This window comes from Palaemon carinicauda, unplaced genomic scaffold, assembly GCF_036898095.1.
Source record: "Palaemon carinicauda isolate YSFRI2023 unplaced genomic scaffold, ASM3689809v2 scaffold508, whole genome shotgun sequence".
NCBI classification, from domain to species: domain Eukaryota; kingdom Metazoa; phylum Arthropoda; class Malacostraca; order Decapoda; family Palaemonidae; genus Palaemon; species Palaemon carinicauda.
The window spans coordinates 1-122,500 of record NW_027171771.1 but is presented as its reverse complement, the minus strand read 5'-3'; the positions used below and the strand labels follow the sequence as shown (position 1 = coordinate 122,500).

Sequence of the window (122,500 nt, the reverse complement as noted above, 5' to 3'; positions counted from 1 at the left end):
GGGAGGGCCGAGTGGCACGTATCCGAACATCGGCAACAGAGTCATACCGGATCCGTATGCATTCGTCGCCCATCCGGATATAAATCCGGTGTTTCCCGCGAACCTTTCTTCTTGTAAAATTAAAGAGAATCTATCTCGGTATAGTATTAAACTCTACGTCCAAAAGCAAGGCAGATACTCGCCAAACGGTTGGAGGGATAACGCTCTATCCAAAGCTCTCTACCCTTGTTCGTTTCCTTCGAAACCTAAACATAACTTTGTCTTCGACTTCATAATGAAAGGGCCGAGAAGTTCATGTCCTCTTTTAATGAAAGGGCCGAGAAGTTCATGTCCCCTTTTAACAGTTTGAGTTAATTTGCTCTTGGCTAAGACGAAGCCGATGTTCTGACTGAAGATCAATTGACTTCATAAATGTTAATAGAATTCTATGAAAATTATTAATAATGGTTTACTCCTCTTTCTGGTCGCAAGCGGAGGTTAGCCTTGTGCATTTTTCGGCCTATATAAATGCACGTATTTTAGCCATATATAATATTCATGCTGAATGGGCCGCTAGGCCAAGTGCAGAAGTGTCCCAAAATCCTAGTTTGAGATTTTTTTTTCAGGAATTTTGTATTTTTGTAATAAACTCGTCTCGAAACTTTTATATTAATGCCTATAAATGTATTTTTGTTTATAATTTCCTTTTTACGTCTCTGTAGAGGTTATTTATAATTTCTCAAAAGAGAGAGAGAGAGAGAGAGAGAGAGAGAGAGAGAGAGAGAGAGAGAGAGAGAGAGAGAGTGGTCCGTCCAAATTATGGTTTCTTACTTTGGTATATATGTAGGCCTACGTGTATATATTGTATATGTATATTATATATACAATATGTATGAATATATATTACATAAGTTATCCATAGTTCAGTAGTATAGGTGTGAATTTGGTTGATATTTGTTTCCTTGGAGGCTCAGAAAACTGTAAATAGAAAAAAAAGTCTTCGTGGGCAAGGAAAGTTCACAGGGGAACCCGAGGTAATTGTAACAAGATTTCGAAATTCTTGTTATATTGACAATTGGGTTAATGTGCACACCAAGATATTTCCCAAATGTTACTGTACATTGAGTGTGGCACGATTTGCACAGTAATACATGTTCTGTGCTAATACAATTCTAGAAATATTGATTTTGGTCAGAAAACACTCGCGTTCGTATTTTGAGAGTAAAAGTTTTTAAAATTTAACCTTTTTTAACAAGTTTATATTTTTTTCTATTGCAGGTTTTTATTATTTTTCTATCACTGTTTCATTATTCCTAAGCGAATTTAATCGTGATAGCTCGGTAAGTCAAATTCTACTCGTTAGGCTGGATTGTCTTTTTATTTAAAAAAAAAAAAAAGTCATTGGTATTCCTATGAATATATGGTTTTCATTCTGGAAGCGAAGCTTTTGTTGGTGTTGCATACGAGTTAGAGAACAGTTTTGAAGCAATTGGGATTAAAACTTTCGTAACGTATTTGGTATAAGAGGAATCAAGTGTGAGAACTGAGAATGTGTGTGTACGTTCAGGTGGTAGAAGGATTAGTTAAGGTGGAAGGTAGTATTGTGGTTCGGTAAGTTTGGAAATATGGATAAATATGGGTCGTTGAGAAGGGTATAATTTAAAAGTGCAAGGATTTAGGTCAGGAAAGCATAGAAAGTATTTCTTTAAGTAATTATACCTTCTATTACTATAGTGGAACTGCTGCTTGTGTAATAAAACAAATAAAACATTTTAAGGAATAAAGAAACTGAATTAGTTTTTATTTATACAAAGTGGTTATTGTGATATTTTCCAATATTTCCCGTGCCAAAGGTTAGTAGTGTAGCAGTATTGCACACTGCTTTTGCATTTTTCCCTAGGCAAGGTTTTTTTATTCTTTTCTGAAGACTATTTTAATATTTTTTCTTTTTCTTTCGGCCACAGCTTAGCGGAACTGCTAAGGCTTTAAGCTTGTAATTTCCTAGGGTAAAATCCTGTGTTAACTTGCGTACGATGATGAAATAACTCGTTAGGCTAATTATAGTGCGCACCAGGTTCGATCTCATTCATAAAAGTCTGTTGTTTTGCTCTCATTCATAAAACCGTAGTTTTACGTAGAGCATACATACATCGGTTCATTTTTATTATGATCGTAATTTGTTGAAATAAGCGAGTTCGCTATATTAATAACTTATTAGAACGATGCCGATTTTTTTTATTCTAGCCACTAAAAATAAATTTGAATTAAATTTCCAATTTCATCTGAGGAGACACTAGTCAGAACATCAGACTGGCAAACCCAACCGACAATATTAAGCTAAAGTAAATTCTCCCGTAATTTAAGTCTGTTTCTTTCGAACATTGATAAACAACATTCTCACTCGCTAAATTGCTAAAAATATCAAAAATAAAAGACATCTTTTAGTATTGACTTAACCTCTAATACCGTAAAACTGAAAACCACATCCGGCCTTTTTCCAAGGGCATTTGTGGTTTATTTCCTTTTGAAAAAATAGTTGTTTCAGAATATGCAGGGTTCATTTCTAATTGTAGGATACTGGTATGCCACCACAGTGCAAGGATAAGTAAAAAAAACTATTATGAGTATGGAGGTCATTTAGTAACTTATTTCCGCCATGTTAGAGATAGACGTAAGTGCAAGGGTGAGAGTTTTTATTTTATGAACGTTTAAAAACGTAATTATTTCTGAACACCATAAGAGAGAGAGAGAGAGAGAGAGAGAGAGAGAGAGAGAGGAGAGAGAGAGAGAGAGAGAGAGAGAGAGAGAGAGAGAGAGAGAGAGAGAGAGAGAGAGAGAGAGAGAGAGAGAGAGAGAGAGAGAGATATGCTAGAATACAAAATAACGGAATAAGGCAACACTAAAATACAAAATGCTATCTTAAAAAAAAAAACACCCAATCAAGTTTGTGGCCCGCTATTTTGATAACGAAGTCAGAAGTGGTCTAAAGATACGGCAGTGGATAAGGAATGCGTAGATTGTAAGATATAATTATAATTGAAGAGTCGTGGTATTATGATTTGGGCCTTGAAAATAACCCTTGAAATTACTACTAGAACAGAAAATGCATTTTTATTCACGTAAGATCATACAAATTCTGTGCATAATACGTGTATATATAAATTTAAATTAAAGTTCCTTTTATATTCATAAGCATATGTAGTATGTTTATATACATGCCTATATGTGTAACGTGTATTTATATTCATATATGTATACACAGATAGCAGTTTTTAGTCCGCTGCATGATAAAGGCCTCAGACATGTCAATTCATATCTGGGATTATAGGCCTACCAGTTTTCATCGCAACTGGCCAGTGCGGATTAGCTATGGTTAGAGACAAGTCTAATCATTCGAAACAAACCAACCTAATTTGGGTGGTCCTGACTAGTACAGCTTTGCTTATCATAGCCATACGCACTTTCACCATGTTAAGGTATATATTGTACGCACCGTCCACCAATAGTACTGATTTATAGTTAATGATAAAGTTTTCTTTCAGAATACTAAATTCTGCATAGTATTGTTGGAGTTTGTTCAGGTAAGGACTAGAATATGGAACAATCTTTTTTATGAAGTACTTGAAATAATAATTGTTAGAACTTTTGAAAGTTCAAACCAGGGTGAATTTAGTTTCGTTTCAAACTTTACTAATTTTATTTTATTCTATAGCCTTTATATATATATATATATATATATATATATATATATATATATATATATATATATATATATATATATATATATATATATATATATATATATATAATATATATATATAATATATATATATAGATATATATATATATATATATATATATATATATATATATATATATATATATTATATATATATATACACACATATATACATATATATACACACACACACACACACACATATATATATATATATATATATATATATATATATATATATATATATATATATATATATATTATTTCATATATATATATTATTTTATATATTCTATGAAATCTTAAGTTTGTTCCTTGAGAAAGCCCATAAAAGATACAATTTACTCAAGGAAATGCCTAGATATCGACCAGTATACACTGTTCCTATATACGGTATGTGTCAGGGTAAGAGTCAATTTTATGTTAATGCTGTTTTTGAGTGAGTGAATGTAGCAATGCGTCTTACATATGAATTGGTAATCCGGCTCGGATTTCTTCCAATCTTATTATATTCATGTTGCTTGAGTTGAAGGTATAGTAATGTTGACCTCGGATTTATTGATAGTTGCTTGGGGTCGTTCTTAATGGCATATCGTTTTGATTGACCGCTTTCAGTTGTCCGTGATGTCTGCTTTCCAAATTCCCTTCAAAGTTCATGCTATTCCTCAACTATTCAAGAGTATTCCTCTTGTATTATTATTGCTAGTCTACTAGCTAAGTTACAGCCCTAGTTGGAAAAGCAGGATGCTACGGACCCAGTGGCTTTTAACAGGGAAGCATTGTTGCTGTTGTTGTTATTTTTACGTGCTAGGCTACAACCCTAGTTGTAAGAGCAAGATATTATAAGCCCAATGGCTTCAACATGGAAAAATAGCCTAGCGAGGGAAGGAAAGAGGAAATAATCTACGATAGAAGAATAAACAATCAAAATAAAATCTTTCAAGAACAGTATTAACATTATATAAGATCCTCCGCATAATAAACTATAACCAACTTGAAATAAATAAGAGGAAGAGAAGTAGAGCAGCATACCCGAGTGTACCCCCAAGCAAGAGAACTCCAATTTAAGATAATGAAATGGCAGTAACAACGTTAAAACTTGTCCTATGTACAGTTAGCTTCACTCGACTACTAATTCCCTTGGCTGACCAAGACCCTTAAATAATCAATTTTATGATACCTGTCCCCCCTTTCTTTTATCCTGCCGTCTAACCTAGTCAACTATTAAACCATCGTGCAATGAGGGTTTCCACCAGTTTCACTTTAGTGCTGAATGACCAGAAGAGTGCAGTACAAAATTTAGAAGGGAAGTTATTCGTGAATGTAGTCTAAGGCCAGCTATGTTTTATGGAGTCTTGGCGTGGAGGAGAAAATTGGTACAAGAACGAAAAATGGAAATGGCAGTAAATGTGGGTATTTAGATGTCATCGAATCATGAGAAGAGATTGGATCAGAAATGACATTCGAACAGTCAAAACTGGTGGAACTATCGACGAGTGAAGCAAAGAATGCAGCGTTTCGGCACTGCACTGTGAAGAAAGTAAAAATGTTAGTAAAATGAACATTTACATGGGCGGTAGGAGAAAATCCAAATAAGAGACAACAAATGACGTACGGGAGAAACTGAAGACAGAAGTACTGTAGGTATTACAATCTGATAGGAAACTGTGCTGTGTTTGGGCACAGTACAGTCCCTTTTCCCTAGATTTTCAACGCGTTTTTTTTTTTCGGTAATTTGACCATCTCCATTATAGAAAATAATGGATAATTTAAAGTGCTACCTATCTCAAGAGGTTTCAAGGTCTTATTCCTAGTAGCGTTCAAAAATAGAAGATTTTATATATATACATGTAAAACATCAACAAATGCTGCTGTTTCTAGTCCACTGCAGGAAAAAGGCCTTAGTCATGTTTGGGCATCAAGATTTTTTCCTCACCACGCTAGCCACCGTGCATTGGTGATGGTGGGAGACTGTTATGATCGCTTACAGTAAACCAACCTAGTATGGGTGGCCCTGACTGGTAGGGCAGCAGCTTTGCTGATGGTATGGGTAGCCCTTTGTCATATTAATTTTTACAAATTAGATCAATCACTAAAGGGGCTGAATTATTTGATCTATTGTATGTTCTACGTGATGTATTTTTAGTGGTAGTGGTATTCAGTTGAATTTTTTGCTATTATGGCAAATTTATTGTTACAGTTCATTTTTTATTTTCTATTAAGCATGGAGAAATCTTATTGATGGTACAAGAATTTTTTAAACTATTCCTGTGCACAGTAAAACAAATTTAAATTAGTCATACAGATTGCATTGAAATTCATTCAAAAATTTTTGCTTTTACTGTATATTTTATTCGTTGTTCTAACCTTTCTCTCTTTAGGCTCATTTGCTTTACCAATTAGGGCTGTAGTTCTGATTATATGGATATGCATTATAAAAAAGGATGTATGGAAATAAGGTAGACGGAACTTAATAATTAAAGAGAAACTAAATTTTAAAAGTCAAAGCTCTATAAACCCATTTTCTAATTCCCGTTTTCTTTAGTTTATAACATCCGTAGTGTCTACCGACATTGACATTTGATCACCTCATGGTGGTCTGTCTGGCTTTGGATGCAAAAAGAAATAACAAATAAATATTTATTAATTTAAGTATTGCTTGTTTTAAACAAAACGATTTTATAAGAATACATGTCACTGAAGGTTTAAAGCCATCCCACAGTGTTCAGTAATTATTAAAGTCGTACTGTTTAGGAATGTGAACTGGTTGTATTTGGCTAAGTAGAATGTAAATAAATATTCGGATGCTGCCAAGTGGCTTTTAGTTAATGAAACAACTTGGGCTCCCCATAACAAATTTATAATTTTCTTTACTGTTAAATCCTGTCCTACTAAATAGAATATTTTGTCAGCATGAATTATTATTCATTTCAAACCTATAATTGATATGTAAAAGTATGGAAGTCTTAAATTTTCTCATCATTGCATTAGATATGCAATGCTGTTCTCCTTCTACATCAGGCGATGCAACTAGAAATTACTTAAAAAAATATTCTATTGGTCTTTTTTTTTTTTTCAATAATTGATAGCTGTAATGGTAATAAGTGTGTTTATCATACCAGCAATAGGAGAATATGAAACCTTATAAACTGGTGTAGTAAAGTATTTTAAATTTAGAGAAGATTGAAGAATTGGCGATTTTAAATTTAAGACTTAAATAATGATCACAAACAAAAACCTTGTATGTGCAAATTTATCTTATTTAAAAAGTTTTATGTATGTTACAGGGGAAGAAATGTGTACTATTGTTAGCGATAATTTGTCAATTTCCGTAACATACACAATTAGAATGGCTATGATATTAAACAATCCACTTCTTCCACAAAAGATAAGAAAATATAACTTCTGTGAACCGTCTCACTTAAGAGTTCTTACTTTAGATTAAGGGGTGCTTTCCTGGCCCTATCACGTAGTGGAACCCTACTCTCTACAGAACATACAAAATCAGTTTATCATATATTTCTGGGTATTTTGCATATCAAACTGCATAACTGGTATTTGTCAAATCTACATTTAGGCTCTTGGTGCAGAAGAAAGTCTTCCGTTTCCTCTTGAACGAGCCATTTCACATTTATAAATTCTCGAAATTGATTAGTATTTATTAACAACAGATTTAACATTTATATATCTGCAATTTGACATCCTTAGTATTAATCATAATCCTCATTTTCTACTAATCTCTTCAATAACAAATGACAAATTTTTAATTAATTGATATCACTATAATAATGTGATCTGGTTTGTTCAAATTACTAGATTTCATACTTTTTATCCGTTGTGAGTTAAATTCTTTTTAACTAATAATTTGCCATATTCAACATTATTTTGTTAGTAATTAAGTGTATCGAGTGTTGGGAAACCTTTAGATTAAGGACTAGTGATATATTAGATACATTTGATAGGGAATATCATATTAACATATCTGCTTGCACGCGAATTCATTGTTAGAAAACTTGGGTTAGGGAACAGTGATATACAATATAAGAAAGCTTAAAGATATTGTTAGCAAGCCAATTCAGTGCTGGAAAACCTTTAAATTAGGGAATATAGTGATATACAAGACATTATCATGGAATTGTTCTAGTCTTGGGTAATGCCGTAGCCTCTGTATCATGGACTTTCACTGTCTTGGGTTAGTTCTCTTGCTTGGGGGTACACTAGGGCACAGTATTCCATCTTGTATCTATTCCTCTCGTTATTTTGAAGTTTTTATCCTCTTATTTTAAAGTTTCTATAGTTTATATATGAAAGATTTATTTTAATCTAAATGTTGTTATTGTTCTTAAAATTCAAGTAGTTTTTGCTTATATCCTTTCCTCACTGGGCTATTTTCCCTGTTGGAGCCCCTGGGCAAGCATCCTGCCTGCTTTTCCAACTAGGATTGTAGCTTAATAATAATAATAATAATTATAATACCTGTAATACTATTTATTATTTATTTATTTCTTATTTAGTTATTTTGTTATTTAGTTATTTTGTTATTTAGTTATTTAGTTATTTTGTTATTTAGTTATTTTGTTATTTAGTTATTTTGTTTAGTTATTTGTTATTTTGTTATTTGTTATTTATCTATTTATTTGTAATTTATTTATTTGTTATTTATCATTATTTATCATTATCCATATAAAAATATTAACTTTACATTTTCTTTATTGAAAGATGCAATAAGTTCCGTAACGTTAAGGGACATTACCCAAAGTTGCCTGTATACAAGGTCGTAGTGCGGGAGGTGACCATCGTGTTCTCGTGGTCGTGGTAACATAGCGTTGTACACGCATGGTGACTAAGTGACGATGTAAAAACGAGCAAAATGGTATGTATTTTATACATTTCTGTAGTAATTTAAAAGAATTTCCATGCTGAGTTTACCTTGTGACTTAATCGTGTGTTTTTGTCGTTTGTCAAAGGATAAAGACCGTTTTAAGATGTCTGGAAAACCTTGTGTATTTGGTCAGCGTTGTGCGTTTTTGGACAATTGTTTACGAGGATAATCTAGGTTTAGTCCTTTTTTGGCAATAGTCCTTCATAATTAAACTTGCATCTCTATGCTTAGGTAGTTTAAGGTGTCTAGGCCCAAAAAGTACCGTTAAAGTACTTGAAGCCTGGCCAAGGTGTGGTTACCCCATACCTGTAAATGTTTACTCGTGCACCGTCATAAGCATCCTGGAGCCTTTGTATATTAGCTGCAAGTTCCTCCAACGTGCAGAAAAAATGAACCAACCAACCTACCCCCCCCCCCATTAGCTTAACCTACAAGCCGTATCCTTACTCTCTTACCTTAGGGGGGCCTGATGCCCCCTGCGACCCCCCCCCCCCCCTTATACTGACGTATTCCTTGTCAGCCACTCATACATTCAGGTGGTCGCTATCATAAACGCAAACCTTCCATCTGCCATCTTTGAATAATTATAAGGAATGATACGTATTAATATTTATCTCCAATTACTGGCTGAATGCTCCTTTCATAGGTCAGGAAGCGTAAGGGCCGATTCTTGCTGTACGGTTTGTTTACGTATCGGTGTCCTACTGCGTTTTGATGTAAAGTTTTGTTACATAGAAAGATAAGGAGCTATTCTCACTGTACGGTTTGGTCATCATACCGCTTTTGTTCCTACGGCTCGGATAAGTTTGGAAAATATCCGACGAACGAAACGTGTGTGTATTGAACCGCTTAGTGTGAACAGATGGTCATTGATTTCAGTCACATGTTAGGTTAGAATTTGAACATGTTAAGACTTTATTTTTTACCAAGATAACTAATTGTCGGCTACTTGGGAATGGCGAGAGGTTGATAGATAATCATGAAATTAATTTTTCATAATTAATACTAATTGGTTATATTATTAATAATACTTATAATAATTATTTGTAATAAGATTTTGATTGTGTAATACATTGAGACTAACAAAACTAACATGAGGCAAATGGCCAGGCTATCCTGTGGTAAAATACCTTTTTCGCGAAGGTTAGCATTGGCCTGGCGCGGATTATCTTAAAATTTCCTAATTAAATACTGTAATCGCATTGAAATATTGGCATTCGAAAGTAATGGTGAAAATTAATTTCATAATGTAAATGTTTACAGAATGTCAAGTATTCTCACTAACTTTCTCGTCAATTGGTACTTGCATCATCTAGAAGTAATACTATTGCAGAGAGCTGCTTTAGAGTAATTTATTTTTGGTGCTGTATCGCAGCAACATCTGTATTTAGACTGAACTTATCCGGAACGTGTAGTAAGAACACTTGACATTTTTCTAGAATGTAAACAAAGGTTGGTGTATATGGAAAAAGTCTCCTTCGCCTCCCTTACATTTACAAGACTGTCCCTATATCATACACTTTAACTAATGCATAAGAATATAAAATTTAACTATGCTCATGATTTTTATCGTCTTATAAACATCCCAATACCTTAAATTATTTCAAATTCCCTGTTTTCCTTTAGCGATTTCTTTGTAAATCCAGAGATTTTCTTAACTATTATACCTCTCACGGGAAAGAGGAATAGAACTTAGGTTCTCCACCTAACTCGACTTTATTGCTGTGTCTTTATTGACTAGGCCACGCCCTCCCATGATGTCGTGTCCTTTGTTTTGGTTTTAATGCCTCAACTTTATTGTTTGGAGGTGTGAATCTGAGGTTTTGCTCTACAGTCTGGTAGTTGCATTTATGGCAGAGGTTGTGAATGATGAAAGGGTTATTTACCTTAAAAAGCGAGGGTCTCCGTAGTCGGAAACTGTAGGAACATCTATAGCATTTTATTTTGGGCTAGCAAACCTGTTATTCTCTTAACAGTAACTACGACAGTTTTAGCTCTTTAAGAAAATTGTTATACAACTACTTATCAGTAGCATCTTTGTGTTTAGGGTGAAATGCAAAAAAACCATATAATAGGAATAGCGTAAGTGCAACTGGTCATATAAACATCCTGCTAAAACAAACTTAAGGAAGTAGTAAAATTATTATAGCTGTTTGACCAAAAATTTCACCATAATGAGGGTTCATCTAAGTTATTGCAATGGCTGAAGCCTTTGTAGACAGCTTTTGAAACGCTAGAAAATCTGTTCGTGTATGCCGTTCATTTTTATATGAAATACAGTAGCTGAAACCTTATCTCTTCTGTTATTGATTGAGCCAACATTCTACTCGTTAAAAACACAGCACATGAACACACTTAGATTGAGATTATATTAAAAGTTTACAAATCTTCAGGAGAAGCACTTTCCGTAGCCCCTCCTAGAGCTCATGATATCAGTGGTATTGCCGTAGCCATAGCCTTCCGTAAGAACCACTCGAAGCTGGAGTTAGAGACTAACTACTTTCACCACTATTTCAAAGGCCCACAGGTCCCTTGATGCCTTCTCTTTAAGGCTTTTTTTTTTCTTTTTTTCTACTACTACTACTACTACTACTACTACTACTACTACTACTACTACTACAACAACAACTACAAGAATACTTCCACCCTACCCTTGTTTTTACACCTGTGCTGATGAAAGCCTAAGTGTGGATGGCCACTCCAGCAGGTAAACACATCAATGAAAAATAGTGTCTGATAAAATGTTTGCTGTGTTATATTGCATATACGATGTGAATGATGAAAGGGTAATAAGAAAATGTCAGGAGAGAGACTACTGTATATTCATAAGCTTACAAAACTTCAGCTCCTTCAAAATAATTAATAATTGCCTCTCGCATCTGCACACTTCTGAATGTGTCTCTCCCAGTCCTGGAAGTCCTTCTGTAATCCCTTCAGTTAGCTTTCCGAAGCTTCTTTCAGCTCCTCTGTTGAATAAAATCTGGTTCCCTTGAGGCTGTCTTTCATGCGTGAGAACAGGAAGAAGTCGCAAGGGGCCGGGTCAGGGCTGTAGGGTGGGTGTTGTACCACTTTCATTCCCGTGTCTGCCATCCAGATGGTCACTAGCGTTGACTTGTGGCTTGGGGCACCACCACTGACCACTCCTCCACTGCTGAGGTTTCTTCCTGCATAAACTTTGTGGAGCCTCGGGTCTTCGTTCAGAATTGTCTACTGTGCCAGTACTAATACCAACAGCTTCAGATGTCATCCTCACAGGTATTCGACAGCCTTTCATCACTAACCTTTGCACTTCATCAATGTTTTCCTCCTTTTGTGCACTTTTTGGTGCTCCGGATCTGGGTTCATCCTCAACCTGTTGTTTCCTTCAGAAAACCTGTTGAACCACCGATAGAAAATTGCTTGGCTCATCTGTTCATCCCCATAGGCCTCCTTTAACATTCCGTAAGTTTCTTGTTTGGTTTTCTTAACTTTAACACTAAACTTGATGGCGTAACGTTGCTCCAAGTTTCCCTGCATCTTGACACATGTTCACAGATTGGGAAACCGGATAAGACTGGTTCGACCACGTTCAAAGCTGCACTCAGACCTGCAAACATATGAAGGTGCCAGTTAGTAATTTTATAGAGTATATGTATATTTACTTCACCATGAAATAGTACCTGTATTTTGATCAAATCATATTTAATGTCTCTCCTGACGTTTTTTCATTACTAATTGAACGTACCTTCTATATTGCGACAGTTTCCATATGGATGTCATTTTTTTTTTCTGTCGGGCAATAATCCCCTTTCTCTAATTTGTCGCTAAGAGCTAAGGTTTACCCTTATTCTTAAAGAGTCGGGTACCTTCTTGAGTCAAAGGTTAGACGTCCTTTGTACTTTGGGACTTCCCCCTGCCCAAGGAAACCCTTTAACCCTTTTACCCCCTAAGGACTAATTGGTACGTTTCACAAAACTCATCCCTTTACCCCCATGGACGTACCGGTACGTCCTTGCAAAAAACTGCTATTTACATTTTTTTTTTTTGCATATTTTTGATAATTTTTTTTGAGAAATTTCAGGCATTTTCCAAGAGAATGAGACCAACCTGACCTCTCTATGACAAAAATTAAGGCTGTTAGAGCAATTGAAAAAAAATATACTGCAAAATGTGCTTGAAAAAAAAATTACCTTGGGGTTAAGGGTTGGAAAGTTCCAAATAGCCTGGGGGAAAAAGGGTTAAAATGATGGGGGTTTGTATTGCATAGGAACAAACTACAAATTTTAGAAATACTTTTTCGGTTATACTAACCTGAGTCGTAAGTCCCACCTCTACCACCCCGCAAGACCTTATCAAAGGACTCTGCGACGCCCACTTCTTCTAAAAGAGGCGTTAGTGGGTAACATGGTCCAACCATACACTGTTGCCATGCCCTTTAAAATGACCGGTTTGTACAGCTATGGAAAATACAAATACTTCTTAAAATTTGTAATATTTCTGTTGAATGTGATTGGATAAAGGGCAATGTAAATTTTGCTAGTGGGTTTTGTTTGCATAGGGACTTTGACCTTTTAATATAAGAATTGGATTTTCTTTTTGGCTTATTTTTGCTAGAGGATTAAAGAGGAGCTCTCGTGTATGGACAAAACTTATGTAGTATGGGTGAGGATTTGAATTCTTGTGAAGCAAATGATAATGTCTAGACTTTTTGGTAGTCATGTAACTCTGAGAATGCTAAGTTTACAAAATATTCAATTATAACTGATTTTTCATTTTAAGCATATCTTTTACTGTAGGTGATTCATTACAGGGAGGTGTATATGAAAATTGTATGTAATAAAAAGTGTTTGAGAAGGGTAATTTATTTACAAGCCATTAGAAATTTATATTTTAGTGGTCATTTTATGTCATGTCTATTATATCCTAAACTTTGTTTCAGGCTCAGCTTTACGTATTGTTTGAGCATGCCTCGGGCTTCGGCCTGTTCAAGGTAAATGAATTTGAAGAGGTTGGGGCCTTCCTGCCGCAAGTGGAAGAGGCCGTCAATGACTCGGCCAAATTTCACACCCTTGTCAGAATGGTTGGTTTCAAACCTTTCACTTCTGCCGCTTCTGCCTTGGAGAACATTAATGCCATTTCTGAAGGTGAGTAACTTTAAATTAGTTATTGCTATTATTATTGTTATTGTTATTATTATTATCAGCATTATCAGCAGCTAAGGTACATCCCTAGTTGGAAAAGCAAGATGCTATAATAATAATAATAATTATTATTATTATTATCATTATTATTATTATTATCAGCATTATTAGCAGCTAAGGTACATCCCTAGTTGGAAAAGCAAGATGCTATAATAATAATAATTATTATTATTATTATCAGCATTATTAGCAGCTAAAGTAAATCCCTAGTTGGAAAAGCAAGATGCTGTAAGCCTAAGGGCTCCAAACAGGAAAAATAACCAGTGAGGAAAGGAAATAGTTAAATGATATAAGTAGTAATAAACAATTAGAATGAAATATTTAAAATACATTAACATTATTGAAACATTTCATATATAAACTATAAAAACTTGTGTTAGCCTAGTCAATATTAAAACATTTGCTGCAAGTTTGAACGTCTGAAATTCTACCAATTGAACTATCCGATTAGGAAGATCATTCCACAGCTTGGTCACACCTGGAATAAAACTTCTAGAGTAGTATTTAGTATTGAGGCTCATGATGGAGAAGACCTGACTGTTAGTATTTACTCCCGACATTAGTTTTTATATATTTTTTTGTATAATGCACATGGTTTTATTTAATTTTACCCATTTAGATTTTAGTACTGCATAGTATGGGACGTTTTATGTAGGCTGTTGTAGCAGTCCCTTCTCAGTTTCTCTAACTAGTGGAACTTGAAACCCCCCTCAATATATTAATTTCTTTAAGCACGGCTAGATCTTAGGCTGCGTAGGTTAAAAGTGAATGCCTTGACCTAGGCTTCACATCCCAAGGTACAGTAGAACACAGTTGAAAGTAGTCGGAAAGCTACAAGATATTGACTTTTACTGTAGTTGCATTAAATATATTTGACTTACAGGGACTGGCTCATTTAATTGTTAAAAAGCAAGAAAGATATTTTTTAATGCCCAGCTTGCTTAGGATAAGGGCATAATTATTTCTCTAGAAAGTGAAAGGATTAAGTTTAAGGTGCCGTTACATTGTTCGACTACAGTACTGTGCTGTACATTTATCGGAGTTTGTTAGCAAATTTTTGCCATAACAAATTAACCCTTTTACCCCCGCCATAAGGTTAAATTTCGAGCACATTTTGCTATATATTTTTTTCAAATTGCTCTATCAGCCTCAATTTTTGTCGTAGAGAGGTCAGGTTGATCTCATTCTTTTGGAAAATGCCTGAAGTTTCTCATAAAGTTATCTTAAACATGTATATATCAGTGTTTTGCAAGAACGTAACGTTACGTCCTTTGGGGGCGTAAGGGTTAAGGGTAAAATGTGAGATGGAGGAAAGACTACCATTGATGTCTCAAATTCCTGATTTGATACCAGTGACTTGCGTATTGTATTTTTTTTCAAGTTTATTTTAGAAACTACGGATGAGGCCGAATAGTAGGGCGAGTAGAAAAAATTGATTCCTATTCATGGGAAAAAAATGTAACTTAAGACACATCTAGTTCTGTTAAGAGATATTTAACCGAAATGGAGATAAAAAAATAAAGTTGTCATAAGAACAAACTGCCTGTTGGGAATAAGAAATCCGTGCCAATATAATCACTTTAATAAGGAACACTAGAAACAAAGAACCTGGAAAGCGGCCACAATCATTTTTTTTTTTTTAGATGGTCTCATGGGATATGTAAAAAAAAAATACTTCCAGATGGCTATTGTTACCAAAAATTAACTGAAACATTTAGAATTATTTGAAGATGATATATATTACTGTAGGACTATGAAGTTAGAGATAATGAATGGATAAGTATCAATTTCAAAGCTCAAGATACGAGACGACTGGCGAAATCTATCAGAGGCCCTTTGCCTCGATAGGTGTAGGAGGAGATGATGATATGTACATATATATAATGGGATCTTTTGTGGACACGTATTCCAAAATCCGACTGGTACTGAACCATAGGCATAAATAAGGTTTAACAATTTATAAGTGTTATCGGCATTATCACGCTGACCAAGAAGGCAAATTGTGAGCTTGGTCTGATGCTAATATCTGAATTAAAAGAAGCTTAAAAAGTCCAGCTGGCATAATTTCAAGAATAGTAAATGCTGTGACACTATTAGTGGGTGTAAGTACTATATCCTATTATTATTATTACTATCCAAGCTACAACCCTAGTTGGAAAAGCAAGATGCTATAAGCCCAGGGGCTCCAACAAGGAAAAATAGCCCAGTGAGGAAAGGAAATAAGGAAATAAATAAATGAAGAGTACAAATTAACAATAAATCATTCTAAAAAAGTAACGTCAAAACAGACATGTCACTTTTCAATATTAAACTTACCCGATAATCATGTAGCTGTCAACTCCGTTGCCCGACAGAATTCTATGGAGGGATACGCCAGCTATCACAATACTAGAAGGGGGTGTACTTACCAGCGCCACCTGTGGCCAGGTACTCAAGTACTTCTTGTTGACACCTCCTCAATTATTCCTCTGTCGTGCTTCCGGCAAGACGTTCTGGGATACGCTTATGATCTTCGAGTTTGTTCACGGCTAATTGGTGAAGTATTCTCTCAGATTTCGGCTGTCGCATTACTGGAAACCTTCTTATATTAGCTAGATAGCTTTTATATAGTCCTGATTAACGGTTAACGATCTTTTGCTTGATTTTGGAAACCCCTTTGGCTAACTCTTTGGATTCAAGATGTCTGACATTTCGCAAGCCCCCTCCCATAGACGATGTAGGTCTTGCAATAGGCGTATTCCGAAGGCCTCGGTAGATCCTCACACCGCTTGTTCTGACTGTAGGGACAGGCCCTGTCAGTTAGAAAATCGATGTGAGGAATGCGCCGGACTTTCGGAACTGGAATTTGTCCGTCTTTTAAAATATTCATCTAAGTTAGAGAGAGGTAGAGTTAGGAGGAGTTCTTCTCACTCTTCAATGTTTTCCTCACCTCATGATCCCCTACCTTTTCCTACCCCTGTAGTGGCTACCCCCGAACCTACTGTTTGCCCTCCGCCTGATATGTCTGTTGTTTTGCGTGCTATTCAGGCCTTAGGCGATAAAGTAGAGTTCAGTGGTAAGTGACCATAAGTCTCTGATGGCCGAAGTTAAGGAACTTAAGGTCAAGAGTGCAGTGGGTGGAGTTAGTGCCAGTGCTGTGACGAGTGCTAGTGTCAGTGCAGTGCCAAGTGCTAGTGTCAGTGCCATTGTGGTGCGTGAGGATTCTTCTGTGCGAGCCAGTCGTCCTCCCAGTCCGGGACCTCTTGCAAGCTCCCATGCCCAGGGGAGAAGCAATGTCGAAGGGCATAAGGGTTCGGCAGGCCTTGTTAGGCGCACAGAAGTTTCCTCGGTGGTTGCGGGCGTGTCTTCCAAAGACCGTCACTCCCACCCGCAGACGATTGAGCCCGTCTTTTTCTCGTCCGCTGATCATCTGTCAGGGAAGAAACGTTGGTCTCAGGTCTCGAGACCACTTAAACGCAGAGTCCAGTCCGCGAGTGCTCAGCCAGGTTGCAGTCATTGGCTCAGCTCTGACTCGCCGCAGTCATCTGTCGACTGCACTCCGCCCAAGAGGAGTAAGGTTCTGCCACAACAGAGCTCGACTGTCGACCCTAAGTGGACTCTACTACAGTCCATGCAAGCACAGCTTTCGGACTTGATGCGTGAGTGTCGGGCTGAGAGTGTTGCTCCTCCGCCTCCGCCTACACTCCCTCCGCCTGCGCTCGCTCCGCCTGCGCTCGCTCCGCCTGCGCTTGCTCCGCCTGATCGCAGTACCACCTGCCAGGCGTACGATGTTGAGCCACGGTCTGAGTTTGCTGTTCCCACTGGTGTTCAGCCTCCGCCTTCTTTAAGGCAACCTTTGCTATGGGATCAGGAGGATTATACCTCTCTTCCTCCGCCTCCCTTTGCTGCTCCACCAGTGGTGCAACTCTTGGCTGAGGTACAACAACCTCTCCCGTCCATGAGTCAGTCTCCTCAGCTCTCGCTACAGCGAGCTCAACCATCCACAAGGCAAGCTCCACTACACCTTGGCCTTGCGCCTCAGGAGCCTCAGCTTGCGAGACATTTACCTTGTTCTGCGCAGCCTCAACCTCATCACGCTCCGCTCTCACCACAGGAACAGGGACTTGCTACTCCGCTTCCACCAACCGCTCAGCAAGCGCAATCCTTGTGTTCAACCGCTCATGCAAGGAGTCAGCCTCCTCCACCCATGCGCCTTCCTTCTGCTTCGTCTGCTATTCAGCCTTTGCAGTCTGAGCCTCAGGTTCTCCCTCAACAGTTACTTGTAGAGGAAACCACTACTTTTGTTCCTACTCGTTCTGACTCTGCTGTTCAGCATTCTTGTCCGATACCTTCGCTACACTCTGGTGATGAGGAGGCACACCTGGATCCCTCATCAGACGTGGATGAATCCAAGCTTTCTCCACAGTCTATTGATTTTCGTAAGGTCTTGGCTCTACTTAGGGAGGTTTACCCAGACCACTTTGTCTCTGCTATTCCCCGCTCTCCGCCATCTGAGTTTTCGCTGGGCGTACAACAAGCTAAGTCCACCTATACTAAGCTAGTCCTAGCTAGGTCCTCTAAGAGGGCATTAAGGATCTTAGGGGAGTGGCTGCAGTCTAAGCAACACCTTGGCAAGACTTCTTTCATGTTCCCTCCAACGAAGCTCACTTCGAAAGCGAGCGTTTGGTATGCCACAGGAGAAGCACCAGGCTTGGGAGTACCTGCCTCTGCCCAGGCTGACTTCTCAAGTCTGGTAGACTCGCCTCGGAGAACTGCAATGAGGCGCTCTAAGGTTTGTTGGACCTTCTCAGACCTGGATCACTTACTGAAAGGAATGTTTAGAGCATTTGAAATGTTCAACTTTCTAGACTGGTGCCTGGGGGCCCTCAGCAAGAAGACCTCTCCTGCGGACAAAGATTCTGCCATGCTATTAATGTCCTGCATGGATAAGGCCATTAGGGATGGATCGGGTGAGCTTGCGTCGATGTTTGTATCAGGGGTTTTGAAGAAAAGGGAACAACTGTGTACCTTCCTTTCCGCCAGCATTACACCTTGCCAACGGTCACAACTCCTTTTTGCTCCGCTCTCGAAGTTCCTCTTCCCCGAAGAGCTGGTTAAGGACTTGTCTGCTGCCCTGATACAAAAGGATACACACGATCTTGTAGCCTCATCGGCTCGTAAGTCTAAGGTTGCTACCTCAGTCCCCAAGACTTATCGCTCCTCAGTGGCTGATACCCCTGCTACGAGGTTCATACCGCCCTTTCGTGGTAGAGCCCCCAGCCGAGGAAGCTCCCGTCCAGACTCTCACAGGAGCAAGTCTAGGAAAGGATCCAGGACATCTAAAGGAAAAAACTGACTCTCCGCATCTCCAGACAGCAGTAGGAGCCAGACTCAAGATCTTCTGGCGAGCCTGGGAGAAGAGAGGTGCAGACGCCCAGTCTGTCAGTTGGCTGAGGAACGGTTACAGGATTCCATTCTGCCTCAAACCACCTCTGACCACATCACCCATCAACCTCTCTCCCAACTACAAAGAAGAGGACAAGAGGCTAGCATTGCACCAGGAGGTGTCGCTACTTGTGCAGAAGAAGGCAGTGGTTATAGTCCGGGACCATCAATCCCCGGGCTTCTACAACCGTCTCTTTCTTGTGGCCAAGAAGACAGGAGGTTGGAGACCGGTGCTGGACGTCAGCGCTCTCAACGAGTATGTCACCAAGCAGACGTTCACGATGGAGACGACGAAGTCGGTCTTAGCAGCGGTCAGACAGGAGGACTGGATGGTCTCGTTGGACTTGAAAGATGCATACTTTCACGTTCCTATTCATCCAGACTCCCAACCTTTCCTGAGATTCGTTTTTGGAAAGGTTGTCTACCAATTCCAAGCCCTGTGTTTTGGCCTAAGCACAGCTCCTATGGTCTTTACTCATCTGATGAGGAATATAGCAAAATTCCTACACTTGTCGAACATCAGAGCCTCCCTCTACTTAGACGACTGGCTGTTGAGAGCCTCCACGAGTCGTCGTTGTCTGGAGAATCTCAATTGGACTTTAGACTTAATCAGAGACCTAGGTCTATTAGTCAACATAGAGAAGTCTCAACTCATTCCCTCCCAATCCATTGTGTACCTGTGAATGGAGATTCGGAGTCAGGATTTTCGGGCTTTTCCATCGGCCCCCAGGATAAGCCAGGCCCTAGAGTGCATCATGAGCATGCTGAAGAGGAGCAGTTGCTCAGTGAGACAGTGGATGAGTCTCACAGGGACCCTCTCATCACTGGCCCTGTTTGTCGAGCTAGGGAGACTCCACCTCCGCCCTCTTCAATTCCATCTTGCAGCTCATTGGGACAAGGGTTCGACTCTCGAAGCAGTCTCTATCCCTATCAACCAAGAGATGAAGACCACTCTCCTGTGGTGGAAGCGCAACCTCCTTCTCAGGGAGGGTCTATCGTTGGCCATTCAGACCCCCAATCTTCATCTCTTCTCAGATGCATCGGACTCGGGCTGGGGTGCAACCTTGGACGGACGGGAATGCTCGGGAACGTGGAACGAGGAACAAGGATTACTCCACATCAACTGCAAGGAGCTGCTAGCAGTTCATCTAGCCCTGTTGAACTTCAAGTCCCTCCTGCTAGGCAAAGTGGTGGAGGTGAACTCAGACAATACCACAGCCTTGGCTTACATCTCCAAGCAAGGAGGGACCCATTCGAGGAGCCTATACGAGATCGCAAGGGACCTCCTCATTTGGTCAAGAGGTCTAAACCTCACTCTGGTCACGAGGTTCATTCAGGGCGATATGAACGTCTCAGCAGATCGCCTAAGCAGAAGGAATCAGGTCATTCCCACGGAATGGACCCTCCACAAGAGTGTGTGCAACAGACTTTGGACCTTGTGGGGTCAACCTACCATAGATCTGTTTGCCACCTCCATAACCAAGAGACTTCCGCTGTACTGTTCCCCTGTTCCAGACCCTGCAGCAGTTCATGTGGATGCTTTTCTACTGAACTGGTCCCATCTCGACCTGTACGCATTCCCACCGTTCAAGATAATAAACAAAGTTCTGCAGAAATTCGTCTCGCACGAAGGGACACGGCTGACGCTGGTTGCTCCCCTTTGGCCTGCAAGAGAATGGTTCACAGAGGTACTTCAATGGCTAGTCGACTTCCCCAGGACTCTACCTCTAAGAGTGGACCTTCTACGTCAACCTCACATAGACAGGTTGCACCCAAACCTCCACGCTCTTCGGCTGACTGCCTTCAGACTGTCGAAAGATTCGCTAGAGCTAGAGGCTTTTCGAAGGAGGCAGCCAGTGCGATTGCCAGAGCAAGAAGGGTTTCCACTTGTAGAGTCTACCAGTCTAAGTGGGAGGTCTTCCGAAGCTGGTGTAGAGCCAATTCAATATCCTCTACCAATACCTCTGTGACCCAAATAGCTGACTTCCTTCTACATCTTAGGAATGAGAGATCCCTTTCAGCACCTACGATTAAAGGATATAGGAGTATGTTGGCTTCAGTTCTCCGCCACAGAGGTTTGGACCTGTCTTCCAACAAGGACCTTCAAGACATTCTTAAGTCTTTTGAGACGGCTAAAGAACGTCGTCTTTCCACTCCAGGCTGGAATCTAGACGTAGTCTTAAGGTTCCTTATGTCATCTAGGTTCGAACCTCTCCAGTCAGCTTCCTTCAAGGACCTTACCCTCAAGACTCTTTTTCTCGTCTGCCTTGCAACAGCTAAGAGAGTCAGTGAGGTTCATGCCTTCAGCAAGAACATTGGTTTCACAACCGAATCTGCAACATGTTCTTTTCAGCTTGGATTCCTAGCAAAGAACGAGCTTCCTTCACGTCCTTGGCCTAGATCGTTTGAAATACCTAGCCTCTCCAACATGGTAGGTAACGAACTAGAGAGAGTTCTTTGCCCTGTCAGAGCTCTCAAATATTATCTTAAGAGGTCTAAACCTATTCGAGGACAGTCGGAAGCTTTATGGTGTGCCATCAAGAAACCTTCGAGGCCCATGTCCAAGAATGGGCTTTCGTATTATATAAGGCTTCTGATCAGAGAAGCACATTCTCACTTTAAGGAGGAAGACCTTGCATTGCTGAAGGTAAGGACCCACGAAGTAAGAGCCGTAGCTACTTCGATGGCCTTTAATAAAAACCGTTCTCTGCAGAGCATAATGGATGCAACCTATTGGAGGAGCAAGTCAGTGTTTGCATCATTTTATCTGAAAGATGTCCAGTCTCTTTACGAGAACTGCTACACCCTGGGACCATTCGTAGCAGCGAGTGCAGTAGTAGGTGAGGGCTCAGCCACTACATTCCCTTAATCCCATAACCTTTTTTAACCTTTCTCTTGAATGCTTTTATTGTTGTTTTTATGGTTGTTACGGTAGGCTAAGAAGCCTTCCGCATCCTTTTGATTTGGCGGGTGGTCTATTCATTCTTGAGAAGCGCCTGGGTTAAAGGTTTGGTAGAGGTCCTTTAGTAGGGGTTGCAACCCCGTGTACTTTGGCACCTTTGGGTTGATTCAGCCTCCAAGAGGAACGCTGCGCTCAGTAAGGAAGACGAACTTTAAAAAAGAGGCAGAGTAACGGTTCTATTCGACTTCCTTACCAGGTACTTATTATTTCATTGTTATTTGAGATAACTGTTATATGAAATATGGGATACTTAGCTATCCTTTAATCTTGTACACTGGTTTTCACCCACCTCCCTGGGTGTGAATCAGCTACATGATTATCGGGTAAGTTTAATATTGAAAAATGTTATTTTTATTAGTAAAATAAATTTTTGAATATACTTACCCGATAATCATGATTTAATCGACCCTCCCTTCCTCCCCAGAGAGAACCAGTGGACCGAGGAATAATTGAGGAGGTGTCAACAAGAAGTACTTGAGTACCTGGCCACAGGCGGCGCTGGTAAGTACACCCCCTTCTAGTATTGTGATAGCTGGCGTATCCCTCCATAGAATTCTGTCGGGCAACGGAGTTGACAGCTACATGATTATCGGGTAAGTATATTCAAAAATTTATTTTACTAATAAAAATAACATATTTAAACTATTAACAACATCAAACACAAATATGTCATAAATAAACTATAAAAAGACTCATGTCCGCTTGGTCAACAAAAAAGCATTTGTTCCAACTTTGAACTTTTGAAGTTCTACTGATTCAACTACCCGATTAGGAAGATCATTCCACAACTTGGTCACAGCTGGAATAAAACTTCTTGAGTACTGCGTAGTATTGAGCCTCATGATGGAGAAGGCCTGGCTATTAGAATTAAAGATGATAAAGTGGCTATAGTCACACCAATTTTGAAATGAGTTCTCGATTATTGGGACTAGTAAATACAGACCGATTTGGAATATATCCATGTTGAAATTTCTGTACTATGTAGATATTTAACTAGTTCTTTTGGGAAGTAGCAAAGCATGGCTGGACAACCAGTTAGCATACAAAAATATATGTTCTGGAGACCAGTGTGTGCAGTTAGCATACAAAAATATATTCTGGAGACCAGTGTGTGTTCAACTGCCAGAGGTCGATTGGGATAAATGTGTCATACTTATTTTCATTTTTCTTAGTGATGCTTTGGATCCAGTTGTACATGAAGTAATGTTAAATGATTTATGGTCTGTTGGTAGTGATGAAGCAGCTTACGATTATCTAAGAGTATTTGGTTTATCAAATACAATTGTGAAAGGTTTTTTTGTATATGAATTGTTAAGAGGAGGGGTGACTTGAGAAGAGTACAGTAGTAGGCCCAATTCTATTTTAAAACTGATATTAGTCTATCATAAGTATTTTTCACTAGGTTAGAGTTTTATAGCATGTTCAAAATTTTGGTTAAACATAATGTTCTCTACCTTAGGGAAGTAAAGACCTACTGTTAAAGTTACAAGAGCATTCCAGTTTTGAATACCCTTTTTAGATATCTTCATCTCTATGCTTGTATATTTTAATCACAATACATAATTTGTGTAGTGTAAATGATTGATGTTTTTGTTTTGCAGGTATACTGACGTCAGAATTGTCTGCTTTTCTGGAAACCAATTTACCTACCGCAGGCAAGAAAAGTAAGATTCAACTTGGCGTGGTTGAAGTAAAACTTGCTGCTGCCATCAATGAGGCTCTTGGTATATCGGTTACTCACGTTGGAGTTGTACCAGAGGTGTGTATACTATGCTTTATTGATCTTTAAAAAAAATCCCTGTTAAGTAAATGGGAGGCTTAGTGGAGTTGGAAATTTGATATTAACAAATTGAAAATGTTAGACCCAACAGTTAAAATTTGGTGTTTATAATTACCAAAAGACTATGGAGAATTATACTGTACATTCCGTGCTATTAAACATTCTTCTTTCATTCATATATTTAGTATACTCTATATTGGTAGTGTCTTTAAGGGAAATATTTTTAATATTTGGAAACTGGCCAGACTAATAATTTAATGAATTTGCAATATATTAAGTAAGATCTTAATTAAATGTCATCTATTGATATGTTTTATGCAAGGCTAGAATTGAATAACATTACTCTTTTCACTGAAAAAAAAAAATGATTCACAACACATTTGGAATACTTTTTCCGTGGGTAAGATAAGAACGTGTGCTACTATTTAGAGATAGCTGCAGGAATTCTAGAACATACTGTATGTTGTTGTTAGCAAATTCTGAATCGAAACAATTGATGATAGCAAGGTATTGGGGGCATTATGAGTTGGACCCTTAAGTTACGCTCTTAACCCTTTTACCCCTAAGCTATTTGGAACTTTCCAACCCTTATTCCCCAGGCGTTTTCTTTTTCAAGCACATTTTGCAATATATTTTTTTTAAATTGCTCCAACAGACTTAATTTTCATCATAGAGATGTCAGGTTGGTCTCATTCTTTTGGAAAATGCCTGAAGTTTCTCAAAAAGTTGTCAAAAATATGCAAAAAAAAATGTAATTAGCCATTTTTTTTGCAAGGACGTAGCGGTATGTCCAATGGGGGTAAAGGGATGAATTTTGTGAAACTTACCAGTACATCCATTGGGGGTAAAAGGGTTAAGATTCAACAAGTTCAGTTCACTGAAACACCTTATTCTAATGTAGGAAACATACTGTAAGAAAGTCTCGGATAGTTCAGTGAGCCTCTTACAAGTGACGAGATAATATATGGTGATGTGCAAAAATATTCAGCCTTTTATCCAATCATGACACTGCTACCTCTCAAGCCGGTTTCTCAAATGTAGATGCCATTTGATGTTTTAGCAATTTTTTGCTTTTATTATTGATAGATTGTTACTTAATTTTATATGCAGCATTTATAATGGTTGGAGATTGCAAACCCAAATAATGGCCACTTCACAGTACTGTAAACAGTTTGCAGTTCATGAATCTAATTCAATTAAGCTATATAAAATCCATTGTTTAAGTTGTAAACATTGTTGAAACTCAGGAATGGTGGAATGTTTTTTTTTTATACTTTCTTGAACAGAAATACATCTCATTTTATAAACTAAAAACATAAATATCTTTGTTATAACTGCTTCATTTAAAGAAACAAAGAAACAGTTCATTAGATTACTTTACACCATATTAGTTTGTCCTTTTAATTTCTTTATATTCTGTTTTCTTTGTCAACATTGTTTTGTAAAGTATTGTATAGTAGGTAGATATGTATCTTGTATAGTAAAGTGAAGAAAATTTTTTTCTTGTAATCCCTTCTGTTTATTACCAGTCCTAATTTTAAAGATAGTATTGTGAAAGTCCTTTTTATATTCAAAATGGTTTATTCTTTAATTGTAACAGATTGTACGTGGCATTCGGCAACACTTGACCAGTTATGTGAAGGGCCTATCGGCTGCATCTATGAAGCAGACAGAGCTGGGTCTCGGCCATTCTTACTCGAGAGGGAAAGTCAAGTTCAATGTGAATAGGGCTGACAACATGATAATCCAGAGTATCAACATTTTAGACCAACTGGATAAAGATGTAAATACTTTCGCAATGCGTATGAAGTAAGTATCATTTTACTTTCATCTGCAATTATTTGGTTCTTTGCTTTAAACGCTTATGGTTTGGACATGGTTTTTGCCCTATGTATATGAATATACAACATGGCCCTTGTTTGAGAATACCTTCCAGCACTTGTGGCACAACTTGATGTCAACTCTAACCCCGTGATCATTTGGTTGTCATTCTCAACTATTCAGCTGGTTGCAGATTTCCTAATCTACTTATACTGGGAGAAGCTCTTCTCTCACCTGTCAAAGATTATAGATTGGCATTGAGCCAAGTCTGAAGGCCGAAGGGTGTTGTGGGAGTTATGCTTGCTCATGATGAACCCTCAAACTGTCATGCCCACCTTGGAATACATGCCCCTAGAATGTAATTGGACTCTTACTGGTTCACTTTTTGAGCTACCAAGGAGGTAGTCTGATAGTGTTGTGACTTTATAGAGGAAGAAATTTATGAACTTCAGTAATAGATTTTTCACAGCGAAGGATGGAATTTGATGACCGTTGTCTTTGTAATAGAGTTCCTAGTTGAGAACAAAACTTTACCAACAAAACGTATAATTCCCAACCCAAGGATTCCTTCCCTCCCAAAGGTTTTTCTGGTATTGATGCAGGTGAGAACATTCTCTATCCCTTTAGTATTGAGGACTCTTCTTTCAACATGGGCAATACCTAGGAGATAGCAGCCAAGAACACGGTCCATTTCTCATGTAAGGGCTTGGCTCGCCCTTTATAAGAAGTCACATCTCCATTCTCTTGAATCAAAGGTGGAAATGGATATGGTATACTCTACTCATATACATTGCTCAAATATGTGCAAAGCAATATTTACAAATGATCCATGTGATTTATAGTTTTGACACTGCCCAAAATGCTTTCTCCATCACTTGAGGCTGATTAAGAGGTGCAATAGGGGTCTTGAAAAAAAAAATCCTTTTATTATAAGGACCAAGTAATGGACATTCCCCACAGGAGAGTGAACCCTCTGTCACTGTTCACAGGGGAGGTTTTCCAACTTATTGAATATCCTATATTCAAAGAATAGTTGTATGTTGCAGTGTTGTAACAAATACCAACATTTTTACAACTTTATTTTTGCAAGCTATACAAACCTTAGCCCCTTATATTATAAGTGATGACTTTGAGGGCATTACTGTCCGGCGGCCGCCCCTCGGTCTGCCATATTGAAATCAATCTAAAATATCTGCTGTCATTTTTGTGCCAGTGATCTCCCATATTTAAAGACTTCGTTTTGTATAGCTAGAAAAATTATAGATTGCTATTGAAAACATCATATAGATGTAACTTACTGTAACTTTAAGTAACGATTGGATACAAATAATCAGTTTAAAAGTTATAGTACTCTATTAATGTGAAACCTAAAATATTTATACTAACATGGAATACTGATCATAACCCTCACAAGAGAAATAGGTATAGTTTGAGGTTGTCCTAACCCCTATTTATTATTTTCCAGAGAATGGTATTCCTATCATTTTCCCGAATTGGGAAAGATTGTAACCGATAACTACCAGTACAGCCTTTGCGCCGATGCCATCAAGGACAGAAAGACGCTTACCGAAGATTCCTTGGAAATGTTGGAAGAAATTGTTATGGACCCTGCTAAAGCACAAGCCATTCTTGATGCCTCAAGAATGTCCATGGGTAAGTCTTTGTCCTTAATTCTTGTTTAATTTATATTGTTAAAACAGTAGTAAAATTGTTGCATATTTTCATCGTAAGATGAATTTATACTTAGTTCAGTTTGCATTGGTTATGAATTTTAGATTCTGTTAAGGGTGAAAAGTCTGTGTATACTGCAATATAGTACTTATTTTATTGCTGTAAATTTGTCTTTAAAGCAAAGATAGCTAAATGTAAGTGTGAAGTTTGTGTAATGAAAGAAATACCAATCATAATTTTGAAACAAATTTTTCTAATACTTCATATATGGATTCCACAGGTATGGATATATCTCCCATTGATTTAATGAACATTGAGAGATTTGCCAAGAGAGTCATAAGTCTCTCTGCGTATCGTAAACAGCTGGCAGAATACTTGAAAAGTAAAATGTCCATGATAGCACCCAACCTTGCCGTGTTGATTGGGGACATGGTTGGAGCACGTCTGATATCCCACTCTGGGTCTCTGACAAATTTGGCCAAGTATCCGGCTTCAACAGTGCAGATATTGGGCGCAGAGAAAGCGCTCTTCCGTGCAATCAAGATGCGAACCAATACTCCGAAGTATGGTCTGATTTACCATGCGTCGTTTATATCTCGCGCTGGACTGGCAAATAAGGGAAGAATATCTAGATACTTAGCCAATAAGTGTTCAATTGCATCAAGAATTGACTGTTTCTCAGGTAAGTTTGATTAGATTTTTTTTTTCTTTGTAAATACTTTACTGTATTGTCTTTGTTGTAATTTTATTTTCCTCCTGTGTTGTAAAGTAAGGTTATTTGAGCTTTTTTGTAATTTTTTTTTTCCCCCGAGAAGGGAAACAAATTTTAGATTTTTTTTTTATATTGTGCCTTATTTTGTCATTTTATTCTTCTCCTGTGACCTACCACATGTTCTTTCTGTCTTCACTCAGTAGCTCTTCATTGATTCTTTCAATATAATTAATGTTTCATAATACCTCAATCACTTTGATTTTTGTTTTTTAATTGATTTAGTGATACTGTTCTTAACAGCTTATCATTCTTATTTGTTCCGTAACTTATCCAAACCTTTGTTAACGTAGAATATTGTGGAAGCATATAGGTCTTAAGTTTACTTAGTTGTGATTTTTGCAGATTTTTACATGATGTCGGCACTTTATTTTGTCTAAAACACCCAACACTAATTGTCATGTTTAAGTACCACAAAATGATTTTATCTCTATACAGTATGGAATAAAGGTAGCTAAATGATAGAGTTGAGAAGTTTTCTTATGTTTACCATTTTGCAAAGTGAAGACTTCTTCCTGCGTCATCTGTGAAATTTCTGTACAAAATGTACATTTTCAATTTTGTTCAGAGATTGATCAAAGCTGTATAGGGTTTGGGTAGACCTGGAGAATATTAGATGGGCCAGTAGTTGATATATTGTGAAATTTCTACCTTTCGTATGTGAGAAACTTAGGTTGTTACTTGTAAAACATGACCAGAATAAGATTTTACCAGAATCTTGGAAATTGTGAAATATTAATTACAGAAACACTGTCGCTACATAAATATTTAATGCAAACTTTTCGACATTTCAAATATCAGCAGTGCTGCCTAAAGTAAAGTTAAAAGAAGTAATACAATTTTAAATTAAATTTACATAAAATAATTTGAAATTGTATTGTTTCTTTTATCTTTACTTTAAGTAGCACTGATGATGCCATTTGAATGTTGAAACGTTTGCAGTAAATATGGATGTGGCGACAATACTGTTTGTTTCTCCTAAGAATAAGATTCCCTTTTCATATTAATTACCAATTTAGCTTTACTAAATATGTCTTACTATATTTTATACAATAATGATTTTATTTTTTTCCAAACAGAAAACTTAACATCGGTGTTTGGTGAAAAATTAAAGGATCAAGTAGAGGAAAGACTGAAGTTCTATGAAACCGGAGACATCCCTAGGAAGAATATTGAAGTCATGGCTGAAGCCTTGAATGAACACAAGGAAGCTCTACAGAAAGTACAAAGCCAACCCAAGAAGAGAAAGCAAGAAGCGTTAGCTAATGGTAAGTATCGGTTAATCTTTTGAGACTAGAATGTAATGTAGGTATCACTTTGTCTTGATCTTAACTATGACTTAATGCAACTGCAAGGGTTTCCCCCCCACCTGCAAAATTGAACCAAATTTGTAAATACAATACAACCCTATCAGTAAATTCTAAATAATGATTGCAAGTACTTACATTATGATTTTGCAAAGATATTAATTTTGATTTAGTGCATATAATGTAGAGATATAGTTTTGTGAGAAATAGCATATTTTGTGATTTTCATTTTATTTTTTTCTGAAATAATTTTTAACGAGAAATTATGTAATTGATAATACAGTACAAAAAGACCCCTTAATGTAACAGGCCTTTGCAGCAGTAGTCTCTCTTGAGCGTTAACAATGACTACACTTGAACAGTCAAGGTAACCCAAGGCTAGCAGTAATTACCTATTTATAGTCTAAATGAAACTACACTAAATTTTTCATTCAATTTGAGTAAAATTCATCTAAATCCAATTGCTTTGTACTACCCAAGAGAGAGAAGTTCACCAAACTTTCAACTGGTCTCCACAAGGCACTAAAAGAGTTGGAAGACCCAGGCCTATAAGGTTGAGGACTATGAAATATGAATGGAGAAGTATTGGTTTAAAAGCTCAAGATCGAGACTACTCACGAAATCTAACCAATAGTTATAGGAAGAGGAGATAATGATGATATCCAAATGAGATACTGTAGCTAAAGGCGCTATAATGTAATTTGCTCCCGTTTGATGTAATTCTTTACTATGAAGTACAGTGATAAAGTCGATGTAACTCCAAATGCTATCAGATTTAAGGGTGTTTGTAGCATTCCTTGGGGTCTTAGCCGCTCTTTCTTTATATACTTCTACTGTACTTTTATTTCCATTCATACTACTTCTTTCTTCCTGTGCCAACGATTCTAACTAGTACCTCCTAGTGTATCTTGGGTTTTTGTCTAAATGTAACGCTGAAAGTTCTCTCGGGCTATTTAGTCCAAATTCATGGCTTCAGTTCATCTAACTCAACTTCACACATTCAATGGAATGATATAATTTTCTTCTTAGGAAATGAACTGGGAATTTCATGATATAAAATTGAAATAGGAAACTAGATATTTTATTGAATCAATTTTTTGTTCTAATGCCTATTCAATAACATTACTCACCAAATTTTCTCGACAGTTGGCTCACAAGAGTACATTGTATAAATCATTCCCTTAAATTTTTTAAAAACATTAAATAAGCAATGTTCATTTTATTGAATCGTGCAAATCTTTTAACAGGTGACGCAGGGGGAGAAGGTGAAGCTGAATCAGGAGGACCCTCAAAAAAGAAAAAGAAGAAGAAGAAGAAGAAAGATGGGGAGGAGGAGCAGCTGGCTGCCGAAAATGTAAAAACCGAAGAGGTAAGTTAAGTTTTCTGTTGAAGCTATTACTTTCCTGTACTGTGTATAAAATATGCAAAACTTTTAAGGTACTGTATTTTATTTTAAAAGCCTGGCTTATCACATTCTGGGCCTAATCCTAGCTATTAACTGTACAACAGGATGGTAATAATTTTCAAATTATAGGGAATTCATAGAAATGTCATTTAAAAAAAAAAAAGGGCCTAAAAAAAGTCCCGTCAATTTTTCATGTCAAACATGATTAAATTTTTTTTAATTTGTTGTGAAGCTAGAAACAAACGGAGAATTTTTAAAAATCAGAATTTTATTCATAAATTAAGTTTAATTTAGATTGCAATGAAACTTCACAAAATTATAGTTTGTATATCGAAAAATTATAATATATCTAAAAACAGTGATTTTTTTTTTTATTTTGGACGGCGCCCTTAGAGAGGGTTTGTATAAAATTGAAGTTAACTGTTAGAATTTGGTGTTACTGTATTCAGTCAGGCCTTGGTAGATGAGAAAAAAACCCAATGCAATATTGCAATTATTTGGTCTATAATTTGATCATTCAAGGTGCACTCTCTCAATTACCTCCGCCAACGAAGTTGGGTAGAGGTTATGCTTTACCCCGGTTGAGTTTGTGAACGGATTCTTGGCCACAATTTTAATCGTAGAGTGAAACATACATTTTACTAAATTTTGGAAGGTCAAGGTCACGGTTGAGAAATTAGCTGCCGCTGCGGAGGTCTGCCCTCTACTGAGTGCCCCTCTAGTTGTAAATGCATCTTAACAGATGACAGAAATTAGACCAAATACAGCAACTTGAACTGTGTAGTATAGGTATTACTTCAGGGTCTTTGCAATCACGGCGCCAAGTCCCAGTGGTGGCCTGTAATAGTCCAAATTAATGAATCTGATAAATCAAATCCAAATACATCGCTCAATGACCACCTAGGTCCCAGTTCGGGCTATATTTGTAGGTTGCTTCATAAATCCATTGAAAATAAAACGGCATACTCAATTATATACGGTTATGTGAATTTTGAATCCCTTGTCTTTATTAACGAGGGAACTTCTGCATTAGGTGTTGAATAACTTTTCCTGTATTCAACATTTGCTAGTATAAATATTGACTAATATGTAGGTCATAATTAAGCATTTATTTTTTCTGCCATTCAGGAGTCAATCAGATTTTGATGTTTCCATGTCTTTGTATTTATACTGCCAAGTACATTAGAGACAATTATGTCCTGTAGAAGAAAATCAGGTTAGGTTCATGCTGTTAGGTTAATTTTTACGATTGACTCTTCTGTCATTTACTGCCATGATGGTTGATAAATTCTTTGCCTTGATTAATCCCTTGGGTATTAAACTTATTTATCAATGTGTAGAATATCAATGAATGAAAATAATTACCGTAGTCCAACTCCTACTCGTGAAAACTAGGGACTATACTAATAGTATACCCCCATACACTGGAAGAAAATTGAAGTGCTACACCCAAAATACAAACAGCTGATGGTTTTATTAATTGAGGTTTTTAAATGATTCTGTCAAATGTGGATACTCCCCACTAATATATATGAAGTTAAACTCCTTAAACAAATTAAAAACTTGACTTAACATATTTTCCAACTACATAGACATTTACAATACATACATTCAACTTTCATATGATCTGGCCAAAAAGTTGTGATAAATCTCTCTCTCTCTCTCTCTCTCTCTCTCTCTCTCTCTTGCTCTTGCTCTTGCTCTTGCTCTTGCTCTTTCTCTCTCTCTTGCTCTTGCTCTTTCTCTCTCTCTTGCTCTTTCTCTCTCTCTCTCTCTCTCTCTTTCTCTCTCTCTCTCTTTCTCTCTCTCTCTCTCTCTTTCTCCCTCTCCCTCCCTCTCCCTCCCTCTCCCTCCCTCTCCTTTCCTTCCTTCCTTCCTTCCTTCCTTCCTTCCTTCCTTCCTTCCTGGCCCTTACTAACATCCTCCAGATATGGTACAATCTAGTCATTTATAATAGAGATCCTCGAATTTTGAGGTATGTTTTTAGACATCAGTGTAAACCCTTCCACTCCATTTGGTTTAAGGAATTGGCGAAAAGTGCCGTAAAAATTGCTTGTCGAAGTTGACACTTAAAGTTTATACAGTATAAGAATATTGTTTAAGTATTGGAAACATAATTATTATAACACTTGAAAATGTGCTCACTTTAAAGTATATATTTACCATACACATGATGTGATTAAGTTAACAGTAGTTAGTAACAAACATATATTAAAATTTTATATTAGAATTTGAATTGTGAACTAAAATTATAGATTTTTTATTTAGTTTTGTCACCATTATTGTTATATTTAAACTTCTTAGTGGGCCCTTGTATGAGCTGTAATTATTATTTTTTTTGGCCTTCAATTTAATTTTTTTTTTTTCAGGTGACTGAGGAACCAATGGACCTAAACGGAACAACTGAGGAAACTCCAAAGAAAAAGAAGAAGAAGAAGAAGTCATTACAACCTGGAGAAGAACTGAATATTAATGGTAGTCCAGAAGAACAAACTGCAGAGGGGGATGGTAAAACTCCAAAAAAGAAAAAGAAGAAATCCATCCAGCCTGGAGAGCTAAATGGTAGCCTGGTAACTGCAGAAGAGACGGCTCAAGTAGAAGGTGCAGCAACTCCCAAAAAGAAGAAGAAAAAGAAGTCTCTTTCAGGGGAAGGTGAAGCTTTGGAATCTTCATTTATCATCGATGTGAATGGAGACCAACCAGAATCTGCTAAAAAGAAGAAGAAGAATAAGAAGAATAGGGACAGCTCTGTTGGTGTAGCTTCATAATTAAAGGTACAGTATCTGTATGGTAAAAATTTGTTATTGCATACTGTGTAACTAGAGAGAGTAAGGAAACCAGTTGCCTTTCTAAACTCTGGAGCTCTGCCATAGGATTTCTCTACGATATCGCCATGGTAGTTATAGGTGTCGGTGTACTATTGGCTTGTGGTATTTTGGAAATGTTCCTTTGATCCTTGACCACTTGATTCATATCCTTTTACTTCTACTTTTCTTTCTCGTTGTTTAAGCTCTTGTAATTTACTTAATTGTGCATTTGCTGGCTTTTTCCCCAGTTGCACTTCGGCACTGATTAACTTTGCAAGGGACAGTGACTGGCTTAAATCGAAAATAATCATTTCCAGTCTAAATATGGAAATTAGGGAAGTTTATACCAGTAATTTGTATTGATGTTTTACTCTCAACAGTGTTCTGAACAGCTTAACCAGACCACTGTGCTAAAGCAGTTATCTGTGAGTTCATTTTAGAATACTTCTCAACTTTTTGCAGTCAAAATATTCAATAGCTTACAGCTAATAAATTGGCTTTTCAGATTTTTAATAGCTTCACCACAAACCGTGGGTTAGTAGCATGTTGGGTAGTGCCGTTAGTGTGGCACCTCCCATAGTGTTGAGTGTCTTTTCAGCATTCTTTTGGCCCCTAGCTGCACATTCTATATGTCCCCTTTTCAAGAATGTTCCTGCTACCCTTTTTCCATGGTGTGCAGCTGTTACCCCCCCCCCCCCCCCTCTCTGTTCCAATCTTGTGTAATAGCCTCATAGACCCCAGCATCAGGCTATGCACCGTGTCTCAAATTCAGGATAAATCTACCATCAATTACTTGAATATTTCACTTGTAGTCCAAATGCCTGCAGGCATCCATGCTGTATTCTTCTGCCTTGTAAACTAAAATAGTAGACTGCCAACAACCAACTGTTTGCACCAACCTACAAGGTAAGGGTACATAAGTTTCACCAACCTACAAGGTAAGGGTACATAAGTTTCACCAACCCGACCGATCACAAGACGCTCACGATTGCGAGGCAGTCCTCTTCTTTACGAGGAAGTCTATCGCTCTCCGATCGCTGAACGCCAGATTACTGATCTCTTATCGGCAGCTCTCCGATCACAGATAGTCACCTCCCCATCGCCAATCATCACCACTAGTTAAGCAATCGGCAGATCACTGATCACCATGTTGCTGATCGTTCAACGATTGCTGATCTCTTATCGGCAGCTCCCCATCACCAATCGTCGCCTAGTTAAGCAATCGGCAGATCACTGATCACCATGTTGCTGATCGTTCAACACCCGATTGCCGGTCGCTAGCTTGACAGTGGCCAATTGTTAACACTGGTCGCCAAGGATATGATGTGTTGTGGTGTTCTTACACCCCCCCCCCCTCCACCACAGGTCTCACTTATATTTTTAACTTGTGTGGTGATGTCTATTGTAGTAATGCCTACCTAGCTGGTTCCTCCACTCTCCCCTGCTTGTTCCCCCTTGCTCCCTCTTACCAGGGGAAAGAAGTTTTAAACAACCTCACTTTTCACAGGTACTACAATTAAGTAATCCCGTTTAAGTCATCCACCATGACCTCAAGTGAGGATTTTGAATTAAGACGCTTTATATCTAACAAAATAGGAAATTCAATGTGCTTTCTTACTGTTTATTGTAAAACTTGTTTATTCAAAGCCCAGTCTTCAGAATTACAGTTGCTTACTGACTTTTAACTCCTTTTGACTTTGCTTGTCTCGCTGTATAGTTGGGTCAGCCGCTCAAGTCGATTTTCTTCACCAGTTTCTTGGTTCCAACTCCCTTATTAAGTGGCCATAGTATCTCGGATGAGTTTCCCTAGCCTTATCTGTAACATTAGAAAATACCACACAATCTTATATCTTGACTCTTCTTTTCTGTAGTAAAATTCCAGCATTCTATCTCACCATCCTCATCTTGGTTCTTTCAAACAGTCTCTCCTCTCTTCATAAGTACACTTGCAGTACAGTAGTACTGGGCCGATAACTTTCTTACAGATCTTAATGGCATTTTCGTGTCCAAAACAACTCCAGTTACTTCTTTCCATTGTTCACTATGCTTCTTTCACTTGCTCACTGCTTTCTCAGTACCGCCCTCCCCTGTTATTGATTCCAAGTAGATGAACTTTTCCAATTTAGCACGGTTTTTGCACTTGAATGTGTACTAATTATTGTCCTTCTCTACTGCTTATCATTAGCTCTTTCCAGTGTTACCCTTCAATCCTTCTCTTAAATAGGTCTTCTTTCTATGCCAAATCCTAAATCATCAGCATACATGCTTTCCCACACTTTAATTGTTCCTTGATTTTGGTGACAAATTATCTTAAGGACAAGGAACAGGACTAGATCTTTGATGGAAGCCAATCTCCAGAGAGAATGCTTCAGTCTCCCCAATATTTTTGTTCTTTCTCCATTTTCCCACTCATATAGCATCCTCAATAACTTTACAGACCTCCGGTATTCCTCTTGCTTAAACACCAATAACTAGTCTAGGTACCCTGTCTTATGCCTTTTCAAGATCCACAACACACTTGTAAAATTTCTTTTTTCCTTCAAGATATTTCTCTTGGACTATCCTATTATAAGGAGGAGGTTGGACAGCAAGGAAAAAACATAGCAGGGACATTGTTGGAAGTAGGATACTGTATATAGAATGTGTGGTTAGTGGCTGAAGGTTAGGTTTAGCTGTAATCTATAGAATATTATGACTGCAAAAAGAATTTTTCACAAAAAATGGATAAAGGTCAATCAAGACTGTGCAGACTACTTTTAATATAATTTACACTTTTAGAACGGACAGTGGCTCCTCATTAAGGAGGCTTCTTCTATTCCCCGTTTCCTCTTGTGTTTTGGTAGAGGTGTTCTTTTGGAGCTTGAGAATTTCTGAATTAACAAGAGGAGGTTCTCCATAGCCCAGTGGTAATGGTGATCTTTGAAGACTTGTGAAATAGATAACCACAAGTAGAGAACTTTTTAGAATATTTTATACTAATACTTATTTCACTTTGTGTAATGTTAGTGGCGAAGAGGTATTAATCGTTTTGATCAAATTTAAATTTTAATTTTGCATTGCAGTGGTTTTTGTGATTTCATCACTTCGAAGCCTGACGGCTCTGTTATATTAATTTTCTAAGTTTTTCTATTATAGGAAACTATAGGTCTGATGAATTTGTCTGTTTAATATACACTTTTAAGTTGAACATTTTTCTCTTTTCAAATTGTTAAAACAGATATCGCCACAGATAAGCCACTGTCTTATGCCTTATCTACCTTTTCCCTCTTGTTTTGGAATAAAGGAGTCACTCCTGTGGTTAGGCTTCTTTAGTGCCTTGACTGGTTTCTCTAACAGCCAAACTGTACAAAGGCTCGTGTCTCATTGTCGTATATTGGTTTAGTAGACTTGATGTCTATGCTTTTTACCTATTGCACATGCCTACTATTCCAGTCCCAACCTTGGGCAAGTACAGTTAATTCTGTGGATGCTTCTGGTGCCAGGTTTTTTATGTTTATGTGCTCAAGAAACTCTTTTATCATGAAAGTGCTCTTGGTTTTGTCTTTTCCAATCCCATGCATTTCTGGTTCTGATGATTAGGCGTGTTCACATCATAGTCTGGGCAGGGTAGCCAGGTTCTTGTTATGCCTGCAACCTAATCCTTTAGCCATAATGCAAGTATCATTGAAGATTTCAGCTACATTGAAATTGTTTTGCTTTTAATTTTGAAAAAAAAATTAATTAAAAATTTTTACAATTTTTATTTAAATCATAAAAGTTGGCATAAGATTATGTAGTGGTGTATATGTTGGTTTAGACTTTTCTAGTTGGAGATGTGTATTGTCAAGTGCAACTCTGCACTGATGGATAGTTTATGGTATATAATATTCGTTAATGTTAGGTTATGCAGACTTTTTCCACCTTTGTCTTGGTGATGTCTGGGAACCTTTGCTCCCTCAAAGATAAATAGTTGGCCGTTTCTTAAATATGCACTTATGAGCTAAATCTCCTCTTGGTGCATTTTTGGTGATGGCTAAGAGTATTTATTTAGAAGGGATGTTAAAATAGTTTTCATTTTTATGGTTGAATATTTTTTAGAGGTAGTTATGTGATCACATAATTGAAACATTGTAATGAAATATGGCTATGGATATTGTAGTCTTTTAATGCAATACTTATCTGTGTGTGAAACCATAAGTATATTTAATTATAGACGGACAGATCTATTTAATACAATAAATTGCCAAAATTTTGTCATGTAGTTTTGAGTACAGTACCAACTAAATTGAGGATTAAGTCTTGAAAGCAGAATTTAGGCTATATAAACCTTCTCTTTGCAAACTGTTCAATGAGTTCATGGTTTCAAACAATTATGGTTATTAATTATTATTATTGTATGATGTAAGTCCCTTTTTTCGTAGGTTTCTTCTATTGAAATTGCCATCTAAATACATCCTTTAAATTACTTTTTTTGGTTTTCAGATAAGGTGAATTGGAAGTGTAAAAGTTGTGACTGGAAAACTAGAATGGCCATGAAGGGAAATTGAAGAATGTGCAATGAAATGCATTATCAAGTGAATCTGTACATCACTTAAGAAGAGACATTGTGCTAGAAGAGCATTTACTATTTTCATCTTGTAGCCATTCCATTCCCCTGGATGCTTGCCTACAATAAGAGTTTTACTTTGTTCGTTTATACTAGACATATATATGTAAACATATATGAAGAGCTTGTTAATAAATTTTAAAACCAATTTTCAATACTTTTTTCATAAGAATTGTAATAAAATATTTACTTTGAAAATGAATTTATTTAGTTGAGTGGAATACAAATTTGTTTAGTCCTTGCTAAACTGATACTAGTCAACTTCATTAGGTTTCTTTTATAGGTGCTTCAATGTCTCCGGATTATCTCCTCCTCCAGTCTCAAAACTCCACGTGGAATGGGAAATGAGGATGGTCATTCACCCTGAAAAGTAAAGAAAATATTGTCAATTCCAACAAATTTTATGACGTACAAAATTCACGTTTCTGTACTTTTAAATATTCCCACTCCCTGAGATAGAGAATAATTGATAAAAAGCTTGGGGCTTAGTGGGATTAATTGTCACCACCATTGCAATTTATAAATGGAATTGCTCACTAAGAAACTCAAGTAAATCTTACTACTAATCTGGCTAAATTATCTTGGTAAATCTTACTACTAATCTGGCTAAATTATCTTGGTTACTCTTTTACTGGACTTACAAGATAATGTTCTACAAATTTCAAGGCTTTATTTTTTCTATTTTAAGTTCAGCAGGGTTTTGTTCCTTTACAACTAATAAAAACCATTGTCCTTCAGCTTGAGAAATTTTGGCTGTTTACAACTTATATAATGAAGGGACGTCCTCATGAAGCCAGCAAACTGGAAGACGTGCTGGAAATTTTGGGTCAAGGTGCCCTGGAGGACAGGGCTGCTTCTGCACCTATTTTCTTCTCCCAGGCAGAAGCTGTTATGGTGGAGAAAATGTCAAAGGACCTTATTAATGTCGTCTCATGGTTGGACTGGTGGGCCTCTACTCTGGTGAGCTCCCAGATTGCAACAGATTCTATGGACCCTGCCAAACAAGATGCCATGAGTTAGTCAGCTCGGGGGGCCGCGCCCTGAAGTTCCTGACATTCCAGTCCTTAGCACTGTCAGCTAACTGGGTGTTGAGAGGGAGAGAGTGTGTCCTGAAAAATCTCTCTAAGAAAATTCCGGACAGGGAAGCCAAGGCTCTCCGGAACCTGACTGTGTGGGACGAAGGGCTCTTCCCAATAAGAAGATGGAGGAGGTCGTAGGGAAACTGGCTAAGGAGGAGGAGACCGAATTACTGAAAGTCCAGTCGATGAGAAGACCTTGGTTTAGGAGACCTGCTTCCGATGCTCCTTCAACTTCTCGCACTTCTCCTACGCAAGTAAGGAGAAACTCCTCGGCGTCTCTGTGGTCACAGGCAACTCGTCCCACCCGAAGGGGAAACAACTCGGCTCCTTCCTCGTTTAGAACAGCCTACCCTTCAGGCAGGAGAAGACGTTCACGACGTTCATCCTGAAGGAGGTAGAGTGAGAGGCCCCTCTCTCCTGCCAAAGCCTCAGGTAGGGGGATGCCTCAGACTATTTTGGCAAGCTTGGAAACTTCATGGTGCGGAACCGTGGACAGTGACTGCTTTAAAGGAGGGCTACAGGCTTCCTTTCATGGCAGATTCACCTCCCCTTATACCAGCAAGTCAGGCGGAGTGGTTGGCCCCAAGGATACCTTGAAGAGAGCAGCCTTGTAAGAAGTCTCCACTATGTTAGTAAAGGGAGCAATGGACGGGGTTCTACAGTCGGCTTTTCCTGGTAGAGAAAGCAACGGGAGGTTGGAGACCAGTGATAGACCTGTCAGCCCTCAACAAATTCATACAAAAAACCGACTTCAAGATGGACACCCCGAAGTTGGTCCTGGAGTCCTTGAGGGAAGGCGATTTCATGTTGTTCATAGACCTCAAGGACGCCTATTTCTAGATTCCGATCCATCCAGCCAGCAGGAAGTATCTCCGGGTGAGGTGGGGCACCCAGATCTTGCAGTTCCAGAGCCTTGTGCTTCGGACGCTCCACAGCCCTCCAGGTATTCACGACGGTCACCGTTTGGGCTCACGAACGGGTAATCCGTCTAATTCGGTACCTGGACGACTGGTTACTTCTTTCTTCCTCAGAGGAAGTCTTGAAACAACAGGGCACGGATCTCCTACACTTCTGCAAGACCCTGGGTATCACCATCAACCTGGAAAATCTCACCTGTCCCCAACCAACAAGATGACGTACTTGGGCATAGTCCTAGACTCCTAACTGGACTTTCCATCAGTAGACAGGTTGAACAACCTGGAACAGGTCCTCCACCCCTTCCTAGCGGACCAACCCAGAAGGGCAAAGGATTGGCAGAGGTTGATAGGCCGGCCACCTAGTGTCTTTGGAGAAGCTGGTCCCTCAAGGGAGACAGAATCTCAGGGGTATTCAGTGGAACCTAAAGGATCTCTGGGATCAGAGGAGCTCCCCCTAGTACCTCTCTAGATTGTCCCTGGAATGGTGGCAGGATCTTTCGAACACACTCAAAGGGATGCCGCTGTCTTCCGGGCATCCGGAACTACTACTCTTCACAGACGCCTCAAAGGAGGGGTGGGGAGCCCATCTCCTAGGTTAGGCGGCGAGAGGAAGTTGGACGGAAGTCGAGAAAACTACACCACATGTCCTGGAGATGAGAGCTGCCCAAGAAGCCTGTCTGCACTACGGAGGTCTTCTAAAAGGAAATACAGTGGCTCTGATGGCGGACACCGCCACAGTAGTGGCGTACATAAAGACGAAAGGGGGATTGAAGTCAAAGGAGTTGTGCGTTCTCGCATTGCAGATCTTGAATTGGGCCGAAGAAGAACAAGTCAAGTTGACGGCGAGATTCATTCCGGGAAAGAAAAATTTTACTGGCCGACAGCCTCAGCAGAGTAGGCCAAGTGGTAGGAACAGAATGGTCCCTTCACCCGGAAGGAGCGAAGTTCATCATTCGAATGTGGGGATCTCCGGTAATGGATCTCTTCGCAACAAGGCTGAACACACAACTTCCCGTATTTTGTTCTCCTGTCCCAGACCCAAAGGAAGCATTGGAAGATGCCTTCCTCCTTTTGCTCTGATCAGGCAAGTGCTCAACAAAGTCACGACAGCCAACAACCTAAAAATTACTTTGGTAGTGCCCTGGTGGCTGGAGAGGGAGTGGTTCGCAGATCTAAAAGGACTAGCAATATTCCCTCCATGGCCTCTTCCAGACAGATCAGACCTACTGAGGCAGCCGCACTTTCTAAGGTTCCACGAGAATCCTCAGTCCCTTCGTCCTTCTTAGGAGACAGGGATATTTGGCGAAAACAGCAGACAGGATGTCTCGGTATCTTAGGCAGTCCTCAACAGCAGTATACCAAGCAAAATGGGCAGCTTTTACAGGTGGTGTGCTTCAAGAAAAATCAAGCCCTTAAAAGCATCGATCCCGGACATCGCGGACTTTCTCGTCCACCTCAGAGATGAGGTGGGCATGTCAATCCCAGCAGTGAAAGGAGTACAAGCCGCTCTAGGACAAGTTTTTCTCTTGAAAGGAATTGATCTAGGTGCTTCTAGACATATTTCGATGCTCATCAAGAGTTTTGAGCAGTCCTGTCCTCCCTTTTTGTCCAGGGTTCCTCAATGGGATGTGGCTAGAGTACTTGATATGCTTAGTAAGCCCCCTTTCGAACCCTTGAAGGATATAGTGGATACCTTACGCTTAAAGCTGTCTTCTTGTTAGCGTTGGCTTCAGCGAAGAGAGTAGGAGAGATCCATGGGTTGTCCTATGAAGTAGAACATTCGAGGGGTTGGCGAGATGTCTCCTTAAAGTTTGTACCTTCGTTCGTGGCCAAACCTCAAAACCCCTCAGTTTGAGACCCCAAGTTTGAGGGCTTCTCTATTCCAGCAATTCCCAGATCAAACAATCAGGATGACTTGAAATTGTGTCCAGTCAGAGCTTGTATAAGGAAATATCTGAAAAGGACGGCCAATCTACGTCCAGTTATAAAGAATCTTTTCGTCTCCACAGGTCCGACTAAGAAGCAGATTTCTAAAAACACCATTTCCTTTTGGCTCAGACAAGTCATCATCAAGGCTTACACTAGTGTGGCTCTACCAGTACCAGGAAGACCCAGAGCACATGACGTTAGAGGTATTAGTACCTCTCTAGCTTTTGAAAAGAACATGTCAGTAGCACAGATTCTTAGAGCAGGCACCTGGTCAAGCCAGTCGATGTTCACGTCTCACTACCTCAAGGAATGTACGAGGAAGTCCCTAGATGGGTTTTCGATTGGTACGGTTATCTCCGCACTCCAACCGGTTTAACGGCCCAGGACCCAGGTTCAATCGTGGATATCAACACCATCAGACACAGGTGCGATCTTTTCTATCTTCCCCTTGTCTTCGCTTTTTAATTTTCTTTCCTCGAGAGCTGGTGACCGGTCCTGCACAACCTAATTCTTCAAGCACTGATACACTAATATGAGCTCTTTGTGTAGTTTATCCTACTATCCAGTTTCTTAACCATTAGTACCTAGTCCCCTGTCTAGGTACGTGTCATCGCGTCAGTTGGGTCTTTAAGTCAGGTACGCACTCCCACCTCCTTAAGTGTAAGTCTCCTATGAAAGTAGTTCGAAGTAAGTTCCTGTGTTGGAACAAATCACAAATTATTAGTAATTTGTATTTTTCCTAACATACTTACCGAGAACTACTTCCGGGTTATGGCCCTCCCTTCCTTCCCCGAGTGCTTCACCGACCTTTGGTATTTTTACTTTCAAAGAACTTGCTGAAGGTCGCAACCCAAGCTCACATGGGGCCTGCCTCAACATTGCCCTTGCCAGGCCTACCATTACAGAAAACGGGAGTAGGGTAAACTACACAGAACTCTGGTCGGTTGAGACGAGGTTCCAGGCAACTCCTATGAAAGTATTTCTCGGTAAGTATGTTAGAAAAAATACAAATTACTTAAAATTTGTGATATTCTTCTAAATTCCATCCTCCTTTCACATGTGATTGCCAAGTGGTTCTTATTGTTACACCAACTGCAGGTATGTCCAATGGGTTTTATCAGATTACAGGCATTTTGTTGCAGAATAATACTTGATTAATGATGTGCACAGAATCGCCCTCACACAGAGCTTTAGCAAACACCAGCCAATATTCACTAGCGATACTGTTATAGCGTCGCACAACTATTGTGATGTTTGGCAAGCATTAAGAAACAGCTCATGTCCTATATGTAGCAGTCGTCAAACATTTTGTTTGGTATACAGTACATGCTAAATCGCCACTCGCAGTTTTTGCTGGCTACTTCCCTGAAAGTTGGGAGGCCATATCTTCAGCAAAAAGCTCCTGGTTTTCCATTTTTTGGCATTAACAGATTGCTGCTTGGGGGGGGGGGGAGGTGATTTGTGCTTTAGTCTGCACCTCCAACCTTTTCTATATCTGGAAGAGGCTTTTGTCCAGTTTATCCCCATGACCAAGAGGGACATGGCGGTAAGACCTGCATCCCATCTCTTATTGCCACAGGCTGAAAGGGGGATTGCACATCGAGCCAGTGAACAAGGTATAGCTGTATGGCAGAATTGAAGAAATTGGTGTATAAATATGTGCTGGCAGATCATACAGGATTGTTCTCCTGACTTTATTTTATTCTTTATAGAGAGGTAGCTGCGGATGACCAGGCATCTATCCCCTACTTAACTACATTTGTCCTTTCTCAAACTTAGCACTGGTCCAAGCTGCCATCTGGATGAACACCTTCATGCTTGTTTGTAGAGATCAGATGGTCACAAACTTAATTTCAATCCATCAGTCCTCAGGATACAGTACTTCAGCTTCTTTGTCAAAGAAAAATGGTATACCAGTTCTTTGTTATGGACTGGTTACTGCACCCTGTGTTCACACTTCTTTATTTCATGGCCAACTGTATTCATCTGTCTCTACAACAGGATGAATATCCCCATTGTTGTGGACAGCAGTTACTTCAGTGCCGAGATACTTTTAGCCATGATCTGGGGATTGTGCTATAGCAGAATAGCACATGCTCAAGTCGAAGTCAAGCGAGTCTTGCTTATTAGGCAACTGTCAGAAGACGCAAATAATTACTTCTGGCAATATATCTTCTTTTAAGAATCTTGTTCATCATGTGCATTATCCACTTGCTCCAGTGAAGCAGCAGATATGGGATGATATAGATTAGTGGCTAGAAGACAAAGAGCTTTCTCTAGAAATATTGTCATTTACAGGCACACTGAAGGAGGGATGGATGAATCTCCTAAAGAACCAGATCCATGGGTTGCAGGATCAACTGCACATCACCCTGTTGAGAGAGCATAGCAGTACTATTTTCAAAGTGTGAGAGGCAGCTACTGGTATTGATGATGGACAAGACCATAGTTGCTTCAAAGAGGTGCTACTTGAACAGTACAGTATTTGCAAGTTGACTTAACAGGCAACTGCTACAGTATTTGATTACTGACAAGTCACTTTGTGAGGTTTCCCGTTGAAGATTTTTGATAGTCCTGGTCTAAGTTCTCCGATGCCAGACCAGTTTACTTACCTTTTACTCTCCATTGGACTACACTATTTGAAGAGTAAATCACTGGAATGGTTGATATTGTGGTTGTGGTTGGCAAGTGGTCACATGCTATGGTACCCAAGGAGAGAACTAACCATGGCCTGACCCCACCTGCAGCAGTATTAACAAATCTGTGACATCTGACACTAAATGGGTGGAAGCTCCAGAGTACTGGCACAGATGTACCTGCTGAGCCATAAGCCTGCCATGCAAAGGGAGCGATGTTGCAAATTATAGGACTTTTTTAAAAACATATTTTATACTTATCAAAAAATTACCGGGTGGCATTGTTCAGAGAATAAAGTCTTGACTATGAGGATTATTTAGTCACAATTTGAACTTCAGCCAGACGTTTAAATAACAATCATGGATATTTTTGGCCAATATCTGGAGAACCTTCCATCTGCCAGGGATATCTCCTAACATGGAGCTTCCTGTTATAACGTCCATCCCATCTAAGTGATCTTGAGAGAATTCCTGCATTGCTAATTTCTTGAGAAGTGATCTACTTCAATTTGTCCAGGCAGGGCAAGACTACACCATCTAAAGCAAAATGGGGTCTTGGTGTTAGATTGATTTGTGTGGTTCTCACAGGCTTCTTTGGTTTTTATCTCTGCAGGACCCAAAAGATCAGGGTATCTATGGAGAGCTTCTAGGATGTCTATGGCACAGTCTGTCTTCTTGGAATCTTACTATGGTTCTTGTTGACAACCAAGAAATTTATTTTACTGGTTACCCATGGGCTGACAAATCCATTTTACTGTAATCTCTCTAGATACAACAGTTTTAAACAACCCCATCAACATTCATGATAATTGCAACATTTTCATTGGGGATATAGGCAAGAGTGATCACATTATGTAGCATGTTGCTACATCGGCAAATGGGTTTCCATGTTTCAGTATGGCACCCATTTTCTTTTTGATAAGATGCTTCCTGACTAGACTCAATGCCATGATTCCCTCAGGTTCAAAGTCAAACTGGGTTTCCAACTTTCTTGCAGCATCATAAGAGGGTATGACCATGAAGGACCTTTTATCTAGTAGCATTGGCATTGTTTCAGATACTGACAATACATAAATAATGCATGTATGTCATATTACCAATGTCAAAGTTGCTCATATTTGATATGGTTAGAGACATTAGTTTTGTCAGCTGGAATCTGGCTTGGAAATGAAGCCTTAAGTCAGCCTTGTGAGTTGAAATGACAATGAACTCTTAGAACTTTTTTTTTTTCCCCCATTCTTGGAACCTGTGAGGACAGCAGTGACGAAAGTTTCAAAAATAGGTAGCATTTGCTTGTTTTGCAGACTGTGGCATGCTCCTCTCCAAAAAGGCAGCATCAACTCCCCCTCAATTTTGGCACATCACACATGAATCATCAGTAGGCACACTTTAAGGATTTGTACTGTTGCAGACACATTGTCCCATCATCGATCCCACCAGCAATACCAGTTTTCAAGAAGGCACTTGAGTGCAGAGGTCACCCATGTCATATAGCTCTCCCTGTGGTGTTTTTAAACATCTGCATTTCAGGTCAAATCTGGCTTCTGGACCACCAAAGAGCCATATGAAATCAAGTGACAGCAGGGCAATCTTTACCAACAGCTTACTCAGTTGACTAGCTTTCATGATAAGTTACCAGGGATGAGAACAATCCTGTGCAACCCTAGGAGTAGTGGTTAGGGCTCCAATCTGAGTTTAGTGGCTTCCTTTCAGTAAAGACAGAAGCCACTTCAGTAAAGACAGTAAGCACTGTCCTGTCTAACATGGAATTTTTCCATTAAAGCAGTAGCAACAATCATATTGTCTTATATTTTCCTTTCTGGTGACAAAGTGGTTGGTTTTCTTGGAAAGATGGGGTTTCGGCTTCTGACAGTGGAGCATGTCTACAGTATGTGGTAAGAAGGGATTGACTTGAACATCACCAAAATTCTAGGTTAGTGCAACTTTTTTCCAAGCACCTCTACCTTCTAGTTTACAGTAGTTAATGATTCCATTGGGTAGTTCCTTCCGCATTTGAAATGTCCTCTTTTCAAAAGTCTGGGTAAATGTAAATAATATATGACGCTCTTCATGAATGGAACTCTAACTCTCAGGTGTTTTAGTTGAACAGCATTGGCCAGAGCAGTTTCATGCAACTGAAAATTTATGAAATCAGAGCAGTTAGTCTCAGGACTTAAGAGTTTTCTTTTGCATGATATGATAGTCTGAATGCAGCCAATTCTCTTCTTGGCTTGTAGCTGACCTTTATTAAATTCATAATTCGTTGTGTTGCTTTGTCAACAACTTTGATCCTGATAGAGCTGCTAATCGTCATCTCTTTGGCAGAAGAAAAAGCGATCCTTATCAGAGGTCGCATGCTAGAAGTCGTGAATGGTGTTGAAGAGACGTACATTTGTGGGCGTGATTAAGTGCTTCCTCTTTTATCCACATTTCTTGGTAGCAAGAGCCAGTAGCTAATGCAACATATCAGACCATCAAATAAACTTGTCCTTGTGGTTGGTGCTTAGTATGCCTAATGCCCAATTTTACTTGTAAATTAATTATTATATAATAGTTGCAGTAACAAATGTCTCTACATATTTAACTATGACTATTGGGTTTGTTTGGCCTTAAAAATGGTAGTTTAGATTTTAAAATTAAGCCATAGGCTGAAGTTAAAATAAAAACATAAGTGAAACTTGCCTAAAATGTCATAATAACCCTCTTTATAAATAACATTGGAAATACCATGTTAATTTACTATTTCAAGTCAATTCCATTCTGCATGTAATTTGAAAAGGGTGATGAATAAATATAATTATTTGATATTTAACACTACACACATACAGTATTTACCAGTCATTACTTACCATGTGAGATGAAGCGCTCTTCCATTACAATCAAAGCTGTCAATAGCTTTCATGTCCTCATCCGATAGCTCAAAATCAAAGACCTGGTGAAGAGAATGTAAAATTATACATGAAATTAAGAAAAAAAAAAAAAAATAAAGTACATTACGAATCAATTATTTTCTCTTCTTTTTCAGTAGAATCATATACAAATTAAAGGCTCACTAAATTCTACAGTATTTCTGTGGAAGTGGTGTAATTTTAACAAATACAATGCATATTACCTGAATATTCGATTCTATTCTTGACTTCGTCACTGATTTGGGAATAACTATCAAACCACGCTGAAGCTGTAAAACAAAATTAAATTAATGAAGCACTGTTTGTATGTAACATTGAAATATTTCATATAGATTAAGATAAACTCTGAAATAGATTAATTAGCACAAATTGAAAATTAACCCTATACACACGTTTACTTATAAAGGAGGAACAATATTGCATATGATAGGTTGATCCACTCCACTCTATTATGAACAATACAAAATAACTTTTAGTTAATGGATACTATAAGCTATAGATGAACCTCAAGACTTTTAATTCCTATATTCTAAATTATTAAAATTAATGCACTGAAATTTCACGAAACTCTGGGTAAAAATAATTTAAACTACATTGCAGGCAGAATCAAATTCTGTTATATATTAGAGGCGGGAAATTTATATAAGATTGGGCTCTCTCACTTACAGACATCCTACTGAACATTTTATAAAGGACAAGTCAAAACCCACTTTTCTTTTACATAGGACAAGCGAGAGAATCTTGCTGGAGACTCTGAAACAAAATTTTGATCATACTTTCAGGAAACCAAAAGAACTTTTCTCTAGCTCTGCATACTTGCCAGATCCATTGCTCTTTATATGAACCCTTGTGGGAAGACCCTTACCTCATTATTGTATTAACAAAAGTGAATGGGAAATTACAGTACTATAAATTAGCTCAAATACAAAAAAATATATTCTACATCAGCAAATAGGAATGACTTGAGATTCCAATGGATAAATAATGATGACCACACCTGCCATAATTCACAATTGAGTACAGAAACTTGCCACAAAACTACAATACAGCTGTAGCCCCAATTGACATTGGAGGGTGAAGTAACCTTGCAAAATGGTAAAATATGATACTTAACATAATACAATTGAAAGAATAACTATACGAATTACTGTTAAAACACTCAGATAAGTTGATGTCTTGAATTTACTCATTGCAAAATGGTAAAATATGATACTGAACATAGCCTAATAGAATTGAAAGAATAACTATACGAATTAATATTAAAACACTTGCGTTGAAGCCTTGATATTTATCTACTCATAGGCAAGATATAAATAGTTTTTATTACCTGATAACGGATAAGAATTTGAGCAGGGGTTTTCTTGTACTTTTCTGCTAAAGCAACAATTTTTGGATCTTCCATCAGTTGGGGATCATCAGGTTTAGCCCAAGGTCTGAGGAGAAAATTTTTTAATACAGTAAATACAATACAGTACTCTTTAATAACTAGTTTTATAGCATATTGTTGAAAAAGAATTTTTAATGACCATGTTATTAGAGAAATGTCAGCAAGATTAAAATTTCATCATGGCAGAGGTGCGAACCTTGAAGTAAAATACTTCCTTCATAACACCAGGACTCGTATGCAATTATTGTTGAAAAGCAGTTACAAAATATCAAATATTTCAAATAGTGTGTACTTTTCCTGGTTATAAAAACCTAAATACTGTATCAGATAATTTATCTGATCACTAATAACCATAAGTTTAAAAAAACAATTCAAATTTCTGAGTTGGATGGGGTTTCAGCCTGCACAGTCAGTAATTCAATCTCTGCAACATGACTTTGAGAGAGGGACGTAAGATGTACTTGGGTTTATAAGAGTATAGCTATGAAAAATACTCTATTTTCTATATCAGCCATTTGTTCTAGCACTTACATTCAGCTTTTAACTTGGGTGATTCACTTGTCGGTAGGAAGGAATCCCATGATCCAAACTGGAAGGTTCTTTCCATCCAAAGTAATGACATCTACCTAAACCTGATTAGGAGTTTGGTTAATCTCTAAACTCCATCTATTCAGTGACTTGTGTGATAAAAGTACAGTAGCTGCAAGGGCCTGACATGAAGGCGAGGGAAGAATTAGGAACATCCCATGAGCTGTCTATTCCAAGACCCATATAAAATAAACTGGTTTGGGTAGACCATATTTATTTTTTCCCTTGAAAAAGATGGAGAGAGAATGTAGGGTAGGTGTTTGTGTGAAACAATGTAAGAATTGCATATACTACAACTATTCGAAAAGGTAGAAATTATACCGACCAAATTTTCATTTCGAGACATGCACAGCAATACGCAGAATATAGAAATCCACTGTTGATGGCATTTGTGGGCTATGAAAAACCCTTTGATAGTGTGCACTGGCCAGTTTTGTGGAGAATCCTGCGTTATGGAATTCCTCTTAAATATGTGAATTTGATTAAGTCTGTTCGTGAGCATAACAAGTGCTAAGTTAATTTTGATGGAGTCCTATCAAATGAATTTCCAATGAACAGGGATTACTCCAAGGGAATTTGTCACCACCTATTCATCCTCCTTGTGGATTTTGTAATGCATAGAGCAGTCGGAGATGGTGGAGAAGGATTGGACTGGATTGGTAATAGGAAATTAGCAGACCTAGAGTACGCTGATGATGCTGTCCTTATTAGCACAACATTACAGGATTTGCAATGCTTGCTTACCAGGATACATTATATATCACACGAGATTGGCCTCAAGATAAATAGAAGACATGATGAGAATGGAATGTGCAATGGTAGATGAAATATCATAGGAAGGAGAAAGGATTAATAAGGTAGAATCATTTAAGTATCTAGGAACTATAATCTCCAAAACAGTGTCTTAAGAATTGGTTTAATGGCATATTGAAAAAAAGGAAATTAGACAATGGCTAGGTGAAGTAAAATTTGGAAATCAAATTGCCTGAAATTGCATATAAAAATCAAACTATATATCAGTTTAGTGAGATTGGTGTTACTGTATGGACATGTCATGTTATGACAATGAAACAATCTCCAATAGATTTTGTAGATTTGAGAACAAAGCCCTCAAGGATATTGGGAGTTGAATGGCAGGACCGGATTAGAAATTAAACTATATGAGAGATTAGTCAAGTGCCATAATTGGATGAGATCATGATAAGGGCTAGATGAAGATGGTTTGGACATGCTCTTTGCACTCCCCAAGAGAGATTAGTTCACCCAATGTATAGCTGGGCTCCACAAGGCACTAGAAGAGTTGGCAGTCCCAGGCCTACATGGCTGAGGATTATGAAGCATGAAGTAGATGGTGAATGGAGAAGTATTGAATTAAAAGCTCCAGATAGTGATGACTGGCGAAATCTAACCGAGGCCCTTTGCGATAAGAGGCATAGGAGATGATGATGGTGGCAACTATTTACTTTTGCTACTATAGTTTTCATTCATTAAGTATAGTAAAGTATGTCACACTACCGTATCAATGAGTGAGAGGGCCATCAGTAACATCATTATAAAATCTATGACCCTGCTAGATTTAGTAACCCCTTTAAAATTCTTTGACCGACTTATAACTGCCTTAATTATCAACATTAAACATCACTCCATGCATTTGCCAATTAGACTGTGGCTTCAAAAAGCTATTTCCAAAATACCATATCTGATGCTTGGTAGAATTTCATTGGGAACAATCAATTGAACATAGAATTGAAATGGTGCAACACTCGTTAAAAATACCATCTACGTCAGCTGTGTTCTGACCTATAGTAGAGTAATAATTTCCCTCTCACCTGTCAGGAGATCCAAGAGGGCTGTAGGCTGTGATGAGTATCTTTTTGCTAGCAGACCATTCAATTAATTTCTTCTGATTTAAATATGGGTGGCATTCAACCTGGCAAAAAAAAAAAAACAAATTAGTTTCCAGTAATTGAATAGATTCAATTTGCTATCATTTATATAACCGAAGAACTCACAATTTTGCTTTTAGCATTCTTTAAATAAAAGTTGATACACTTTTTTTCAATGTGAAAAACTAGAACTTGATTTACAAAATATGACAAAAACAGCAGAATAAAAGCCGAGTCATGAACAAAAAAAGAAAAATTAAATCACCATTGTACTCGGAGTTTAATATTTTCTATAAACTAGCACAAAACCACTTGTAATAGCAAAAGGAAACACTTATTAGAAAAAGGAATTTTATAACGGCTATCTTTTTATCTAAAAAAACTAAAACTACAATATGACCACAACTTATATGATGCTTCAGTGACTGCTTTTGAGAAATATAATCCTATAGCGAAGGCTAAAAATTTCAGAAATTCCACAACTATAGACAATTCTCAACTAGATTATATTAGTACTTAAGACAACATTCGTTTAAAGATATTTTCAAAAATAGTGCCTGTAAAGACAGTCTACTGAAAATTATCATAAACATGTGCTTGGTTAAAAAATACAGGAAATTCAGAAGTCACTGTACTGGAACTTTGTTCACTAACAAAAATGCTAACTTTGTGTTTAAGCAGCATGGTTTAGTTACGGTATAAATGGAAGTATTGTTAGTATTTAAAAGGTATGCCAAAGGATAGGAATACTTGTAGCACTTTATATAAAGCTACATGCTAAACACCAACAATGGCAATTAAGTTTAATGGCTACTTTGTAAGACAAATACTCTGCTAATTATCGTAAACATGGCCAGCAAGTATATTACATCTAGGAGGAAATCTTCGATTTGCTTTGCTTTAAATTAACTGATCAAATCAATTCCTCCCAAGAGACAATTGCAATAAATAGGATATATAGAATTGCCTCATACAACTCAGCGCTAAGGCAATTGAGCAACAAGGTTCAACTAGGGGTAAACCCTGCAGTTGCATTAAGGAGTAAAGGTTAAGAGGATGGACAGCAAGATAGAAGGGAAATCGGAATATACTAGGTGAAAAAAGTGAGTAAAGATAATTATTGAAAGTGTTCTTCTATCCCAGTTTTTGGTGTACTTCCTCTTTATTCACAGTATATAACAGCTCCAAAACTGTTACAGGATTTTGGTGTCAGAATAATACTGTCTTACCCATTTAGAACTGTAGTAATATTAGGATTTCTTTAAAAAATGAATCTGTAAAATTGTTTGGCTGATTTTGTACTTCTGTCGAAGGTAAGTGTACTTAAATATCATTGGCCGAAACACTGCCTTATACAGCAACATTAGGGTTGAGCTGTATTTACTATGTCATGCAATAATTTGTTCTTTACAAAGCAAGGTAGTTTTATTCTCTATAAACATTGTGCTTAACGGAGGGACCAATTGAGAACATCTTAAGAGAGATCAAATTAACTTTTAGGAAGAAAGAGTACAAATAGAGCACAAAATGACACCAGGCCCATCCACATCCAGAATAAAAATTGAATAAAGTAGGAAATTCTGTAATCTATGAACATAATATACTAGTGTACATGAAAATCTGAAATAGGTTAAGAGGACCAGAAGGGAGGGGAAAAAACCTTCAAAGGTAAAAATGATGTAGTGTAGTGTAGAAATTGCAGAGGGAATTACACTACTTTACAACTGTCTCTCTGGTTTCATGTATGAGAGATCAACAACAGCTGCAGCCTCTACAATGAAATATGGGAAATGTAACGTGCAAATGGAAGAAAACAGAGTACAACATATCACACATTTGTGTATATTTAAAATTAATTTGACCATAAAAAAATAAGTTTTATAAACACAAAGGGTAAAAGAAAGACTCATTAAGCTAGTGAAGTTACTCAACCATATACCTATCTCTTAAGTTAATCTAAATGTTAAGTGTCCAGTGGAGCTCATTGTTGTGCACTATACTGTTTACTGTTTTAATGGTGGAAGCCCCCCACCCCCAAAAATGAGAGCCTCTTGAGGGGGGGCTACTTTATATAGATTTCAGTGTTAACAGTAAAACTTGAAGGTGAAGAGATGTAAACGTTTTTGGTAAAATAACTGGATGAGCAAGGACTAAAAATCAACATAAAACTAATCTAACAGTGACTACAATTAACAGGTGTCAGAAATGTTTAAGAGAAAAGTGGATGGATAAGGAAGCTTAGCACCGTATTTTGATGGTTGGTCAGATCTTATGAAAGTTTCTGTTACCTGAACATTGAGGCAAGAGTTGAGAAAGCAGTAAGAAAGTGTCTGTCTAAGCTAAGGATGAAACAGAAATCACTGACCTACAGGTAAATAGAAATATATTCAAATTGTAGGGTGACAAGGCTTACAATGGCTTGTATATCCTGTACTACTCTATGCAGCAGAATCACAGGCATTGACAACGAAAATAGAAGAGATTTTAAAATAGTGTAACCTCTGAATAATAGGATTCATGGCCGGAGTATTTTGGGTGGAAAGTATTACGAATAAGGAATTGGTGGGAAGATGTGCTAGCACGTTCAGTGGCTAAAAGAAAGTAGAAAACAAGTTCTATGACACCCTGGACACGCCCTGGAGTTGTGATGAAGAATAGCCTACCAGAAAAGCAATGATGACATGACAAGACAGTCACCTTAAGGAAGATGCAAAAACTCACAGGGGAAAAAAAAAAAAAAAAAAAAAAAAAAAAAAGCAGCTGTTTATAGATCAGCAAGACTGAATACAGGACATAAAAGAATGGAGAGGACTATTCATGAGAACCCCACGAAGGGAAAAGTGAACAAGAAATCATTCAAAAAGAGTATATCCTCTATGTTTAGTATTGCTCTTTGCAATCAAAATTTCAACACAAAAGAAGTCTCTATAGATGTACACAAATTAATACGAAACAAGTCCAGTCCTTTGAGAGAATAATTGACTCTAAACTATCTAATGATAATAAATAAAACATGATAAAGCAAAGAAAATTGGAGGCCAAAGTAATTATGGGCACACCTATAATATATAAAATAAACTAATTCAAACTCACAGCAAATATTTTTCATGTTTAACAGGCTGACATAAGTCTTTATAGTTTATATATGAAAATTCTGTTTTGACATTCTTACTGTATTTAAAATATCCCATCTTGATTGCTCATTAGTTTCCTCACTGAGGTATTTTTCCCTGTTGGAGCCCTTGGGTTTATAGCATCCAACTTTTCCAACTACAGTTGTAGCTTAGCTAGAAATAATAATAATAATGATAATTTCTATTAAATATGCTTTAAAAAAAAATGTTATTTTGATTATAAAATAAATTTTTGAATATACTTACCCGGTGATTATATAGCTGCAACTCTGTTGCTCGACAGACAACTCTACGGTAAAAACTCGCCAGCGATCGCTACACAGGTAGCGGGTGTGCCCAACAGCGCCATCTGTCGACCAGATACCCAGTTCTCAATGTAAACAAAGACTCAATTTTCTCCTCGTCCCACTGCGTCTCTATTGGGGAGGAAGGGAGGGTCATTTAATTTATAATCACCGGGTAAGTATATTCAAAAATTTATTTTATAATCAAAATAACATTTTTCAATATTTAACTTAGCCGGTGATTATATAGCTGATTCACACCCAGGGGGGTGGGTAGAGACCAGCAATATATGTTTACACTTTTATGAGCTAAGAGTTTTTATTTCATTTTAGAAGTTATCAAAATAACAAAAACAAAATAAATAGGTACCTGGTAAGGAAGTCGACTTGAACAATTACTCTGCCTTTTAAGTACGTCTTCCTTACGGAGCCTCGCGATCCTCTTAGGATGCTGATCGACCCCTAGGATCTGAAGTATCAAGGGTTGCAACCCATACAACAGGACCTCATCAAACCCCTAATCTAGGCGCTCTCAAGAAATGACTTTGACCACCCGCCAAATCAACCAGGATGCGAAAGGCTTCTTAGCCTTCCGGACAACCCATAAAAAAACAACATTTCAAGAGACAGATTAAAAGGATAAGGAATTAGGGAATTGTAGTGGTTGAGCCCTCACCCACTACTGCACTCGCTGCTACGAATGGTCCCAGTGTGTAGCAGTTCTTGTAAAGAGACTGGACATCTTTCAAGTAAAATGACGCGAACACTGACTTGCTTCTCCAATAGGTTGCGTCCATTATACTTTGCAGAGATATATTTTGCTTAAAGGCCACGGAAGTTGTTACAGCTCTAACTTCGTGCGTCTTCACCTTAAGCAAAGTTCGGTCTTCCTCACTCAGATGTGAATGAGCTTCTCGTATTAACAATCTGATAAAGTCTGACGAAGCATTCTTTGACATAGGCAAGGATGGTTTCTTAACTGAACACCATAAAGCTTCAGATTGGCCTTGTAAAGGTTTAGTACGCTTTAAATAGAACTTAAGAGCTCTAACAGGGCATAAGACTTTCTAGTTCATTGCCTACGATCTCCGATAAGCTGGGGATATCGAAAGATTTAGGCCAAGGCCGAGAAGGCAGCTCATTTTTGGCTAGAAAACCAAGTTGTAGCGAACAAGTGGCTTTTTCTGACGAAAATCCGATGTTCTTGCTGAAGGCATGAATCTCACTGACTCTTTTAGCCGAGGCTAAGCATACCAGGAAAAGAGTCTTAAGAGTGAGATCTTTCAGGGAGGCTGATTGTAACGGCTCCAACCTGTCTGACATGAAGAATCTTAGTACCACGTCTAAATTCCATCCAGGGGTAGCCAAACGACGCTCCTTGGTGGTCTCAAAAGACTTAAGGAGGTCTTGCAGATCTTTATGTTTGGAAAGATCTAAGCCTCTATGCCGGAAGACCGATGCCAACATGCTTCTGTAGCCCTTGATAGTGGGAGCTGAAAGGGATCGTCCTTTTCTCAGGTATAAGAGAAAAACAGCTATTTGAGCTACAGAGGTACTGGTCGAGGATACAGAAACTGACTTGCACCAGTCTCGGAAGACTTCCCACTTCGATTGGTAGACTCTAATGGAAGACGCTCTCCTTGCTCTAGCAATCGCACTGGCTGCTTCCTTCGAAAAGCCTCTAGCTCTCGAGAGTCTTTCGATAGTCTGAAGGCAGTCAGACGAAGAGCGTGGAGGCTTTGGAGTACCTTCTTTACGTGTGGCTGACGTAGAAGGTCTACCCTTAGGGGAAGACTACTGGGAACGTCTACTAACCATCGAAGTATCTCGGTGAACCATTCTCTCGCGGGCCAGAGGGAAGCAACTAACGTCAACCTTGTCCCTTCGTGAGAGGCGAACTTCTGCAGTACCTTGTTGACAATCTTGAACGGTGGGAATGCGTAGAGATCCAGATGTGACCAATCTAGGAGGAAAGCATCTATATGTATTGCTGCTGGGTCCGGGACTGGAGAGCAATAGATTGGAAGCCTCTTGGTCAGCGAGGTTGCAGAGAGATCTATGGATGGTTTACCCCAAGTGGCCCAAAGTCTCTTGCACACATCCTTGTGGAGGGTCCATTCGGTTGGAATTACTTGCCCTTTCCGACTGAGACAATCTGCTATGACGTTCAAGTCGCCTTGGATGAACCTTGTTACTAGGGAGATGTCTTGACCTTTTGACCAGATGAGCAGGTCCCTTGCGATCTCGTACAACGTCAGTGAGTGGGTACCTCCTTGTTTGGAGATGTACGCCAAGGCCGTGGTGATGTCCGAGTTAACTTCCACCACTTTGCCTCGAAGGAGAGACTTGAAGCTTTTCAAGGCCAGATGTACTGCCAACAGCTCCTTGCAGTTGATATGCATGCTCCTCTGACTCGAGTTCCACAGTCCTGAGCATTCCCGACCGTCTAGTGTCGCGCCCCAGCCCACGTCCAATGCGTCCGAGAAGAGAACGTGGTTGGGAGTCTGAACAGCCAGGGGAAGACCCTCTCTTAGGTTGATATTGTCCTTCCACCAAGTCAGACAAGACTTTATCTTTTCGGAAACCGGGATCGAGACCGCTTCTAGCGTCTTGTCCTTTTTCCAGTGAAAAGCTAGATGGTATTGAAGAGGACGGAGGTGTAGTCTTCCTAGTGACACAAATTGTTCCACGGATGACAGCGTCCCTACCAGACTCATCCACAGCCTGACTGAGCAGCGTTCCTTCTTCAGCATCTTCTGGATGGATAGCAGGGCTTGATCTATTCTGGGGGCTGATCGTCTTGTTGTTCAGCAACGGCCTCATCCGAAAACTGATGAGGAAACGGCAACGGAGTGGGCAACGTCTGGCTCGCTGAGTCCGGTCGCACTGGTGCATGCGTGACGGAGCCGGACGCAACATCATGGAACTGCTGCACAGTCTGTGAACTGTCAACAACCATGGGTGCGCGAGGAAGCACAGCGTCAACCCGAGACTGTCTAGACCGTCTGGGTTGTGCAGTCAACACCCTACCGGGTTGCTGAGGTTGACGCACTGCGTCAAAACAAGTCACCTCTGCTGGTTGTTAAACGTCCTGAACGTCAACAACCACCTCCGAGCGTCGCTTAATGTCAACGTGCGGCTGGCCACCCACACTGGGTCGCATCGGTGGAGGAACCACCTCAACTGGCAGACGCGAGTAGGTTACCTCAGCGTCAACAGGGCGCACAACCGATCGGTTGGAAGGTTGTTGGCCAGAAGGTTCGGTAGCAACCTTCTCCGCATTAAAGTCCTCTATCAAGGACGCAAGCTTGGACTGCATGTCTTGCAGCAAAGCCCATTTAGGGTCTACGGGAGCAGGTGCGGCAACAGACGGGGTTAGCGACTGAGGCGGTACCGCTTACCATCCCTGAAAGCCTTGTTATGCATGACATAATTGTACAGCAAAACTTCAAAGGCTCGAAAACAGCTGTGAAGTTGACCTGTAAAAAACTTGGAGCGTCTCCTGGCCAGGCGCCAGGGAGAGTCTACGAGAATTGAGAAGTCTATCTGGGCAGAGGCATGAACTCCCAAGCCGAGAACTTCTCTCGTGTCATATCAGACTCTCGCTCTATAAACCAGTTTAAAAGAAGGGAAAGCAAAGGCTGTATCCCCCAAACTCCTCCTGGTGAAAAACCAGTCGCCTAGCCAACTTAAAGCTCTCTAGGAGAGCGAGAGAGCACTAGCTTAAAAACAACGGCTTCGAAGTAGCTAGGCCTAGTGTAAGCTCTGACGTTTAGGCGAACGAGGAGCAGCAGTTACAAAAAGATCCGGACAAAGATCCTTAAAAAAATCATCATGATTTAATTAAAGTCCATAGGGGGCTAAGCAGCTTTAGGCTCCTCTCCATCTGACAGAGTCCTCAAGGGAATATCAGTAGGAGGGAGAACAGCAACTTCTTCATCTACAGGAACCTTGTCCGATAAAAGCTGAGTCTCAAGCAAGGGAGAGACCTACCGTGGTGGCAATGCTTTACAAGCAGAGTCCACACTCACTGGTGCATTAGTAGCGGACCAGAACGCAACGTCATGTAACTGCTTGACAGTCTGTGAACTGTCAACAACTGAACTGTCAACCACAACAGGTGCGTGAGGACGCACAGCGTCCACTCGAGACTGCTTTGACTGCCTAGACTGAGCAGTCAAAACAACTCTAGAATGCGGAAGTTGACACACAGCGTCAAAACAAGTCAACTCCGATTGTTAGTGAACGTCTTGAACGTCAACAGGAGCATCAGCAAGTGGCCTAACGTCCAAATGCGGCTGAAAAACCACACGAGACCGCATCGAGTGTGGTTCTAAACAACCTGACTGACGTGACTAAGCTACGCCAACGTCAACAGTAAGCACAAAGGAACGTTAGGTTGGCTGAAAGCCAGGATATCGATGAGATAAACGGCTAGACTCAACGGACTAATCGGCAGAATAGTCTTCCATAAAGGAGGCAAGCATATACTGCATGTCTTGCCATACAACCCATTAAGGATCAACGGAAATGGTTGTGGTAAGAGACGAGGGTAACGTCTGTGACCGCAACACTTTGCCAACAAAAAAAGACTCTCGGAGTCTGTGTTACGCTTTTGTTAGGCGGCGAGCAGTTATCCGATGACTGCATAGGGTCAGAGCTGTCCTAATGGTTGTAACCAGGACGCTGGACCTGTCCTGAAAGGACTGACTTTCGCTTAAGGGCTTCGAAACCTTGTGACAGTTTCTTATGCGAAAAGCCTTCGGATGACGAGGAGAAACAACGTCTCTCTCGTCTTATGGTAGGGGAGATCTTGGTAAGATACACCCGATACCATAGAGGGAAAACGTCTGTTCGTTGATCAAGGCCTCTCGAACCCATAAGTCGTTTGACATTACTTCTCCCCTGGGCTTGGGAGCATGCAAGAGGTCCCGGACTAGGTGAACGACAGGCACGAACAGACGAACCCTCGGACGCAACACTGTAACACTTTGCGCATATCACTTTATCACTTCGATTTTCTGTTTTGCACTTATTTCACTGAAATCGAAACTTTTACTGATTTCTACCTGAAACACGCAATTCTACCCTTCATTAAAAGGTAGTAATTGCGAAATCAGTCGTATAATGCAAGCTCATTAATACCAGCAAAAACAGAAAACATATTTTAAGATAAAAAAATCAGTGGCTGGGAAAGAGACTAAACACTAGTTCATATAAACTACGTTTTCAATCTCTCACCGCACATAGCCTGGGGACGAGAATAAAAAACTAAAAAAGTTTTATCCTTCCTCCCCGTACAGCGACTAGGGACGAGAGTAACTCGAGAACAACGTTACCCGCTTGAACGGAACGTTTTCTCTCCTCTCTCTCCCTCCGTCTCTATCTCTCTCTCTCTTTCTCTCTAGATTTTGCACCTAAGAGAAGAGCCCAATTATATTACGTCAAAAAAACATGTTATTTGACTAAAGGAAAAAACTGAAAGGTTTTTCAAATAAAAAGTTCCTTTAAAATAGAATTTAAAACATTTAAGCTAAGAAAGAATGAACAAAACGTCAGAATCGATTTACTCTTACTGCAAAGTGAAACCGTGATACACTCTCTCTCTATCGTAACGATAGAGCGCATGTTGAACGTCCTGAACGTCAACAACTGCGTAGCATAAATAAACTAAACGTTAGTTCATCTTTGAAAACAGTACGAAGACTATCAAAGAAATTCTTTCATAAAATATTACATTTAAAAAGTTTTAAATCCTTAGCTCTTTAAAAGCTAATTACGATATAAAGGGCTCAACGTTGATTAACTTCGGTTTCCAAGTTAGGACCGCCTACTCTCAGGAAAGGTCGCATATAAACAAAACATTAAAATTTATTTTTTTTATGTGTTTATAATAAATGGAAAGTTAATCGAAGAGGCCTAATAAAGGCGGAGAGATATAAAATATATAGAGGAAAATCTATAACGTGATAAGATAATTACTAAAAGCCTAAACACACTTCCGTCTAAGGGAAGGGTCGGCCATTTAAAAGTGAAAGAAAGTCCATACTCTCTTTGTCACCATAATTAAATCTATCCAAAACGAGTTCAAGATTTAAGATGAAGATAAAACACCTGCATAGCGAAAGCTCAAAACTAGAATATAGTACTTCACCAAATAGATGTGAAAAACTCCAGTTTAGCAACAGCGAGTAAAGTACGTCTTGTCGACACCGAGAAAATTGAGTCTTTGTTTACATTGAGAACTGGGTATCTGGTCGACAGATGGCGCTGTTGGGCACACCCGCTACCTGTGTAGCGATCGCTGGCGAGTTTTTACCGTAGAGTTGTCTGTCGAGCAACAGAGTTGCAGCTATATAATCACCGGCTAAGTTAAATATTGAAAAATGGCTTTTAATAAAAACCATGACAATACATTCACTACTACAAATCTATACACTGATTAATACTATAGACCCTGTAAGAACAAAACTTATTTCATCTTACTAATATGAGCATTTCAGATTAAGTCTACAACACTGAACATTAATTAATGATAAACTTCTTACCTATCAAAGTTTGTGTTTATTAATTTTCTCTTTGTCTTTTACTCAAAACTGTAAATCTATCAAAGGAAAAATTGTTATCTCGGGGAAGAACGACTAGTTAATATCATAGAGAATTTCAGGTTTAAAAAATCAAGATGTTTGACTGCACTGTATGGAAATTTAGTTTGGATTAAAACTTTTTATTCATAGAAAAAAAACCAGACATGCCCAACAAAAAATTTGAGAAGCTAAAATATTTTGGTTTCTCAGTGTACTGTTGCTTGAAAAATATCAGGCAAATAATTTAAGCAAATCCCTATGACCACTGGCTCAAAATCATCTTTTACATCATAACAAAGGCCTTGTTACCTTTACCTTGCACTACGGTAACTATGTTAACCCTTTAACCCCCAGGCTATTTGGAAATTTCCAACCCTTAACCCCCAGGGGGTTATTTTTTTCCCAGCACATTTTGCAGTATATTTTTTTTAAATTGCTCTAACAGCCTTAATTTTTGTCATAGAGAGGTCAGGTTAGTCTCATTCTCTTGGAAAATGCCTGAATTTTTCCAAAAAACTATCAAAAATATGAAAAAAAAAATTTTTTACAGCATTTTTTTGCAAGGATGTACCGGTACGTCCATGGGGGTAAAGGGATGGCTTTTGTGAAACGTACCAGTACGTCCTTTGGGGGTAAGAGGGTTAATAATACAATATAGTAATTCAAGCAATAGCTGCATGCAATCAGCTCATTAAAAAGGGAAACTTCTTGTTTTAATTATTACCCATGCAAAATTCTAAATGGTTAAAAGGCAATCGCCAAACCTGGTTTGTAACGGGCAAAATTTTAGCAACTTCCAGAATACGTTCGGTCTGATGTTTGTTGAAGTTTGAGATCCCAATAGATCGTGTTAGTCCCATTTCCACAGCTTTTTCCATCTCGGGCCAAGTTTCTACATAATCAACGTCGCTATATAAAGTTTTACCATTTTCATCTGCAGGAAAGTGAGTACCTCCCTCCTGAAATTTATTTAGTCATGTCATATTTGCAAAATTAATTATAAAGTGCAAGTAAAACAACGACTGCCTGCTCCGCCCCGGGATGCGCTGAAAATCAATAAACAGATTAGTACATAAATTATTATGAGAATTCCTAAAGGATTTGATTAAAATTTAACATCCCTATCTGGTGAAAGCCCGACTGGGGTCCGAGTCCCGCTCAAACTCTTTAGTTTCTTTGGTCGCTGCAACCTCATCATCCTTGTGAGCTAAGGATGGGGGGGGGGAGTTTAGGAGAGCCTATATGACTATCTGCTGAGTCATCAGCAGCCATTGCCTGACTCTCCTTGCTCCTAGCTAAGGTGGATAGGGGGCTTGGGCACTGATCATATGGTCAGTCTCTAGGACATTGTCCTGCTCGATAGGGCAATGCCACTATCCCTTTCCCCTTCCATTCATGAGCGGTCTTTAAACTAGTTTGATTTCGCACACAAAGAAAGTTAATCCAAGCCATCAAATCCTTTAAAAATCCTCAATTCAAACAAAATTTTCTTGCTGTTCACCTGGTTAGTCACTGGCTTTATACGACAGATATCCAATATCCGCTGGACCTGCTTGCTATTGAAGTTGGATACTCCAATGCTTCTCACAAGTCCTTTATCCACAGCTCCTTCCATACCTGCCCAGGTGTCTACAAAATCTACATCAGAGTAAATAACCTTTCCATCGTCTGTTTTTGGAAAGTGGTCGGCATTCTCCTGAAATTTTTGCAAGCGTAATGCACAATAAACTGTAATGAAATAGTCAATTAAAAGTTGAAAAAAAATTTAGAGTCAAAAGCATACAAATCCATCAACTCTTGACATCATAGCATGATATATTTCTTGAAAATCTATCAAATATAGTTCAATATTCTAATTAGCATAAACAAGAATTATCAAATGTCAAATTGAAAATTTTCAGCTAAATACTATGCATTAATTTTTAAATACTATATAAAACTGGTGAGAGGCAATTTTCTAATTGGCAAAAGTGATGAGCAGCACAATATGGTAAAAAATTTTAAGGTCTATTGGCAATTATTAATAACAGCTATTCAAGGGCTAAGATGCTACACTACATAAGCTTATGTATTTCCAATCGCATTCCATATTTGCTTTAAAAATTTATCTAGTCATCACAACTCCTAATCCTCATTTCTATATAATATTTCATTTTCTCTCTTATACTCTAACGTATAATTAACAAATAAGAATACAGTAATTCTATAGCTTTTATGATTCTCATCCTGATTTTCAATTATTGTTTGATTTCCTAAACTAATATGGTTAAAGCAAGACTGATGTGGTACCTTGAAAAGAAAGGTATTTTATTAACTATCCGGTGTGTATTTAGAAAAATACACTCATTGACTCATGTGTTGATACAACTCACTTTTCGACCTTACAACCAGTATACATTTAATACAAAATTAGAATACAATATAGATGTGCTAAAAATTATTTAGCAAATTGTTCATGCACTAAATTTCTTTTTTTTTTTTTGTAGCTCTTTATTTAAAGGCACAATAAAAGTATCACTTGCTTTAGTTGAACTAAAAGTCTAAATTCTACACTCTTAAGATTGTCATTGTGAACTCTTTCTCTTTAGTTGAATATTAGCCCTTAAGAAAGAAGTACCTGGTGCATGAAACTAAAAGCAGGAATACACATCTAGGAGTGCCTGAAGATGCCCAAAAGGTGAACTAGAATAAAGAGGAATTTAACCCATTAAGTAAAGAATTAATATTGAATATCCTTATTCAGTTTAAATAAAATTTGTAATACAGTATTGCAAGACTAATTTTAGTGGAGGCAATTTATTCACTGTAAAGTTTCAGCCTGGCCTGTAATAATTACAATCTCAATATTCAATGAAAACTTCTCAATAAATAACTTAAATTCTTCCTGGTTATATTTTTCTCATATAATTTATCAAATCTACAGACTCAGGTATAATAATTTTTGTAACATACTCAGTATAATAATTTTTGTAATAATCTACCCAACAGTGTTTCTAATGAAGCTATTATACAAAAGCTTATTTCTTTTTTCTTCAGACATTTTTTGCAATATTCATCTTTAAAACTTCACAAGTTTACTATTACATTCTCCCCTGGCAAACAAGTCTCCATACAAACTGTATAACAACAACAATGAGCCATCGAAATTTTGTTTACCCACTTTCATTTGCGAAAGTAAACAGTCGTTGATTACATTACTGTTAGCTGATTATCATTATTGATTGACAAAGAAAAGTTAATTGTGGTTACTAAAAGCAAGAGAAAGAGACCTCCAACACCCTGAACCCTTGATTGGAAACTGTCAAGTCTTTAATTATGCAATAGCCAAGACAAATACGCGAGGTCACACTTCCATGGTGACAGGTGGGGAACTAATAATTTTCCCCCCCTTTACTCGGCTGTGTACACTTACAAAACATTGTGTAATTGTGCACCAAGAAAAAATCTAAATATATTAAATTATATAAATATATATAGGCATACACACATATATAATATATATATATATATATATATATATATATATATATATATATATATATATATATATATATATATATATATATATATATATATATATATATGTGTGTGCGAGTTGATTATATATACTGCATATGCATAGTAAAGGTATAAATACTATACACATATTTATTACATCACACACACACAAACATATATATATATATATATATATATATATATATATATATATATATATATATATATATATATATATATATATATATATATATATGTATATATATGTATGTATACAGTATATATATATATATATATATATATATATATATATATATATATATATATATATATATATATGTATACAGTATATATATATATATATATATATATATATATATATATATATATATATATATATGTATACAGTATATATATATATATATATATATATATATATATATATATATATATATATATATATATATGTATATGTATATGTATACAGTATATATATATATATATATATATATATATATATATATATATATATATATATATATATATATATATATATATATATATATATATATACTAAAAACCAAAACCACAATATAATAAACTGGTATATCACAAAAGTTTAGGAGGCACAAAATATATTAAATAAAAATTCTATATATCAGTTATTTTCATTCCAATACTGCATATACGAAAGAAAAGACTAACCTTGTAGCCCATAGGCCAATGGATGAGGTACAAATCCAAGTATTCCAGTCCAAGGTTGTTCAGAGTTTCTTTCAAGGTAGGAATGACCAAGTTCTTTGAGTGGTAGGTGTTCCACAGCTGCAAATATATACAGTAACTTGTAAAGGGATCTTGCTAAAGGCATTAGTATTAAAATAAATTCTCTCCACTACCAATTAGCACTTAGTACCAACATTACTTAGTTATTTGAGATTTCTGCAAAAAAAAAATATAAGAAATAAATTTGCTATTACCTTTGTGAGTATCAATTTATTCTTTTTGTATACCTCTAAATAACAGGGCTTCTAAAAATTATAGGATTTAATTACTACACTATGAAAATATTATATAATATTATAAAATAAATTTTTAAATATACTTACCTGGTAGTTACATATATATAGCTTAAATGCCACGTTGAAACACGGGATTTAAGCTATATATATGTAACTACCAGGGAAGTTACATATATAAAATTTCTATTTCAAACCTTGACAGAACTCCATAGAGGTATGAACCTGGGTCATATAACCCAGCACTGGAGTCTGTGAGGTCATTCAATCTCTAAATACAAGGGGGGACCCTGCAGTTCAAAATTGCAGTATTTTTTTTTATCTAACTGACTGACAAGTCTTTCTTTATCGTTTATATATAAGATCTATTGTAACGTTGTTACCGATCAAGATATTTTATATTTGGTATTTATTACTATACATTCCCTCATTTCCTTTCCTCGATTAGCTATTATTATAATTATTATTATTATTACTTGCAAAGTTACAACCCTAGTTGGAAAAGCAGCATGCTATCAACCCCAAGTGCTTCAACAGCGAAAATAGCTAAGCGAGGAAAGGAAATAAGGAAATGAAATAAACTACAACAGAAGTAATAAGAATAAAATATTTTAAGAACTAACAATATTAAAATAAATCTCATATATAAACTATACAAACTTTTAAAAAAAACAAGCGGAAGAGAAATAAGACATTTTCTCATACAAGGCCTTACCCTTACACCCCCCTATAAAAATATAAGAATTTCATCATAGTATTTTAATCATTACCTTGCTAGTGATGAAAAGATCTTCTCTCTTGACTGTGCCATCAGCAATTTTTGCCTTAATAGCTTCTCCTACTTCAGGCTCATTGCCATAAACAAGAGCACAGTCAATGTGGCGATATCCACAGGCGATAGCATCTTTCACAGCTTGTGTCACTTCACCGGGCTTGGACTGAAAACAAGTAGATGACATTAAATTTTAATACTTACAATTATACAAACGGAAGAGATTGAATAACTAATATGGAAAAAACTGCACAATACCATACATTAAACAGAACTGTGGTACCAAGATGAAAATAATAAAAGAAAAGTAAAAACTAAAGATGCCATTTGCAACGTAAAAATATCCATTTCATTTGGCCAACTTTTCCTTTTCTTCAAAATGCCAGAAAGAATATATGAATGGCAAGAAATTAGTTAGTTATGGATGGTTAAAGTTAAGTTGCGGTTGTCAATACAGCATCATCAGATATATTTAGGTTAAAGACTGGACCAATAAACTACTAGTCTTGGAAGATGTTTAAATTTCAAAATACTGTACTGTATTAACTTTGTAAGAAAAAAAAAAAATCGTTCATATTTACTTGTCTACTAAAGGAAAAATTTCAGTTTTAATAGATTCAGCCCAAATACCACACCTTGGAAAAAATCTCCAATAACCAGAGCTTCTAAGGGAAACGAATTTACACCATATTGTAGGATATCTACTTACAGTTGTCTACTTCAACCATATCATGAAACTAAGACCAATGGCTCCTGAGGTTATCAAACAGAATCACATTGGATCTCTGCATTGCTGCACAAAATAGTGATTGAGGCTGCTTCCAAATTCCTAATCATATTATTGTTATTCTGAGTGAAGAGGGTAGCTGATGTATACAGCAAAGTAATCATATTGTCAAATATGCTTACCTTTCCATCTGTTTACTAAGGCTTATGGACCTGAAGCACCCAATTAATACAATTAATAATTATTACTTCTATACTTTCCTGCTATTCTTAGTTCTTTTAAAAGAAACCACTAAATTGTTTTAATAAAGATCACATTTTTCCTGAGTTCAGTGCTTACAGGCCTTGAAAATGCATCCATTTAACCTAAGTATTATTTACTTCAATATACTGCACAAGAATTGTGTAAACAAGTCAACTCCAGTAATTATTGTACTGTACTTCAATACTTCAGCCAGGGAATTTTATCAAAATTTATAATCCTTAAGATGAAACTTTACTTCTTAACAGGAGAAAAGGGAGAATACAATGAATCCATGTATAGTGCTGTTTTGTTTAAATTTTGGTTTGTAAAATAAACTAATTTGATTTGACAGAGGTTTAGGCCATTAGGAAAACAGCTGTATTCTACTTTAGTTTAGCCGTTTTTTCTATATTAAAATAGCCAAACAGTATCATGGAAACTTAAATAAAATGCATTTTCTCTATCATAAAAAAACAAAAAGAAATAAATTTTACTGATCTGTTATTTAATATCTTTTTAATGATCTTGGTATAATGTAGATAATCCCATATCGTCATCAACATCTACTGTCATTTAAACTAGAGATGTTCTTGTATCATCTAAATATTTCCTCAAATGGTTATATCCTAACACAGTACTAACCCAGCGAGCACAAACTATGGCATAAATGCCTAAAATTAAATTGTCCTGTCATCTTAATTTCCAACCCTAAGGCAAGTTGGAATGATTTTGTACTTTTATTTTCTCTATAGACAGGCCTCGAAGGTCTATGTCTTTTTGTATTGTCCTAATTTTTATTACTAGATATGGGTGACCACCTGTGTTATTCATTCAGAATTTAAGACATTATGGCTTCTCGTGTCAATGTGTGGGATATTTCTAGATACATATTTATACCTTATGGGAACTTAGGCTCCCTGTCCGCTAGTTAATATCCTTAGGATTCCTTTATCATGAGTAGAAACTAACAAAACCAATCAGATTTATACCTGACAGAGCTATGAAAAAGCCACTACTGAGCGTTCTGGTTCAATTGGCGAGGAGGGTTAAATTCCTTCAACGCTTCGAAGGCATTCTTTAATCCCTATAAATCACAAAAAGCATTAGGTTTACTTATTTGCAAACTTGAAACCATTGATTATGTTTGTTGCTTCAGCTGTAAAATAGAGTCAAATGCCTTCCAGTTTAGCAACATGAGATTCCCCATCACATACTGTACTACTTTTGTATTTTGAGTCATCCATGTAAATTTTCCCTTTCATTTTTGATAGTTGCCCTGTAATTTTCTAAAAATCAACTACCGTAGTTTATTTTTCTCGTTGAAATAATGGATAGTTTGTGTAAGAAAGCTTTTTTGGTTGTATGTTATGAAACTTTTTTTTTTTAATTTTGAATACCCCTCTGTGGCCCCCCCCCCAAAAAAATGCCATAATCCATTATAATTTTTTTTACAGGTATTGACAGCAGCCCCCTACACTCAGTAGGGAGGAGAATTTAGACTTCAGAGTACTGCATGTATATAGGAAAGATGAAGTTGCCAAAAGAATAGCTACTGAAGACTTGTATTGTAAATATTTCTGCCCTGCTACACGAGTCGCTTCCCAAACTTGTAATTGACGTCAGTGTTCCCTGAAAGTGGCCAGTAACCCAGGTAGAAGTGTAGAGAAATATTGTAAAGGGTGTCATAAACATTAACCCTTTTACCCCCAAAAGGACGTACTGGTAAGTTTCACAAAACTCATCCCTTTACCCCCATGGACGTACCGGTACGTTCTTGTTAAAAACTGCTATTTTTTTTTTTTTTTTTTTTTTTTTTTTTGCATATTTATGATAATTTTTTGATTAACTTCAGGCATTTTCCAAGAGAATGAGACCAACCTGACCTCTCTATGATGAAAATTAAGGCTGTTAGAGGCATTTAAAAAAAATATACTGCAAAATGTGCTTGAAAAAAAAATAACCCCTGGGGGTTAGGGGTTGGAAATTTCCAAATAGCCTGGGGGTAAAAGGGTTAATAGTTCACAGGGGCTATTGAAATGGCATATCTGGTCGTAGATCCAGGAAGTGAATTCAGAGGTTAGGAGGAGAGTGACTGTGTTCAAGTTTAGTCTGAATTGTTTCAGAATTATCAAAACACCTTTCATGAATGGTGTTGGTCAGAAAAGTTTTGATGACAATGGAACCTTCTCACAGTGCAGGTATACAATCGGAGATTTTCTAGACATTATTATTGTGGGCCCACACACACCTGCACAGCGTCGTGTGCGGCCATACTGTCCAGAGGCCGAGAATTTTTAAGTGACTTTGCAGCTTAGTGGTGGACTGGATATTGATAAGGTCAGTGTTGCTTTGAGGGAAAATTATTGCTGTACAGTATTTTCAGTTATATTTTCTATTAGTTGGTTGATTAGAGTTGTGGAAATAATTGGACCACCCAGGCAATACACACGGTTGCATTTATCACGTACTAAAACATGTAGAAGTTAGTAGCTTGGCGTTAGGAAATTATATGGAATGATTTACATGTGCTTTTATTTTTTTATTTGCCAATAAATATTTTTCCTTTTTATAAAGACAACATTTCATTCCAGAACCTTTCCCCATGGTGTCCCTTTCTCAGCCACTGTTTTTTTCTTAGTTTTTAAATCTTTCTAATAAGTTATTTATCATAACGTTTTTATCATACACTGTATCCTGTTGTCAGACTTTAAAAAAAAAAAATAATATTCCCTTTCACCTAATGTTCTGACATTTTTTACTTGAGCTTGAAACTATCTTACCTAAAGAAGATAGAGCTACTATGTATATAAATTCTTCTAACTTCTCAGAAATTAATCAACGGTCATCTTACTTATATCCAGCTAGCCCAAGGAAAGGGAAGATAAGAAGGAAGTAAGATTCTAGCTGGGTCCCATTGCCCAGTATAAATCAAGGGGTGGTGCCCAGTGCTCCGTTCTCTTGACCTGTTATCTAGATTTTTGGGTATTCCACCGTCATATTGTTTTTTGTGTAATGAACGTTGGGTTGTGGTCGGCATTCGGACACTAGGCAGTTTGGGTGCTACCTCTAGCCACAGTCCGCAAACCACTACATCGTCAATTTTTTACCTATTCGTTTAGGGCTCATTTATACATTTGGTATGAACTAGGAGGGATAGTTGAACGTTTTACTTCAAGGATTCTTTTTGTTTAAAAGAATCCTCCAAATCTTTAAAAGGTCAGTTTTGGAAAAGATTTAGCCCTTGCTCAAACACCCCGAAATCACTTTTGTCAGAATCTCAAAAGTTGGAATCTTACTTGAGCCTTTTAAGTTGCATGTTGTACCAACCACCACCTATTATGGATGTGTCATTTCATCAAGAAAATAATAAGTTCAAACAATCAGCCACTATGAATACCAAGTAACTCAAAGCAAAGTCTGTTACAGCCCTGCTACTCAAATTTAGATATAATTAAATCAAATATACAAAACAGATCAAATAGTTGTTAATCATAGCCATGAAAAGCAGCAACTGCCACCCATCACTGCTTAGGCTAAACCAATTAAACTCATTTGAGACATTTAGAAGTGTTTTCTCCACGTGTATTTAAAAGACTAAGGATTATTATGACAGCCATACACACTAGTGTATCTCGGGACCAGGAATCTAGCAGCTCTAAATGTAGACGCTAATGAAATTTCAATTTATTCCATAATACCACATGTAACAGAATGGTATAATCTTTTCTTATCAACCCAGCATGTGAGGTATTCCCGAGATAAGGGACTACAACGCACTGCTATTTCTCAACCAAGTGAGAATATATAGAAAACAGGATAGATAAATGGAGAGGAATAACATTAAGTGGAAGCACATCCCACATAATATATTACAGGGCAACAAACACAAAGCTGATGGGGGTAAACTAGGTCTTAAATATTGTACTGTACTTATAAAATCCACTTCCTACTATGTCACATATCCCTATTACCTTCTTATAGTAATTAAAAAAATATTCAAGAAAAAAACAAATATCAGCAATCATAATTGAATATTTCATCTAGTAAGTGCAATTTGTCCCTAAGCTTTGAATATATATACATACAGTATATGCTCTAAGGCTTTCAAGAGGAAACTGAAGACTGTTCTCAAAAGTACTTCGATAGTATGGATTTGTCAATAAATGAGCGATATGCGGTGTGAAATGTTGAATGCTTTTAAGCGAAAATGATAAAATGACAGTGGAGGTCCTGTAGAGAGTAGGGTTCCCCTGCTGCATAGGACCAGAAATGCAGCCCCTAAAGTAAAATAAATGAAATATGAAAAATTCGAAGATAACTTGTATTTTTCCTAACCATACAAACCTTAGCTATTTACAGAGGGTTTACCTTTTAGCGCAGCTGAAATGACGAGCCAATAGTTTTAACGAGGGTTAATTACCCCCGCGCTAGTTAGCGGGGGGTGGGGAAGGGTAGCTTGCTACCCCTCCCCCCTCCACACACAGGTGACTTGCTTCACTTCACTTAGAGGTAGGACTTGACTTGGGGATCAGGGATGGCGGGCACATATGTGTAAATAGCTAAGGTTTGTATGGTAAGGAAAAATACAAATTATCTTCGAATTTGTCATTTGTTCCGTAACCGAAATACAAACCACGCTATTTACAGAGGGTGACTTACCCCTTAGGAAGGGTGGAAAGTCCCCAGCCTTACTGACTTCGGCTTGCCCGGGGGCTCGATCCCTCAGTGAGCAGCACTAGAGAGAGGGAGCCCCTGTACCTCACAAGTTCCTAGCATCGCTAGGAACGAGTGGCCTACATAAGCAGTGTGAGGAGGAGAGTGTGACTCGTCTTATGAAGTTGACCTTGAGGCCTTCAGATAGGAATTCTAGGATAGGACGTTCCCAATACCACCTCGTCAGGGTATGGGAGACGCAACAGTATTAAGCTTAATACTAGGAGCACAAAGAAGCATGGGTTACCTGCAGAGGTCGAGGTCAGCTATGCGAGGACCAGGATGCTGCTTCCCCAAGAGACGGGAGAATGAAGAAAGAAGTAAGGGTCAGACCAGACATACTCTTTCATTCACGCAGACTAAGACCGGGTAACAACACCCTCAACCTACTGCTACTTGTCCAAAAAGGAGCCTGAGGTTAGACCAGCTGTTGTGCAGCCACCACAGGGCCGATAGAAAACGTATCGAGGCTCCTGTGGGTCACGTCTTGCAGGTAGTGGGCTGTGAAGGTTGTTTGACGCTTCCAGACCCCAGCTTGAAGTACCTGCGTCACAGAGAAGTTTCTCTTGAAGGCCAGGGATGTAGCAATACCCCTGACATCGTGGGCCCGAGGGCGACGTGACGGAGGAGGGTCAGGATTCAGGGCATGGTGGATAACCCTTCGAATCCAAGCTGAGATGGTGTTCCTGGTAACCCTCCTCTTAGTCCTGCCTGTGCTCACAAACAAAGCTCGCACATGAGGATGGACTGCAGCCGTTCTCTTCAAGTAGTGCCTCAGACACCTCACTGGACATAGTAGCAGCTGGTCTGGGTCGCTTGTTACAGAACGGAGACTCGCGATCCTGAAAGAGTCGAACCGAGGATCCGGCACTCCAGGATTCTGAGTCTTGGCAACAAACTCAGGGACGAACCTGAACGTTACCTCCCCCCATCCCCTTGAATGGGCGATGTCGTACGAGAGACCATGAAGTTCACTAACTCGCTTGGCCGAAGCCAAGGCGAGTAGGAAAGCCGTCTTCCAAGACAGGTGGCGATCGGAGGCCTGGCGTAATGGCTCGAAGGGAGGTTTCTTAAGAGACCTGAGGACTCGAACCACGTTCCAAGGAGGGGGTCTCACTTCCGACTGGGGGCAGGTAAGCTCATAGCTACGTATAAGTAAAGAGAGTTCTAGCGATGAAGAAATATCCACGCCCTTCAATCTGAAGGCCAAGCTTAAGGCTGAGCGATAGCCTTTCACTGCCGAGACAGAAAGGCGCATTTCTTCCCGCAGATACACGAGGAAGTCCGCTATTGCTGGAATAGTGGCATCGAGTGGAGAGATACCCCTTCCACGACACCAACCACAAAAGACTCTCCACTTTGCTTGGTAGACTCCCTAAGAGGACCTTCGCATGTGCCGAGACATTCTCTCCGCAACCTGTTGCGAAAAGCCTCTCTCCGCGAGGAGACGCTGGATAGTGTCCAGGCATGAAGCCGAAGCGAGGCTACGGCCCTGTGAGGGACGCCGGAGTGGGGTTGTCTGAGAAGCTCGTCTCGTGGAGGAAGCTCCCTCGGGAGTTCCGTCAGGAGCTGCAGAAGGTCCGGAAACCATTCCGCGTGATGCCATAGCGGAGCTACCAGTCATCGAACAGTTGACCGATAGTCTGGTCCTGTTGAGCACCCTTCTCATCAGACAGAACGGTGGGTCCTGTTGAGCACCCTTCTCATCAGACAGAACGGTGGGAAGGCGTACACGTCGATGTTGTCCCACCGTTGCTGGAAAGCATCTTGCCAGAGTGCCTTGGGGTCCGGGACTGGGGAGCAGTACAGGGGCAGCTTGAAGTTCAAGGCTGTCGCGAACAAGTCCACAGTCGGGGAACCCCACAAAGTCAGGACTTTGTTGGCTATCTGAGGATCCAAAGACTACTCGGTACTCACTATCTGCGAAGCCCTGCTCAGACTGTCGGCGAGCACATTCCTCTTGCCAGGAATGAAGCGAGCTGATAGTGTTATCGAGTGGGTTTCGGTCCACCTCAGAGTCTCTACTGCAAGATGGGATAGCTGTTGCGAAAAAGTGCCTCCCTGCTTGTTGATAATAAGCCACTACCGTGGTGTTGTCGCTCATCACCACCACGGGGTGACCCGCCAGGGACCGTTGGAACTGCTGAAGAGCCAGAAAGACGGCCTTCAATTCTAGCAGGTTGATGTGTAGGCACTTTTCTGATTCTGACCAAAGGCCTGAGGCCATCTGGTTCAGAACGTGCGCCCCCCACCCTTCTTTTGACGCGTCCGACAACAGAGTCAATTCCGGGGGGAGGACGAGAAGACTCACTCCCTTCCGCAGGTTCTCGTCGACCAGCCACCACCGCAAGTCCATCTGTTCCAGAGACCCCATTGGGATCAGAATGTCCGGGGAATCGGATTCTTGATTCCACCGGGACTTGAGCCGCCATTGAAGGGATCTCATCCTGAGGCGGCTGTTTGGAACTAGACGGGCCAGGGAGGATAGGTGGCCTAAGAGACACAACCACGATTGGGCGGGGAGTTCTTTTCGCCTGAGGAAGGGTTCCGCCACCCTCCTCAGTCTTGCTATTCGGTCGTCTGATGGAAAGGCTTTGTGGAGATTGGTGTCTATCAGCATGCCTAGATAAACCAGTCGTTGGGACGGCTGCAGAGAGGACTTCTCGAGGTTTACCACGATCCCCAGATCCTGGCAAAGATCCACAAGCCTGTCTCGGTGCCGAAGAAGGGTCGACTCCGAGTCTGCTAGGATCAGCCAATCGTCCAGGTAACGAAGGAGACGAATGCCGTTCCTGTGCGCCCAAGATGAAATCAGGGTGAAAACACTGGTGAACACCTGAGGAGCTGTGGAGAGACCGAAACACAGTACCTTGAACTGGTAGATCTTGTTGTCTAGGCAAAATCTCAGGTACTTCCTGGAAGACGGATGCATTGGGATCTGGAAGTATGCGTCCTTTAGATCCAGTGTGCACATGAAGTCTTGTGGTCTCACCGCAAGTCTGACCGTGTCTGCTGTCTCCATGCTGAACCGGGTTTGTTTGACAAACCTGTTCAGAGCTGAGAGATCGATAACGGGTCTCCAGCCTCCAGTAGCCTTCTCTACAAGAAAGAGTCGACTGAAGAAGCCTGGGGAGCCGTCCACGACCTCCTGGAGAGCACCCTTCTCTAGCATGGTCTCGACTTCGGCCTGAAGGGCCAGCCCCTTTGCTGATCCCGTGGCATAGGAGCTCAACGACACTGGATTCGCTGTCAGGGGAGTTTGAGATGTTGTGAACGGGACCCGATAGCCTTGGACGATCACTGAGACCGTCCAAGCATCGGCCCCGTGTTGCTGCCACCTGCGGACGCAACGCTGAAGGCATCCCCCCACAGGTGGACATGCAGGGGGACTGCCACCCCTAGGAGTCTTGCCTCCCCTGGAGGACTTACCACCCCTCTTGACCTTGGCTGGAAAGGGCTGGGGCTTAGACACCACCTTCTGAGCTGCCGGTGCCTGTTTGGGAGCCTTACGAGGCTGTTGCTGCTGTTGTGGCGGGGCTGAAGGCTTATAGGGCCGAGTTGTAAGAGCCCTATGGAGGAGGGAGTCCGTGCTGGATTTCCTCCACCTCTCAGCCGTTCGCTCCATGTCTTGAGGCTCAAACAGGTTCTCCCCCAGAAGGGAAGCATGTCGGAGCCTACACACATCCACGGCGGGGACCTTCAGATGGAATCTCTCGGACACAGCATCGCGACGCTTCAACACCGAGTTGGCCCACAGGGTGGTAACCAGGTGCGCCAAAAACTCGATGGAGCGGGTGCCCGAGAGCAAGAAGGTCTCTAGGGCCTTCCTATTGGTCTCCTTGGACAGGTCCTCTGATCGCAATAGGATGCCCAGAGATCCTAGACAAAAGTCCAGCCACGAAGTGGCCTGCACGGCACACTTAGCAACCTTCTCGTGGCTAAGGAACTCTGCCGCCGAGAACGACACCTGCCGGGCAGAGAGTTTCTCAAGGGGAACTCCCTTCGCCAGCTCCTCCACAGAGTGATGGAGAGGAAGAGCGAGGTTGTGCTCACCCAGGATCTCGAAATACCTCCTCTGCTGAAGACGAGGAGGAGGGATGAGCTTGTTCCCGGCAGTGGAACGACTGGAGGAGGCAAGAAGGGCGAGCTGAGCGTTGGCCCTAGCCCTGGCACTCTTCAGCCCCCGAGACCAGGGCAGAGCCGCACTGGTCTTAGGGGCCTTCCGAACGTCAAACATTTCATCCAAAATTGTGTCTTTGCCTTCACGGGGGGCGATGACTGGATCCATAAGCCCGTTAAGTTGCCTTATCAGGCTTAGGACCTGCCAGAAGGCATGTTCGGATTCTTGCTGTTCTCCTCCCTGCAGGCTGGCAGCTAAGTCTCCTGCCCCAGGGATCTCTTCCTGGGGTGACACGTGGACATTCCCCAGGGTAGTCGTGGGTTCCTGACGAATCCTTGCAGAGGATTTAGGGACGGTCTTGGAGTCCTTTTATTCCCTCCTGGGAGGGATACAGGATCCCAACAACGAGGTTCGAGGGGCCCCTTCCTCACGAGACGATTCTCCTGCATGAAGCGAAGTCTCCCCCCCTGGTGCCGAGGGGAAGACTACCGCCCCACTGGACTCACCTGAGGACGGAAAGGCCTCGTCCACGGGAGAAGGAGAGAGCACTCGTGCAGGAGAAGGGACCTTCGCGACCGACCTCTTGGGAACCAACTTCACCCTGGGGGAAGTCACCACGAAGTCCACTCCTCTCTTTCTCTTCAGCGTAGGAGAGACAGCCTTTGGTTTGTTACCATGGTCGGCGAGTGCTGGTTTCATAACCCTCACTAACGCCCGTGCCAGAGGACCAAACCAAGTCTGTTGCTCCAAGGACACAGAGTCCGAAATCCTCGCTAAAGGGAAAGGGATCGGGCGATCCTTTGGAGTGGAAACCACGGTACCTGCCTGAAAAGAAGGTGGGGAAGAATGATGTACTAACCTCTCCTCGTCCTGCACTACCAACCTGTGTTTGGGTGGAGGTGATCCAGAGTGCCGTCTAGGAGCACGCGTTCCTGCTGCTACCACCGGCTGCGGAATTCGCCGCGAACGATGGTCGCACGGGAGCGCAAGTGGATGATCGCGCGGGCGCACAGGCGAGCGGTCGCGCGGGCGCACAGGCGAGCGGTCGCGCGGGCGCACAGGCGAGCGGTCGCGCGGGCGCACAGGCGCGCAGGCAAATTATCGCGCGGGCGCGAGGGCAGGCAGGTGAAGAAACGCGTGTCCGAGGCGACGAACGCAAGCGTTGGCGCGACGGCGAGGAAACGCGCTGCCACGTGGGTGAGCGATGGCGAGCGATGGCGAGCAGCATGCGCAGGTGAATGACCGCGCAATGGCGAGCAGCATGCGCAGGTGAGTGATCGCGCGCAGGTGAGTGATCGCGCGATGGCGATCAGCATGCGCAGGAGGGCGATCGCGTGATGGCGAGCAGCTTGCACAGGTGGGCGATCGCGTGATGGGGAGCGATGGTGATCAGCATGCGCAGGAGGGCGATGGCGTGATGGGGAGCGATGGTGATCAGCATGCGCAGGAGGGCGATCGCGTGATGGCGAGCAGCTTGCACAGGTGGGCGATCGCGTGATGGGGAGCGATGGTGATCAGCATGCGCAGGAGGGCGATGCCGTGATGGGGAGCGATGGTGATCAGCATGCGCAGGAGGGCGATCGTGCGATGGCGAGCAGCATGCGCAGGAGGGAGATCGCGTGATGGCGAGCGATGGCGAGCAGCATGCGCAGGTGGGCGATCGCGTGATGGGGAGCGATGGTGATCAGCATGCGCAGGAGGGCGATCGTGCGATGGCGAGCAGCATGCGCAGGAACTGGAAGATAGCTGGCGCGTTGGCGAACATGTGTTTTTGACACACGCGCAGCACGATGTTGCATAGCCACAGGACCAGGTAGATGGTGAGCAGGGAGCTCAGCAGGAACTATAGGATGGTCAGAGACCGCAGGGCGAAGGTCCTCAAATGAGCGCTGACGCTCAGAAGAGAGCTGACGAGCAGGAGCGCTGGCGAGGAGGGCGAACATCAGGAGAGAGCTGACGAGCAGGAGAGTCTTGACGAGCAGGAGAGCGCTGAAGATCAGGAGAGCGCTGGCGAGCAGGAGAGCGCCTGTGCGCTAGCACTGCTCGAGGAAGGGAAGGATCCCTTAGCCCCGAAGGGACCGTTGCCCGTCGGGTGACGAGTTCTCCAGAAGGCGAAGATCTGGCAGGAGATGGTGAACGGTCTGCAGAGAGGTTCAAGGAAGACGGAGCTGTAGGTTGAGGCTGACGAGGAGAGTCCCCCTCGGAGGATGAAGACCCAAAAAGGCGCCTCTTAGTCCCCCTGTAAGGAGGAGGGAGGCCCTTGCGGCGTAGCGGACGGTGAGCCATACGGCGGAGGCGGCCTCGGGGAAGATCGTCGGGACCATCGGTCCTCCGAAGGGGAGTCTCCGTTAAAGCACTTCCCTCAGAAGGAAACTGAGCAGCAGCAGAGACCGAAGGACTCACTTCCCCCTTCGAAGGATGTACGGAAGGGGGAGGAGAGCCTTTAGCACCATCATCCGCAACAGCACCTGCGGCGGATTGCCCAACCACGTCGGAGGCCTCTGTCACCACGACGTCGACAATAGACAGAGGGTCTACCTCTGCTACCGCCGGCGACTGCTTAACAGCGGCCCCCAACGAGACAAGGTCAATAAGAGCGACCCTGGAGGGCAAGCCCTTAAGCCCCAGGGACGACCAAATCTGTAAAAGATCATCATTGGTTCAGGCATTATCAATAACCTCCCCCGGAGGAGGAGGGGGAACTGCTTCGCTATGGGAGGCGACGCCCTCTCCCCCTACCCAAGGTCGGGAAACAGAACAAGGGCCTGCGCTCCCACTCGGCCGACTCTCCTTAGGAGGCGGACGAGGGGGAGCTTCGGAGGTGGTTTGGGCGGCGGAAGAAGAGCCCCGAGAACCTTCCTCCTTCAAGGCTAACCCCGAAGGAGAACGGTCTCTCTTGGACTTCTTCTTACGCCGACGGCCAAACCTCTCCCACTGGGAGGCAGACCACTCCCTGCACTCACGGCACATGTTCTCCTGGTCACACCGTCAGCCCCGACATTGAGGGCAGATGGTGTGCGGATCCGTAGTTACGTCCGACATGAAAGTCCCACAAGGACGACCGGCAACTCCAGGGCATGTACGCATTATAAAGAAATAATAATGAAGGTCAACTTCCAACCAACACACACGCTGAAAAGAAAAAGCAGAAAATTAAAGGCTGTCACGAGGACGTTGAGCAGACACGTCTGATCACCGCCGAGCCAAAAGTGAAGTGAAGCAAGTCACCGGTGTGTGGAGGGGGGAGGGGTAGCAAGCTACCCTTCCCCACCCCCCGCTAACTAGCGCGGGGGTAATTAACCCTCGTTAAAACCATTGGCTCGTCATTTCAGCTGCGCTAAAAGGTAAACCCTCTGTAAATAGCGTGGTTTTTATTTCGGTTACGGAACAAACTTGTAATTTACATCCAAAAACAAACTTCATTCACTAACTTTAATGACTAAGGTTATTCAACTTATTAAGAATAACTCCATAACCTAACATTTTAGCAACTAACGAACATGACAAACAAGATGCATAAATCTGTTTAATCTGCAAGTTTCAAATCCCACTAAAGGCCTTTGAAAGTCACTCACGAGTGGCATATGCAAAGGAGAGGCATTTGTGATGTTATGTAATGTCCTAGGCACTGAACATATGAACAAGCGTCGATGCCTCTTCACCACCCAACTTATAACCAAGATGGACTAGACAATGACTGCCGAAGGCTTAAGAAGTAGGTCTGTGTCTCCCAAAACTACCAGCCTTAGCTCAAAAAGGACAACCCTTTTACCCCCAAGCTATTTGGAACTTTACAACCCTTAACCACCAGGCATTTTCTTTTTCAAGCAAGCACATTTTGCAATATGTTTTTTTTAAATTGCTCTAACAGCCTTAATTTTCATCATAGAGATGTCAGGTTGGTCTCATTATTTTGGAAAATGCCTGACGTTTCTCAAAGTTATCAAAAATATGTAAATAGCAGTATTTTGCAAGGACGTACCGCTACGTCCATGGCGGTAAAGGGATGAATTTTGTGAAACGTACCAGTATGTCCATTGGGGGTAAAAGGTTAAGATTGTGGGAACTTACAAACTAGTAAGATGCATGAACTCGGGGCCCATAAATTTCAAAGTCTAGGAATTCCATTATAACCCTCGTTTATCGCGGTAGATAGGTTCCAGTCACGGCCGCGATAGGTGAAAATCCGCGAAGTAGTGACACCATATTTACCTATTTATTCAACATGTATATTCAGACTTTTAAAACCTTCCCTTGTACGTAGTACTGTTAACAAACTACCCTTTAATGTACAGAACACTTAATGCATGTACTACAGTACCCTAAACTAAAACAGGCACAAATATTAAAGGTGATTTTATATCATGCATTTCCTAAACATGCTAAAAAGCACGATAAAAAATGGCAACCAATGTTTTGTTTACATTTATCTCTGATCATAATGTAGAAACAAACTGGAGGTAGAGCTTTGCTTATTACCCAGACATATTTCCCATACTTTTCCCTTAGAACTACATCACATCTTCCTACTTTAGATATATAGATATACATACATATATATATATATATATATATATATATATATATATATATATATATATATATATATATATATATATATATATATATATATATATATATATATATATATATATATATATATATATGTGTGTGTGTGTATATATATATATATATTTATATGTATACACATATACATACCTACATATATACATAAATACATGCATACATATATATATATATATATATATATATATATATATATATATATATATATATATATATATATTACTGTATATATATGGGTTATGGAAAAAATCCGCCAAGTGGTGAATCCGCGATGGTCGAACCGCGAAGTAGCGAGGGTTCACTGTACTACTAAATCACATCATCATCATGAAACTACGATTACCTGGTAATTATTTAAATATAATGGTGTTGTTCAACACTTATTCAGCTAATCTACAAACCTGGTGAATGCCTGAGAAAAAAATCCCAAAATGTCCCGTTTTATGGTAGAGGCCAGGTGACCCATTACTGTACTGTTAAGGTAACTAGATGACTCACAACCAGCAATACTGTAGGTCTTTTGATGGGAACATGTTGGTAGGCTCTTTGAATCCAGTGATGTGTCTACCTTTCTGTTATGCATCACAAATACTTTCAAATTCATTCAGAATTTGGTAATTGTCTAACACCACATTCTAGGTACCAATGTTGAATCTTAATCTATTGTATGAATTATTTATCATACAGTGCAGTATAAATTACATGATATACCTGTATGGCCACTCATACAGTCTTCATAATCGAGCATAAAAAAAATAATTTACGCCATAAAAATATAAACCAGATCTCTGCAATAATTAATCTTTCACCCAACCAACTCCAGACATACTAAATACAAGTACCAGCTGAACTCAGTTGAGTCCCTTGTCAGGCTGGGAGGAACGTAGAGAGTAGAGGTTCCCTTTTTGTTTTTGTTTCATTTGTTGATGTCGGCTACCCCCCCCAAAATTGGGGGAAGTGCCTTGGTATATGTATGTATGTACAAGTATCAGTTATAAAGCAGTAACCTCAATTCATTTATGGAACATGTAATTCAGTCCAAATAAATTAATTCACGGAGTTTTAACATCCCCTATTGAAAAATAAAAGAGTTTCTTTCTTCAACGCTGTTTAGCAGTCAGCTATTGGGCGCAGCAAACTGATCCCTCATACAGTAAAAGTGGAGAGTTGATAATGTCATTGATCAGACTGGAAATCATTGCTAAACATAACCTGGACAGGATGTGTTAGGTTTATCATGCTTTACTATTACAGTCATACAAATAAAAATAGCCCAGCGGCATAGTAAGAAATATGAAACCAATTGTTCAAATTGTTCTAAAAGCACCAAAATTGGCACACATGTGGATTAATACATTCTGAACAATTTTGGATATGGAGGCATTCAAGATTCTCCCCGTAGCACATTTGGCGGCCATTTTTCAAAATGGCCGCTATTTACCGTTAGCGTCATTGAATATGTACCATAATTTGTCTTTTTGTGGATGCTAAAGGTGATAAGTGTGCTAGAGGTGATAAGTATTGTACAATTACACATACTTCTGTGCTTACCAAATAATTTGGCTACCATTTCACAAGAAAATGAATTTTACTTTGCAGCGGCAGCGTTGGTGGCAGTGACGGCGGCTGCAGTAATAGTATAGTGTTGATAGTCATGGTGCTTGTAGTAGTAACTTGTGGTAACATGGTGGTGTTTTGTGTCTTTGCAGGTGAGGCAGCAGCAGCACCACCTGACATCAGAGACGCGTTGTTCCAGACTGCAGCCATGGCAAAGAAGTTCCAACTGGTCGATACTTTTGAGCAACGTACTCCCACAACACCTCCTGAGACAAACTGGAAGCTGTGTCTTGTATGTCAAGAGGAGACAACAGAGTCACTTGTCTGCCCAGTACTGTCTAAACGCCGAGACCCTGGGAGTGGATACACGACAATGGCTGCAAACTTGGTCAAATTTGATGAACTCGGAGAACTGCCAAGAACTGTTCAGTTACAGAGACTAGATGAAGGACAAGGTGTTGAGGCGACAATGGTTGCCCACCAGGCCAAGTGGCATAAAACATGTATGCTCAAATACAATAACACAATGCTACGAAGGCGCTGGATGGTTGCCGGACCGGAGGTTGCTAGAGTGATTGTGGAATTTGACGACTTCAATCTGCATCCACACGATCAAGAGGAGACACGTCACCACGAAGAGACACCAAGTGTGCAGAACACTTTTGCCAGAGATGTGCGCTCACTCGTGGCCGTCATTGAAGAGCTGGGCAACCCTTTCGAGGAGGACAGTCAGGACTTGCTGGTGCTCGACACAAAGGAGATCGCAGACCCTGCAGTCATAGAAACAGTCCGTAACGCCAAGCAGATTGGCCAAGACCAGTTTGAAGCATTCTCAAAGGAATGCATCGTGGACAGAACCAAGTCCATTGAGGTGGCAATCCACCGGAACAAGCTACCACTGTTTGCGACCAAGAGAGGACCCAATATACCCAAAGGAAAAGAACAGGTCAAATCTCTGAAGAATGATGTTGCGCTCTTCGCACGATTATATATCGGCTGCCAGACCCGTGATGGGAATCTAGAAGAGTTCTTCAGGCATGAAAATCAGCAATGCCCTCCAGCTTTATCTGACGGAGGGAGACTGTACCTAGGGAGCAAGAGTGACTTGCTGGTGTGCCTTGAAGGCCATGCTGAGCCTCAGTTTGAAGCTCCTACTGTCACTGCTGTTGTCCTCGATGGAGCAGTAATCGTACAGATGTTGAAGCCGGGTACTGCCAACACGTTCGAGGAATATGCACAGCAAGTGTTCATCCCATACGTTGTACAACGTTTCCAACATGTATCACATCTTGACCTTGTGTGGGACAGCTACAGAGCAGATTCCCTGAAGGCATCAACCAGAGAACAGCGTGGAAAGGGAGTACGTCGGCGTGTTGTCGACTCAGCAGTCATACCAGGAAATTGGCAAAGTTTCCTGCGAGTTGATAGCAACAAAGTGGAGCTCTTCAGCTACCTCTCCACCATGCTTGCAGAGTCCTTTCAAGAAGAAGGCAAGGAACTGGTCGTCACTGATGGGGAGCAGGTGATCTGTGTTCCACAGCAAGAGGATGTCAACTCACTCGCACCATGCAACCAAGAAGAGGCAGACACCCGCATGATGCTACATGTAGCACATGCTGCACAACATGGTCACCACCAGATACAGGTTCGAACAGTAGACAGTGACGTCGTGGTCCTAGCAGTGATGGTAGTCCAGAAACTACCAGCTGGAGACGAACTCTGGGTAGCCTTTGGGACAGGCAAGAACTACCGCTACATTGCAGCCCATGAAATAGCTTCCTCCCTTGGTCCAGAGAAGGCATGTGCTCTTCCAATGTTCCATGCCATCACAGGGTGTGATACTGTGTCAGCCTTCGTCGGACATGGGAAGAAATCTGCCTGGGCAACATGGAACACGCTGCCAGAACTCACTGATGCCCTGCTGAGTCTGGCAAATGCACCCACAAGCATCCAAGAGGATACAATGCATGTCATCGAGAGGTTTGTCATACTCCTGTATGACCGCACAAGCAAATGCAAGGACGTCAACAAGGCGAGAAAGCAGCTCTTTGCAAAGACGAACTCTGTTCAGAACATCCCGCCAACCTACGCTGCTCTGGAGCAGCATGTGAAGAGATCTGCCCTTCAGGGTGGTCATGTCTGGGGCCAGGCATTGGTACCAACGCCCGTGCTCCCTCCACCAACAGACTGGGGCTGGCATCGGAGTGATGATGGGCTCTACACACCACTCTGGACCAGACTCCCTGAGGCATCCAAGGCCTGCTATGAGCTGGTGTCTTGCGGATGCAAGAAAGGCTGCAAAAACCGCTGCAAGTGCAAGAACGCTTCACTGCAATGCACTGGTCTATGTTTCTGTGAAGGCGAATGCCAGTAGATTGGGACAGAAAACTTGCTAACCAACATTATGATCTGTAGACATTCATAATTCTGGTGACCAGATTTGAAAAGTTCGGAATCATAATTAACATAGTGTGGCAAAATCTACGTTATTGTATTACATGTATGTACTGCAGGATTACACAAGTACTGTGCCTAGAGACTGGGCTTTTGGTCGACTATATAACTACAATCTGACCATACTGTAAACTTCCCGTACTCTGTGTATTATTTTGACTAGCAATTTTGCCAGCAATTTGAAATAAAAAAGCAACTTGAGCAATTAAAGTGTGTTCCTGAAATCAGGTACTGGTTATTAGAGGTATTATGCCATTGAGTATTGAAATCTTCATCAAATGTCCACTTTTTCCACAAAATGGCGGCCAGTTTGGGGGCCATTTTTGAGAAGATTCATCTAAATATCTGTTAAACATTTATTGATGTTAATTCTGATGTAAAAAGAGGGAATTTTGGCCCATCTAGCACCAAACTAACGACACATAATGAAGTCTATGTAATGACGCTAATGTTAAATGGCGGCCATTTTGAACAATGGCCGCCATATCTTCCTAAGGGCTAATCTTGAATGCCTCCATATCCAAAAATGTTTAGAATATATTAATCTACATGTGTGCCAATTTTGGTGCTTTTAGACCAATTTGAACAATTGGTCTGCTAAGCCACTGTACTAAAATAAGTTAAAACCATAATAAAACCTTTAAAAAAAAGATAGGTTTTACATTTTTTACAGCATATGCCTAAGTTAAATGATAATGACTAAATTCTGCTTTCTTAGTTTTAAAACTCAAAGGTTTTAATATAATAATTTATTTTGTGTATGGTACAAATACTGTACTCTAAATTTACGCCTATTGAACCTATATAACCTAAGAAAGAAACAATCAAATTATCCTAATTATGAACATAAAATCGGCGGTATGACTAACCAATGGACTTTAGCTATACGTCACAACCCTAGTCCCAGGGAGGCCATTTCGCCCCGAGGTGTGACTGGGGCCAAATCATGCAGTTATATAATGAAGTAAAAGTTAAAGAGTTTGGAAGCCGGAACCGGGGTTAAATACAGGGCTAGAAATTCGGAGATGTTAGGAGTTGAAGATGAAATCAATGGTTTGATTTACACCATCATAGCATTGTGAGCTTTTGAATTTCACAAAACATAGCAGAGGGAGCAAATGAAGAATAACAGCAAAGCCATTACTATATAAACTAGAAGGGCATTCAGAGCGCAGACCTCCGCCACGACAGCTTATTTCTCAACCATTTGCTTGACCTCTGACCTTAACATGTAGTAATTGGCGTGGATTTTCATGCATTCAAATATGAACCAAACCTAAAGTCTCTGTGACAAAGATGTCGAAACTTACGGCTGATTACGTGAATTGGACATTTTGCTTGACCTTTGACTAAATTTAATCATTTCCAGCTTTTTACATAACAGTTAATCCCTGCAAGTTTCATTACTCTACGATAAAAATTGTAGCCAAGAAGCTATTCACAAACAAACACACAAACAGGGGATAAAACATAACCTCCTTTCAACTTCGTTGGCAGAGGTAATAACCTTTAAGTGTGTCAGTTACCTTAGCTATACATTATTTGGTAAATTTTGTTTAGACCTGGGATGAAATAGGGTCAAACAATACCTGCATACTGGTGTGTTTTGATTGAATCTGATCTAAATTTCTATTGGAAAATTTTAGTTTCAACAATAAAGAACCACCAACAAATAAAAAGAAAGGGGGACCAGTATGGGAATTTGAAGTTTTAGACCAGGGGAAAACACAAAACTATTTATCGGTAAATTCAGGGATGCAACCTAACCTAAGCCAAGGTACAGTACTGGTACGCCTTATTTACAATTAATTACCGATGAAAAAATAACACCCTATTACTTTTCAATATAGGTCTAGGTCACAAGCTAAACTATAAGAAGTCAAAATTTCAGTAACATATACTACAGAAGCCTATTAGGAACTAACCACTTTAAAATGCACAAACTAAATACAGATGGCATAAATTCCCAATAAACTATATAAAAAGATGCCCATGAGATAAGAAGTTATTCAGTCACCTGCCTAATAGTGACTTAAAATAAGAAACATCTATGGTGGGCTACAGTACTATAAGTTCTTCGGGGATTTTGTGGCATGCTGGATACACCATATAGGTAAAGGTAAAGTAAGTAAGGGTAGGGTAAGGTTGAAAAAAAGATGGGGTAGGGTAAATAAAGTAAGTTAGGGAAGGATGAATAAAGTAAGTTAGGGAAGGTTGAATGAAGTACGATAGAGAAGGTTGAATACAGTATGTTGGGGAAGGTTGAATACAGTATGTTGGGGAAGGTTGAATACAGTATGTTGGGGAAGGTTGAATACAGTATGTTGGGGAAGGTTGAATAACGTATATTAGGGTAGGTTGAATAAAGTATGTTAGGGAAGGTTGAATAACGTATGTTAGGGAAGGTTGAATAAAGTATGTTAGGGAAGGTTGAATAAAGTAAATAGGGGAAGGTTGAATAAAGTATATTAGGGTAGGTTGAATAAAGTAAATAGGAGAAGGTTGAATAACGTATATTAGGGTAGGTTGAATAAAGTAAATAGGAGAAGGTTGAATAACGTATATTAGGGTAGGATGAATAAAGTAAATAGGGGAAGGTTGAATAAAGTAACCTGGAGAAGGCTGAATAAAGTACACTGTAGGTTGAATGAAGGTGTGCATGTACGATGACTGGTATTCCCTATGACTCCCTTATTTTCAACCATATCACCAAGAATTTGGCAGTATAAGAGGAGCTGCAAGGGGTTCACCCCCAGTTGGGTAAGGAGTTTCAAAGTCACTACATACCCAAAATTGCAATGCAGAAAATGGCTGTTACCCTAGAGAGTATATCCATAAGAACTTAAGAGCTGATCCTATATTATATTTATATGAGGGGAACATAACTGATGCGCACCAGTATTAGGAACATCCAAGTTGGAACTTGACGTGAAAATATAAAATAAGAAGAAAAATCAATATGGTATAGGTGTTAATGTAATGCTATTATTTACGAGTACGTTGATTAATGAACTAACGCTCATTAACCCTAATTATTAACTAACAGGTCTTTGCTAAGCTGTAGCTCACTTCACTCGCAACTAAACATTGCATAATTGTTTATCTGTTCTGGCAAGCGGTACATGTTTCGGAACAGGCTGCGTTACAGGCGTTAGCCAAGTGGACGAGTATTTTGCCCGACAAAATTCGGTGACTTAACCACCTATACAATGCCGGTATGACGGTCTGAACGATCCCCCGGTCTCAGAATACTCCTTGATATTCTGCGCATGTGCGAACATTGCCGTTTGCCAGTGCATACGAGGTTGATGTTTTATTTTCCTGTAATGTTAGCGTGCGCAGCTCAACATTACCACTTGCCAGTACATACGAGCTTGATGTTTTATTTTCATGCGAGTGAAGCGAGCTAATGGCGGAAAAGAACCATTATACAATGTCAAGGAGAATTCTGAGACCGGGGGATCGTTCAGACCGTCACACCGGACAACCTGGAAACGAGCTGACTATGGTATGAAGTGACACAGGAAAAAGGAACAAGCTGTCTTATAGCAAGAATGTTTTCCTCGTCCGTAACTATAATAAAACCCGAGGTGATCCTTTCCCAGTTAGGACACGACCTGTAGGTTAGGTTAGGTGGGGAAGTTTAGGTTAGGAGATGCCCTATACACGACGGAGGTCCTGTCCGTCGTTATACAAAAGCTGCAAATAAAGTAAGTAAGGGTATGTTCAACTTCATTTACTTATTTTATAAACTGTAACCAAAAAATTGCAGCTTTTGTATAACAACGGACAGGACCTCCCCCGTGCATAGGACATCATTTAACTTAAGGTTCCTCACCTAACCTAACCTAACCTACAAGCCGTGCCTTTATTAATTGGGATAGGATAACCAGGATTTCATTATAGTTACGGACGAGGAAAACTTTCCTACTATTAGACGGCTTTTTCCTTTGGTAAAGTTTTACTGTATTACAGGTTCACCAAACTTCCGTCAAACAATCCCGGTAAGTAACACCAATAAATGATTGGTTCACAACTGTTTAAATTAAAAGGTAGACATACCTTTCAAGGTCAAAGGCTGGAACTTTATGACCATTCCTGGAAGCGACTATTACTTAATGACATGTTATTACTCATTTATACCAAATATTACAAAATCAAGCCGGCGCCGGTAATGACAATCTAAAAAGCACAACTAAATGACAGGTCTACGATTGTCAAAAAAAGAAAAAAAAACTTACCTTCCATGTGCCAAGACCAAAGGCTGGAACTTTATGGCCATTGTTGAAGGTCAAGTATGGAACGTCAGGGGCAGACATTTCTGAATTTGATACAAAATGCTGTAGTGATTTATAATCTGAAGTTCAGTTGGAGAGGCGGATCACGTATGTAAGTGTACACTTTGTGATGTGTCAAGAGCGACTGAGCGAGTGAGCGATCTAACGATATTTACAGCTGCAAGCGATACTTCCATAGTTGCCAACTCGTATTATTTTTCATTTAATTTTCAAGAATTAACATAAAGCATAAACAAAATAACTTTAAAAATTACTTTATAATAAATTTCGCAATTAAATGGTAAATTTCATATTAATTTGCAATGTATTATCATAAAAGAATCGAGAATAATAAATAGTTAACTGCAACCATAACAATTGACAACACATCTATGCTGTTGTCTTAAATTCTGGCCGTGCCTTCATAGCACCGCCCCTGAATTCCTTTTGGGTTTATATTTCACAAAATTATTGTTTGTAATTTCATATAGATTTTAACTTTATAATTAGGCAAAATAGACATTTGCTCTTGTAAATCATTTTCACTATAATTAAAAGTATTCTTTAGATAAGACAATTTTACCGGTTCGTCTTTTATCTCTGCATGTGTTATCTCATCCCAAAACATATTTCATAACTTTATTAATTCTGTTGATGATGCTGAAAATTGATATCCATCCAATCTTGGACAGGCAGACGGTTGGACATAACTAAGAGTTGAATATGTCCTTGGGAATAAAATTACCACTCAGTGAGTCCCTCGAGCGCTGCATACTATTGTATCTTTTTTTCTTCTTGTTTATTTAAATTTCATAGTTCATATACGAAACGTCTATTTCATTGGTGATACTGTTCTTAAAATATTTCATCGTGATCCTTCATTATCTCCCTTGTAGTTTATTTCCTTTCCTCGCTGGACTATTTTTCCCTGTTGGAGCCCTTGGGACTTGTAGCATCCTGCTTTTGCAACTAGGGTTGTAATAATAATAATAATAATAATAATAATAATAATAATAATAATAATAATAATAATAATAATAATAATCAGGATAAGAATCCAGGGTTTAAAATTAATATATCACGAACAGCTCCCATTGGATGCCTTAAAATTAATAATAATATCAAAGTAAAGTAAATTTAAGGTTCGAATTTCCCGGTATTCTTATACGAGTAGGGTGAACAAGACGTGTTAGCCCGGTTATAAATAAAATATATTGATCAATACACCCATTTCTCTTACAGTTGACATTAAACACAGTAGTAGCCTTTATACGTATATGAATACCTTATAATGGTGTGTACTGAACCAGAAATTGGTGCATGAAAGTATGGGATTTGTGATATTAAAGGTTAAAGGTTTCTGGTTTCAGTAACAGTTTTATCTGAATAGAAGTTCACTAGAATGTTAGCCGGGAAACCCCGCCCCAACTGTGTTGTCCAACCACAACAGTGGCCTCCCAGTAAACAGCTTAAACTCTCATTTATGGGTAGGATCGATCTGATGTCATGCTAATACTAGGCGAACATGTTACCACTGTACTAGCATGGAGGCTAGTATTTACCACGCATGATGTTCAAGTGCATATATTAAGCAAGGTAAAACGTCACACGAGAAAGATTATATTTTTTGAATACTTGTAGAAATATGACAATCTAGTTCAATTGTACAGAAATTCTAGTGTCTTAATAGAGTTGATATACATACAGTAGTTTAAGATTCCTTCACCAACTCATTTGCAAGTGTTAATAAAACTGTTGTTTTGTAGTTTTATTAAAATACTGTAAGGGACTTTTTGGAATGGATTCAAAATTTAACCATAAAACGTTACCAGATATGAAGATAAGACTAAAGGACTTTATCAGATCTGATGCAAAGAGAATATATATTTTCTTTATAACTTTATCTCCTTATCTCTGGTGTGCTCTCACAATACCGAAAACAGATACCCTGTTATCTGTAGATTTGTGCTAAACTATAGTACAAACAGTAGTTTCTGTAATATGATAACGAATTAACTGAACTTTGTACACTTGCAAATAAGGCATGATTGACTACCACTTACTTCACTCTGACGGCTGCTTTTCCGGTCCCATACAGCAGGGGAACCCCACTCTCTATAACAAGACCTCTACTGTCATTTTATCTTGTTCGTTCAGAGTATTCAACATTTCATATCACATATTAGTCATTTACTGTTAAATCGTCTCTTTCAAACGACTCACATAATAAGAAATTCTTCAGTTTCCTCTTGGAAGCCACAATGTCTTCAGTCATTCGGATGTCTCGTGGAAGCTTATTATATAGTCTACTATCTAATATTAATACCAATTCCCTAATATCGCAAGAGGGTCTGCCCCTCTCTTTTATTCTTCTCCTGTACTTCTCTTTCTCCCTATTTCCTTAATCTTTCCCATCCGAGTACCTGCCTTTGAGCTATAAACTGGATTGTATCCAGGGGTACTCTTCCTTTCCCCATATTCCCCACTTCCCTATTCTTATTATTATTATTATAGTCTACTACCTTGCTTTTCATTTGAATAGTCTAGGGTACAATCCCAAATGAAACAGAAACGTGTATATATATATATATATATATATATATATATATATATATATATATATATATATATATATATATATATATATATATATAATGTATATATATATATATATATATATATATATATATATATATATATATATATATATATATATATATATATATATATATATATATATTCAGCTATGTGAATCCATCCTCGACTCTTCCAAAATCCTTATCAACTCTGTAACACCATCTTCCAACCTTTCCAGTTTACTCGGTGGTTCTCCTTTTTATATTTTCCAAACTGACTATCAGCGCCATGAGGCACGACACCTTGAACCTTTCAAATTGCCTATGAGCTCTGTGGCTTCCTTCCTTTAACATTCCAATATGACAATGAGCTCCATGACTCCTTCCTTCAACCTTCAAAATTGTAAACCAGCTCTGTAATCCAGTCCTTACAAATTGCCCATCAGTTCTGTGGCCTCTTCCTTGAACCTTCCAATTGTCAATCAGTTCTACAACCTTCCAAATTCCTCTTAAGACCCATGGCCCCATTCTTGAATATTTCAAACTGACATCCAGCCCCGTGAACCGCTACTCCAACCTTTCTAATTGCCCACCAACCTGATACCACATCTTTTATGCTTCCAAAAGGCCAATCAGCTCTGTAAATCCTAGCATTCGTCCTTCCAAATTGTCAATCATCTCTGTAATCCTAGCATTATCTTCCCACTTGTCAATGAGCTCTGTAAATCCTAGCATTCAACCTTCCAAATTGTCAATCAGCTCTGTAATCCTAGCGTTATCTAACCACTTGTCAATGAGCTCTGTAAATCATAGCCTTCAACCTTCCATATTGCCAATGAGCTCTGTAATATTAGCCTTCAACCTTCTAAATTGCCAATGAGCTCTGCAATTTTAGCATTCAATCTTCCAAATTGTCAATGAGCTCTGTAATCTTGGTCTTCAACCTTCCAAATTGTCAATCAGCTCTGTAATCTTAGTCTTCAACCTTCCAAATTGTCAATCAGCTCCACAATCCTAGCTTTTAACCTTGCAAATTGTAAATGAGCTCTGTAATCCTAGCCTTCAACCTTCCAAATTGTCAATCAGCTCTGCAATACTAGGCATCAACCTCCCAAATGGCCCTTTAGTTGTGGCCTACTCTTTGGAATTTCCAAACTAATAAACAGCTTCATGAGTCCCTGCTTGAAGCTTCAAATTGCAAATTAGCTCTTTTGCATACTTACCTTCAAAATTGCCCGTCAGTTCCATGATCCATTTCTTGATAATTACAAACTGCCAAGCTGCTCTGTGACCCCTTCCTTCTGAAATACAAATTGGCCATCTGCCAAGTGGCTCCCTCTTTGGACTTTCCAAATGTACAATCAGGTAAGTGACCTGTTACTCTACCCTTCCAAATTACCCATTAACTTTGTAACCGTTGTCCAGCTTTTCAAATTGCCACTTACATATGTAACTTCATCCCTCAACCTTACAGATTGCAACCAGCACTGTAACGTCATCCTTTTACCTTCCAAATTGCCAATCAGCTTTGGGAATACCAATTATCTTTGCGGTCCCCTTCTTCTTGAACATTCCAAATTGCCAATCAGCTCTGTGACATCATATAACAAGTTTACTAATTTCCAATTGGCTCTGTATTCTCCGTCTTATTTTCACTTATAGAATAATAAAAGAATAATTAAAACTTGCATTGAAACATCTATTCTCTTATCTGACACATTAAACCATATTCTTGGCATCCATATACAATCCTAATCTTGATTTTCTCTGACATAAACCTTTAATTTTCTTTGCTTATAAACAGTTCTTTTCCTTAACAACATGCAGAGCATCAAAAAAATTAATTTTTCCTATCATTATTCCTATACCACAAACTTTTTTTGTAGTCATATATACCCTTGGGAAGCTACTAAAGGAACCTTCCATCAGGACGTCATGGCTCTAGCCCCAAAAATAGTACTTTTCCTATCATTATTCCTATACCGCACTTTTTTTGTAGTCATATATACCCTTGGGAAGCTACTAAAGGAACCTTCCATCAGGACGTCATGGCTTGAGCCCCAAAAATAGTATTTTTCCTATCATTATTCCTATACCACAAACTTTTTTTGTAGTCATATATACCCTTGGGAAGCTACTAAAGGAACCTTCCATCAGGACGTCATGGCTTGAGCCCCAAAAATAGTATTTTTCCTATCATTATTCCTATACCACAAACTTTTTTTGTAGTCATATATACCCTTGGGAAGCTACTAAAGGAACCTTCCATCAGGACGTCATGGCTTGAGCCCCAAAAATAGTATTTTTCCTATCATTATTCCTATACCACAAACTTTTTTTGTAGTCATATATACCCTTGGGAAGCTACTAAAGGAACCTTCCATCAGGACGTCATGGCTTGAGCCCCAAAAATAGTATTTTTCCTATCATTATTCCTATACCAAAAACTTTTTTTGTAGTCATATATACCCTTGGGAAGCTACTAAAGGAACCTTCCATCAGGACGTCATGGCTTGAGCCCCAAAAATAGTATTTTTCCTATCATTATTCCTATACCAAAAACTTGCACCTACACTATATTTCCTACATTTCCATGAATATTCTCACCAATCAACGCAAGAATCATGAAAATTCTCATCATCTTTCATATCACCATGTCGGATGTCTCATATGCTTGATTTAGGTCTGTGTACTATTGGAAAGGGATCTCTGGTAGTGGTATCACTCGCCCCAGTTTTAATACCGACACCCTCTTAGGGGTGAGCGAGCTGGATATATTCCTAGCATTCCCTGCAACTTTTTTCTCTGGTATATTTAGCAGTATTTATACCTTTGAAATGGTGCTTTAAGGAACATTTCACTGGGCGACACAGGTTCCTCACCCAGAAATAGATTTTTCCTTCGTCAAAATCCCTTTCTCATTTACTCCTAAACTCTCCCATTAATTGTTTAATACTGATTTGGTTCTCAGAGTTTCTTCAGCCATAGTGTGCGTCTTCATCCTGTTACTTTCATGTTTATCCTACTGTTCCTCATTGTCCATTGTTCTTTTTCATACAATATTTCAGATTCTCTCAACCAAATAAACCAACTTACATGCTCTCCAGGTGATAAGAACACTCAAAATGTATCTTGGGTTTAATTTTAAAATTCAAGATACTTTCCTGGGGATCCTCATTACTCCTTGTGCTCTACACATTACGAGAGGTTTCACTTTACTTATTTTCAAGGGTGTCTGCAATCAAGCCACCATACATTAATCTAGTTTACTTCAACGATACAATTTCTTTTTTTTAGGAGAATTAACATTCAGATTACAATTTTCTTGATAGTAGCTTTGTAAGGAGAAAGTAGTACAAACAATACCGTATCTCCACTATATAATTCCTTCTAAGGAAAAAATATTTAGGATATTTCGATACTAAAGGTCATTCATGATTGGCAGAGGCAAGAGTAAGGTCATGGGGGTGTCGAATAATGTCCTAAAGACGGATATGGCAAGCTCATATTAAGTATAGCGATATGCCTAGTAAGACGGCATAGTTTAGTCTGTATTTATCATATGCCATTCTAATTAAGACCCGACATATGTCAGGGGGGTCAAGATAATGGAATAACCCTTCGAATAGCAGCATCTTTAAAATCAGTCTGGGTATAATATAACGAACACAGAATCACAAACGGACAACACGTTCTACCTTGATACTTTTGTTTAAATGTCCATCTCTAATGCGTCTTTGCCATCTTACTGAAATAACTGTTGACCCATAAGCTCTTATAAAATCTACCAATATTCTACTCCCTATAAAATCTTAATGAAGTGATAATTGTATAATATTAATTAGCCTCCATTTGATAATAAAGCGAGCTGAGTGCATACTTGTGGAGAAATAATAAATTCTTGGGTGGTCTGTCATGCATACAGTGGCCAAGTCCCATCTCCAGCTCTGCTAGGTCCAGGCAATGGCTGCTGATGACTCAGAAAATATGACAGGTCACAAACTTGGCAATAGGATAGTAAGGAAGGTCATGATTTTACGTATGAACTCGGGGCTTACAGATCGTGAGACATCGACGAGCTAGGTCGCCACAATCCTTGAAGCTATTTTCACTTTTAGGTGTGATCACTCCTGATACATTGCACACTTAAATGATTAATACTGTATTCTTCAGTCTCCTTTTAAAAAGTTGTTATATTATGCATACTAAAGTATTTCTTTCTTGAAAATTTATAGCATACATTATCTTGACTGGAGAAGTGTCCTATACCATTTTGCTTAAAATTGACCTTGAAATGTCCAGGGAGTGTTTTTCAAAAGTTATCAGCTATCCTACTCTCAATGTTGGTAGAAATGAATGATCTGGCACCAATCTGGAGATTTCATATCATATTCTCTGCCACTGTCTTCTATTTCTAAACCCAGGCCAATTTAAGTTTCAGTTTTATTGTGACTGAAAAAGAAGGTAAAAAATACAAATATGATTACATAATGCAGAATTGAGAGTAATATTCTACGATTGACGTGTGCACATAAATCTCATATTGACAAGTCTACTATAATGAGCATATTTATCACTAATATAACAACTGAACTAAGACAAATATGGATTTGGTTATACCTGTACACAAGCTACATATGAAATAAAAAAAGGTATATTGAAGAACTATTTCCCTTTTTTTGGATTGTTCTGGTAGGAGAATTTTGTTCCATATCTCTCTCAATTCATTACATCAACTCTCATGGGAATGTTTGTAACATTCCCATACTCTTCTCATGGATGTTATTGATTTATCTCCATTTCAGCACACTGCATATGTAGGGATGGATCATTCCTTTAATGAAGAAACAAAAAGACAGAAGTGGTAAGCAGTCTGATCTTTTCAAAACAATACTTTCAACTTTAACAGGAAATGTTTTAAAAAGAACCTTTCAATTATACCATACTGAATTCATAAAAATACAAATACTATAAAGGGGAAATGAAACTCCATTTCTTAATTTGTGTGTATTTTTTACAAGCTGGCATCTTTAGAAGTCTCATCCAGAGGATATGGATGCAGTAAATAAGAAAACACATGTAAACTCTTCCTATGTACCCTTACGGAAAGACCTGCTATACACAGGGTAAAAGAAAAAAGAATTTTCGGTTTGGAAAATGCTTTGTTTGATTGTATTGTGCTGTATATGAAAGAGTAATGAGAAAGTCCAAAGTTGAAAAATTCAAATTTTAGAAAAAATATCTATGATAATTTAATGACTTGTAAATACAACATATAAAAAAATCTTTAAAGTTGCTGATACCTTTACCGAAACAATCCCACTTTAAGAGGAAACAGAACTATGAATATATAAATATAAACTTATACAAAACTGGTTTAAAAAAGTAAGCGAAGATATATAAAATCTGCCAGGACAACGTACCAATGATATGTAATACAAATTAGATCTAAATGTTCAAGAACTTGAGCTGTAAAAATGACTATATTTCAATGTGATGTACGTGTTTTATAAGTCCAACCTAGACTTTTCTTATACTGGAAGTGTGATTGGTATTTATCAACAAGCATTCTGCTATAGGATATCTTCAATTCAAATAACTTTTTGAGGGCAATGAAAATGCTCTATACACGATGCTTCATGAGAAAAATAGAAATTCAATGGATAGTTCGGTAGTTCTGGACTTCCTATGGGATCAACGCATGTAACTTTTTAAAAAATTTCCCCTGACAGTAATAACATGTTGGTGTTTGGAAAAAGTAAAACGGCAGCGGCATCGCTGAGCCGGTATTTCAGACAGCAGGGAGGACACCCTTAAGATGAGACTTAATCAATTTGTAGAATTCACAAAGAGTGAGGTAGGAGAAGATCCCTCAAATGACCTACAGCAATAAGTATCCAGTGTTACATTTAATACATTACAGATCAAGTGCTAATGTACATCCATTTGTGAATTCTCCAGTTAAGAGGGAAACTGGCTGTGAGATCAACTAAATACAGGTTATGTCACATGTAACGTGGGTTATGTAATGGTGGGACCACTCGGCTACAGGAGAACTCTGTAAATTCATTTACAAAGTTACCCAGAGCAAATGGCAATTTTACTTGACCTGAAATTCAGGAAGACTCTGTGAACTTGAACAGGACACTTAAGGATAAAAGGAAACACTTTGTCTTTCTAAGGAATAAAGTACGCTAAGTTGACAAATAAAATGGACAATGATAATGAAATGAATGAGCCAGTTTCCCCAAAATCATACTGCAATTGGAAATGCAAGGATTCAATGGAATCAATTTTTCATCGTAATTCATAATATTGTGTTTTCTTGGCAAAATTTTTGTTCATAAGAAAAATTTATGAATACACTATTATACACTAATAAATTCAGTTATCATAAATTTATGATTTTCCCATTTTTATAAACTCCCAAATTCTAAATGACCTTCCTTGAGATGACAACACAATTATATGAATTAAACTGAAAAAAGGCAGTTCAGCGGCGGGCGAGGATATTGGTTCCACTGAAACTTAACTTTTCCTGATGCAATTGCACACAACAGGGCTGCAAGTGAAAAGGACACACAGCCATATACAAAACTCTGGATCAACATCTAAGTCTTAATGATCAAAACTGCGTGATATCAGTCCTGAAGACTACTAAAACTTATAAGATTACTTCACTTGTCTTACTGTTATCCAAGTTATATATGTGTGTGAAATTTATATGTATAATGTCCAATGTATAACCAGGTGCAAACTCCAGCAATCTCACATGTATGTGGATAATCATTTAAATAAAAATTTCATCTATCATTAACATAACAGAGGTATTTGAAAGCAAATATACAATACATATGCCATCTGAAAAGATGTAAATGCATTACTTTGGTGTGAAAGAATACCTCCTCCTGCACATGGTAAGCAGAGCCCTAATATGGTGGCAGCTCCAAAAAAGCAGTGACCAGGGAAACCCTCGTGGGATGTGTTTATAAATGGTACAAGTGTCTGGAATGATTCACATTGGGAAAGAAATGAACGATAGCGACGGTACTTGTCGTCAAGTTACTGTTGAAGCAGCATTGTGTACAAAGCTGCTAGTAATCACCTACTGCTTAGGTCCACACCTAGAGACACCCAGCTTACGACGGAAAAGGTTGCTTTCAATTCAAACTGTGAGGTATGGTGATTTCCGCAGAGGAGATATGCAAAGATTTACTTGCTCACTGAGGAAGGGGGATGAACTTGTTGCCAATAAGGTGAGCCACTGACTGATTCAAACTGTATTTTGACCAGTAAGTTTCTGAGTTACATTTCTCTAAGGTGATGGCCTAAGCATCCATGGACACAGAGGAGAAGGAGGGTGGAGCACACACGAGCCCCACAAAGCACTAGAAACTTGGAATTACGCCGCCACCACGATCTGGACAAAATCTTAATTGACATACATCTTGCAGAAGCTTTTATTATAATTATTTTTTTTTTTTTGTCCCAAGTGAAATCCTAGTACATGTTGGGCCTTTTATACAGTTCATGCACTCTACCTAACCTAGATGTATACTATAATAAATATTGGATTTTTTTATCATTTAATAATCTATGTACAAATATTATGGGGGACAAAATCACATAAGTCACCCATGCATGTAAGGAATGTCTATTCTTACGGCACTTCTACCAAAAGTACAAACGTTTAGACCACGTGTGAATCATTTGTTATTTTTTGTTTGTGAACTAAAACTAATTTTACTTCATTTTGCAAGTGGGATTTATTTACTTTTGCTAACTACTATATTATGTAGGTAGCAATATGTCTATATCTCCTCTGTATATACGTCATAATATGCATATACATTATCAGTATACAAAAATGTAAACTGAATTTCATATATAAGTGATTATACATGTGTGTGTAAGTGTGTAATTATGTATGTATAAGAGTTGGCATATATGTAAATATATACATATACATATGGTGTATATACATATGCATACATACATACAGTACATATACACAATGACCCCACATGAACTGACTAACCAATATGTGTATTTTTTTCCAGTCGTTGAAATACAAGTAATTAATTCTGTGAATGAACATGGGATCATTAATATGCAGACCATTACACACACATAACATACATATACATATATACAGTATATATATACATATTCATACATACATATATATAAATATAAATAAATATACTGTACATAAACATACACACACATATACATACTGTATATTATTCATTCTCGTAGTTTTACATAATGTACTGAAATTGAAATACATAACTTAATTACCCAGCTACTCCAAGCCTAAGAATATATTTGAACTGTACAAAAGCAGCACAATGCTGCCTTTATATGAGTCCAAACAGTGACATCTTTTCAATAAAGATGTACAAAGTATGTTGAACTGATGTAACCTTACACCAGGATGGACACTTAGTTTATGTGATGGACGCTCTACTTTGATGAACTGAAACACATACTCTCCCCATCATATGAACTTAATTTTGAGTTGAAAGTTTTAGTATAAAAATCAAGACGTGGAAATAAAGATACAAACATTATGGCCTCTTTTGTCTAATAACAATGGCTTTAGCTTCATTGGGAATTTTGGTCAGTAATTTAGTACCCACATTGTTTTTTTTTACTTCTACACATTCTATATTTACTCTGGTATATATCTGATTGAATTTGAATTTCCCGTGGATGTGTTTTAGCGCCTCAGGTGCACCTTTTGAAGTTAGGACAGCGAAGACTGGGTAGTGCAGTTGCAAAGATGCTTCGAAGGGAAGCCATTTCTTTTAGATGTCCAAAGGCATGTCTGCACTGCCTTCAACGGTGTCTAGAAAGTCGTCACCGTCCTCGGCGTCGTCATCTACATGATTACTCACCTCTTCACTGCTGACTATTACATCTGCAAAAGGAAATCACGCTGTTGTCATAAAAATACATATGCTAGATTATTTCATAGCAGTTGATAGAAGTAAAGGAGTACTTTTACACTGACTCTGTTAATAGTGACAACATTACTGCAAAAATTAATTATGTAATTGCATGAATGAAACTTGTTTTCTTTCATGAAATGTGCCAGGGAGAGAGAGAGAGAGAGAGAGAGAGAGAGAGAGAGAGGAGAGAGAGAGAGAGAGAGAGAGAGAGAGAGAGAGAGAGAGAGAGAGAGAGAGAGAGAGAGAGAGAGAGAGAGAGAGAGTCAGTGTTCAATCTTAAGCTGTATGGCACATCTAATGGCAAAACTATTCTGAAGGATAACACATCAAAGTACAAAAATCCAACTCAACTCAGAGGAGAGTAAGGCAAGATTAGTTAAGAAAAGAATAATACAGAGTAGACCCGATGCCTCAATTAAATGAGTACTCTTTTAATCCAATATAATTTGCACATATTTGGAAATACATGGATAAACTCACTGTTAATAGAAGTGTGTACTTTATGAGTTCTGAAGTAAACAACTTATACATAAAATCTTTCCTATATTTAAAAAATACCTCCATGATATTCAAGCTAGGTAAAGAACATTTGAACTAGAAATTGATGTTCTCACTTTTCATCTCCCACTGGAGAGATAACAGCCGAAAGGCATGGTTCCATGTGATTGTCCTATAATAATGATAATAATAATTATAATAATAATAACTGATAATCAAAATGATAATATTGAGTGATAAAAATAATTGTAAAAAATCCAAAAGGCAGAAAAGACTGTAAAAGTAGTTTGTCTCACCACTAGCACTTGCTAGTACTGTACCTCTAAAAATTACATAATATTGCATGTTTTGGTATCTTTGTATTGCAGAAACTTTATGATACACTTGACCCTTAAGGATGCCACTATTATCAACGGCGAGTCTCTGTTATTTTATCGGTCCTTAAATTCCATTCATCCTTTCAGCAGTAATCTTTCACATAATCTATATCGGAGGATGTTTATGCAAGTGAAGAAAAATTACTAGCATTTATCTTCTGAAATTATTATTATTATTATTATTATTATTATTATTATTGCAGTATTATTATTATTACAAGCTAAGCTACAACACTAGCTAGAAAAGTAGGATGCCATAAGCCCAAGGACTCCAACAGAGAAAATAGTCCAGTGAGGAAATGAAATAAGGAAACGTATAGAACAGTGTGCCTGAGTTTACCCTAAAGGAAGAGAATAACCCAAGGCATTGGAAAACCATGATAAAGAGGCAATGGTACTACCCAAGATTAGATAACAATGGTTTGATTCTGGAGTGTCCTTCTTTTAGAAGAGCTGCTTATCATAGCTAAAGGACACTCCAAAATCAAACCATTGTTCTCAGGCCTTGGATAGTGCCATAGCCTCTGTACCATGGTTTTTCACTGTCTTGGGATAAAGTTCTCTTGCTTGAGGGTAAACTTGGGCAAACTATTCTATCTTATTTCTCTTCCTCTTGTTTTTTTAGTTTATATAGTTTGTATATGAAAGATTTATTTTAATATTGTTATCATTCTTAAAATATTTTATTTTAATTATTAATTACTTCTCTTTTAGATTCCTTATTTCTTGTATTCACTGGGCTATTTTCCCTGTTGGAGCCCTCGGGCATATAGCATCCTGATTTTTTAACTAGGGTTGTATCTTAGCAAGTAATAATAATAATAATAATAATAATAATAATAATAATAATAATAATAATACTAATAAAGTCTCTTTAACCAATAAATAATGGAAGATAGCCACTGAACAATTACAGGGCAATAGTTAACCCCTTGAGAAAAGAAGAATTTTTCATTGGTTATCTTAGTGTTGTTAGGTGTATGAAAAAACAGAATGTGTGAAGAATAGGCCAGACAATAGTCTGTATATGTAGGTAAGGTAAAAGCAAGCCATAACTAGGGAGAGACCCAATGTGGTACTATCTGGTCAGTCAAAGGACCCAACGGCTTTGAAGTGGTAGCATCTCAATGGGTGGCTGGTGTCTTTGTCAACCTAGTATAAGTAATGAAAGCTCACACTCCTTCAGCAATGCATCAAAATGATTTGCTGATTTATATTCACAAAAGGATTGACTAATTAAAAGTGGCCTGACAATGTTGGGACTTGGTAACCAACACTATGATCCTAACAAATGAATGTTGATATGCTCAGGTTGAATAGAAATGATAGCAGCAAGACCCATTCTTACTTTTAGAACAGTTGGATTTGACTGTATTCACAAAACCCTTTGGTTTTCTTGTCCTTTTTCCAGGAATAAAGAAATTGATCGCCATGATCACCAAGCTAGGATTAATCTAATCATTTTGTTGTTGGAGATGATGTCCTTCAAGGTCTGCTTGGTCAAGGAGATCCAGTTGGCTATTACCACAATGTAATGATGCTGAATTTAAGGCCCAATAAGAGGTAGCTCAAACAGCTGTACTTCTTACTACCTCAGTCTAACAATCCTTTTCTAAAACATATTTTTGTGTACAAATTGCACTCTACAACTGAACTGTTTCCTGATAAGCAAAAGAAAATCAGATGCTTTTGTGTACTCATAACTTCTATAGTCCATTTCTTTTAGCGAGGCATATTTGCACCGACTTGCAGCGGTGCTTTTTTAGCTCGGAAAAGTTTCCTGATTGCTGATTGGTTGGACAAGATAATTCTAACCAATCAGCGATCAGGAAACTTTTCCTAGCTTAAAGGGCACCGCTGCGAGTCGGTGCAACTCTGCCTCGCTAAAAAAAATGGATTATAGGTGATGAATGAACTCTTCGGTCATGTTGTGACCAGCTAAATAAATTATAAACAACTGTACTTAGTAAACAAAATTGTTTACCTGACAGGATCTAAAAGCTATAGAGGACTGCTTTCAAACCAAGTACATACCACAATTTGGTGTGTTTCGAGTGCGTGTGTTGGGGAGTTCCACGCCATGCCTGTCAACACACCAGCATACCCCAGCCCCGGCATGACATTGAGTTGCCTGGTAATAACCCTCACTGTCACATTCTGGGATATACCCACCTGCAAGAAATACATAATCTACAGGTAGTTATCAAAATTTCCCAAAAAAGGATTTGAGAAGTATAACACAAAAACGATTATATAATTGAATTTATTTCCTAATTCTAAAATATTGAAATAGAAAATACAGAGTAGAATAAGATATGAATTACATTACCAAAGACATATATTATAAGAGAAACAAGAGTTATGATAGAGAAGCTGTAAAATTTGCACAAATCTGGAGACAAAATGATGAAAGGAAAAAAAAGCAGAGGGACAGAAATTAATAAAAAACATGAGGCCTGGGGTAGGTAAATTGAGAGGGCTAACTGAAATTAGAATAATTCATTTTAAATTTACTCCATACTTTATATATGCTTTTATATTAATTACAGATTGATAACTATATTGTTATTTAATAAAACCAAAAAAGCAAAGTACTTCAACGTTCTTATGTCTAGTTACATTGGCAAGAATTAAGTAGGGGATATTTATTGCAGTAATACAGTAAACTTTGTTTTAACAGGAAGTTAAGCTGAAAGTTTAGCAAAAAGTAAAATAAGGCTAATCATAATTTGAATGCTTTAAAAAATAATAATATCTGGAGTGAATCTCAGTACAGAGCTATAAAATATAAGCAAAGAAAATCACTTAAAAAAACTAAATCATGTACCGTAATTTACGAATATGATAGCTTCCATCAATAATAACTATACTGTATATTCTTTTAACAAATTTCAAGGGATTACCACAAACAACCAACAGTTTTAAGTTTTGGTTATAATCATTTAAATATGTTTGCAATGTTAAGTTTGATCTTATGATACTTTATATACATATCATCCCCGAATAAAAGGAAATTATCCTTATTCTTTAAAGATTTAAATGTCCCTTATGAATGGTAGAAGCAAGGGACAGGACAATACCCTAGAGACTGTCAATATATAAATATATGATTAGCACCCAAGACTCTGCTCCATCTAGCTAGGACCACACCCAAGACTCTGCTAGGACCAGGAAGGGTTAGACAATGGCTGCTGATTTCTCATCAGGTAGACCTACAGGCTCCCCCAAACACCCCATCCCTAGCTTACAAGGCTGGTGAGACTGCAGACACTACTAGAAACTATTGAACACGAATGGTAGGGAAGTTTCCAATAGGTGCAATAAAACTGATTTTGACGTGGGAAAAATCTATTTTTGGGCTCGAGCCATATCGTCCTGATGGAAGTTCCTTCCGGCAGCTTCCTACTGTATAATATTTCTGCAAGTGATATTACAAGAGAATTACCGTCAGGTATCACAGATTTCTAAACCCCGGAATGACTATCCTAAGATATCGTATATAATCAGAGACGTATCTGTAGATAACCATAGATATCTGCACCCCAAACAGACTTAACCCAGTCTAGGAATCTAAGGAGGAGGATAGGTGAGGAGCTGTTACATATCCTCTTCCTTCATAGTACTGTTCGTCTCTTATGAACTTATTCCTTTGTAAGTCAAATGTATTTGAACTTCTCCTACAAGATCCCAGAGTAGAATGCTTATTTTATATGGCTAAGTAAATAGAAAACAGATCTAACGGAATATACTGTACAGTGTATCACGAATAAACATAAAACAAACAAAAGCTAAGAAAATAGACAATATAATATGTTTTTGTGAAGCCCTCAAGAGTATGAGATTTCCATATAGAAGAAATAACAGCTCTAAAACAGTACACTAAAAGTAACATACATTTTCACTAAAACTTTCCCATAATCAGACATGAAGTGAATCTTCTCCGCTGATTTCTGTGACATACACTTTCTGGTTAAGTTTGCATCAAGTCTAGATCTTTATATATGACATTTTCTCATGATATCTAAGGCCTTCATACTAGTGTTCATCTTGTCATTTCCAAACCTTCTAACTTTTTGACCAAATGTTCCTTATAATTCTCAATCAATTGTTCAAATGAACTAAACCTTAATACAGTGCATGTATATTTTGCTTCATTGAGCAATTTAGTGTATCCTGTACCTCTCTCAGACTTTTTTACTTCCTGGGGGACCACAGGCCTATCTGCTGTGCAGGGTTGTAACTGGAGATTTGGGGGATGGGGGCTACGTTAGAAAGGGGTGCCCCTCCCTTTACCCTGGCGAGAGGCGAGCGAAACCTGATTAGTTGGAAAGTACAGGGCACTAATAAAAATAGTTGGAGGGTAGAGGGGCACTAATAAAAATAGTTGGAAGGTAGAGGGGCATTAATAAAAATAGTTGGAAGGTAGAGGGGCACTAATAAAAATAGTTGGAGGGTAGAGGGGCACTAATAAAAATAGTTGGAGGGTAGAGGGGCACTAATAAAAATAGTTGGAGGGTAGAGGGGCACTAATAAAAATTGTTGGAAGGTAGAGGGGTACTAATAAAAAAATCAATCCCTTTTAGGTGCAGTTTTATACTTTCCAAGATGCTATTGAGGTTGTCTTTATAGATACTTTGAAAATAAAATGGTATTATACTTATATACAGTACTTTTACTTTCTGACTCTGCTTTGGAGATCCCTCTCTTTGGAGGCTTGGGAAGCATTTAAAAAAAAAAGGCCTCCCTATATCCACTTTACCTATGCCACTACTGCAGTGTTATTAACAGTCACTGAGTAATCTTCCCTGGTCCTATGTTTATATATTCAGTCTTTAGGACATGGTGGGACAACATCACGGCCCATCCTTTGCCTCTAACACTCATGGGCTGCCTTCAAATCTTTAAACAATATCTGTGAACCTTGTATCCAATATAAGCAGCCTTTCAAAATTTCTATTTAGTTTGTTAGTACCTATTCCCTGCTCAGACACTCTATAGAGTAATATAGTCCTATACAGTACAGTATAAGCATCGTGAATGTCTGCTATATAGTCTTTACCAATAGCGAATTCTTATTCACCATTTGTTGTGGCTACTTTTTTTTTTTTTCAGTACCCTTTCAATGCATCCTTCACAGTTTAATGTGTCCCTAAGTCAAGGAAATTATGACTATATTAAAAATTTTCTCTTTCAACAATATAGGACCTTTTCTTTGTTCCTTTCTTCCTCATTTGCTTCTCATACATATTTTGTTCATTGTAAATTTCTTACTCAAAAAATATTTTGCAACCCCTAGCTTCTTTTATGAAACATTAGAATACAATAAATGAATTTTTTACATGCAATACAGTAGCTCCTAAAGGATTTGATCACTCAATCAAGATATTAAAAATTCGGCTAAATAGTCTGCTTACCGAGAAGGCCCTTGCTTTGCTTGCGCAGGGCTGCGCATGGCCTCTCTGACTTGTCGAAACATTTACACCACTCTCGGGATGATAGGAAGATGTCCCTGTAAGAGTTCATAATAAAAATTAGCTACAAGTAAATTTCTTACATGCAATAATAATTACAATCACATAATTAGGTTAACAATACTGAACATATACACCAACAGTAAACTACTTTTTAGTTTAAAATGGCTATGATGGACAAGAAAATTATCTAGATTTTATCAACTTTCATATGTAGGTTTAAAATCATTAAATTCTTTTCTATCCTGCTTTTGTAATATCCTGCACTTCTTCAGGAATTGATCAACATCTAAATCAAAGTTGTTGCTGGTCTTCATTTCAATAATCTTGTATTTCACTGATATTAATTGTTGGTAAGGGACCTCTGGTAGTGGTTCTAACACGCCCCAGTTACTATACCGACACTCTATTAGAGTGAGCGAGCTGGGTTTATTCCTGGCATTCCATGCAACTTTTTTCTCTGGGATATTCAGCAGTATTTATACCTTAGAAATGGTGCTTTAAGGAACATTTCACGGAGCGACACAGGTCCCTCGCCCAGAAATAGATTTTTCCTTTGTCAAAATCCCTTTATTAATGCCTGTAGGTTACAATGCTTAAATATTTTCAAAAGCATGAAGTTAATTAAAATATAATTGAAAACCAAAGTTATTATGAAAAATAACTGTTAAAGAGATTTTCATCTTTATATGACAATTACAAATGGGATTTTTGTGAAATTACTATCAGGCGGTAAATGTCCCCTCGTTACTACCTTATGATGAAAAAGCTAAAACTATTTTACCTAATGCCATTCAAAAGGATAATTTAAAACTAATGTTTGGGCCCAGTGATTTTGTGTGCTAATTTTTATTAGTAGCATTGCTGTTGCTACTTTTTTCAGTAACCTTTCAATACCTAATTCACAGTCCAATGTGTTCCTAAAGTCAAAGAAGTTATGAATACTTTCAAATCTTTCTATTTTTCTACAATATAGGACCTTCTCTTCATGTTATCATGACAACACCATCAACAAAAAGTACCTTGGTTACAGTAAAATAAAGAGTATTTAAATTTTAATTGAATCTTCTTTAAAAAAAAATTATGCCCCTCCTTTCAGTTACATATCCAGTAGACTCCATATTTATAATTTTCAAACAATTAATGTACTAAGTCAGAAAATATATGCTGAAAAATATTAATGCCAACATACATACCTGCTTCGCTCAATGATCTACAGGAAACTCATACAACATTTCTTTCAGATGATATTCTGGTCTACATGCCCACATGAAAGGATTTTACAATGTTTTAAACGTTAGGGTGGCTAAGCGAGTTTCTACATTATCAGAAAGGGTCCTATGCTTTCTAGTTTTCCTGAAGTTGTTAAATTATCTATAAATGCATTGGATAGTGGGACTGATGTCGATGAATATTTTCTTTATACAATTTGAGTAAATGATTTATAACCATTTACATATTTCTATAAAATAAGAGAATTATTGAGAGATTAGCTTGCCTAATTTGAAATATTTCCTCAACTCTAAAGAGACTCATTGAAGTAAGTAGTATCAGTGATAATCCATTTTTACATATTAACAAATGGAGGATAAACAGAAATGTCTTCTCTGAGTTTGTTGAAACCAATCTAGTATTGTACATTAATTAAGAAGCTTGATTGATACAATTTATGATCATCTAGATTTTTTAACACTACCTGTACACTGATTCCCCCATTTTTCTTTCAGAAGCACTCCCAAATTAAATCAGTTGGCGACGAAAGAGTTGATTTTGGTGGTTTCGTATTTGAGAAACTTTGCAAACATGTCCGACTAGTTTTGATATGTATCAATTGCACTGCATGTTTATAGTTTACAAGCATGCATAAAATTTAGGTTTCCCACAGTGTGCTCAAAACCAGGTGATCAATTTGGGAGAAAACTAAAGTCAAAAGTTTTTCCAGATATTGGCAGGAGTTTAATTACACTCTGAAATCATTAAACTTTTCAGGCCCAACCCCTTCCCGATGATTTGGCATTTAAGCCTCGGGACAATTTCTTTTGACATTTTACTTAACTCGGCATCAAAACTATACAAAATAGGACTAAAATTTCAATTGTGTAGTTGAATAAATTTCCTTTCCATTGATATATAATGTAACATATTTTGTGAAATTCTCTGATACGTAAAAAATAGACAAAAAACTGGTAATTACTGGACGTAAATTACATCATTTGGAGACAAAAGGAGTAGTTTTCATTTAAAGTAAATAACATCTTATGGCACTCAATAAATTAAGACTTTGCAATGTTGGAAAACATAAAGGTGTAATATTGTGGAATTTCATTAAAACTGATCATATGCTTTTACAAACGTCCTCACAAACAGTCTTATTCAATAAAGTATTATCACTAAGTAATAGAATTTAGGAATATTTAAGAAAGACAAATATATGGCTATACAAGTTGTGTTATCAATTTGTCATAATGATATTGAGGATTTTCATTAAAACTGACCATATGATTTTCCAAACTTCCTAAAGTCCCAAACAGTGTTGTACCTTACCTCTTCTAGGAGAAGGGCACTCCAAAATCAAACCATTGTTCTCTAATCTTGGGTAGTGCCATAGCCTCTGTACCATGGTCTCCACTGTATTGGGTTAGAGTTCTTTTGCTTGAGGTACGCTATTCTATTTTATTTCTCTTCCTTTTGTTTTGTTGAAGTTTATATAGTTTATATATGAGATATTTATTTTAATGTTACTCTTTTTCAAATATTTTATTTTTCCTTGTTTCCTTTCCTCACTGGGCTATTTTCCCAGTTGTAGCCCCTGGGCTTATAACATCCTGCTTTTCTAACTAGGGTTGTAGCTTAGCAAGTAATAATAATAATAATAATTGAAGCAAGCATGCTTCCTAACTAACCAAAAACACAGCTACAAAGACTTTCGTAGCAATGTTCCTCTTTACATTGAAACATTTCCTCAAAATTTGTTCAAATCAAACTTAGTTCCACTATTTCTTAATCATAGCTACACTAATGGCAGGAATTATCTAACCTCATCCATACTTTTGTTAATTAATGACTACTCCATCTCTCATCTTTCTCTTTTCAGGAACATGCACTCTATACTTAAAAAGGGATTTTGACGAAGGAAAAATCTATTTCTGGGCGAGGGACCTGTGTCGTCCGGTGAAATGCTCCTTATAACACCATTTCTAAGGTATAAATACTGCTAAATATACCAGAGAAAAAATGTTGCATGGAATGCCAGGAATATACCCAGCTCGCTCACCCTTATAGGGTGTCGGTGTAGAAACTGGGGAGTGTTAAAACCACTATCAGAGGTCACTTACTAATTAGTCTTCTCCTTCCTCAACATTCCCCGTTACTACGAGGTGCCGTTTTACATCCGACTACTGCCCCTTTTCTCTCTCTCTCTCTCTCTCTGTCTCTCTCTCTCTCAATACGCAATCCGTCAACATGACTAAATATTTAGGTAGATATGAAGACACATACACAGACACACACGGAGAATCAACCATACCCTCCCCCATTCCTAACTATAACCTCTATCCCCAGGGTATGACTACTCTCTCTTCACCCCTACCCAAGGGAAGAGGAGAGACTAAGTAGTTATACATCTATATACTCATATATAGCTGCCAGGCACTTGCTTTTCATTATATTGTGGAGATTAGTGTCTGAAATAAGGAAAATTCAGTTCTGTAAATAAATATTCATTAAAAAAGCACCCCTTTACCTATCCAAATCACAGCGATCAATGAAGGGCTTGATACAACGCTCGTGGTCGTCATGTTCCAGTTGGTACAATTCTTTCACACTCAGCCGACCGTCATGATCACCGTCCAGGTGACCCAGCATCCAGGAAACCTCAGGTTTGCACCATAAGGGAGCTGGAAAAATAAAGAAGTTTTAGAACAGTGGTAACGTGTTTGCCTCGCATTCGCGTGGCAAGAGATCGATCCCCGCCCAGGGCCGTGAGTTTAAGCTGTTTACTGGGGAGGCTACTGCTGGGGTAGGGCACCACAGTGGGGGGTTGGGCTTGCCCGGCTGACGTTCTGGTGAGCATCTATTCTGATGGAACTGGAACTGAAACCAGACACCTTTAACATTTAACCTTTAAATATACGTCCATGACTGTTAATGGTTTTGAAGGGGGCACATGAATGGCAGAGGCAAGGGACAGTGACACTGCCCTAGCTAGCAGGACAATGCCCAAGAGATTCACCATATATACATATTAGTGCCCAAACCCCACTCCACCCAAGCTAGGACTAAGGAGGGCCAGGTAGTGGCTGCTGATGACTCAGCAGGTAGACCTATAGGCTTCCCCAAAGTCATTTTCCTTGGCTCACAAGGATGGTGAGGTTGCTGACACTACAAGAGACTATCGAGCTTGAGAGGGACACGAACCCCATTCCGGCAGAATGCCAGGCAGGGACTTTTCCAATAGGCTACCACAGGAAAGATAATTGAATTTCGAATCGGAAAATAAAATGATTATTGAATGATTAATACAAAAATACAGTATTAAGTCAGGTGCAAAACAAAGACATCATATATACAAATTGTAAAAAAAAAAAAAAAAAAAACTGTTAAGGCAACTGAAACATTCCTATGATGAAAAAGGTAAAATTAAGACATGTTCATGTTAAGGGTGAAAAAAATCTTAGATTTAAAAAAACTGAGGTTATATTGTCATATAAGCAATAAAACAGGATGTTATCATTTCCAAATACTAACCATACACACTTAATATATTTAGTCATTAAAATGTCTAACCCTGGGGTATATCTTTACAATAAATACAGTCTAATTAAAACAAAAATTATTTTTATTTGAGAAAGACCTGAAAAACAAGCAAACTTATTTTCATTTGAGACAGACTTTGTTGATAGATAACTATTCTCTAATAAATTATAGTCAATTTTTTTTAGCGAGGCATTTTTGCACCGACTCGCAGCGGTGCCCTTTTAGCTCGGAAAAGTTTCCTGATCACTGATTGGTTGGACAAGGTAATTCTAACCAATCAAAGATCAGGAAACTTTTCTGAGCTAAAAGGGCACCGCTGCGAGTCGGTGCAAAAATGCCTCGCTAAAAAAAATTGACTATAGCTAATAATTGTATAAAAAAAGTAATCGGTGCTACTATACTGTGATGCCGACCCTCATTTCCTGTTCCTACTTCAATATGGGGATTCAAATCTATTATAGGGTGATTCCTACCAAGCAAACAACCAAATACAGTAATGTAATATTTCCCTTCCAAGGTGTTATTACAAGAGTAACACTTCAATTAAGCGTTATCAAACTAACTAAACAAGCATACAGTGTAAACGAAACGACCATTTTACCTAACCTAACCTAACCTGAAGTGCATTTTAAGGATTTTTCTGCATGTTTTATAGAATAGAATAGATTGGAATAGTGTTAAGAAGTATGTTTTATCTATCCTCCTTTGGTAGGAATCACCTCACACCCAAAAAAATAGGGTAGGGATCACCTCACACCCGAAAAATAGGGTAGGGATCACCTCACACCCGAAAAATTGGGTAGGAATCACCTCACACCCGAAAAATAGGGTAGGAATCACACTATAGTAGCACCAAATAATCTTATTTTTATGTGAGAAAAACCTTGCTGATAAATAACTATACTATATGAAAATAGCTGATAATTGGCAAAAATTAAACTTATTTTCATTTGATAGTAGATTATACTTAGGCAAAATAACCGATAACTGGCTCTTTAGGATGTAATTATCTAAAAAATATAGCCTACATAGAAATGCTCATTAAAACAAGACCCAATTCTCTTGCTGTACACTGAGGCACATTATTATTTCTGTTTCCTTATTTTCCTGTTGGAGCCCTTGGGCTTATAGCATCCTGCTTTTCCAACAAGGATTGTAACTTAGCAAATAATAATAATAATAATATAGTATAAGGTCAATTAACCCACCAACATAGAACGAAAATGTTGATGGAACTTGTTAAACAAAATTACAAAACAAAATAATAATAATAATAATAATAATAATAACAATAATAATAATAATAATAATACTGTAATAATATAGTATAAGGTCAATTAACCCACCAACATAGAACGAAAATGTTGATGGAATTTGTTAAACAAAATCATAAAACAAACGAAGACACAAACTAACCTGTTGAGACCGAGTTAGATCTGCTCCTGGAATCAGCCATGATAACTGAGAACCAGTCAAGCATACGGTTGCCCATCGCTTCTAAAGCATCTTGAGTGCATTCTGAAAAAGAAACAATTATAAAAGTAAAGTATATCAACATTACTAGCCCTTACTATAGTCAATTCTTTTTACTGAGGCAGATTTACACCGACTCACAGGGGTGCCTTTTTAGCTCGGAAAAGTTTCCGAGCTGATTGGTTGGACAAGATAATTCTAACCAATCAGATAGTAAGAAAAAATTCCGAGTTAAAAGGGCACCGCTGTGAGTTGGTGCAAATGCCCCTCATTAAAAAAAATTGAGTATAGTCCACTGCAGAACAATGGCCTCGGATATGCTTTTCCACTTGCACATCTGTTTATAGTAATTTCTATGTCAGTCTATGCTAACAAATTTTGTTAGTTCATCAACTCATCTCCTCTTCATTCACATGCTTCTTTTGTAATCTCTCTCTCTCTCTCTCTCTCTCTCTCTCTCTCTCTCTCTCTCTCTCTCTCTCTCTCTCTCACCATATATATACTATATATATATATATATATATATATATATATATATATATATATATATATATATATATATATATATATATATATATATATATATATATACACACACACACACACACACACATATATATATATATATATATATATATATATATATATATATATATATATATATATACATACATACATACATACGTACATACACACACATACACTGTATCAAAAATCTTACTGAAAGGCCCCCTCATCTCAAAACAAAGACTATCCTATGTCAAGCACTATTTTTTTCAGAAGTGGGGCTGTTTATCCACTGTTCTTGGGCCTTTACTGTAGAAGACAAGTTCATCAAATTAATTATTCAGGCAATTAAAGAAAAACCACTTCTCTGAATAGAGGATATTTATTGAAGACTCGAAACAAGCCCTTGTCTTTCTCTCAGACTCTTGATCTTTTTTTTCTTTTTTTGCGTGCTTTTGTTATGAAGGACCTCTTCTATCTCTGGCATAATTACAAAGTATAACATTCAATGCTGAATTGGAAATATTATTGTTGAATGAATATTTTCCTGTTATCTATTTATCTATAAAATGCTCCGGGATGTCTAAAATCATTAAGGGGATTTGCTTTTTAGTTCATCGTAAGTGAAGCTATTTTAGGACAACCATATAAAAAAGAAAACGTTTAAAATGTCTAATGACACTGTAGGGACTCTTACAATGAAAAAAAATCCTGTAGAAAGATCTGAAGGTTTTAGAGGTTGTGCATGAATGGCAGAGACAAGGGAAAGAACAATGCCCTAGACACTGACCAATATATACACACGATCAGCACACAAGCTCCCTCCTCATCAAGCTAGGACCAGGGAGATCCAGGCAATGGCTGCTGATGACTCATCAGCTAGACTTATAGGTTCCCCCAAACCCCCATCTCACAAGGATGATAAGGTTAAAAACACTATCAGAAACCACTGATCTTGGGCGAGGCTTTAACTCCCGTCCAACAGATAGCCAGGTAAGGATGTTTCCAATAGACTAGATTTCTTTTAAAGCACCCTCCCTATTATTGTGGATGCCTCGAAAAGCCTCTGAGCTCTGGAGTAACTACTAAAACACACATGACAATAAAAGAAATTTCTTAAAAACTACTGGGTATCAAACGGAAGGTTTAATCGTCCCTGTTGAAGCCCTTGGGCTTATAGCATCATGCTTTTCCAACTAGGGTTGTAGCTTGGCTAATAATAATAATAATAATAATAATAATAATAATAATAATAATAATAAAACTACAAACCTAACATCTAGAAACTCAGAACACTCTTATGCTTTCCCACCGTTATCCTTAAATTAAGGGGCGGTTGCCTAATACACCTTCTAGTAGTATCAAGCAAGGCTTATAATTTGGCAGAGGGTTTTGACAATAGCATGCCCTTGCAGTTATCAACCAGTTATTGGTAGTGGGCCTTGCGTTTCGCTAAATGGTCCCACTGCAAGACAGCAGTTTCCACAGTTACTGGCAGTGGGCCATGTCTTTTGTTGAAAGGTAAGACTGCAAAGTAGCAGTTGCACATTTAGTTCGCTTTCTAGGCCCCACACGATGTACAGTCTTCATACATCAAACAAAATAAGCGCTTCTTATTGTAAATGAACCCAATAAGAATAATAACTAAAAAAGCACTCTGAGAGTGCAGACATCCACCACGGCAGCTTATTTCTCGAAACCAGCTTGCCTTTCCCAGAATCAATATAGACCGTAAGCTTATTTGAAGTCTGAGTGACAATTATGTGCAAACTTGGGGTTAAGATTATAGTTAATTCGGTCGACCTTTTGCTCGACCTTGACCTTGACCTTTGACCTAGGACTTTCAAAATTGTATCACTTCCACGTCTCAACATAAAAATTAATCCATGAAAGTTTCACTACTCCATGAGTAGAATTGTGGCCAGGAAGTTGTTCACAAGCAAACAAGGGCGAAAACATAACCTCCTCCGAACTTCGTCGACGGGAGTAATAATAATAATAATAATATAATCTCCAGAACGTAAGAACATATTCTTTATAAAAGTAGGGCTAAATAATGAGTAGGAGGTCCCTCCAAACAATAAACAGGTAGATATCGATGGGGATTTAGCGAGCTATCTGTACCGAAAAATATCCGTGTCACCAAAAAGTTAATCTAAAATAATATCTACAACTTCGTTTCAAGAAGTGCTTAGTAATATGCAAAAGACATTATTAGTCCAGTTGAATTTTTCAACAGAATGTATGAAAATGATTTTATCAGTCTTTAAGAGGTATTGCTCAAAAGTGGCCTCCTTATCAGCTTCAAACCTCTGGCCACTGAAGAGACTGAAATTTTCATGTAAATTATACATTTTTCATAATCTCATGGCGTTCAAAAGAACTCCAGATATGAATATGCTAAAGCAATTCGAAATTTTCATGTAAATTATACATTTCTCATAATCTCATGGCGTTCAAAAGAACTCCAGGTATGAATATGCTGAAGCAATTCAAGTTAATTTACAAGAATGACATCTACAACTTCGTCCCAAGAAGTTATTAGTAATTTGTAGAAGACATTATGAGTCCAGTTGAATTTTCTAACAAAATTTAGGGCCTCCTTGTCAGAGACAACTAAATGAAAACTTCAGATCTCTGGCCACTGAAGAGATTAGAAATTTTCATGTAAATTATAAATTTTTCATAATCTCTTGGCCTTTAAAGAACTCTCAGTTCTGAAAATGCTGAAGCAATTTAAATAACTGCTTAAGCATTTAAGATACTTTTAAAAAATTCTAAACCAAATGAATAAATCTTTTATCATTGAAAATAAAAATAAAATCTTACTGCTTTCTGTTTCTAGGGACATTCACTAGAAGCAAAGTTTCATTTTAAAAGAAATCCAAAAATTTCATTCTTTAATTGATCTAAAATACTAAAAGAAACTGATTACTAAAGATAAGTTAACGTTTTAAACAGCCATACACACACAAACACTCTCTCTCACACACACACACACACACACACACACACACACATATATATATATATATATATATATATATATATATATATATATATATATATATATATATATATATATATATATATATATATATATATATATATATATATATATATATATATATATATATACTAATTTAGAATTTTCTGAAATTAATTCAATGCCCAAAACATTAGCTATCTCTCTTCTAGGATAAATTTAGTACTTGAGTTTTTACGATGAAATTATACAAATTCATACCATCCTAAAACTCTTTCTCATAAGATCAATTTAGTTCTTACCATTTGGACCCCAGACTGTATTGGCGGCCTTGTGCTTAGACTCTTCACTTGGCCAAGGCCACTGTCGGCGTTGTGCCTGTGGGAAAAAAACAAACAAAAATAAACTCCATTAACAACAAGATTTATGGGTCGACCTGTGACGCCCAGTGAAAAGGGTCCTTCCTTACACTTGATTATTAGGTTACTACAGGATAAATCAAACGAAACCTAGATTATTAAATAATTAGGTTAAAACGACAGGAAAAGTCATGCCATTAGTCTCGATCAGAAGGGATATTTGATATGTAAAAGGTTAAGTTAGTTGTGGTGAAGAAGAAACGAAGAGAATACCAAGTAGATTAAAAAAATTATTATTTTATTTCTTTCCCTCGTCTGAAGGGTGACGGTGAATACCTAAGGGGTATTGCCTATCACTGTAGAGTTTTTCTGAGAGAGAGAGAGAGAGAGAGAGAGAGAGAGAGAGAGAGATGTGAATACCTAAAGGCTTTGGCCTATCAATGTAACGAGAGAGAGAGAGAGAGAGAGAGAGAGAGAGAGAGAGAGTTGAAGGTGAATACCTAAAGGCTTTGGCCTAACAATGTAGCAAAATATTTTATTCTGAGAGAGAGAGAGAGAGAGAGAGAGAGAGAGAGAGAGAGCATATTCCATCTTAAATTGATAAGAGAAATGACAGATATGGCCAGAAATAGGATGATAAAAAGATAAGAAACCCACCTCTGTCTATATCTCTATTTTGCCTACGGATACCCTGCCTGTCTTACCCCTCAATTTGATCAATTTTGGTTAAGCACACACCTATTGCATTTCTTAGTTCCCCCTTTTCCCCTCCCCTTTTCTTATTTCGGACCTCGGATCTCACATAAAGCAGCCCCAAGTTCATAAGACTGTCGTAACCCAGAGATATACGATCGCAAACAAAGTTTATATTGATATCTAAAGTCTTCTCTCAAAGATAGCTCTTAAGAGGTGGAGAACTTGTGGACCATTCATCTCGCTGACTATTTACACCCTTCGGCAGCCTCGTCTCCCGTGTACGATGAGGAAGTAAGAGGCAGGGAAAAAGAGGACTTTCAGGGGTATTCCGAAGGGTATTTCATAGAGTAAGAGGTAGAGAAAGATGAGTTTCAAGGGTATTTCATAGGGAGTAGGAGGCAGAGAGAAAGATGACGTTCAAGGGTATTTCATAGGGAGTAAAAGGCAGAGAGAAAGAGGACTTTCAAGGGTATTCTGAAGGGTATTTCATAGGGAGTAAGAGGCAGAAAGAGGACTTTGAATTGTATTCTGAAGGGTATTTCATAGAGAGAAAGAGGCAGAAAGAGGACTTTCAAGGGTATTCCGAAGGGTATTTCATAGGGAGTAAGAGGCAGAGAGAACAAGGACTTTCAGGGGTATTCTGAAGGGTATTTCATAGGGAGTAAGAGGCAGAGAGAAGGATGACTTTCAAGGGTATTTCATAGGGAGTAAGAGGCAGGGAAAAGAGGAATTTTAAGGGTATTCCGAAGGGTATTTCATAGGGATGTAAGAGGCAGAGAGAAAGATGACTTTCAAGGGTATTTCATAGGGAGTAAGAGGAAGAGAAAAAGAGGAATTTTAAGGGTATTCCGAAGGGTATTTCATAGGGAGTAAGAGGTAGAGAGAAAGGGGACTTTCAAGGGTATTCTGAAGGGTATTTCATAGGGAGAAAGAGGCAGAGAGAAAGAGGAATTTTAAGGGTATTCCAAAGGAAGTAAGAGGGAGGGATAAAGGGGACTTTCAAGGGTATTCAAAAGGGAGTAAGAGGCAGAGAGAAAGAGGACTTTCAAGGGTATTCCGAAGGGTATTTCATAGGGAGTAAGAGACAGAGAGAAAGAGGACTTTCAAGGGTATGCCAAAGGGTATTTTATAGTGAGTAAGAGGCAGAAAAAAGAAGAATTTTAAGGGTATTCCAAAGGATATTCCAAAGGAAATAAGAGGTAGAGAAAAAAAGGGGCCTTCAAGGGTATTCCGAAGGGTATTTAAAAGGTAGTGAGAGGCAAAGAGAAAGAGGGCCTTCAAGGGTATTCCAAAGGGTATTTCATCGGGAGTAAGAGGAACTTCTAGGGTATTCCAAAGGGTATTTCATGGGGAGTAAGCGGCAGAAAAAGAGGAATTTTAATGGTATTCCTAAGGGTATTTCATTGGGAGTAAGGAGGGCCTTCAAGGATATTCCTAAGGGTATTTTATAACATGTTCCCTTTCCAGAGATTTTGCCGAGTACAAATATCAGCCGGTGCAAATATGGCAATATGCTTTTAGGAGACGTAAAGTATGAATAGACACACTTTTGCTGTTTTCATATTACTTTGGCGATATAAAATATCTGTAACCCTATTAAAAAAAGGTTTAGTATTTTGCAAAAGACCTTAGGAGTCTGTTGCGACTGGCAATAGTCTACAATGAAAAAGAGATACTTTAAGAGGAAGGCTTTCATAATCATCATCATCATCTCCTCCTACGCCTATTGACGCATAGGATTCCTAGCTTTCATAATACGTGAAAAAAAAGCTTAAAATGCAATTATGTAAACAAGCTGTAAAGAAATATTTAGATAAGATAATGAAACTCCTAACTGATGAATACAATTCCCTGCAAACACTTAATTTGAAAAGAGAAACAAACATAAAGAAACAAACATAAACAAACAAACTCACGTTGTACTTGTCTGTCTTTCTGAAGGCATCTTTCAAATATTTGGAGTTGTACTTGTTGTAATTGCTCTTGTCCCGAGCTGCGCTGTTCTTGCTTCCCTTGACCTTGGCGAAGCGGCTGCGAACCCTGTTGTTGTACTTGTTGTTATTGTTATTGTTGTTGTTGTTGTTGTTCCCCCCTTCTCTGGAGTGCTTCTCTCTTCTGCCCGTGGCGCTGTTGTTGTTGCTGTTCTCGTTGTTGTTATCTTTGACGCGGCCTCGGGTCGTGTTATCACGGTCCTCGTTGGCGTTGGAGGATGCTGTGGCTGCCGAGGAAGAGGAGGAAGAAGAGGAGGGGTCTGGTGTGCTGTTCCCGCTGGAGGAAGAGGAAGAGGAGGAGACGTCCTTGGTCGCTCTTAACTTGTTGAGGTAAGCGCCCATGCGCTCACGTTGGCGCTCTTTCTTCGTGATGTGGGATGTGGGGTCTGCTGGAAGAGACAAGAGCCGTTACAACGGTATTTCAACCTTCTACTACAAGGGCTACTACTACTGTTACTGATAATCAAGGCAAGTCACTTACATCCTCCTGCTAATACAAATTTCAATATGAAATACAATGAACTTATTATTTCTGACAATTACTAATCTACAAATTACAAAATGATAGATTTTCAAATTGAAAGATGATCATCAACTCTAATTAAAAAAAATATTTGATGAAATTTCAGGAAAACATTTCTTCGATAAGAAATTTCATAGCATATCTTACATATTTACAATTACTAGCATTTGACATTCCCGTCCACACAATAACATCCATAACGAATATTCGATCCCTAAAACAAACTTTCAGTCCGGTAAAATATATTTTTAGAATATCATCATCTCCAAAATCTTAATGATATTCAAAATATTCCAGAGTGCTTGTGTAATTCATGGAACTAGAGGGGCACTCAGTAGAGCGCAGACCTCCACCGCGCCAGCTTATATCTCGACCTTTTGCTCGACCTTGACCTTTGACCTTAACATGTATTAATTGGCGTGGATTTTCATACACTCAAATATGAACCAGGTTTGAAGTCTCTGTGACAACGAAGTCAAAACTTGTGGCTCATTACGTGAACTGGACATTTTCCTTGACCGTGACCTTAACCTTTCAAACTTTAATCATTTATAGCTTTTTACATAACAGTTAATACCTGCGAGTTTCATTACTCCACGATTAAAATTGTGGTCAAGAAGCTGTTCACAAACAAACACACAAAAAGAAGCGAAAACAAACTTCCTTCCAACTTTGTTGGTGGAGGTAATAAGTTATAAATCTTGGAACAATACGTTATAATTCATGGAACAATAAGATGTAAATCTTGGAACAATAAGATGTAAATCTTGGAAGAAAAACTTATAAATCTTGGAACAATAAGATGTAAGTCTTGGAACAATAAGTTTTAATTCCTGGAACAATAAGATGTAAGTCTTGGAACAAAAACTTATAAATCTTGGAACAATAAGATGTAAGTCTTGGAACAATAAGTTTTAATTCCTGGAACAATAAGATGTAAGTCTTGGAACAAAAACTTATAAATCTTGGAACAATAAGATGTAAGTCTTGGAACAAAAACTTATAAATCTTGGAACAATAAGATGTAAGTCTTGGAACAATAAGTTTTAATTCCTGGAACAATAAGATGGTACTATTTAGGCCTGGAAATTTCGTAAGCAATTTTAGAGAATAGATTGCATTGATTGATAAGATTGATTTCCAGATCACAATTATTTGAATAGCCATTTTCCGTTTTTATTTCAACCCAAAAATTACTTTTCCATTTCAAATAACATTCTGAAATCCAGGCATCATTGAGAGAGAGAGAGAGAGAGAGAGAGAGAGAGAGAGAGAGAGATGCTGGTGTGTATTTGGCAAAGGAGGTACAGGGGAACTAAGATGCCGGTGTATAAGGATGTGCAGGAGAACTATAAGATACCGAGGTGTATTTGGCAAAGGAGGTGTGGGGGAAATATAAGACACCGGTGTGTAAAAGGCAAAGGAGGTGCAGGGGAACTAAGACACCAGTGTGCATTGTGTATTTGGCAAAGGCGGTGCAGGGGAACTAAGACACCAGTGTGTATTTGGCAAAGGAGGTGCAGGGGAACTAAGACGCCAGTCAGTATGTATTTGGCAAGGAGGTGTAGGGGAACTAAGATGCCAGTGTGCACTGTGTATTTGGCAAAGGCGGTGCAGGGGAACTATAAGGGGAAGGGAAGGAGAGAGCGATCTATACAGGGGGCTTTGGAGGGGGGGGAGGGGGAGAGGGGGGGGAGGGGGTGAGGGGGGGAGGGGGGAAAAC

The 122,500-nt window shown here is 38.5% G+C and overlaps 3 protein-coding genes across 4 annotated transcripts; 1 reads left to right on the top strand and 2 right to left on the bottom strand.

Annotated features, from left to right (window-relative positions):
• The first annotated feature begins 8,441 nt into the window (after window positions 1–8,441).
• LOC137637054 (nucleolar protein 56-like) lies at window positions 8,442–38,466 on the top strand. The gene is made up of 10 exons (XM_068369361.1): window positions 8,442–8,591; window positions 13,519–13,723; window positions 23,768–23,925; window positions 25,547–25,755; window positions 27,233–27,420; window positions 27,719–28,120; window positions 29,287–29,475; window positions 30,762–30,883; window positions 33,289–33,693; window positions 38,188–38,466. Exons 1-9 carry the CDS (start codon window positions 8,589–8,591, stop codon window positions 33,685–33,687), a joined length of 1,875 nt encoding a protein of 624 aa, XP_068225462.1. The 5' UTR covers window positions 8,442–8,588; the 3' UTR covers window positions 33,688–33,693; window positions 38,188–38,466.
• A 30-nt stretch (window positions 38,467–38,496) lies between these two features.
• Window positions 38,497–89,761, bottom strand: LOC137637056 (aldo-keto reductase family 1 member B1-like). 2 transcript variants are annotated; one of them, XM_068369363.1, is made up of 9 exons: window positions 89,576–89,761; window positions 66,932–67,099; window positions 65,851–65,967; window positions 62,412–62,606; window positions 51,586–51,686; window positions 49,109–49,214; window positions 47,985–48,050; window positions 47,722–47,804; window positions 38,497–38,674 (listed from the first exon to the last, which is right to left on the bottom strand). In XM_068369363.1, the coding sequence occupies exons 1-9, from the start codon at window positions 89,651–89,653 to the stop codon at window positions 38,632–38,634; spliced, it is 957 nt and encodes a 318-aa protein (XP_068225464.1). In that variant the 5' UTR covers window positions 89,654–89,761; the 3' UTR covers window positions 38,497–38,631. The 2 variants fall into 2 exon arrangements, with proteins under 2 accessions (XP_068225464.1, XP_068225463.1); XM_068369362.1 differs by lacking the exon at window positions 62,412–62,606 and adding an exon at window positions 63,149–63,343 and having other exon boundaries at window positions 89,576–89,758.
• Window positions 89,762–97,935: 8,174 nt separating this feature from the next.
• On the bottom strand, window positions 97,936–120,639 carry LOC137637057 (proteoglycan Cow-like). The gene is made up of 7 exons (XM_068369364.1): window positions 120,180–120,639; window positions 117,511–117,586; window positions 113,659–113,760; window positions 111,230–111,383; window positions 107,431–107,525; window positions 104,051–104,188; window positions 97,936–101,110 (listed from the first exon to the last, which is right to left on the bottom strand). The coding sequence occupies exons 1-7, from the start codon at window positions 120,594–120,596 to the stop codon at window positions 100,998–101,000; spliced, it is 1,095 nt and encodes a 364-aa protein (XP_068225465.1). The 5' UTR covers window positions 120,597–120,639; the 3' UTR covers window positions 97,936–100,997.
• Window positions 120,640–122,500: the final 1,861 nt, after the last annotated feature.

What these genes read in the sequence shown, in the direction of transcription:
- LOC137637054 (XM_068369361.1), top strand. An exon ending in TGCCTCAAGAATGTCCATGG is followed by an intron (nt 27,421 to 27,718) that starts GTAAGTCTTTGT and finishes TGGATTCCACAG; the next exon opens with GTATGGATATATCTCCCATT. An exon ending in AAAATGTAAAAACCGAAGAG is followed by an intron (nt 30,884 to 33,288) that starts GTAAGTTAAGTT and finishes TTTTTTTTTCAG; the next exon opens with GTGACTGAGGAACCAATGGA.
- LOC137637056 (XM_068369363.1), bottom strand. Translation starts at nt 89,653, where the DNA reads ATGTCTGCCCCTGACGTTCCATACTTGACCTTCAACAATGGCCATAAA. An exon ending in TTGGTCTTGGCACATGGAAG is followed by an intron (nt 67,100 to 89,575) that starts GTAAGTTTTTTT and finishes ACTTGTTTTCAG; the next exon opens with TCCAAGCCCGGTGAAGTGAC. An exon ending in AAATTCTTATCCGTTATCAG is followed by an intron (nt 48,051 to 49,108) that starts GTAATAAAAACT and finishes TTTGTTTTACAG; the next exon opens with CTTCAGCGTGGTTTGATAGT.
- LOC137637057 (XM_068369364.1), bottom strand. Translation starts at nt 120,596, where the DNA reads ATGGGCGCTTACCTCAACAAGTTAAGAGCGACCAAGGACGTCTCCTCC. An exon ending in GAAAGACAGACAAGTACAAC is followed by an intron (nt 117,587 to 120,179) that starts GTGAGTTTGTTT and finishes TTTTTCCCACAG; the next exon opens with GCACAACGCCGACAGTGGCC. An exon ending in TACAGTCTGGGGTCCAAATG is followed by an intron (nt 113,761 to 117,510) that starts GTAAGAACTAAA and finishes TTTCTTTTTCAG; the next exon opens with AATGCACTCAAGATGCTTTA.